The following is a 139,529-nucleotide window of genomic DNA, read 5'->3' on the forward strand; positions in this document are numbered from 1 at the left end:
TGTTGAATTCAAGGCCCAAGGGGTCTCTGACCATTGCCTTGGAGTATTGTGGACTCACAAGGGAGTTATGGCCAAGAATCCTCGGCCATTCAAATTTTTTAATTGTTGGTCTGGCCATGAAAAATTTCTTGATATTGTTAGGGACTGTTGGCAGGGCCAATGTGGTGGATCTGCTATGAGTTGTTTGTTTAACAAGATGAAAAGACTTAAGCCTTTACTTAAGAAGTTTAACTTGGAATATTTTGTTGATATCTCTGGTAGAGTCAGAAATAAGAGGGTTGAATTGGAGCAGATCCAAATTTTTAACCTGGCTCACACTAACCAGATGAGGATTGAAGAAGAAAGAAAGATTCATGTTGATTTAGTTGATTTGGAAGTTGCTGAAGCTGCTTTTTACAGACAGAAAGCCAAGGTTCATTGGCTAAGGAAAGGGGACTTGAATACCAAGTTTTTTTCTTCAGAGGGTTCACTCTAACAAGAAAAAGAATACTATTAGAGTCATTAAGAGTGAGGATGGGCAGAGCTATGACTCATTTAAAGGAATGGTTGTTGAGTTAGAGGGTTACTTCACTAACCTCATTGGCTCCTCTGATCCTTTAGTTAAAGGGTGCTCAGCTGAAGCCTTGAAAGATTTGCTGAACTTCTCTTTCCCTGAAGGTTCAGACACCTTACTTACAAAGGAGGTGAGTGATTTGAAGATTAAAGAGGCCCTTTTTAGACAAGGAAATGACAAAAGTCCAGGCCCTGATGGTTACTCTTCTGGTTTCTTTAAATATGCCTGGGACATTATTGGTAGTGACTTTCTTTCTGCAATGAGGTATTTTTTCCAAACTTCTTGCTTGCTGCTTACTTTAATGCCACAAATTTAGTTCTGGTCCCAAAGTCCTTAAATGCATGTATGGATAAGGAATTTAGGCCTATATCTTGTTGTTCAGTAGTTTACAAAACCATCACTAGAATTCTGGTTAATAGACTTACTCCCTACTTCCCTGACATGATTTCCCACAACCAGTCAGCCTTTGTTAAGGGTAGGAGCATTGTTGATAATACCCTGGTATCCCAGGAGATTATGAAAGGATATTCTAGGAAAAGCCTTTCTCCTAGATGCACTGTTAAAATTGATTTGCAGAAGGCTTTTGATTCTATTAACTGGGACTTTCTGCTAATTGTTTTTGAGGCTATGGGATTTCCTGAAGTTTTTTGTAACTGGATCAGGGTTTGCATTACTACCCCAATGTATTCTGTTTGCTTGAATAGTAGCTTGGTGGGGCACTTCAAGGGGGCAAGGGGTATTAGATAAGGTGACCCCTTATCCCCTTATCTTTTTGTCTTGGTGATGAATGTTCTTTCTGCTATGCTGAACAATGCTGCTAAGCATGGAATTTTTAGATTCCATCCAAAATGCAAAAGAATTTCCCTAACTCACCTTAGCTTTGCTGATGACCTCCTTATGTTTTGTCATGGTTCTCTTGAATCTTTCTTAGGTGTCCAGTGCACCCTTGAGGGGTTTTATGATCTTTCAGGCCTTAAGCTAAATGCACTGAAGACTGAACTATTCGCCTGTGGGTTAAGTGGGAGCTCCCTTGACTTGATACAATCTACTACTGGTTTTAGAGTGGCACAACTACCTGTTAGATATCTTGGAGTGCCCCTAGTTACTCGAAAACTCACAAGTAAGGACTGTGTTGCTCTATTGGTGAGAATTAAAGACAAGCTATCTCAATGGTCTAGTAAGAAGCTTAGCTTTGGGGGTAGGCTTCAGCTGATCAAGACTGTTTTGTTTAGTATGTTCAATTATTGGAGCAGTCAGCTCATTCTTCCCAAGAGGTTTGTCAGAGACATTGAGAGGCTATGCATGCATTTTTTTTCTGGAAAGGCAATGACTCCCCTGCCAGAGGAGCTCGTGTTGGATGGAACCAGATTTGCTCACTAAAGTATGAGGGTGGCCTGGGACTTAGAGATCTTTCCCTGTGGAGTAAAGCATGTTGTTTGATGCTAATAAAAAATATTCTGGCTAATGATGGTTCCATTTGGATAGCATGGATAAAAGAGTATTGTTTTAAAAATGTGAGTTTTTGGGAGGTGGATTGTAAAGGCCACTTCAGTTGGATTATTAAAAAGTTGCTGAACCTTCATGAGGTGGCTAAAAGTTTGTTCTTTCCTAGTATTGATTAGCACCTAATTAGCAACAAATGGATTTGGGATAATATCAGAACCAACAGGGAAAAAGGTAAGCTCACACAAAATTATTTGGTTTCCTGCTCACATCCCGAAGTGTTCCCTTATTTTGTGGATGGTTATACTTGATAGATTGTCTACCAAGGTTAGTGTAGCATCCGCAATACCGGGTTAGTGACCAAATTGTAAAGTTTCAGAATTTGGTGACTAAAGTAGAAGAATGAAAGAATTCAATGATTATTTGAATATATATTGAAGGTTATTTGGTAATTATTAAAGGAAATTAAGGGTATTATGGTCATTTGACCAGAAATATTTTTATAATTTTTTTAAGGTAATATAAACGTGGGAAATTTGAGAAGTATCCAGAGTTCTCTACTCCTTTTCTTCTTCTTCATACGTGGGAGAGCAAGGCAAAGGTAAGTTTAATTTTAGTTGGTTAATTCTGGAGTTTTAAGCTTAGTTTTGATTCTTTGGGTATTAAATAAGCTTAAGGAAAGCTTATATGGGATTTAAACAATAAGATAAAGGAATTATGAAGGAATTTGCAATATGAGTTTTAAGATGAAATTTTGATATGGTATGGTTGTTGAAGTTTTATGGATGAATTTGACTTGTCATCAATCTAATTAAGAAGTATGAAGTGTTAGAATTGGAATTTAAACACATTGAAAATTTGGTATGATTTTTGAATCTCATATGGAAGATAGGATTTTTAGGTTTAAGATGAAATAAATGAATATATATTGGTTTAAGTATGTGTACTAGAGTTAAGAATGAAAAGGGGATGATATATGAAGTGTTTGAGTGGAAATGAAGTAATTTTCGGGTTGAAAATATGATTTCTGGGCAAGGGGAATCGGTACCCATTCAAGGGGAACCGATACCCCTTCAAACGAACAACATTTCCAGAATGTCATTAGGGAATCGATACCCCCATAGTAGGGAACCGATTCCCCCTAAAGGAAATTGGGAATATGGGTTTAATAAGTTCGTTTAAGTTGCTAGTATCCAATTACAAGGTGTAGGTATCTAATGATTGCCTCGAAATGTACATTTATGTAGATTCTACGCATAAAGCAATTCCGAAACGTTTGGCAAGTAAGATCGATCAAGGGAAAGATAAGAGATTGGAATTGACTAGTGAGACCAGGTGAGTGCATATTCAATAGTATATGATGTGCGATGGGAATAAGACTTGCGATGAGTCTATTTCCTGAAGTGTTACACATGAATGCATGATTAAAGGCATGAGTTGAATATGCATGTATGTATGCTTGATTATATGGATTGATCTGCTCTTTTATGTGTTAGATGATAAAGTATAAGTAATTACATAAGAAAGGTTATGAATTATATGAGATATAACTATGTGATCATAGTAAAATATAATTATTATTATAGATAAGTGAAATAAGCTGGATAATATTGATCTATAGGATGAAGTGAGAATAGTACACTAATTAGGAGATTTGAACATAAATGATAAGATGAACATATAAGATAAGCTAGATGGGAAAGATTCATATGTTTAAATAAAACTATAACACATGGGTTGTATGATAGAAATTTATGAAGTTATATGAGAAGATTATAGGAGTTATATGAAATTGAATTAAGTAAACAGATTAGATTATATATATAAAGAAATAATAGAAGTGGGATATATTTATAAGTCTGCCCTAGATGAATATGAATATGAATTATAAGAGTGCTATATGATTTATATTAGGATAAATCTTGAGGATATATATATATATATATAGATAAATATGAAATGAAATGAAATGAGTTATATGAATACATAATTATGTGATGAAATGGTGGATTACCTGAACATGTGAATATATATGTCTAAGAGAAGGCATAAGATTAAGTTATAAGCAATGTGACTATAAGTATATATGTGCTCTAAGTGATATGACTTATAGGTATTTCTATTATAATGTTACATAATATGTTATGTATGTTAAATGAATTATGTGATGGTATAAGAAATGATATGAAATATATATGTGAAAACAAGTATATGTTATGAGATAAGACCTATGACTATAAGCTACGTGAAAGTGTTCTAGGTGTTTCTATATATTATATGAAGTATATGATCTTATGTGAACAAAATATGATAAGTATGGTGATATGAATAAAGGTGATTGGGTGAGAAATGATAGAAATTATATGAAAACATGATATATGTGACATGTGAATTATATGGAAATGATCTACGTGTAAGTGAACTACGTGACTATGTGATAATATGAAAAGAAGCTATGTGATATGTGATATGTGAAAGTGAATTACAAGTTTAAGTGAATATTTGAAATGAAATAAATGATAATGCCCATGTTATGTGTCATGAGAGCTAGGGGTATAGTTGGCATGCCAAGAGTCGAGGGTCTACGCGGTCCTTCGGGACATATGTATATTCTTTGGAACATGTGTGAAGTCTGGAAAGACACATATATGATCCCTAGCATATGTATATGATTCTTAAGGAATTCTATGTGGTCCTTATGGACATCATTATATGGCACTACGGTGCAATTCTACGCGGTCCTTCGGGACATATGTATATTCTTTGGAACATGTGTGAAGTCTGGAAAGACACATATATGATCCCTAGCATATGTATATGATTCTTAAGGAATTCTATGTGGTCCTTATGGACATCATTATATGGCACTACGGTGCAATTCTACGCGGTCCTTCGGGACATATGTATATTCTTTGGAACATGTGTGAAGTCTGGAAAGACACATACTTGATCCCTAGTATATGTATATGATTCTTAAGGAATTCTATGTAGTCCTTATGGACATCATTATATGGCACTACGGTGTAATTCTACGCGGCACTTCGGTGCAATTATACGAGCTGTGGTGACAGCATTAGTGCACAACCTCTATAGACTCACATATCGATAGTTCTCACATATGTACATGGGCTAATCCAGAGATATGAACAAATATATGTTAGTGGTATGATAAATGCTATAGAAATGATATGATGTTGTGTGTGTATAGTGTTTGATTGACAAAGTATGTGATTACATGATAAACTGTTAATGATGAATTATGTGTATGTATGTATTTACTGTAATTAATCTGATATGATTTTATATGATATGAAAAATGCATGGAATTGCTATAACATGATAGAACAGAACATGCATGTATCGGTATATGTTATAAAGTGCATTATAAGTTGTTATGCCTCACTAAGTCTTCGACTTAGCGTGTGATTGTTTCACACGTAGGTTTCGAGAAGAGTAAAGAGTAATGCGGAGCAAGACAGGTCAGTTTTCCTTACCAAAAGATCAGATCAGAAATATTTGACAAAGTATGTATTTGGTTATGTATAAAGTGTTGGCATGTAATAAGTCATTAAGTACGAGCACTCTGATAAAGTCTGTATTTTGTTTTAAATAAAGTTTTAAATTTCCCGGGATTTTTCTTAAGAGTCAAGGTTTGAAAAGTCAATGTGATACTTCGGACTCGTATCCGGGTTGGATACGGGTTGGGGGTGTTACAGTTAGGCTGATTAAATTTGGCTTGGTAATGGATAATGGTTGTATTATGTGTGGCAATGATCTGGAAATCCGTGACCATCTTTTTGCTAATTGTTCCTTTGCTAAGGAAGTTTGGGATGCTATTCTTGTTTCTTGTGAGATTTGTTCTGGTTTGTACAGCTGGGGTGACCGAATGGATTGGTTGGTTGAGAACTTGAGAGGCAAGTCTCTCGAGTGCGGATTTTAAAGCTCGCCTGGACTGTTTGTTTGTACTACATCTGGGAAGAGCGTAACCACAAGTTTTTTAGGAGGTTGTCGCGTTCAGTGGAAGCAATTGTAAAAAAGATTAAAGAGACTATTAAATACAAATTGTATAGGCACTGCACACATAGAAGAGATGATGTAAATAGACACTTGTACATAAGTTGGGGACTGATATAGTGCTTACTGTTGGTTTGTAGCAGCTAAACTGCTTTCTTTTGGATGAATATAAATTACTTATCCAAAAAAAAACATCTCGTATTCAAACATTTGTTATTCATGTTCATCTTTACTAACATCCCAAACGTATACAATAACGATTTAATCATATGATCAAAATATCTATATCCGAAAGCCACACTTGAATTGGAATAACATATAAAATGGAATTGCAGACAATGAAGAAGGAATTGCACATGCAATAATAAGAGGAAAGATAGACTTTGAAAGGGATCCATGGCCTAAGGTTTCTGAGGAAACGAAGGATCTTGTTAAGAGAATGCTGGACCACGATCCTAGAACTCGGATAACTGTTCAGCAGGTTTACGGTACGTTGTCTCATTTGGTATTACAATATTATCTTACATTGTTTGTTTGTAATTTTAATGTATAGTTTAGATGGTTAGTATTTGAGACAAGTTTATATTATGTTGGTTTTGCTTGGTACATGAAGAACATCCATGGATACAAAACTTGGAACATGCTCGAAATGTGAATCTTGGAGAACGCGTGAGAGCAAGGATTAAGCAATTCTCATTGATGAACAAGTTCAAGAAGGAAGTTCTTAGGGTAAGAAATCCATTCAACACCTTTCCGAAACAGATAATATCTTATAACAGATTAAGTCCTAATATACATTATTGCAGGTGGTAGCAGACAACTTGCAGAATGAACGAGTGGATTCAATCAAAGAGATGTTTAATATGATGGACACTGACGAAAGCGGGAACTTGACATTCGAGGAACTTGAGATGGACTTAAGAAAATCTGGCATTCTCTCGATGATCCTGATGTTCAGATGTTAATGGAAGCTGTATGTTTATTTCTTTTTCCTAATATCATTTTACGATAAAGAAAATTAGAATATCATCTGAATCTTGTGAAAAAATTACTAATATGCAGGCGGACATGGATGGAAACGGAATTCTGAGCCGTGATGAGTTTGTAATAATGGTGGTTCACCTGAAACGGATCGGCGGCAACAACGAGCTTCTGTCTCAAGCCTTTAATGTGTTCGACAAGAACCAAAGTGGTTACATCGTTCATCAATAGCTTATCATGTTAACACTGACGGATCCAAAAATTAAAAAATAGGAGTCCAAAAATTTTAATACTATTTTTTTAAAATTACAGGTATACAATCCCCTCATTCCCTTAATATATTGAATTATATTTAATGATTTATCTAAAATAATGGGTATGCACTTGGCCCTCTAGGGAGCCAAGTGCGTCCACCCTTACATGTGAACATTCAATTCAAACGATCATCAATTTTTTAAAGAAAAATGATGAGTTTAGAACATACGAATAGTTGAGTGACCATTTTTGTAACTTTTAATAGTTAGGAGACTCAATAAAATTGTACCTATAATCAGAGGATTATTTATAACTTTCAATACCGGGACTCAACAAAGCAGTGTTGAAGGATCATTTGTATACTTTACCCTTATAAATAGTAGCAATTCACCTTCTTAAATGATGTACAAGGATAAAGCTCATAATTTGACCAAAAAGGTAGAAAACAGAATAATATTAGCTTCTATAGTTTACATACAGCAGATCAGATAAAACAACCCAAAATTCCTTAGAATTTTGTGGTTACAACTAAAAAAGATCATCTAGTTCATTCACGGTACAATGTCAGCGTATCAAATACTCAACGATACATCAATTCGTTACATTAAAATTTATTTTAATTTTTTTTTATGTTGTGACATGATGAAATCTGCAGTCAAAATTAAATGAAACCAAACTGTCCATAGATTACATAAATTTTCTGAGAAGAAGTGAAGGAAATGTTCTCAGAAAATGGATTCATGTCTCTGGTATTGGTGTAGGTGTTGGAGCCTTCAGTAATGGTTGGAGAGCCTTGACAACAATGCTCATGCTCGGACGGAACTCGGCTTCGTACTGCACACACAACGCCGCCACAGTCGCCAACTACATCGAGAAAAAATATATATATACAATAACAACCGATTCCATTCGATGAGTTATGAGATTTAGCCATTATGCAGACATGGAACAAAAATACCTTGGCAACCCCTTTAGGAGGATACTCTCCCATCAGGTTCGGATCGACACATTCTTTAACTTTATCTTCGCTCAGTCTCGGAGTAGCCTGTATCGAGAAAACAAACGTCAAAGAGTTGGTGGAATGTCGAGTTTAAAGTGAAATGAAAAAGAAGAGAAGCAAAAAAACTCACCCAGGTAACGAGACTCTGCTGCCCACGAGGCATTGTGTGGTCCACAGGTTTCCTTCCGGTCAGAAGCTCTAGGAGGACAACCCCAAAGCTGTAAACATCACTCTTCTGTGTCAACTCTCCCGTCATCGCGTACCTGGAAAACGTCGATAAATCGGTTATAATCATGTCTGACACATTCAGATATAGTGACAGGAGTGACATCTTCAAGAACATATGAAACAAATAAGCACGATATAAAGGAGCATAGAAAGCATACTCTGGAGCATGATAGCCGAATGTCCCCAGAACTCGAGTCGAATGAAGACGAGCAGCCATGTCTGGAGACTGATTCGATAGGTTAAAATCCGCAATTTTGGCTTTGAATTCTTCAAAGACGAGCACATTGCTAGATCTTATATCTCTATGTATAACAGAGGGTTGAGCCTTCTCATGCAAGTACTCCAAGCCCCTCGCTGCATCGACCGCAATCCTCACCCGCTTCATCCAGTCGAGCACTGGACCTGGTTGTGCCCCAGGAACCCCCTTCCTTCCTATAATCCCCCAAAACAAAATGAGTCACACATAGTCTAAACCAGGAAATCATATGTAAACATTAATGCATCACAAACCATGCAATACATCATGTAGTGAACCCATCGTTGCATACTCATATGCAAGCACACGGAGATTGCCTTCAACGCAGTAGCCTTGCAGCTCGACAAAGTTGTCGTGCTTCAATCTCGAAACCATGGAGACCTAAACAAAGAAAATTTGCTCGGTGCAATAATTAGGAAACAAGATCAAACACATGACATGAACACACACTTCTGTCAAATTGCTCACACCTGGGTTAAGAACTCGTAATTCGGTTCGGGTTCGGAGGAAACATCGAGCTTTTTAACAGCTACAGCTTGTCCATTATCCAAGCATGCATAATAAACTCTTCCATAGGAACCCTCTCCAACTAAAGCCGTTGCTCCGAAATTGTCTGTCTTTTCATCCAATTCTTCCAATGATAATGCCGGCACTTCAATAGGCGGTGTCGGTTCTCGATCTTCGGGTTTGACAGGAGCTGTCATCTTTGAGTTCTTTTGATGTCCTGATATCGTTTCATCAGGGTAAATGAGAAATTATTCAAAGAGGACAAACATGCCAACAGAAGATTCGATAGAAAATATCATAGGAAGAAACAGACCATCTGGATTATGCCTGGGACACTTGAGTTGGTCAGTTTCGCAAGAATGATAATTCTCCTCTACCTGAGCTGAACAGCAAAGCCATCGACGCATCCTTGTTCTTTTCATCACGAAAGATACCCTCGGGATATTTTCTGAAAATCTGCGTTACATGTCATATAATTTAGATATTCTCTTTGAATTTTCTATAGGTAATCGATTTTCACTCTTTAAAGTTTTATAAGTTTGTTTTAAAATTTTATAATTTCATTCCCTTAAAATAAAATCCTCCTCCCATCCCTGAGATCTACTGAGATCTAAGAGAGATTTAACATTCATCCAGCAATTTTGAAATTTACCCAAAAAAAAATGAAGAAGAACGTTTCGGCAACAAACAACATGTGGATTGCATTTTGTTACGTCCTCTCGTACACGTCCCCCATAAGGTCAAGAGACACCTATAGGACAAGCCAACCTTGGTTCCTCCCTACTACTCATTTCACCGCTAGTCCCTCTCGGTCTATCCCTACTCCTATCCTTCAGGATAAGCCGTCTCCGACCTCCGGCCACATGTATCAACGCATTTCATAACATCATTGAAATAATAACAAATTTGTACCAAAATAAAACCAACACCTCCATCTTATGCAATGTCATGGAGTATGGTTCAAGAAAAAAAAAATCATATTAACAATCAAATACATATAAAGTAGAAGAGAAAAGTGAGCCATTGAGCCTTGTTTAAAACTTATCTTCCATGATAAAGAAGGGGACATGCAATATCAAAATACAAACAAATTATACCTCACAAAAGATAAACCAAATGATCAAAAGTTATTTTTAAAATAAAAAATAAAAAATTGTACCTGATTTGCTCTCTATTTTCCTCTCTTTTTCCAGGGATGCTGGTTTTGAAGGGAAACAGAGATGAATTGGAAATATTTCTCCAATTAAATATTGTTTTTGCTTCTTGTTCAGTTTCTCCCTACAAATAATTTCTTTTCATTTTATAAGGAAAATTGTTTAGATTACTATTTTATCTATTAAACAAAAAATTTACCTAAAACCTGGTTTTGCGTATCAAATAAATGCATTTAATAATTCCAAATGATAAATTAAAAGTATAATAACGTTGGATTTACTATTTTATTAATCAAACCGCTTTTTTGGTATGTTTATTAATAGAAAAAATTTGGGTAAATTATCCCATTAGTCACGAAAATTAGTATGTGCATCGATTTAGCCACTAAGCTTTAAAACACTTCAATTATAGTACTAAACTTTCGACATTGATTTTTGTTTCCCATTGAGCCATTAAATCTCTAACACTCGAATGAAGTGACATTTTGGTGCTAACGTGGAAGCTAAAAGTATTTTTTTGGCCCCACCTCATCGTTTACTTAATGAAAATTATGATTTATTCACTTGTTTTTTGCCGTCATAGAAAACTATCATTCTTTGATATCTTTTGAAATCATTTTAGACGTCGATAAACTAGTCTCATCATCCTCTACTATTTTATTGGTTTAGATTTGTAATACTCAAAATTTCTTATGTTGGATTCTAGTATATTTCAATATTTCAATATTGAATCCATTATGAATTTAATCAATAATATTAGACTAATTGATGCATGGTATTTTGATTTTAGGGAAAACCATAAATTTGAAATTTGGACTAAATTATAAAATTTGAAGAGCTAAATGATAATTTTATTAAATAGGGACATTGAAGATTTCGATTCTCATGCTAGTATTAGTTATGAAATTCTATTGATAATTGAAGAGAAAAGATGGTAGATTAAAGACTTTGTTTTATTGGATATTTATTCATTGTCTTCTTTATAAAAAAAAGAAGATACGAATAAAAATTCCATGGCTATAAATGTAGGGCAAAGAAAGGAAGTAGAAAGGTTCTTCGTCTGTTTCCCTTTTGTTTTTGATAGTAAGAAAGAAGTCAAAGTAAGGTTTTGGTTCATTTGACCTAGATTTTAAAGCAAGTTACTAAAGAGAAAATTATTCATGAGAGCTAAATGATCAATAACACCTGTATTGATAATCTTAAAAGTTAAAGATATTGAATAATTTGAGCAATAAAACTATTAGAAAGAGTGAATTAAGATGTTAGTGAAGTTTTATGCATTTATGATAACTCTTATGTTTTTAATTTTATATATTTAAATTAAAGTAGGGACTTTAGTTATTTATTATATTCTTTTGAAGCTTTCCAAGGAGAAAAAGGAAAATTTGAAGATTGAAACTTTGAGAGTCTTTTCTCCAAAAACCAATTTCGCTGGGAAGAGAGTGTCTTTTCTCATCATCTTCTTTGAGTTAAAGCCATTGTTGAATCCTTGAACGAACTAAGAGATAGAGGTCTATGCTCTAAAATTCTCCAAGTGTATGTTTAACCCAAGATAATATCTAGAAAACTAAAGTGATATCCTTTCATGTGATAGTATTAATTTGAAGAATCAAACTTGGTATGGAAATCTTCGAACCCAAAAAAGTAATTTGATTTTAATTCTTGGATGCTTATGTATGTATTTGATATGTGTTTATGGTTTTTTTTTAAGAGCAAGAAGTGGTGGAGGCATCCAAGAGATTGGGAAGGAAAATATTGTTTAAGAACACTAATGAAAGATGTTCAAATATTGGATTTTGAATGTGTAGTTACTATATGTATGTTAATTGTATATATGTTTTAGTTAGCTTTGATGTGTATAATTTGCATGTTTAAAATGAAATTTAGACACAGTGTCAAACTTCGAATTAACACAAGAGGTACTGAGGCATATGGTTGTTGATATACGATTCCTTGTTATGTTGTGTTAATGAATTAACTATGAAAATGACACAGTAAAGCTAGGAATGATAGTAGGTGATGTACGATGCCTTGTTATGTTATTTTGATTTATTAATTATAAATCACTTTCATTTTTTACATTTAATATATTCACATAAATAATTTAAATTTTCATAATTTAAAGATTTTTATATTATTTTTATTTTTGTGGACAAGGTTTCCTTTATCTTTGTGTGCTTTGAGGCAAGTTGAATGCCATGGAGCTACCTATTACATAATACGACTCTAATACATATGATCATATATATGCCTTGCTTCCAAGAAGCTGCTAGCTTAATCCCAATATATTCAGACCATCAATCCATTAATATTTTGGAGCCAAAGGGCATTCGAGAGATAGTCATCGTGCCTTTTCCAATGTTATTCATCTCATTTCTAACGGCGACATAAACACAAGTTTCGGTTGGGGCGCCAGACATCAATCAGGGAAAATGTCACTTATTACATCAACCTAAGCAGTTAAACTACCAACCTTAAAATCTATGTTACATGGTCGCTTCATTTTTCTTAAAATACTCGATATCCAACATCAATGCCACATCGCATTTGAATATGGATATTAAGATATGAATATGGCCCAAGTAATTGAGCATATCCATGTCCAACACTCGTATATCCGATGCTAAATTGTGAGTCCGGATGACATAGATGCCCATAGCTGCATTGGAATCAACTCCCAATGAGTAACCTAGCTTGATTCTATTTGAAATAAAAGTGGCAAAAATGGTGGATTGATAAGTAAAAACTAAAAACCACCTGGACCTCAAAGCTTATCTCCATGACACTGGCATTTCTTACGGCGAGACCGGGGGAAGAGTAGTTGTCGGATTTGCTTTTCAGCTGCCGTTGTGGACACAGCCTGCAAATTTGGCAATGAAACATCAATTTAAACACATGTTTAGTTTTACTAAATGCAGTTGTAGAGCTTATATGATGCAACAAAATAATGCAGGCATACTCCATTCTCGGTCAAAAGTAGATTTGTCCGTAGGAGATAGGACGAACAATGGTCCCACAAAATTTGAACTTTGAGACCAGGCTCAATAGCTCATTTTTATTAGAAAATAAAGAATTAAAAATTATTTTATGATCAACTTATATAGTTGAACTGGACCAAGCAGTTCCTGATTCAACAAGTTGAACTGGCCAATCTGTTCCAATTTTTAATCCATGAGTAGTTTCATATTCATATGATCTCAGAAATGAACCAAAATTTTCAAAACCAAAAAGAGCATTTTATTCTACTCAATAACTTCAACTGTTTCATAAGTCACTTACCCGAATTTTGAACGGAAAACGACGAGTCTGTACTTCCACTCCAGAGAAAACTCTAACATCAATGCCAAGACTATCAACTCCAATCAGATTAGCTCCCTATTTAGTAAAGATCGGTGCTTCAGATTGCAAAATAGTAGCTGATGATGATATATATTTTGGTTACTTCTCAGAAGCGCTGAATTTTCAGAAATCAGCATTTTTAAACTACTTTGTTACTTTTTCTCTGTCGCTATAAAAACATGAGAAATCGGCATTTTTAGCATTCAAGTTTATCATTGTTTAAAATTTACTTCTTTAAATGTATAGGGTATAAATTGCTCCCTTTTATAGAGGAAAGAGTATTTTGCTCTTCAGTCTATAATATAGAGATCTGTCAAGTAGTTTAACCTTTTCTTTATTACCTCTATTTGGAGACCCTTTTTCTTGCATAGAGCTTTTAGAGCAACATTGCACTGGATTCCCTTCTCACTAAAACGCTCTAAAATTGCCGAAGTAGAGTGTACAAGGACATCAGGCTCAGCATCCTGAAAATCTTCCAAGCTAATTAAGGACTGCAGATACACACAAAAAATGTAGAATTATGATTCAAGTTACCTCATCTTATAGAAACAAAGCACTGTAGGAATGAAATAAAAAATTTGGTTGTTCTCCTAGGAACTATGTTACTCAGACTCAGGTGTGAGTGTCAAATACAGGTATATGCCCAACCAGATATGGTCAGATTTTCCCCCCAAGTTTTTTCCTGTATTTGGAGGATCTTTTTAAGCCATATCCTTATATCTATGTTTCAAACAAGTACATTTCAAGAAAAAACACAAAATCGAAGCCACACAGATGAATACCTTTCGTGCCTGCTTCTGTTCACCTAAGCTATCCATGACCAATTCACCACCATTACAAATCAAAATCTAACAAATTCCATGCTAGAGTAAATTACATGCCTGGACACCGTATACAGAGAATAATTCAATTCGCATCATCTCCAACCGATAAAGTGTTGACCCACTTTTACATCCACCATATTTGGAACTAAATTTGGGAACTTCGCCATCTACACAAGCAAAACCAAGATATCAGAGATTAATTGAAGATTTCACCAATAAGTAATTTGCTAACCAAAAAAGTTATATTTTCCCATACTAGAAAAACAAGAAAAGAGGCCAAATGCTAGTGTTTGCAATTCACAAGCTGGAAGCTACAAGAAAATAGATAGGGAGGTCTCAAAGAAGCTTGAAGATATTCCGAATTAAGGAATTTCAACTATGTTGCTCTGACTCTTCAAGTTTCATGGAGTACCCATAACCTTCGCTCGGATACCAGATATAACCTACCTAGATCCTCCAAATACATGAAAAGCTTATAAAATATTAAATAAACCATGCTATGTTGGATGTATACCAATATCTGAAATTTACCCGAGACCAAGTAGTAGAAGCTAGAATGATGTAACAAAAGTCCTGTAACGAGATTAACTCTTGGGATTTGAGATTATCATTCCCAAATGAGCTGTGTCAACAAATTTGAAGTGGGTTGTCGAAACACATGCATGTGAATGCTATGTTACTCGGGTTCAGGTGAGCAATTCGTATGGTTGTCTCCAACATGAGTATGCTTAATGTTTTTGTTCTTTTTCGTATTTCCACAATTTGGAGGATCCTTAGAGAGTCATATTTCCAGACACGTCTGAATATGCATCAAACATGTGTGTTGGACATTTATACTTGAAGAAAAATAAAGAGTTGAGTGATAGAGAGGTCTGATATGCTAATATATATTACTCAGACTGGGATGTAAGAATAGGATACGGGTTCAGTTTATTGCATTTACTAGTAGGATCCTGGGAAGGTCATATCTCCACATCATCGTATGGATATATGTCGGACACAAATTTCGAATGTGGCTACAGCAAACGAAATGAAGAGTTGGAGCAATATAGATTCTTGATTGGGTATTAGGGTAGAAATATAAGAAACCTTTCCGGTTTGAGGCATATCCTTCGTCATCTTCAAAATGGAATAGCCTTCTTAGATATGCCTCTTCATCGGCGAAGACTGGTCGAAGGCAACCGACAATTGATACCCCATTCGAGGGATGGTCCATTTTTCTTTCATGTTCCTCAAGTACAGCCTGCATGAATGCGGAAACAAAGTGTCACAAAGTTACCCGTAAAACTCAAAATGCCAATTTACATCTACTCAAGAATTCCATTCAATTCTATGAAGACTATTCACTTATAAAACTCATGCACCAATTTATAGAAGAACTATTTTCTTAGCAGCCTTTTGGAGAGATTGAATTATGTTACCTGGACTCTTCATTTTTCTTTAAATATCGATGTTTGACAGAAAAGTATGGAGTAATCCACCATATCTCTATATATGGAAACACTAAGAAAATTTGTGCACACCCGTATGAGATAACCCATATCAGACATTCACTCCACGAGTCCAAGTAACATAGTCATTGAGTACATTAAAACTTAAAATATCACTTGTACTTGAGCAAAACTAGCCATGATCACCTTCATCAAGCACTTGGAAAAATAAATAGGATGAACCCAGCTGGTATTAGCCAAATCTGGCATCCCCCAATAAACTGGAGCCTCAGATATTTCAGAATCCATAACCTATTTACATGAATGTGACTTCAGCATAAAAAAAATTAACAAAAAAGAATAACACAAACTTCACTTCAGAAATCAATAACCCATGGTTTCTAACCTCAAAATATTCCTCATCAAGAAGAAATTCGTCATCGGTCCCAATGTCTGAAAAGTTAAAGTCACCGGATGCCTGGTTATTGTCTCGTACTGGGATGTCCATCCCAATCAGAACATTCTGCAAGAAGAGAAATCATCACAGATTTAGAATGAGACACTGGTTGAATATAGATTAAGGGAGACCGTAGAGCTGCTTAGAAAACATAATCCTGCTAATCTTTTGACTGTTAACATTTTCATTATGAACATTTGTTGTAGTCTTTGTTGTTCTGACTATTCATTTTTCTTGAAATAACCATGTCCAACACATATTTTGGTATGAGCATAACCCTCTAAGGACCCTCCAAACACATGGAAAATATTAAATACGCCCGTGTGGAACATATAGCTTTTTCGGACAGACACACTCAAGTCCTAATAACCTAGGTTTGATTGCAATATCTCGATAGGCATAACTAATCACCATTTTGTAGGATACTAGGACTCATATGTAAGTGTCGGATATTTGTCTAACACAAGTATATTAACTTTTTCCCTGTACTTGGAGGACCCTTTGAGGGTCATATTCCAATACCTGTGTCCAGTATGTATCACGAGTGACGGACATGTATACTTCAAAAAAAAAACCAAGAAGAATCGAATCAACATAGCAATGCACAAAAAGTGTTAGGCTAGTGACTTCGAAAAGATTAACAAAATAACATGGAGACTGGTATAGAACTTAATTTAAGTTACAAAGGCGAATTTGTTTTTGAGAAGAAACCATATCCTCACCACAAGGTTACTCGCTCCACGATCTTTTAAGATATTTTCATCATCCAAAATTTCAAAAAAGATATCTGAATTCGAAACAAAACATAACATGTAAATCAGGTTAAGATAATATAACAAGCTCCGTAAAAAATTATTGAAATAAGATAACTAATGGTATACGTACACACACATATATATGAGGAAATTAGAGACAAATCCAAAAGCCTTGATGGAAATAAAAGCCTAAGAGAGCTCAAAAGTGATCTTCCATAAACTTACCTCCATAATCATCAACAACATACCGAAACTCAGCCCATGAAATCTGTTCATGAGGTTCAGAATGTACCATCCCGGGAAAGACTAGCAAAGCATTGCTGTTAGCCTAAGGCAAGCAAAAAACTAGAGAAGTATAAACATGAATTCTTGTAGCAGAGGAAGTTATGTTTATCTATGTTGCTTCCAATCTTAAATTGTCTTCAAGTCGATGGTCCGAAGCTCATGTCTAACACATGTAAAGACATAGGTATGGGGAAATGATCCTCCAAGAAATCTCCAAATACATGAAAAATCTTGAAAGCATACCCATGTCGGACACATTCTCATGTCTGACACTCATCACAACCAAGTCCAAGTGACATGGATGTTTATGTCATCGGACTAACAAACACACTGATGATGCTATAAAATTAATTCAACTCATTTCAAAATGATCAGAACTCTAAATTATTTTACCAATTCTGTAATTAAATGAATTTAGAAGATTCACCTCGACAGTTGTCCTTGCTATTTCAGCTGATGATAGTTTTGTTTCCTGGATCCTCTTGCAAACCTTAATTTCTTCAAGAGGGTGATAGCCTTGGTTACTTCCATAACTCGATGAATTAGGAACTGAATCAGAATAATCCGCAGCAACTAAAACTTTTGAAAGGGAAAGATCGCGTCCCACAGATAACCAATGAAATTGCGTTGATCCGAAGAACGGATCCTTGCATCTGAAACTGAATGGAAGACTGCATCTTAACCAATTGGATTTAAAGGCAAACCAGTTGAGAAGACCAGATAGTTAAATGTCATCCTGCGATAACCTTCTAACTGGACAACATTACAATAAAAGTCTCCCCAGAAACAACCATACCAAAACATGGGGAATGAACCAAAACATTAATAATTACTGCGTATGAGTCCAATAGGGAGGTTCAATTTTTTTGAAGCTTTTCCATGTATTTGGAGGTTATATCCCCATATCAATTTCCGAATGCTCATCAGATACGAGGGTTGAACATGGGAAATTTAAGAAAAATGCTGAGGCCGAATAACAAAAATTTTACACAATTCAGAAACAAATTTTTATTTCAGTATAAACTTAGACATATATGACTAATACACACCTTATGCCAGGCAAGTCGTTCGCTTTTCCGCCATCAAATGTATGTTTGATCCAACCATTGTTGACACCAAGTAATGGTGAGTAATAAGCCCCTTCTACTTGACAGAAATGACACCGGGAAGGACCTGCTAGCATTGGTCAACAAGAAAAAGTTACCGGAAGATGTCATGAAAATGCAAATGCAAACATTAGCATTAACCACACTAAATAAAATAAGTAAAATGTACGAAAAAATAGTCACGAAGTGTGCATTACTTTAGAATTGTATGTTGGTACAAAGGAGAACTTGAAAATAAAACCAAGTATTACCATACATGGAAATCATATGCTCTAGACATCTTTTAGAATTGGAACAGTCTTTAGATTCAATTATCCTTGCCGTGATGATTAAACTAAATTGAAGAACATGTAGTATGCCCATTCGCATGTAGGTATTCAGATGGTATCCATAAAAAGGATAATTGAATCTAAAGACTGTTCCAATTGAAGGCTTTTCTCATTTCTTTTCTTTTTCTAAAGTTATTATATTCATTCAAAAGCCAAAAATAAACATTGCAAGCATGTAGGCACATTTAAGATAATAAAATCACCTAATTCTAGGCTTTGAACAGGAAACTAGGCATCGAAAGAAAATTACAAAGAAACAGAAAAGAGTTTGCTCTAAACATAGAAATCAAAATGGAAACTATACAAAGATAAAAATAAATAAATAAATCAGTGTTTTTCATTCGTCTATTCCCAAGGAATCAAAGATCATACAAATAATTATATAAAACAAAGAGATGGTTTTGATTGTGATTACCGACGGAGAAGGAAGAAGCAGCGGCGATCGCCATGAAAAGAGATGGGATCAGAGGAGACAAGGAGAAAATGATTGATCCGTCAAAATCTGTGTGTCAGAAACAGAGTTTGAGAACAGAGATTCGAGTAAAAAGGACATTAAAAAATATCATCGAAATCAAATAAAGATATCAGCAACATGTGTCTGGTACTGACCTAGACCGAACAGATTCGAGTAGTGGACATAACAGTCATTTTCACTTTCGGGACTAGGACTAGGACAAGGATCACACCTTATTACGGTACGTAGGATGATAGATACGGTCTGCCCAGGATCCAAACCTTTAATTCACATTTTAAATTTATTTTATTTTGGAAGATATTAATTTTTAGATTCAACTATTCAGTTAGTTACCGAAGTTTAATCTGTGCATTGTTTTTGTAATTAAACTTCAAAAACTTTAACCTTTAAAATTAATTTTTTAATTTAAAATTTATAAATATTCATTAAAATATTTTAAATGCTTTTTATATAATAAAGTTTTATTATAAAATAAATTTTATTACAAAATGAATATTGACCCGTTAGATATCGTTAACATTCTATTGACATGCTGATTGGACATGTCTTTTTAAATTAATTATTTTCACACAATTTTTCTATTTAATAACAATTAAATAGTTCAATAATTATTTTATAATATTTGTAAAATAAAATCCAATAATATGAAGGGGACTCTTATCAACGACCCAATCTTCAAATTTATTTGAGCGTGCACTTTCATTTTTGGGAAGATAAAAAATAAGATATATAGAGAGGGTTGATTATAAAGTAATATGTGTTTTAAGTACTTTTAATCATTTGATAATAAATATTTAATCATTCTTATAGTTGTTAGTGTTTGAACTTGTATGATACCAATTTCTTTAACTACTGAATTAAGTTAATTTTTATATAATTAAATTATATATATATATATGTTTTTGGTACAAAGGAGCAAAACGACTACGTTTTGCCTACCATCTAAGGGTTTCAAGACCGTGAGAATCAGCTTGGAGAAAAGGTTGCAGTTCGTCGTAAGGCTAAGGTGCAATACCTCCTTTTTTTTCGAGCGCCATTTTTGCCAGACAGTCAGCACACCAGTTACCTTCTCTCAAGTTATGCCTTATCTCCGTGACCCTACCTTCCTTCTTCATTTATATGTAATCCTTAAAGATAACTTCCATCTGGCTGTTATCGATTTCATCTTTATTCAACGCGTCAATGATCCATTTTGCATCGGCCTCGATGATGAGCTTTGTCACCCCCAAGCTTTTTGCTAGATGTATTCCTTGCCATATCCCTCATATTTCAGCCACCGCACGTGGTTTTGCCGATGGTCATAAAGAAACCATGGATCCAGTCTCTGTTTACGTCCCTAATCAGTCCGCCCGTCTTCGCCATTCCCGTGTCCGCTTTGCATGCTCCGTTCGAATTGAGTATTCAGCTTCCTTTTGGCGGTCGTCTCCACTTCACCCATCTGGGTTCCCTGGTAATTCTCGTTACCTCTCAATTTCTGGCTTTAGAAATATCGTTCGATAGATTATTACTGTAATGTATGATCTGCCTTGTGTTTGTGTTGCTATTTTTGAAGACTGTATCATTCCTTGCTTTTCAGAGACCCCATATAGTTGAGGAGAAGCAAGTTCCCCAACTTACCCCTTCTTCATCCACAGTCCCTGATTTACAGTTTCAATTTAGCCAATCTTTGAACTCTCTTGTGGTGAATCTAGCATCGTATAAATTTGCTTTCAATTCATCCCAAACCTTTTTTGCTGTTCCATAATTTCTTAGAATGTGTTCTATAGATTCGGGCGTTTCCTGACAGGTTTTACAATTTGGGTCTTGAGTCATATTCTTCCTTTGTCGGATCTCATTCGTATTCAGCTTGTTTATGTAACACAATCAGATAAAGTTTCTGATCGTTCTGTTGTACTCACCTTCCAGATCCAATCAAATTTCTGGTTCTGAGCATAGACTGTGCTTTTGTTAGCTATAGCTCTGAAGGTTGATTTTACTGAAATTTCGCATCTTTAGAAAGATACCAGTGTTTCCTATTATCTCCCCGTTCAAATTCCCGTGATGCGTTTGGTTTACGGAATATAAGATTATTATGAGAATAAAAGATTACCTTACTGGGAATAAAAGATTACCAGAGAATAAAAGATTATCAGAAAATAAGATTACTGATAATGTTGTATTTTGTGTTTGATTGGTTTAGCAATAATATAAGACTATCATGTTTAATTAAAAAAATAAAAGATTATTGAAATATATATTTAATTAAATTATCCTTATTATATATTTATTTTTTTAACAAGTTAAATTTTACTATAATATTACTATAAGTTATTTATATATATATTTTTTTAAAAAATTAAACTCATAAAATTTATATAATTTTTTTAAAAAAATTGAAAATATAAAAAGGTTTAATAAAAGTGTAAAATTTTATTTTAACCCCTGAACTTTATATAAAATTTTAATTATAGATTTTTTTTTGTAAATCTAAAATAGTTTAAGGATAAATTTATAATTTAACCTTCGTAGAATTTTTATTATTCAACGACATAAAAATAATATTTTTGAAGAAAAAATTAAGGACATTTTAATTCAAAATACATGTAATCTAACAATACCTAAGGGAATGAGATTAATGATATTCCTGATAATATACTCAAAAAATTCATTGTTGGTAATAAAATATTACCGGAAATGAGATTATCTGCCAACCAAACTGGAGAATATAGATTCTATTCCCTAGTAATTCCACATTCTGAACCAAACAGTACTTTGATCAGGTTTATGGCTTCACTGGAGACAACTTTTGAAGTTCTTGGATGTTACACGTGTGATGTTCCACAATGAAATTTACAACTTTTGCCTCCTTATTGATAATTCTTCCAGGATATTTTTCCTTTAGTGCCACATCATCCATCCACTAATCGTCCCAGAATTTTGTCTGCTCTCCCGAACAAATGTGGTGTTTGCATCCTTTCTTGATTATATCTCTAGTGTGAAGAATCCCCCTCCAAGAACAATTGCCTTGACTGCCTACTTCCATGAAATTTGCATGTTTAAGACATTTTTCTTTGAAAACTCTACACCAAAGGGCATCCCGATCCTTTAGCATTCTCCCTCCGTTTTTTGCCATCAACTTAAATTTTGTATATATATATATATATGACATTCATTTACATGGATAATATAAATTAATTATGATACTTACATTTTTTGAGATTTCAATCGGTAAGTTTAGATAACTAAATATTGTTGGATTGACCAACAGGAGTGTGTAAGCTTTTTGTTAATCAACTTAATTTAATAAATTTTAGTATCAAATATAATTTTATTAATTTTCAATATTTTTTAAAACGATTCGATTATCACGAACCAACTTACTTCTGTGGTTAAAGGAATTATTGTTCCTAGAGCTCACGGGTTTGAGCACTAGCGACTGCAAGGGTGATTGAACGTTCATTGTCAAATGATTAAGAGTTTTTATAACATATATTATTTTGTAATCACCTTTAGCTTAATAAAAAATGATTCGATCAAATGTAACCATTTTCTTTTTTTTTTCTTCTTGGATAAGTAATGTCCCCATATTCGCAAACTAGTTAAGCTTCTATTTTTTTTTTCTTCCATTCCTCATTAAAAACTAACACAAAATAACAGCAGTCTCTCAATGAGAAAAAACGATTAATTCCTATTCAATTTATTTTATTCACAAACGTCAGAGTTTAAAATTTTGATTTTGTTTAAAAGATCTAATATCTCATTTTATTAAATCAATTAATTGTTTATTGACCGCATAATTAATATGGGCTTTTGCTTCTCACAAAATGAAATTTAAGTTTGAATGCGAAAAAAGTAACGTACAATTGATAAGATTTTTATAATCCGATTTAATGATAAGATAGTAAAATTTCTCAGTAAAAAGTTTCTCGCACAAATTCTCTCTTCTCAATAAAAGGAAAATGAACTATTTTTTCTTAAATCACACAGTAATATTTTGTTACACTTTGCCCTCCTTGCTCTATTGTCTGATGTGGCTGAGGCGAAAACTTAGAGCACCTATGCTTCCCCTGCGTAATTTTTTTCAAGGAATGGAAAATATGACACAACCATCCTTAAGAAACGGTATACAAAAAGACAAATTCAAACCTAAACATTTATTATTTCCATTCTCTAAATTAATCTAGGGTGATTATACCATAAAAGCACATTCATTATCTGAACATAATTAAATTTTCGATTTGATGTAAAAAAAAATTATAACTCAGAATTAGGTGAAAATCCCTCAAGATAAATGATTAAGCATCCCCGAATATGAGTGATTCTAACCTTGATTACATCCATGATTAAACAGGCCAGTGATATTAACTGATTCTCCCCTGCTTCGTCCCTGTAAGTACACCGAAGTTATTACTTATTAGTGTCGCTGATGAGATAATGGATAATGAGAAAAGAAAACAGATCGAATTTATTATTCCATATTGTAGCCAGAAATACTACAAATTCTCAAATATGTATAAATATCTATTGAATGAACGAGAAAACAAAAGAATAAAGGCAACCAGAGAGAGGTTGTCTCGGTGGTACACAATTTCAGAACAGCAATGAACCAAAAGATTATAAATAATGCAGTTGCTTAAGAAATAATGGGAAATTTTTTTGGAATGAATAAACATGGATGACATCAGGCCGCTGCCAAGACAATTTGTGACTATATGATTTTAGTTGACTCGAGGATCCATCAGCAAAGCATGGGTTTGATATTCCATTCTCTTTTACTCTATATATATCATAAGCATGCGGCAACTTCCTAATCCATCTGGGGATCCAAATCATTCTCATTGAAAACTGCCACCATATGGCTGTTGAGAATAACCATTTGAGCCCATCATAGGGTTATAACTGCCAGGCATTCCAGTTCGTGGTTGCACGTGTGCTCCCTGTAACATTCCCATATTCATCAGCATGCCCGGATTCATACCCATGTTCATCTCCACTCCCATGCCTGGATTCATACCCATGTTCATCCCCATTTCCATGCCCGGATTCATACTCATGTGGTTCATCCCCATTCCCATAGGCTGTTGATTCATACCACCATAGCCTCCCAAACCCATACTCCCAACAGGACCATTTACCATACCCATCATACCAGAACCCACCATAGGAGTTGCTGGAGGTCTGAGAATGCTAGCACCCGCATGACCAATACCAGACCCCATAGCTTTACCCATGGTGACTGTAGACGTTACTGTACTCGGAGCAGGCTTTTCCATCCTCTTTTCCTTCCTATTAATATCATCAAAGTCAATCCCAATATCAGCCAATGGATTTGCTTTGGCTGCACGAAGAAAACAAAATAAAGTTAAATCCTGTAGAAGGTTTTCATGACATTTTTTACTAAGGGAAATATGAGTACTTACGTCCGGATATATTCAAATTGACCAGCCCCCTGCTTAAAGTATCAGCCCAAACCGCTGACTTAGGTTCAAACTTCTTATTTGACGACTGCGGAACTATATCAAGTTCTCCTGTTGGCAGAGATGTCTGTGGTAATATTGAAGTGATTGATCCAGGTTGCAAGAATAACCCACCTAGGACTTTGTTGTTATCATGTGCACTTGGTGCGTTTGTGGTTTGATTAGCACTCTGCGAAGCAACCGACACACCAGAACCATGCTGTGGAATGAAGCTTCCAGTGTTAACCTGGGCAGCTGGTCCAACAGGATTTTGAGGTTGAGCAGCCACGAGTGAACTAACAGGAGTGTTTGAAGCTACCTGAGAGCTCCCATTGCTGCTCTGTCCAGCAGATACAGAAATTTGAGGACTCATAGATGTATTATTCAAACTTGATTCCATTGGTTGGGCATATGCATTAGAACTTGCTTGGACAGGTTGGCAATGTGGGTTAGCATTTGGCTGTGTGAGTTGGCCGTTTGGGTTAGTATTTGGCTGTGCAGGTTGACCATTGGGATTAGCATTTGGCAGTGCTGGTTCTCCATATTGATTAGCATTTGGATGTGTGAGTTGGCCATTCAGATTAGTGTTTGGCTGTGCAGGTAGGTCATATGGATTAGCATTTGGCTGTGCAGGTTGGCCATATGGATTAGCACTTGGTTGTGCAGGTTGGACATAGGGATTAGCATTTTGCTGTGCAGGCTGGCCATTTGGATTAGCATTTAGCTGCGTGGGTCTGCCATTTGGATTAGCATTTGGCTGGGCAGGTTGGCCATTTGGATTAGCAGTTGACTGTGCTGGTTGACCATAGGGATTAGCATTTGGCTGTGTCGGATGGCCATTTAGATTAGTGTTTGGTTGTGCAGGTTGGACATAGGGACTAGCATTTGACTGCACGGGTTGACCGTTTGGATTAGCATTTGACTGTGCCGGTTGACCATAGGGATTAGCATTTTGCTGAATGGGTTGGCCATTTGGATTAGCATTTGCCTGTGCAGGTTGGCCATAGGGATTTTCATTTGGAAGTGTGGGTTGGCCATATGGATCAGCATTTGGCTGCGTAGGTTGGCTATAAGGATTAACGCTTGACAGTGCAGATTGGCCATATGCATTAGGACTTGGCTGCCCAGGTTGGCCATACATATTAGCACCTGACTGTGTCTCTTGACCATAGATATCTTGCCGTGCTGATTGGCTGTAAGTAGGTACTGGTTGAGAAGATTGGTTGGCTGGTGCTGAAAATGCTACTTGAGAAGCCACATCATATGCAGGTCCAGAAGGTGGAAGGATATCTGCTAAAAGATCACTTTGCTGATTTGGAGTTGATAGTTCTTGAGGAAAAAATTTGAAGTTTGCTAATGGAGGCTCAAAAGCAGAGACACTGGACTCAGAGTAAGCATCAGCAGAGAATGAGTCGCCAAAGTTGAAGTATGCAATTGTCGTGGATTTTGCAGAAGGCAGCTGAGGAACTTCCGGATTTTGATTCGTTGTACGCGGGAAAGTAGTCATGTATGTTGAAAGTTTTTGCTGAAACTGGCCTTCATTAGTTGAAGGAAAAGCTTTGAAAGGACCATCACCAAACGGATCATCAAAACCCTGTATCAAGAACAAAACTAATTTATCACTTTACAATAGAATAATGTCAATGATTTATTTAAAAATCATTGAAATCTACTGGAATTAAAGAACAAAGTTCATTGGGGTAAAACAAGGGGGAGAGGGGTGAAAGAGGGAGATATATGGGAAAAAGAAGAGAAAATAGAGCATATTAAACCAAATGGATGTATTCGTAATCATTTAGGCTTTACTTGGTTGAGTGGAAAAGTGGAAAGAAAATAAATTTTGAGCGTGCTTAGTAAGAAAGAAAATGAGAGATGGTCAATTGGTCATTTTCTATCCTCATTGTGTAAAACCAAATCATTCCAATTTGGAAAGAAAAGAGAATAATAGAAAATGTGAGAAAAATGTAAGCTGCTTCAAAACTATATATTTTTCAAAGCTTAATTTTCTTTCCTCTCATTTTTCAATTCTACCAAGCAATGAATGGAAAGAAAATACATTTTTCTTTCAATTTTTTCATCCTTCCTACCAAGCATACCAACAGAAGGAAAAAACATATCTTCCATTTTTCTACTTTTCTACCCTTTTAATTTTCCATCCTTCTTTCTTTCCACTCTACCAAGCAAAGCCTTAGTGAACACTATGAAACATTCACTGGTACGATTCTAAACCGAATTTCTTGTTATATATATATATTTTCTAAATTCATTCTAACACTTTTTATATCAACCTTCCTATATTGCTTTGACTCTTAACTTTTTGTCTGAGTATCCATTTAAGACACATATTCAAACATGCGTATGGGTTATGATCCTCAAAGAATACTACAAATACAAGGAAACTTAAAAAAATTATATCCATATCGACACATATTCACATCCGAGTCCGAGTAACATAGACCCGATCTATGCAAATATGCATGATATCAGTGGTTCCATAAAATTGCTTCATCTTGAACAATCCATGCTGTTTTACATGACGTTTAAACAAAGATACTTTGAAGAAATGACAGCACGCATGGCAACAACAGAACTGTATATCCACATTCATGGTTCAATCAATAGGCATATTATAAACAGGTGCAACGAATCCTTGCATTTGAACCATGCAAAAAAAATGAAGTTCAGCAATTAAACAAATCATGCCTACCTGATTGCCAAAATTAGATGTGAATTGATTAGCAGCAAAGGTGGGTATAGCATCAGAGGTTGAGCTGGCATCAGCCTCACTAGAAGGGATTGTAGGCGTAGTTGGTACGATAGCCAATGAACCGGATAGATCACCAAGTAAGTCTATTTCAGCATAGCTTGAAGCAGTAGGAAGAGCAGCAGCAATGGTGGGTGTAGCACTAGGAGCAGCAGTAGGGGCAGGGCCGGCTGTAATAGATGAGTAAAGGATAAAAAATAAGTTCCAACTGTAATGGATAAATGCAAGAGCATCTACAATTATAAATTGAAAACAGAAATGAAACAACAGATACTATCGAACTTAATGCTAGGAAGACTTGGAAATATACATTTGTGAATGTTCAAGTCAGTATCACTACATCAGCTGATGTTCATATTGGATAAGCAACAAGGGCACAGAATTCCAAAAGAAATGCAACTATGATCATCCAAATAATGCCATTGGAGCATCCAACTATAGAATTTACATAGGAATTTTGTACCTGAAACTGAACCACGTGGATCAAATTCATCAAAAGCCTCCACTGTTTGACCTGGAGGAGATGCTGAATGACCAAAATCAAAGGCTACTTGGTTAGGATTATTGCTATCAGAAGAAGCCATGGGAGAAGCTGCCGCTGAAGTTTCTCCATCCCTACCACGATCTCTTTAGTATGAACCATCAACTAGAAAGACAATTGCAAGCAACATGCATATGAAAATTTAAGATAGAAGGCAATACCTTTCTCTACGGACAGGACTCCTAGATTCACTTACTGTTTCTTCAAAACTAGGAGGAGCTCCAATATTTTTCTCAGGAAATTTTTGTTCAAGCTGCCTGCCCAAAAATGATTTCCAGAGAAATTTTAGAAACAAGAAAGCAATAATTGTTGTCTAAAAAAAAACATCAGCTAAGACAAGTTGAGAATGCATCCAGTCACCATTACCTTCCATCCTGATAATGATTATCAACTCTTGCACCATTGCCCCTACAGAGAAGATAGTCATGCTAATTATATGTTCTCCATGTCAAGCATCGAATGAAATTATGAGCAAACTATAATTAAAATTCAAATTGGAGGATATAAAAAAACACTAAATTAAGACATATCACTTGGTAACTGGCAACCGACAGCTCACTGTGATACCAAAAAAAACCATGGAAAATCACCCAAGTAAATGCACTATTTAAGTATCCTAATCTAGTGTACAAGAACATATTAATATTCACACCTTCCGCTGTGTATCCAAAAACATACATCAAAAAAATTTGAGACAATGGTAAAATATATGAATCAACAATATTAAATTGTTGTTTAAAGGAAACAAACACAGCAATATTAAAGGTCTCGAAAGTAAATAAAAGCATACCGAGATGAAGAACCATCATCATCAGAAGATCGGTCTCTATCTGAGCCCCTACTTCTTGCTCCATATTGATCACCCTCAACACTTCTACCTCTGTAGTCATTATCCTTGTAACCATCTCTGCTGTAACGATCTTCATAATCTCTTCCATAACGATCTCCATCATGACCATTTGAATCCCCATATCTGCTGTACCGATCATGATCTCTATAGCCATATTCTCTGTCTCTTCCATAAGCATTCTGATTCTCTTCCCTGCTTCCATGGTGATCGTTATTGTATCTGTCCCCATATCCCTCTGAACCTTGCCTATACATTCCACCTGCTGAAGTATTTTGGAACCTGCAACCAGTTACACATTATGGAAGAATTTTACATGTCCATTCATCTATGTACTCATATCCAGAACTAATTTCTGGGGCAAATTTTTATACAGATGACAACCATCATGAACAAGAAATATCATCGGAACTTACAGAAATGGAACTCAAATAGAGAAAGGAAGAATATTGTTTATATAAGTCCATAATCCTATTTCAGTTATATTATCTATTAGAATAGAGATATTGAACCACGATAGCAGAAAATAGATTCAAAATCATAAGTGGAAGATACAAAATAGGCATAAACCTTCATAAGAAACTATATTTGGCAGCCAAGAGAAAAAATTAGATGTCCACCAGTGAATCAACAAACAAGAAAACTCCCTAGATACCCCTATTGGAAAGAATGATGAAAATGCACCAGCACCTTAGAAGGAAAAATATTAATCAGTCTCAAATTAATTCTCCATGGACCTTGATATTAAAGACGTGCAACTGAAACTCATATGCACTACATATGGATGTCTCTGAACTGCTATGGAGCAACATATACAACATAACTTAACTATCCTACTATAGTAACGGGTGAAGCTATCACATTCCATAACCCAAACAAGAATTGAAAGTCCAAGTGTAAAGGGAAACTGCATTTGTATATGTATGTGCTCTTGATCACATGTAGTGACGGAACCAGGATTAAACATTAGGGAACACAAATATAAATTGTAATAGAATCAAAACAAAATGCAATAACTTCCATTACTAAAATAATTTCAAAATACATAACCTATCAAAATAGAATACATCACTCTTTCATGTCATGAAGGTCATCTATGAGTGAATTGATACACACTTCAATGAATTGATGTAAAAACTTTCATTGACCTCAATTCTTCGAGCTTTAATAATATTATTTATCAGCAATTTAAGTACTAAGATTCATACAAGTATTTGACGACTCAATTGAACTTGATGTTTCAACATTGTTTCTTTTGAAACGGCATCAATTGTGGATAGTTTTTATCTACAAAAAAAGTACATATATGTTTATATATTAAATATTAATATGCAAATGTAACCCATCAGATAAGCCGTATGAGATTGAAAAAATATTTAAATAAATTATTTTTAAAAATATAAAAAGTATATGAATAAAAAAGGAATTAAAATTGAAAATTAAAAATTAGTAAGAAATCATATAGCAAAGTAAACACATGATCAAATTTAAAAGTTGAAAAAAAAATACAAATGGAAAAAAAAGTAGACAACATTTGATAATTTTATTTTTTATTACGAACTACCGCTTGTCAATTTATAAGAAAAAAGGGAAAATGAAAACACATATATATCAACTTGGAGAGTGAAAACAATGAAAGTTTATCACAACTACCACTTGTCAGTTTATAAGAAAAAGGGAAAATGAAAAGCATAAGTGTATGTCAACTTGGAGAGTGAAGGCAATGAAATGTTTTGCTCAAAATAAAAATGGAGAAGACAAGGAAAGATTAAGAAGATAAAATATGAAAGAGTTTTTGAAATCCATCAATTTTAAAATTAAAAATTAGAGGGATCAACTTATTTAATTCAAAATTGACAAGGACTAATAATGATTAAACCCAAAAAGTTGGGAGGGGGGAGGGGCCCTCCCACCTCTACATGGTTCCATCACTATGTAATTGTCACGTCGAAAGAAAATATACTGTTGCAGACATGTACTTTTCGCATTGAAAGACATGTAAATGCCATGTTGAAAGTACACATACTCATGTACATATGATATTTAAAACTACACAAAATACCAAAACAAGTAACAATTTCGCCAATAATCGTTATAAGAAAAAACTTATTGGGAGTATGGTTCAGCAAAGCAAAGAGATTAAAATGTAAAGGCATTTTTGCTTACTCACCTGTCCCTGTTAGACACAGCCTTTTGTCTTACTTCAATTACTCTTTCATTATCATTTACAAGGACCAAAAGGCTTTGAGATCTTTTTCGGACATTGCTACCTTGGTCTCTTCCACTGGAATCAATGTACAGAAAATCAGATAAAGTCTGCAACATAGGAAATACTTAATTAGACAAAAACGTTTAAATACAGTGAGCTGCAGATTATCATCAATATTGAATGCAAAATTTCTATATAGCATCAAGAAACCACAATTACCGTTATTAGATATGTATGTCCTCTTATGTCATCTACGACTCGCTCTGATCCATGTGCAACAAGGTAGTCCAAAACAGTCAAAGCCTGGGGCACAACAAAGCAAATACCTTATAACATTGGTATAATTCTTTTCTTTTTTTGGCCAGAGATGACATTGGTATAGTTTAGCATGGGGGAGTGGAGGAAAAGTAAAATCTATACAAAGAGAACAAAAAGCAAAATAAAGTACACAAAAATGTGCAACATTTTTAAGAGTTAAATGAGTTTTAAGACAATCATTTTCTAAAGTTGCAGCAACCAAATTGATAATAAATGCAACATTGCAACTGACCCCTCAACATAATACTGACCTTGTATACATGACGCCAATTTTTTCCAGTGTCATTCATACGTTTCCACAGTACTGCCATGATTATCTGGTATTCAGGACTGCATGAATATTAAAAAAAGAAATAAATGAATTTTCATGAGACAAAATAATAATGAAAATCATAGATATTTCACTAAATCTTACAAATTTCTTGTCGCCAATGCAATATCTGCCAGAAGTGATCCATGAGGACCCCAGGACTCATTGCTAGTGGCATCAAGAACCTGAAAGACAAAAGGAAATAATATATATTATTTAAAGCTGAAAATCATATTTTAACAGTATAACAAGAATATTGTCACTGTCGAATTGATCATATTCGTTGAGAATGCAAGTTTATCAATATATATTTAACATCGACTTTTTAGTTTACAAAAAAAATGGATGTGTATGATCTACATGAATAGAACATGAAAAATGATGATCGGATTGTAAAAACATTAAATGAATAAACAGTTATGAGAGTGTGTAAAACTACTTTAGTTTTATGTTAGTGCAAGCTTAAGATATATATTAGCTCTCAAATGTGGACTAGTTTGTCCACAAAACATGCAAATTTATATTGGTCAATACACATGGTGGAAATTAAAAAGATATTAAAGATAACTTCAATCAGGTGGGCTTATTTTTTATGTCAACTGCCTTGCAAAAACGTGTGCCTAATCAAATTGGCCTCGCCTGGAAGGGTCCAAGGTGCTTTGTTGTCCAGTAAGGCACAAAGCATAGGCTCACCTAGGGACACGCCTTGAAAACACTGCTACTTAATCAAACTTGAGAATGCATTAACATGGAAAATTTGATCCTTAAGTAGATGTAAGTATCAATCCTTTAGTACCCTTCCATTGAGAGCTCCCAACATTCACTCAAAGGTTTAAAATTGGCTGCAACAGGCAACCACAAGATGCTTGACAACTTATATTACGATCCTCTTCTAACAAAACTAGCCAACTGTCCAACCTCACTCCACATGGTGTTCAGTTGAGAAGTGTCCATATGTAGGCCTCTGACTGGTGAAGAACCACTCCTCATATAACATAGATAGCCATCAAGCTACTGTTCCAAAGACTTCATTAACCTTATTTTAGTTCTTACGCTTTTCTTTTTCCTGATAAGAATATCAATTTGATCCCCTCACTGTCATCTCCCCATAATGCAGACAAATAACATTAAACCTTGCAACTATCTGAAAGAACTCCCTTCACAAATGTGCACAAGCTGGATTCCTCTTATCACCCCACTTCTTTACCTTCCCTAAACTAAGTGTGTTGCTTGTTCTTCCTCTCTAGGCCTCTCCGTTTCCATTCCATTACTAAGATATGCAGAATTATAGAATCATCATTTTAATAAATAATAATGGAAGGAACTCACTTTTTGCAACTAAAATGCAGGTCAATGTCATTCTTAGTTTATTATCTCACATAGCATATCAACTAAAACAATATTTAGCTAGTCTAGTAACCCAGCCAAAGGAAAATGATATTCTGCTTCACACTACTGATCAATAGATACTTCCATCATGCATAAATTTACTTTAACGTACTCATATAACAGTGAAATTGCTAAACCATATTCTTACCGTCAACTAAACTAAAGCAATATCCAGCTAGTTTAGCAAATCCCCAGACAACGGAAAACTATACTCTGCTTGACAATACTAATAAACAGATACTTCAATCAAGTAAAAATAACTTTAACGTACTCAAATGGACTGTGAAATTGCTAAATAATATTCTTACCTTTTGCTCTATTCCAGGAACTTTAAGAACTCTCTTATTAACTCCTCTCTTACTGCGAAAAAAACAAAGGAAAAAAAGAACATTTAGCCACTGGTTATAGCAGATACCAAGGAACAGGAATAGAACAAATTTATTAAAAAACAAACTAACAATAATCAGATTTCCTAGATAAATTCGCTACCAAGGAATTGCTTTACACTTTTCAATATTCAAAAGAAATTCAGATATATTATCATCATAGGAGAAATTCCTATCTAATAATACACTTACAGGTCTCTAACAGTTTGACCAAAAGCTTTCTTCATCGTTCCCTGCTTTCAAAATGGACCAGCTCTGTCACATAAGAGAGAGAACAGGAAACATTAGATCTTGAAAGACTTCCAGGCTCCACAACGGAATAAAATTATAAGCATCAGAGCGTGTAAAGCTCGAAACATTGCAAAGAAATAAAAGCCAACGGATTCGAAAGAATATTTCAAGATCAATTACAGGAACCATAATCAAATCAAATTCGCATAAAAGTCCAATTACACGACACTCCAATTTATAAATAAATTAAAAATGGGTTAATTTAATAAACTAAAGAAGCTAGCCAGCTTGGATAAAAATCTATATACGATAAATATTTCTGACAGATCACAAGTCCTACTATTAAGAATCTTAGCAATGAAAAAAAATTGATTGAACAAATAATGTAAACCATAAGAATCAGAAAAAAAATCACCAGTCATTCATCATGAACATTTTAGAACAATCACGAATTCTAGAAGAAAAAAATCAAATGAGCTGAAATTAAACTATAATTAGAGAAATAAAAATTAAACAATAACATCAAATTCAGAAATCCGACAGCAGTAAAATGTAACGAATCAGATCTAAATGAGATGGGGGGAACGAAAATAAAGAAAAGGTTGAAACCTGAACCTTAGCCTGATTGAATCTAAAACTGAAACCGCAGATCTGAGAGCAATGCTGAATTTTTCTTTTTCTAATTATTAATTGAATCGTCGTCGTTCGAGAGGAAAATCACGAAGAGTTCTATCTCCAAACAAATTGATGCGAAAAAATAGTTAACGCAAACCAAAGGAGAAAGAGTGAGAAAGAAATATGTGCGTTAGTGTTTCACATAGTGATCACTTCAGAAGTTGGTGATGAGGGGTGCTTTGTGATTTTTACGTGGATTAAATTAGCTGGTAGGTTCCTATATTATCGGATCAGTTCATATTAGTCCTTGTAATTTAAAGTGAACTAGCTATGTTAATCTCAAAATTATACAGGTGAATGATAGTTTTGCTTTGGTACAATTATAATTGATTTTTTTTAAAATTTTATATGAATAATTTTATTTTGATTTAATTTTATATTTTCTAAAAAATGTTTTCCTAATTAATAAATGTAAGTAATGGCCTATGCAATAAGTAAGCATAAAATAATTATAGACATGATTAGAATTAGCCGTTGATATAGACAATTGTTTGAGTCGTTTATATAAACTCAAATGCTGAATCAAAATAGAAAGGATAGTATATAATTGCAGTAAACTAAATTTTATAAATTAAATTACATATTAAATTAAATTTTATGTATAATTTCGAGATCTATACCATATAATATATGTATCCATAATTAAAAAAACAAACTGAAGATAAAACGGATTGAGCATTCAATTCTATATTCAACCAGTTTGAACTATATGATTAATTAATATTAATCTATAAATTCACTAAAATAAAGCTCAATAATAATTATAAATGTATCTAATTTTAAGGTAGTGTGAAATTTCAATTATATCCCTAAACATGTAATGATGATATAGACTCTTGTTAGAAGATCTTATATTGTATTAAGGTTTAATAAATTATTTGTATGTTAAATTATATATATTATAAGGTTTGAGAACTTATTGTTAGCTTTTAAAGTTTTAGGTTTGAGTATCTCTTATGTCAGAGATGTCAGTCTTCATTGTCAAAGGATTAAAAAATTTCAAAAATATATTACTTTATATTCATCCTAGATTTAAAATATATATATGAATGTATTATTGAGTTACCATTTTTTTTTTTGAAAATTTTATTTTCTAACTTTTAATTTCGTTATTGAGTTATCCCAAAATCATTAATAACGTTTAAAATTTCAACAATTAATAAAATAATTGACATTGTGAAGATTTAGAGAAAAAAATTATATGTATTACCGAGTTACCATTTTTTAAAAGTTTTATTTTCTAACTTTTAATTTTGTTATTATCTCAAAAATCATTAATAACGTTTAAAATTTCAACAGTTAATAAAATAATTGACATTGTAAAACTTTGATTGGGGTGTGGCTTTGTTACTAAATGATGTATTTTACCTCTCAAAAAAAATTTATTCAGTTTGGTCCTAAAAAATATTTTATCTTAAATTAATTCTTATTTATTTCTAAAGTATATAATTAAATCAAATATTTATTACTATTAATAATATCATTTTATCTAAATGTAATATTATATAAAAATGAAATAATTATGTCTAATATTATATAATAAAATTATCATATTATATTCAATATTAAATAAAAATAAATTTAATTAATGAAAATAAATAAAAAAATAATTGTAATAATAAACATATATATATATTACAAGTATATTTAAAATCGTATATGTATTTAATAAAATTGTCTCGCTGATTACATCATATATTTTGTTCTATTCTAACTGAAGTTCTACACATATAATTTGGTAAATAATATCAAGGGTAAACTATGTATTTAGTGACCCAACTATCAATTTGGTTTTATTTTTGTTAACCAACTATTTAAAAAAAATCATTACTAACTTTGCATTTTGGCCACTCGCCGTTAAAAAATTAACGGCGATATTGTCGTATCATCATAAGGTAATTTTATCGAATAGTGATAACTTTTTAACGGTGGGTGAATAAAATGAAACCAAAATGTAGCATTAGTGATAATTTTGAGAGAAAAAATAGTTAAGTGATCAAAACGAAATCAATGTGATAGTTTGATGACTAAAAGCATAGTTTAATATAGATGCAGAGCCATGTTGAATGTAATAACTATATTCTTTTTATATCCGATTGCTGAGATATTTACTCAAATTTTAACTTTATGAAACATTTAATATAAGATTAAATTAAAATTATCCCCAAAAACTTAAGTAATAAAGAACAAATTATTATGTCACAGAACAATATTTTTTCCCGGAATAATTAGTTTAGTTTGTTGAGGTAGGCAACTAGCTAGACTTAACTAGTTTACTTATTGTGAAGAATTTATTTTAGTAGATGAATATTTTTAATACTCAGTTTAATTCAATTGATTCAATGAATTATTTCAAATGAAACATCCATTCATTTTGTCACAAGATCGTAATAAATATATCATCGAATATTGAATATATATATATATGAGGGGTATTTGTGTGATTTTAAAATATCTACACATATCTTACCACCGAAACTGTAATAATATATGTGTATTTATCGTCTTTCTACTAAGATCGTATAACTATAATATTAGATGACCACATTATTTTTTTTAATTGTCACTAAGATCACATAGATATAATATTTTAGTGTTACTATGACCACGATTTGATATATCAAGTATGTATATTATAACAATAGACATAAAGGCCACAAATTATTATACATATGCCACTAAGGCCAATAACGATACCATTAGATCAATAAAGTCACTCATTAGGGCCTTAAGCCCATAGACTCGTTCCTTGCATTTAGACCAATCCTAGGTTGTTGTTTAGTTCGATAAGGACATTATCAAAATCTTAATCTTTTAAGTGTATTTCTAATATCTTATGAACTAATACCTTGTACTAAACTCGATTGGATATCCACACTCATATCCAAACTTAACAAGGCTCGTGGCCTAAAACAACCAATCGGTACCAATACTAAAATATGTCTCAAAGTGAATTTTATGAAAATAAGTGTAAATACTCTCACCAGTATAGATATTATTCATATGGGTATCGATACTCACGTTGAATATCATTATCAAATTAAGCTTTAAATTGCAATAAAACGATATCGTTTTGGTGTGACAATCATATATGTAATCGTTAGTCATGTCATCGTTCCGTTATTGACTTAACGACCGAATAACATAAGTAAATGTAAAATTAAAGTTTAATGCTATAATTAATAAAATTAAAAATTTAACGATATAAATGAGTCACCAAAGAAAAATTAGTGGTATATGGTATAATTTACCCAAATATGTATTTTATGTTTCAATAAATATTAAAGCTTTTTTCCAGATTTAACGAGTAAAATCGCAAAAGAAGTCCAAATAATGTAAGAGGAACATGTTGCTTGTCATGCTTCGATGTCCAATTGTCCATGTTCCGTTAAAAAGAAGGGGGGAAAAAAAGGAAAAACACTACTAAAGTAATAGCACTATAGAAATAGAAAGAATCCCATAATAAATACTTATTATTTTTAATAATAGAAATGAACCCACTCCATGCGTCATATGTCTTTGCCAGCTTAGCTTCGATCACTAATTCCACCATATTCCATTCCCTTGTTTCTCTCGCTCTCCGCCCTTTCTCCTCCAGTCTTAACTCCGGAAATCCGCCATGTCGGACGACGAAGGAGGCGGAGAAGACTACCTTTTCAAGGTAGTGATAATCGGAGACTCAGCAGTTGGCAAATCCAACCTCCTTTCACGCTATGCTGGTAATGAATTCAACCCGCATTCCAAAGCCACCATTGGAGTCGAGTTCCAGACCCAAAGCTTAGAAATCGATGGCAAAGAAGTTAAAGCTCAGATTTGGGACACAGCTGGTCAAGAAAGGTTCCGTGCCGTCACTTCTGCTTATTACAGAGGTGCTGTTGGTGCCCTTATTGTTTATGATATCAGTAGAAGAACCACCTTCGATAGTGTCGGTCGCTGGCTTGATGAACTCAAGAGTAAGTTCCAGTCTCTTAATTTGTCTTGAACTTTGGTTTTCCTATCGATCTGGGTTCCTTATGTTGGCTAGGTTTAAGTATGGCTTTGCTGCTTCATTTGGAACTTTTGATGGCTTATATGTATGTCTGTTGGATGTGAATTGGGGAATATCTTTTTGGTGATATTGAAAGTTTAACTTCAGGATTTGGGATCAAAAAGGAGTTTATAAGAAGATCCATGAATATATTTCCTTTTTCCTTTTTCAGGAGCCCATCTCGATTTGTTCAATTGGTTGGTGATTGTGGGGTAAAGTGTTAGATCTAATGCTGTAGTGATTGTAGTTTAAGGCTAAAGCTTGGAGAAAGCTTGAAACAGCTATAACAAGATTCACCCATAAGAAAATAGGGAAAAAAAGTAGGTAAGTGTACAACAAGCTGTTGATCAAGGTGGTTGCAGCCTCACTAGTTAAGAATTCAAGTTCAATCCTTGAGAAATTGAGTTGTTTAGGCCAAAATTCGATTTAATCATTTAACTTATTTGATTGCTTATTGTTTTTTTTTTTGAAGGAAGCAATCAATGTTATAAATTGTTTGATCCTAGGGGCTAGGAATACATATTGGTTAAGATAAATACAAACTACTAAATATGACGAGAATGTGATCCCATTTTAATTGATTAATTTAATTGGACTATTTCTTTGTTAAAAGTTGTCCACTTTGAACCACTAAGGTACACTCTCTCAAAAGAGTCCATAACGACAATAGCTTATCTCAAAAACTTTGCGTGTTCGTTGCTTGTAGTTGTTTTTAATTCTTAGCAGTCATGTGATTGCCTCGGTGAATGGAATGTAGATGGAAATTGTCAACTTTTTATTGCAGTGTTATTCCACACACTTACACCACGGGGTTGTGGAGAAGGAATAGAACTAGAGTGAGTGTCGGATATGGGTATGTGTCCTAGACTGGTTGTTTGATTTTTTTTCTTAAAATCGTTTTCTGTGCACTTGGTAGATCCTTGAGGGGCCGTATCCCGTGTTGCTCATGTTTAGATATACATCAGGCACAAATATCGGATATGGATAATTTGAGCAGAAAAAAAAGAATCATAATTATATAAATACATACATTCAGAAGTTGATAAGAAATTCGGAGAAAAACTTTCCCATTCAAATGATTGAGACTAGCTAGAAGAGTATCTGGATATGATTCAAGACATATAAATTAGTTGCCTTTCCTTTTCATCCTCATTTCCGTATTTTCAAACGAAAAAGTACTTCCGGGATCAAACATGACACTTATTTACTTGGCCAACGCATTCCATTCTTTCTTATATTTTCTCGTTGGACTTCTAATGGTTTACTGTGTATTTGATTTCATATTTGCTTTATAGTTCGGAAATGTTAAGGTATTTTCTTACTGAAAACTTCTCTACAGCGCATGCTAATACGACCATGGCAAGGATGTTGGTTGGCAACAAATGTGACTTGGAAACTATCAGAGAAGTGAGTGTTGAAGAAGGCAAAAGCCTAGCTGAAGAACAAGAGTTGTTCTTCATGGAAACATCAGCTTTAGATTCAACAAATGTCGATAAGGCTTTTGAGATTGTTATACGAGAGATTTACAATAATGTCAGCAGGAAGGCCCTGAGCTCGGATACTTGCAAATCCGAATTATCCATCAATCGGATATCCCTTACAAAGAGTGAAACTGATGGATCAAAGCAAACGGGTAGTTTTTCCTGCTGTTCCAGGTGATCTTATACATTTTAGAGAAAAAAGTGTACAAGGTGAGGATTCCCCATGGCGTGTTTAATTTATTTTGGTCGGTTGATTTGCTGTTTTTATTTTTGGGTCAATGGATGTGTTTTGTTGAGGGATTCTTTTGTTACTGAAAACCATATGATATTGCATAGTTTGAATTACTGTTTTCTGGTTAATGAAAATTGTATGAAGCCGTAAATGAAGAAGGCAGCCATCTTATTTCACATTTATTTAAAATCTGGATGTAAGTGTTGGATATATAAATGTCAAAACCTTTTAAAGTTGATTTATTTATTCATGTATTTGAAGGATTATATCTTTGTACTCTCATCTGATTTTGGCAAAGATATTTCAATAAATGTTTGATGATTTTTGGATTATGAGGAATTCATAGGTAGGATTGGGATATCAACAGCTTAAATTCTTACTATTTGATAAATTTATAATACAACCTGAAGGTAATCACTTGCGGGGATAGCTCAGTTGGGAGAGCGTCAGACTGAAGATCTGAAGGTCGCGTGTTCGATCCACGCTCACCGCAATTCGTTTAAATTTTCCTTCTGTTGTTTTACCTGATACAGATTCTAATGGGCCTGACCTAGAAGCTGACCCAAATATCAATGGTCCATAACATCCGCCTAATACTCGGAAAATATATTAACAAGAAATATAAGTTTTTATATAATTATTTCTTAAAAAAAACCTCGTAACAAAGAACCTTTTCGCTCTTTTTCATTTTATCTCAAACTAACTATTTTTAGTTTTTTTCTATTATAAAAAAATTCAATTATTATTTCATCATTTTTATGTCATTTTAAATTTTAAATTTTTTATCATGATAATTCAATTAACAGAATAATTTGTTAGTTCATTTCATCCTATACTGCGCCTCAATTCATTTTATAATTTGTTATAATTGAATTATTATAATAAAATCATATATAAGATAAATTCAATCATGTTCATGTTCATGTTCTTTTTGATGATATAATTTGGATTTATTATTTTTTATATTTCATGACATATTTCAAATTAATTTTATGTAATTCTATCTTATTATATTAATTTATTTTTAATTAAATTAGTTTATTCAAAAAATTAAATTATTATACCTACCATAGGTTAAAAATATAAATATCGTACTTAAATTTTAATCTAATTCACTGACATATAACAATGTCACTATTAGTACTATGAAAATTATCCCATGCAATGAAAAACTTTAATTGGAAATTCAAAGAGGCTGCTTGTTGGAAACTGGATATGGATTTAAATATAGTAATTATTTGAAAAATAATTGAATCTTTCTGATTTAATCCAAAATTAATCACAGTATTTAGTTGGCAAATAATTAAAACAAAAAGATATAACTTTAAATTATTTTATATATTTTAAAAAAATAATATAAAAGTAATTATCTAAATTATACTTCATTTTACTTTAGATATTTAACATTTTTGTTAGAATATATGTATATCATCACATTTCTTTATTGTTTTAAAGTTGAATCATTAATGTTCATAAAAAAATGTCATTAAATAAATACATGAGATGTGATTTGATTTTTAATTTTAAAATTTTCTTAATTTTAAAATCTCTAAATTCTTAAAATAAATTCTAAAATAAACAATGGTTGAATAAAAGATAAAGTGAAATTTCAAAAGTTTTAGACAATTTATACGATAATAATAGGAACGGTCAACCAGTGAAGATTTAACGACATAATAACAATTATGATTGATTCAACAGAGTAGGTTTATTGACAACAATAATGGCTTAGATATTTGAAATTTAAATATTTAAGTATTTTTTTAAATTTAAAAAATTTAAGAATTTTTTGAAAACTAAAATATTTACAGATATTAGTCAGGTATGCTAACAAATTAATTCGGATTAATCAGGATAAAATTTTGAATAGAGGGTAAAAAAAATATAATTTGAATATTTATTTTTCACTTTTAAAAATAAAAATAAAAGCCTATTTCACTTTCTCCTTTTCGCTTGTGTTATTTTAGACTCCATTTCATCGCGTTAGTTCTCTGAGTTTTCCACTGCGTTCTTTCCTACCTTTAACGTAGGAACTCTCACCGGAATTTCGTCGGAACGCCTTTACTCGTTTCTTTTTAGTCGTAAGGTCCTTTATATCTCAAATCTCTTTTTTTGTGAATATAATAACATAATTTCGTGTACATATGTGTTTTTGCGTGATCTAATTTTTGCTTTTGTTTGTAAATTAAAATGAAATAGTAGCTTGGATTAGTGCATATTCTTTAATTTTATTTGTTTCCTTTGTAGTTTAAATTAATCGATCTTCGATTCAGAATTGTTCATGTTCATGTTCATTTTTCTTTTTCTTTGGTTAAATTGTTTTTGTTTAGTTCTCGATGATTTTGAATTTTGGGGAGTAGATAAATTAATAAACACCTATAAGAGTTGTTTTTCAGCAGTTTGTTCAATCTGGATGTAAAGATTTGATATCATTATTGTTGTTTTTATTATATTTGGTTTGGGTTGCTTTAATGTTGCTGTTACTTTGGGGCTTAGGGCTATCTGTTGCTAATATAGAAGGATTTTAAACGAGTGAGACAAAAGGTTTATGTGGTATGCATAGATGTTCAAACTTTATTCTGCAATACACTTTTCTTTGGTGAGGTAAAATCACAAGTTATCAAAGAAAGGATATTTGATACTGATAGCACTTTTACTATCAGGTGCTATTAAGAATGTTGTTTACTGAGGTTGGAGAGGACTGAGGAGTTCTACAGCTTTGTTATTTGTCTATTGGAAAGAGAAAAAAAATTGAGTTCTTTAACCTTGGGTCGGTGAACATTTAATTAAGGGCTGCTTGGATAGCATAACTTGAATGACTGTACATGAACTCTTGGTTTATTCAGGGTTTTGATGAAGCTGCAGTCTAAACACTGATGATTATGACGTATAGATAGAGAGGGGAAGGGTATCCACATTGCTAGTTTGCTGCTTCTTTTCTTGATGCTTACAGTATTTTTGGTAATGTTAAAGATAAATATTGACCTCAACCATTTTTCTTGGATATTAAAAGTTTCTTCTGCCTGTGTTGAAATAGGAGGAACCTTCTTGATTTCAGACATTTGGTATTATCAGTTTGATTATATTTCATAGGTGAAAAGCACCTCTCCTTTTCTTATGAAAACAGTTTTTGTGGCCAATAAACCCTTGATGGTGCGGGTGCTAGCATTCTTGAACCCTGTAAATTTGTGTTACACTCTTTTCACACCATTGGATAAAGAGAGCCTAGCAACTCTTCCTCAAATTAACTAATCATGTGTTTTTCTTTACCATCTACTGAATGAAAGTAAGTTAATCTGCATGGCTAGCTAATATATCTCTGTCACTGAAGTGACAATTTGATATGATGTTCCATAACTTACTACCATGTTGGTATTAAGTCCGGATGGATTTCGCATTTCATTTATATTAATGTCTACTTAATTTGATATTTCATAATCTGCACGGCTAGCTTTTATCATTTCCCTGAGCCTGTTTTGACGGTGGCCAATAATCTCTAATTCTGAACAGTCATATCTATCTATAGTTCTCTCTCTCTCTCTCTCTCTCTCTATGTTCTATATATGTTTGTATTATATAATTTCAATAATAACTTTTAGGGATGATGGAACAAATGCCCCCCTGAACCTTAGTAAATCTTCCAATGTAGCACCTATACTTTAAAAATGTCGATTTTGGTATCATTTTATTTACTAATGTGGTATATTCCATTAACACCGTTAGTTTTTTAAACAACATGGTACCAAACCAACCGAGAAATGACACGTGGCAATTTTTGTCATGTCATCTTACATGTCATGAACCATAAATGGCACCCTTAAGAAGCCAAAAGTTAATTTCCCAAAATAAATTTTTAACCAAAATGAAAGAAAATAACATTAAAGGAACCCTAAATTAATTTTTAACACACCATGAGAAAATCTCCAAATTAAAAAGAACCCTAAATTCAGCTTTGGTAATTTCTTCCATCTCCAAATATTCCAAACCTTCCAAAAGTCATCCAAATCCTAGAGCTTTCCCAGTTTTCTGCATGGATTACCTGGAGAAGATCATTCATCCTGTGGAGTCGAGCTGGCCTCGCCACATCTCTATTTTGGCTTCAACACTGGTGATACATTCAGTAAATTATAGCAATACCAGTTTAGGAATTGTTTTGCTTTTACCTCTCATTACAATGTTTTTCATAGCAATCCCAAGTCCAACCCACTAGATGGCTCAGTTAAGATTGAAAGGTACAAAAAGAGATTGGAATCTGTTCTTCAACACACTTTTATGGAATTTGAAGTTGTAGGACAATGTAAGTTCTATTGCCGGTGAAGTAGATAAACGGGATTGAAGGTCTGGATTTCATGCAGATGCTGCTGGAATGATTGCAGGGAAGCAGCTAAAAGACTGGATCGAAGTTGATGCCTTTTTTATATCAGAAATTGGCTTTTATTTTCCATAAACAAATGGCTTATTTGAAGCTCAATTAAGAACCTATGCTTACCAACATTAGGGAATGGCAAATTTAGTCATTTTGCCGATTTTTTTTTTAGAAGAACAATTTCAAACTGATAGGATTTTTTATTTCTTAAAAGACTATGTTTTCCAATCGTCAATAGGGTTATCAAAGTGATATGATTTCTGATTTTTGTGTTCAAAACCGTTTAATTATTTCAGAGAACTCAATGTTTTTTTCTTCAATCGAGTAAGTGGAGTTTTGAATCATCTGAATGGTTATTTCAATCAACAATTTATTTATTTGTTATTTTAAATTTTGTTAATGTGAAAAGTTGGGAATATTTGATTTTTAGCTCCTTAAAGGTTGCTGAACAGGTTGATGATGTGCAAAAAGCTAAAATATGTTATTCTTTATGGCTGGATGCCATGACATTTAAGAAAAAGCTAATGGCGTTAGGGGGCAGGTACCACATTAGTAGGCAAAATAAAACTTCGGGTGGCAAAATTGATCCTTTTAAAGTACTGAACCTCATTGGATGATTTGCTAAAATTCAGGGGCCATTTGTGCCATTATCCCCCCTTATTAGTGGACATAAGTATTCAACTTTGGCTTCTGTTTTTTCCTGTTAGGATATAGTGTTTCACTTTTAAACTAGAAGTTTGTGACTTTTGTTCTTGCACTATGATGAGATATTCTGTTCAAGGAAAAGTTTTCTCACTACATTTTCTCATCTTATGTTAGATTTTAAAAATGTATAATAACATGGGAGCCCAGCCTGGGGTACCAAGACCGCCAACAAATCCTCAGCCAAATCCTTTTGGTAATTCATTTTATGGGGCTGGTTCTGGTCTTATACGTGGTGGTCTGGGTGCATATGGAGAGAAAATTTTGGGATCAAGTTCCGAGTATGTGCAAAGTAATGTAAGTGGCATGCTGTCGCAGTTATTGATTATATTTTACTTTATTGTTATTTTGATATGCTAAATTAACTAATGTATCCCTTCTCTCCTTGTTGTAGCACAGTATATCTATTTGGAAATTGTTATTCTAGGATATTGTTAAGATCTTATGTCGATTTTAAATCAAATTTTGGGATCCCAAATCATTTTCCACATAGAATTTACTTGTTTAACGATATTTGAATTGTCTGCTTGTGGAAGCCCTGTCGCTGTTCCTGGGATGTATTCACTTTGTAACTGTTCATCATTTCTGAAATTCTCCAAATTTATGAATATTGTTCTTGCTTCATAATATTTTTTTATTTCTTTTTCTCCACCTTGAACTGAACAGATAAGTAGATACTTCTCTGATCCCCAGTACTACTTTCAAGTGAATGATCAGTATGTGAGAAACAAATTGAAGGTTGTTTTACTGCCATTTCTGCACAGGGCAAGCATATGTTCCCTTTTCTGTTTCTTCTAAGTTTTTGTTTTATCTACCTTCTAATACTTTCTCTTTTACTTCAGGGCCATTGGACAAGAATAACTGAGCCAGTAGGTGGAAGGCTTTCCTATAAACCCCCAATTTATGACATAAATGCACCGGACTTGTACATCCCATTTATGGCGTTTGGCACTTATGTCGTTCTTGCTGGATTGTCACTTGGCCTTCAAGGAAAGTAAGTAATTTTTACTACTTCTGTTTCCAAATTTTGCAATGTGAATTTTAGTGGTTTGAAATCCATGTCTTCCTGCTTTGTTGTAATCTTTAATTAGATGACTTCCAAACACTCGTTACTAACGGTAACTATGTGATTTGAGGGGTCTTAACTCTGTTTTTTCCTCTATGCGACAATCCTTTGCTCACTAGAGAGGCTTTCTCTTGTGCTCTCTTGGGTTCTGAAAGAAACCGCCAATACCTTTAATATCAATGTATGCTGCATCTAACATCTCTTATTCTATAATTGTCCCTGTGAGATTAGGGTAAGTCAACTAGTTTTTTTGTTCTGTAGATGGTGCTACCGAATTATGAAGGAAAAAGAAATGGCTATTATTGTTCTCGTGCCTTATCCCTCACTACCTGACATTTTTCTTTAGTTTTGCTTATTTTGGGAACTTGGGATAGAATCTTCTCTGAAACATAAGCTTCAATGTTAATGTTCATTCCTTAAGATCTGTCCTTTTTAACCTCAGTTTTTACGTATTATTACTTGGAAAGAGCATTTAGATCAAAGTTGCTCTCTTTCCCCCCACCTAATGATTTCTATCTATGATTTCCACCAGGTTTAGCCCTGATGCACTTAACTGGCTGTTTGTTAAGGGATTACTTGGATGGTTTCTGCAAGTCATGCTGCTGAAAGTAACATTACTATCATTAGGTAGTGGCGAGGCACCATTACTCGACATTCTGGCATATGCCGGGTATGCTTTCACTGGAATGTGTTTGTCTGTCCTCGGAAGGATCATATGGAGATACTCGTACTACTTTTTGATGCCATGGACATGCTTATGCATGGGAGTTTTCTTGGTGAAGACAATGAAGCGAGTCCTGTTTGCCGAGGTTAGAAGTTACGATTCCAGCAAGCACCATTATCTCTTACTCTTTATTGCCCTTGCTCAATTTCCACTTTTCATATGGCTTGGCAACATCAGTGTTAATTGGTTTTTCTGAAACCGCATCATTGTCTGAATTGTGTTTATACAGTTTTAACATGCTTTTAGGCAATATTACTTCAGTTTATTTCTTCTCTGGTAAAATATTTTTTCCAAATTAAAAAAAAACCAATAGTTTTACCTTGTACTGCTTTGAGGGTTAAATCTGTAAGATCCAAAATTAGAGTTAAATGCGTCAGAGAAATCTTTTATTCATGGAAGTGGCTAAGCCAGTTCCTCTAGCCTCTTGGGTTGATCTCGGATTAATCAAATATAAAATTTATAAAAAAAAACTATGAAATAATGGAAAACTATTTGGTTTTATATTTGTGGAAGTAAATATAAAGCTTGAGTTTTACTTTTAGAACCATGGGCGGAGTCACCTCTGGAAAGTGGGTTCAGTTAACATTTTAATTATTTTTGAAAGAATTTCTTTTATAAAAATATTAAAAATAAAATGAACACCATTTCAAAAAAAAAAATTACACCACATCAAAAGTAATTAACATTGCAATCTAAATAATTCTGAATCACAGAGTGATGACCGCGCATCAACTATTGACATTATTATTATTATTATTATTATGCTATCAAAGAGCAACGGTTATAATTGTATAGTGTTGTTTTTTTAATCAAATAATTGTATAGTCTTGTTGAAAAGCGATAAATCGGTTTTGTATTTGAAACATCTTCCCACAAGATTTAGTCAAGTGTTAAGGATTCAACTGAAAGAGATCGACCTATTGCTGAACCCTGTCTAATAAGTTACATTAAATAAGATTATAGCATTTTTTAACGTAAAATAATTGTAAAGAGAATCATCATCTTTACTTGTCTAAATTGTTAGTTTGTTCTAAATTTTTAGCACTATAATTTTAATTTGAATAAACTTACATATATCATACAGTTCAAACTTAAATTATCCATAGGAAATATTTCACATGTAGGGATAAAGCATAGAGGTCATTGTTCTCCACTTTTTTTTTTTATTAATTTTATCTATAATTTTTTGTGGTTATTGGTATCTTTATTCCTTCCGTGAGCCTTGACTAGGACTGTAAACGAACCGAACGCACACGAACGGAGGTATGTTCATGTTCGTTCATTTAATAAATAAACGAACATAAACGAACACGAACATAAACAAACAAATTTTTTTTGTTCATGTTCGTTTATTAAGGAATATAACTTGTTCATGTTCGTTCATTTAATAAATAAACGAATATAAACGAACACGAACATAAACGAACACGAACATAAATGAACACGAACATAAATGAACACGAATATAAACGAACATAAGCGTTGGAGACCCTACCTTCCATTGTTCTTTCATGAAAAATAGTCGACAATGCAAATCAACCAAATCTACAGTGATAAATAGCGTAAGAGCTGATTAGCAGTGATGAAATGTTTGAAGATATCAAATATTTCGATCGATCTTTTAAAGATATTAAATGATTCACACGACTTTAATTTAACGATATAACATTTATCTTAGTGGTCCATGATTACATATAAACAATCATTTTCCACTACGTTATTCTAATAAATTCGCCGGCTAAAAGTTTTGTGACATCAATGTCAGACTTTAGTGAGGTTTGTTAATAATTGTCCTTTCCGTTGGCAGAGTAGAAAATTTAACAACATGAAGATTTCGAACGGTACAAATTGGACTACAAGGCAATAACATATATCCGAAATCCCTTCGATGCTACATATCGTAACTGATATTATTGCTAAACCACCATTCAAAATTTTAACGTACCTAAAGTCTACCCTACAATTAAAGGTCACACAAGAACTATGAAAACAAAAGTTCATTGTCAAAGTGTATTTTCTACTTATTAATGGGTTCTTCCTGGAAAACCCATTACTTCCACTATTACACTATTTTGCATAAATTGCATAGAAACATTTGTTTTGTTTTATGGCAAATTCTATATATTTTTCTCTTTATTGATGCTCATATACTTCCGATTGTTACCTTTATCTTCCCATCTATTTCTAGAAAGAAGTATGATGTTTTCTTGAGTTTTAGAAGTGAAGATACCCGCAATAACTTTACATATCAACTATTAAGCCAAATAAAACAGAGAAATAGATGAAAGCATACCTGTAAAACTTCAGATTGCACTATAATATAACTTGTTTTGAAGCTTTCAACGATCGTCTCCACTCTATAGTGAACACTAGGGTTTGGGGGAAAAAGTGGGAAAATGAATATAGGTGTGAGGTGTCTCACGGGTTAACATATTAGATTTAATTTCCAAATAAAAATGGGTTAATTATGGAATTGGTCATCAGAATATTAGATTAATTAATATTTTTAAGATACTTACAAATTGGTCACCAAAATTGATTTAAGAAGGTTAGGCTAAACATAAATGAATGAACATAAACGAACATAACCGAACGAACATAAACGAACATAATCGAACGAACATAAACAAACATAATCGAACGAACATAACCGAACGTTCACGAACGTAAATGAACGAACGAGACCTATGTTCATGTTCGTTCATTTAATTAAACGAACACAAAATCTTGTTCATGTTCGTTCATTTAATAAATAAACACACATAAACGAACTTCCCACCGCACGGTTCATGAACGGTTCAATGAACGTTCAGTTCATTTACAAGCCTACCCTTGACCATTAAAATCACTCATTGGATTTCTAAATGTTTAGCACTATCTCAATCACTATAAAAGTAAAATGTTTATATTAATTTTATATGATAATATCTAAGATTAATAATACAAAGAAGACTCTTTTTTTAATAGTCTACAGTGATTACAAGATAATATATGTTCAAAATATTTTTTTAATTACTGATAGAACCTCCTACAAATGTAACTGTTCGAACTCAAAACCTCAATAAGTTTTATAAATGAAACTCTTAAATTAAAAATATAAAAATATTTGTATACAAGGAAAGTCGGTGAAATAGAGAAATGTGTGAATATTGGAATTTAAGTCGTCATCTGTTAATATATATATAAAGATGAATAGATGGTATTCAGTGCATCAAGGCTTTTTTTGTGGAAGCAAGGAGTAAAACATGTGATACAAGAGCAATAGATGGCATACCCAGCTTCACCCGAAACGCCCTAATTCCAACCCTTCTCCTCGACAACAATTCTCGAAGGCGGTCGGAGATGCCCAGGGCTGCTTCTTTCAACTCTTTCATCCATCTCTTCACCTTATCTTTGTACCCATTTTGCTCCGTGAAATGGTAACTGTTCAAAAACGCACGTCTAGCTTGCCAATAATCGCGACCGCTGCGGTTGCCGCTCCCATAGTCGTCTTCCCATTTATCGGTGAGTTTGAGACGATGCATGTCGGACCAAGAGCGGATTATGGCAGCCGGAGTGACTTTGGTGCTTGGCATGAGGGAGGAAGATCAGGTCTGAGAGGGGTTGGATTTGAAGATATAAAGCGGAGGAGGTTTGTTTGGTTGGAATTTGATAGTCACGTAAAATGAGATTGTTTGGTGGTTGGACCAAAGGCGTTGAAAAGGCAAAAGCTGGTGGCTTTGGTTACATCAAAAAATGAATGTCTTCCGTATCCAAACAAGACCTAAAGAGTGTAATTAATTTAACTAACATTTGAATCAAGTAAACGGTTGATGGTGTTGGATGTGGAAATATATAGACTTGTTTTGACTTCAACAGATTTTAGTAACCTCCATTCCACGTGTTAATATAAGACTGGTGAGGCTCATAAGATGAGGCAGGGGATTTTTGTTCCGCCTCACTCGTTAGTAGGAATAATACTGGTTCAAATCAAATCCGAAAAAAAAATACAATTAACGTTTTCTTTTATCATTGAATCCACTTGATAAGTTCTAATTTATTTATATTTTAGATTTTAGTAAAATAATATTATATAATATTTTATAAAATCTAAAATTTAGTATAACCCATTTAAAAAATTAAATAAAAATTAATTCAAATTTAATTAAAAATCAAAGAAAATACAAACCCAACACAATACTTCAAATTGTTTTCTTAGAAAAAATGTTTTGGGGGATAATTGCATGTAAGTTTAGTAAATTTGAACCACCCCTCCACCCAAAAAGAAAAGGAAAAAAAACACCCTTTGGTGATAATTTGGTGAGTTCGAAACTAATCCACATTGAGTATTGAGCAAGGTTGATGCATGCAAGGCTAATAAAAGAATCTAGGCCCTCTGTTAAAGGTCCACCCAAAACTAAACTGTTCACAGCAAACTAAAGGCAAAGGCATTGCTCAAGCAGGTTTTCAATTGGCTTTGTTAAGTCTGGAATTATTTCCGACACATATCCAGACATGGGGTGGAAATAACTTTGAAAAATTGAACATACCCGAACTCATATCTCTACCTGTCACTCACATCTAAATCCGAGAAACATAGTGTCTAGGAATCTGGTTTTTGAATTAGGAGATTACAATAGTTTAAATAAGTTGAGTTTTTGACTTCTAGTAAGACTTTTCTGCAAAAGATAAAATTCTATCTAGAGATAGAGATTAAACAGAACCCAGAGACTTATCCTTTCTTATCATAAAAGACTTCTAAACAAATGAGACTTCTACGCGGCTGATTCTGACACTCCCCCTTAAGCTGATTCTTGAAAAACCTTGCTTGTTAGCCTCTTCATGCTCACATCTGCCAATTGATCCTTGGTAGAGATGAATGGAGTATACTCCCAAAGTCCCTATAAAATCTGTATCTGTATATGCTTCTAGTGTAATGCCTAAGTTCATTTGATGTTTGAATAGAATCCCTTTTCTCGACCGCCTTTCAAGTATTGTAATATCTTGTTTACTGTTTTGAGATGCGATTCTTTCAAATTATGCATAAATTAGCAGACTACACTTACTGCAAAGTCTATTTATGATCTAGCGTGTGCCAAAAATATTAATTTTCCAACCAGCCTTTGATAGAATCCTCTATCCACCATAGGTTCTTGTGGTGTATCACATAACCTATGATTAAACTCAATTGGCGTCTCAATTGGTTTGCAGCTCATTCTCCTCGTTTCTTTCAGTAAGTCAATCACATATTTCAGTTGAGAGATGAAGATTCTTTGTTTCAATAGACCACCTCAATGCCTAAGAAATGTTTCAACTTCCTTTGCTCTTTGATGTCAAATTCCTTCAAAAGATATTCTTTCATGTTCTTCATTCATTCAGTGTCATTACCTATAAATATGATGTCATCTACATATGCTAAAAGTGTTGTAACCTTTCTAATGTTCGAGTGTTTTATGAACAAGGTATGATCACCTTGACTCTGCTTATATCCCGGTAAGATCATTAACATAGCAGAGGAGTGTTTTGAGCCCATAAAGAACTTTCTTCAATCTACACATCATTCTTTTCTTAGATCCATCAAAATCATGAGGAACTTCCATGTAAATTTGCTCTTCAATATCACTATTGAGGAATGCATTCTTAACATCAAACTGTTGTAGATCCCTCTTAAAATTAGCTACCAAAGACAAGAATTCTTACTGTATTCATTTTTGCTACGGGAGCAAACGTCTTAAGATAATCAATGCCATAGGTTTGGATGTATCCTTTAGCCACTAGTTTTGCTTTGTATCTTCCAACTGTGCCATCTGTCTTATATTTTATAGAGAACACCTATCTACCCACTTAATAGTTCAACGTTTTACTCTTCTCAAGGGCTGCCATTTTTGCCTTCATAGCATCCTCTCCCCTCTTATTATTCAATGCCTCAGTTATTTTTTATTTATTTTTGGTATTGGTATTAAATGGAGATTGGTCATTGGTTAGGAAAATTTTATGGTTTTGAGATAAGTTTTGATAGGTATTGGTATCAATGATCTTAGTAAGTTCGTTGAACAACCTCCCAAATCTCTCTAGCAGTCCCGAGAAACATGCAAGTATCACTAATCTTTGGCAGCCTTGAGTTCCACAACAAGGACATTACCATACCACTGAGTCTTGTTCATCCCAGGCTGCGAATTTGGGATCTCCTTGTGAAGGACCTTTTCCGGATCAGTGGCTTAATTTCCCTCTACATTTGAGAAAGGTACGAACCAACTGGGACCACTTCAAGTAGTTCTTCCCATTTAGTCTATACAACAGATTCATGAGTGATAAGGTTGGTTATCTCGGTTGAACCAGTAGGCATGGCCGTGGCTAGGTTTTCGGGGGCCCTGTACAAATTCTTATAAAAGAGTCCTATTTTTTTAGATATATTCGATTTTGGGGCACAATAGTGGCATTTTTTGAAAAAAAAGCGTCGCAATAGGTCCATATATAGTGGTATTTATTGGAAAAACGCCACTATATATATACTTTTTTGGGCATTTTTTTGGGTTGCACGATAATAGTGGCGTTTTTTTTGAAAAAACGTCGCAATAAATCCATATATAGTGGCGTTTATTAGAAAAACACCACTATATATATACCTTTTTTGGGCCTTTTTTGGGGGCCTTGCGCAGTTTGCGCCGCCCAAGCCACGCCTCTGCCAGTAGGGTGTTTTGACATGTTCTAAAGGATAAAAAATAATTTTCTGATCATGAACAAAACCTAAGTTGAATATATTTTCAAAAATCGTATTCTAATTGAATCTTTAAATTTTAAAAGCCTCGTTAATTTTATTATTTTGACAGATAAAAATTGTCATTGATTAATAAAATCATTAAATTTTGTATATGTGACAATTACTTATTTTCACATCAATTATTCTTTCACAGTTGGCGCATTAGATAGAGTGAATCATACAATAGATATTTAATGTATATCGAATTTTTTTAGTCAATTGACAATAAACACAAATACCTTACAGATTCAGTTGTTTGAACTCTAAACCTTTAAGATAAGTAATAACAGAAACAAATAAGAAACCGACAGACTACTCCGAATAAATGTTTCAAGAGAACGGCAACTGATCCTTTTACAGTATATCAATGATCTATCAGTTAAAGAGTAGATAGTCTCTGTCAAACATATTATGAAAGAAGAAAATAAGGTGACGGACACTTTGATAGAAAGACTTTGAAGTATTTATTTATGTGGTACCTTTCAAGCTTATATATAACTTATAGACTAAATTTTTCGAAGTTATTTCATTTTTTTTCATTAATTATTTTATTATTAATACCTCTATTAATCATTTTCTAAAAATTAATTTTTAAATAATATTTAAAAAGTGAGTACACTTGTTAACTAATTTTATTTGTGTGACTTCATACTCTACACTACTAAAAAATTTGTATATATTACATTTACGGAACGCTTAGGAGATCGGCCATTTTGATGTGATTTGTACTCTGTTTAAGCCTCTGTCTTTTACTTTTTTGACATTTCAGTTTACTGTTTTATAATATTTTTCCATTCAATAAATCAAACGGCTTTCATTAAAAATAAATAAATATATAGCCATTTAATAAAAATACTAATGCGAGTAAATAGTTATATTTTAAAAAAGAAAAAGAAAAAAGAAAAATATTATCCGAGAGAGTGTGTGATAATAGTCTTTCTTTGCATCCAGGCTCAAAGCATAAGGGACACCTCTCAATTTTCCTTCATATTGCTAATCCTAAAATGGCTGTCAAATCTCACATAACTACAGGATTGACCCTCCCTTTGAAACCCACTGCTGCTGCTGCTTCGAGCTCCGGGACTAGTAGAAGCTTGTGTTTAGATAATAAGCCACTCACTTCTACTTTCTTTAATGGCGGAGGTATCTTTCCTTTGGCTTTTTTAATTTCAATTTTAATGGGTAGCTGTCGTTTGGTTAAGAAGCTGTTCACTTCTTCCTTCTTTAATGGAGGAGATATATCCTTTCTTTGCCTTTTTTGTTGTTGTTACTTTCAATTTTGATGGATAATTGTTGTTTCGGGGAAAAAGCTACTCATTTCTTCCTGCTTTAGCGGCGGAGTTACCCTTCATTTGGCTTTTTCTTCCGTTCAATTTTAATTGATATTTTTTTCTGTCTTATTAATTCAGTGTCTGTTGCTTTTGACTTGACTCTTTTTCTCATTTCCCATGTTACAACCAGTAGATCAATGTTGAAATTTTGGAACTAAATTTTATGTACTATGATGGGATAATACCGTATGTGTGTTTGTGTGTGTATTTATATATCTAGAGCTTTGTTCTTTGGTAGCTTGAGTAGTGAGAAAGAGGGTTGCCAAGGAATGCCATTTTGTAAGTAGATTGACAAGTTTGCCTAACTCAAATGGTACACTTAAAACTTTTTTCAAGCTTAGCTGGTTGTATGGGCGATGACATTTTTCTTTGTTTGGTTTATTTGGGTCATTTGCTAATGTTTCAGATAAAGCTCTAAAGCTTTTTTTAAATGGCGAAACAATGTTCACTTAAAGGCATTTATTTGTTAAAATCCTTGTGGCTTCAATTGCATGTCATTTGGACCGTTGTCTTTCAATACGCTTTATTGATTCTGTAGTTTGATTTTCATCCCGTTTTTCTGTTGTTAAACTAGATTATTTGCATTCTAGGTGGATGTTGGAGAGTAATATGAAAGAGTGGCACTCCCATGAAATAGGACATTTTCTCATCCTAACACAGCAATACCAAATTTAAAGGATTGTCTAATATCATCTAAACCGTCTAAATAGAACTGAAGTAGATTTTTCTTGTTTCTTTCTAAACAGTGGCTGCCCTAAAACTTTCAAGCATAAGGACCCTTCCAGGAAGATCTCATTGTCATAGACAAGGCAATGGTGCTCTTGGTACGCGCATGAACCTTTTTGATCGGTTTGCTAGAGTTGTTAAGGTCAGATTTAAGGAATCATTTATACACTCATATAATGATACTCTGGCTTTTGATTCCAACTTTAGGCGAGTTATCTTAATAACTTCACTCATTTCACCAATAATGGCAGTCATATGCAAATGCACTCATAAGTTCTTTTGAAGATCCTGAGAAAATCTTAGATCAAGCTGTTATTGAAATGAATGATGACTTGGTGAAGATGAGACAAGCCACAGCACAAGTAAGCCTCATAATTTTTTATTTTTCAAGTTTCTTGTGTTTCTTGACTTGTCTTTTGCCTCCTTTCTTTATGTTTTCTTAATTTGCTTTTTCTCACCTTCCTAGTTGCTTTTGATAGTCTTAGTTTATTTTATTATAATTCCATTGCATATGTGGTTATGCACTCAACCGCAAATACCTAGATTGGCTTAGATTTTATGTTCTCATGCATTTTTTGTTATACCTTTCAATGTGACTTTCATCCCACTTTAAGTACACACACATGCTATCCTTTTCTCATTTGAAGGTATTAGCATCTCAAAAGCGGTTGGAAAATAAGTACAAAGCTGCACAACAGGCTTCTGAAGATTGGTAATTGATTAAGTAGTCTGTTTCTTTAGTCTGTAGAATATGCTGGTGTTCAAATGTCCTCACTAAATGCTGGTTTCATATAGGTACCGTAAAGCACAGTTGGCTCTTCAGAAAGGAGAAGAAGATCTTGCGCGTGAAGCCCTCAAGAGGCGTAAATCTTTTGCTGTAAGATGTCATCTTGCTAGAAAATTGACTTCTGAGCATTCTTTGTTTCTTTAGTCTGTAGAATATGCTGGTGTTCAAATGTCCTCACTAAATGCTGGTTTCATATAGGTACCGTAAAGCACAGTTGGCTCTTCAGAAAGGAGAAGAAGATCTTGCGCGTGAAGCCCTCAAGAGGCGTAAATCTTTTGCTGTAAGATGTCATCTTGCTAGAAAATTGACTTCTGAGCATTCTTTATAAAATCATTCCAGATCTTCAATTTCTTTCTCCTCGGAATAAGTAAACAAAAATCCATAGGTATTTATAGTTCATTAAGATGATATGCCACTTAGAATTTGATGTAAAAGTTGTCAAAGTTTTCTCTAAGCTTATTTACTTGTACTTCAGTGTGTCAGATGGTAATATGTATTTGAGACAAGTATGTTCAATTTTTTAAAAAGCTTTTCCATGCATTTATATGGACCTTGGAGGTCATATGGAAGTACCATCTTGGATAATTTGTCCAACATGGGCGTCAAATTTGGACAGTGAAAGAAAAAATTAATAATTGGAGTAACATAACCCTAAACTCTTTTGTGTCTTAAAAGGCTTTGAGAATGTCAAATTAGAGTTTACTGTTCCAATGTTCGAGAAGCTTTGCTTTGGGCTTGCAACAAAGAACACAATATCAGATTTATAATGTTGGGCTGGAGCTTTATGGTTCTAGCATCTTTGCTCAATAGAAAAGTAGAGGGTTACTAAAGGATTTTGAACTTTATGGGGAAAGAATAAGAATAGAGAAATAAGAAGATGAGTCCTAAAAAATGGTTAATAAAAGAATTCAAGGCATTTTGACAGTTTCAATTGCTTTGTCATATTTTTCTTGGTGTAACTTTAATTTCAAGTTGTAGGATATATTAGGCAGGGTTAAGTCTGGTATTTTGCATTCATTTTAAGTTTGGTAGATATAAGTATTTTGCCATTTCAATTCCAGTTAGCTTTGCATTTCGAATTGAAATTTGAGATTTGATATTTTTGAATTGTTCTTGGTTCTTCAATGTCTTGTCTCGATTTCGTTTGTATCTCTGAACACAAAGTTATGCGAACACCAGTTTCATACTAATCTGAATGAATGACTTACCGTGTAACTGATACAGGGAATTTTTTTAGGGATTAAAATCTGTCCCCCCCCCCAATCTGTAACATTTATTCGTAGTTCTTAAAGTGGATAACTCTTTTCTAATTGAATAATTGATGAAACCTTTTTTTCCTTTTTGTTGCAGGATAATGCTAATTCATTCAAAGCTCAACTTGATCAACAGAAAAGTGTAGTTGATAATCTTGTCTCTAACACACGGGTATGTCACTTTCTATCTTTACTACTATTAATTCCATTGGAATATTTTTCATTTAGATAATTTGGTTGGGATTTTTATTAGGAATATGTTATACATTGCCTTAGGTCTGAAATGATATGTGTTTAAATATATGGTATGAATCTATGATGAACAGTAGGAGTGATTTGAAAGTGATAGAAAAGAAAATCTACAGTCTTTAGAATGATAAACCAAAGAAGGATTGTCAAAGCACATAAGGCCCAAAAACTTCTGAATTAATGACAATATGTTATTTCTGAAAGTAGCCTTCTACCAATGAGAGGCTTAGTACTTTGTCTCAACTTATAAAAGTTATGCTAATGAAATCCACTCAAATTAAAGAGGAATAATCAATGAAACTTTATGGGATATTGTGGGATTTTCTCATCTTTGAAAGAGGTAAAGGAGATTTTCTCTGTTTTTATAAGTTATAACTAGGATTAGTTTTTTATTAGCTCCCCGAGTTTAGGAGTAAATCCTGTTTACAAAATCCATATGCCAGCATTTTGCATTGATTGAGGGTCTACTCACAACAGCTTAGAGAAATTTTGGGTGACTCGAGTAAAACATGGAAATAAATGAACTTGGAAGCCTAGCATTTAAATTCTTAGACAGACGCAAAATTTTAGCCTTGGAATTACAACTGATATAAATTATTGTTCAGTAATGACATTCCTGGCAGATGGTTTTGATGTAAAGTAAAAGAAAAAACTGATGAAACACTTAATAAACAAATAAATATTAGATTTAATAAGAAAATTATTTGTGTCATATTTTCTTGTTAGTATGTACAATGTACACATTGATGGATTTGTTGAGGTCGCATTCACTGAATTCCATTTTGTGTAGCTTTTGGAAAGCAAGATACAAGAGGCGAAGTCAAAGAAAGACACTTTAAAAGCTCGGGCTCAGTCTGCTAGGTAGTTTCCGTTATTCCAATTGCTACCTTCCTTTTTCTCTGTGTTTCATCATATGGGACTTTCTGGTCATGATCACTTTGGCATTGCTTCAGAACTGCTACAAAAGTAAATGAGATGGTGGGAAATGTCAACACTAGTAGTGCTTTATCAGCTTTTGAGAAGATGGAAGAGAAAGGTGAGTTAATCATAGGTTGGAAGCTTGTTTGTTGTAAGTCTATATCCTATTTATTCATGCTTCCAGTTAGCAAGATTATGATTTTGACACGAGAGAAAGTGCTCCTAATAAATCTTTTTCAGCCTTTTGATAAGCTTCTAGTGTAATTTGTGCTATATATTTCTAACGGAACATATATTAATTCATAAATATAAAATATTATCCAATAAAATTATTGGGTAGTTTCTTCTACTACACTGACAGAATATCTCCAATTCAAGCTTAGGTGCATTGTGAAGAAGCTTCGTGAGTTAAAAAAAATGTCTTTGTTGCCAAGGGATGCGAGGATGGCACCTGATGATTGGTGATCTCTCCTTTTTTTTTATAAGAATTTCAGGCCTCATTAAAAACCCCCTTCTTCATTAATGGAGCTTGTAGGGAAGCTCCTTAATCAACGGAAGGAGGAAAAGAGTGCGTTAGGAATTTATTCAACATAAGAAATTACATAAGATACAACCTAGAAAACACCCCAAACAGAAACAGAGAAACAAAAAATAATCCTAAACAACCATAAACAACAACACTAATTCAGCCTATTCCTTCTTTAGCTAAGGCATCAGCCTCGAAATTGGTTGTCCTATTTACCCATCTAACAACACCTTTTAATACTTTAAGTCTATGAACAATGTCTTTAATAATAAAAGCATAAACATCTGGACATAATTCAACCTCCTTAACCCAATCCTCTGCCACCTTGTTGTCACTTTCAATAATCAAACGGTCCTTGATCCGCTCTCGAAAACAAGCATAGAACAACAACCCATTTTGAATAGCTTTTAACTCCATAAAGGTCGGAGGCCCCGGACCAGCAGATTCCTTGAAAGAGCCTAAGGTAAAACTTGAGGAATCCTTTAAAACTCCTCCTAACCCGCTTTTCTTCCAATCCGTTGTTGTAGTAGTAGCATCTACATTAACTTTTACAAAACCCTTAGGAGGAGGAGACCAAGGAAATATAGATACAATCTGATTAGAATGGAGAGAACAAGAGTCCCCTAAAGAAGGATCTGAAATAAGAGAGTCCTTAGGAATAGAAACCTCTTTATTCTTTGCTAGGAACCAAGAAGAAAGCCTAAACCTTGCTAAGAAGAAATATTCTGCCATATCTAACTTCCCCCTTCAAACACAATAAGATTCCTAATTTTCCAAGTTGTCCAAAGAACGACCCCTGGAATAAAAGACCATATCGGTGAGTTAGTCTTCAAAGCATCCCAAGCTAGAAGAAAACTTTTAGCATTAGCATGAAAGGCAGACTTAATCCTCCAAAAATTCATAAATTTGTTCCAAATAGACCACACCACCGAACAAGAGAAAAACAAATGAGAGGGAGACTCATCCTCCATCTTGCAAAGATGACATAACACATCTTCAATTCCTTGAATTCCTCTTTTAACAAGTTTTTTCTTAGCAACCAGCTTCCCTAGAACAACCTGTCACATAAATGACTCCACTCTTTGCGGTAGTTGACCCCTCCAAATAATCCTCTTCCAAAAATGGACCTCTTCTGATCCCAAAGAATCTGATGAACAGAGATTATCACCAGATTTTACAGTGTACACCCCATCCCCAGTACCTTTCCAAATCATCCCATCAGAAGTTTCCATAGATAGAGAAAAAGTCGAAATAACAACCATCAAATTAGACCACTGCTCTAATTCCCAGTCATTTAAGTTCCTTCGAAACTGCACATCCCAAATCCAGCCTGAAGAGCTATACTCCCCAAATTCGAATAATTTGCCCATCTTGTTTGTAGACATAGAAAACAGTCTAGGAAAAATGAGCAAAAGAGGATAATCCAAAGCCCAAATGTCCTACCAGAACCGAATAAAATTGCCATCTCCAACTAGGAAAGTATATATACTTCTAAACTTGGAGCCAACAGTGTCCTCTTTGAAGTTATTCATTACCACAGATCTCCAAATCCAAGATACTTTATATATGATCTTATTGTCCAGCATTAACAAAGATGAATCCAGTTTGTATTTAGAAAAAATAAACTCCCTCCAAACAGTCTCCCTTTCATTGGCAAACATCCAAGACCATTTTTCTAAAAGTGCTCTATTCATCAAATTAAGATTCAGAACACCTAGACCGCCCTCAATCTTTGATTTGCACACATTATGCCAACTAACCCAATGAATCTTATTTTTTCCATTTTCCCCTCCCCATAAGAAATTGGACATAATAGAGTTGAGGTTTTTAAGAACCGAAGATGGTATCTTAAACAATGATAGGTAATATGTTGGAAGCGAACATAATTTTAAGCTGACCATATTCCCATATATAATGGGGTAAGGAGGAGGTAGGGTAGTAGGCTGCCCCCAACGCCAGGTTGGAAGCGAACATAGAACCGACTTAATCAATACCAATCTTCCTGCTAATGAAAGAGAAGAAGCTTTCCACCCAGCTAATTTGTTGGAGAAATTATTATTAACCACTGGATTCCAAAGAGCTGCAGAATTCCTAGTAGCCCCCAAAGGAAGCCCTAGATAATTAGAAGGAAATCTGCCTACTGGACATCCGATAGTGTTTGCCCACTCCTGAACTTCCTTTTCATTCAAATTAACACCAAACAATTTGCTTTTCTTCATGTTTAGCTGTAAACCAGAAATCACTTGAAACACACGAAACACCCTCTTGACGTTTAGAATCTGCATTTTCGAAGCACCGCAAAAGACAATGAGATCATCCGCAAACTGTAGATGAGATAAATTGAAAGAACCCTCTTCCCTGCCAATAACCAGTCCAGAAAACAGTCCCTGTGTAACAGCCTTTAGAATCAGTAAGTTGAGAAGTTCGCCTATAAAAGTAAACAACAAAGGGGATAAAGAACATCCCTGTCTTAGTCCCTTGGCCATTGGGAATTCTTCAGAAGGCACTCCATTAACTAAAACCGAAACTGAAGTTGTGGTTACACATTTTCTGATCCAACCTCTCCACCTGGGACCAAATCCCATTTTCTCCATTACTAGAAATAAAGTATCCCAATCAACCGAATCATATGCTTTCTTGAAATCAGCCTTGAAAACACAACCCTTAAGTCAATTTTTCCTCCAAAAATCAACTCCTTCATTAGCAATTAGAGAACAATCCAAAATTTGTCGACCTGGGAAGAAAACAAATTGTGTAGGACTAATTATGTCTGAAATACAACTCCTTAACCTCCTCGAAAGACACTTAGAGAGGATCTTATATAATCCACCAACTAAGCTAATAGGTCTATAGTCATCTAGGTCATCAATGTTTGAGCCCTTTGGAATGAGAGTAATAAAGGTATGATTTATGCCATGTTCCCAATCTTTCCCCAAGTAGAAGTTGTGAAAAAACTTCATAATCTCTCCCTTAAGTACATGCCAATTTTTTTTGAAAAAGTCCAAAATTTAAACCATCTGGCCACGGAGCTTTATTGCTATTACAAGACTTTAAAGTATCTCATATCTCCTCCTCTGTAAATTCCTTCTCCAAACTCAAATTCTGTTCCAATGAAATACTGGAAAAATCCAGCCCAATATCTTCCACTTCTAAGGTTGACTGATCATTAAAAGCCTTAAAAAAGTAATCTCTGACAGTGGCCTTGGTAACATTCGGATATTGAATAACATTTCCCCTGATAAAGAGCATTCAAAGCATTTCTCTTCCTCCTAACTGAAGCACAAGTATGAAAGAATCTGGTATTTTTGTCCCCATCTTCAACCCACTTTGATCTTAAATTCTGGAACCAAATCTGCTCCTCTATCTTATACAGCCTCCATAATTCTGTTCTCAACTCCTTCAACTCAATTGCTTTCTCACCATTGGAACCATCTTGCAACTGTTGAACATCCACTTCTAACTTTTGAATCTTCAATTCTAATTCTGAAATCAAAGCTCCTGGAAATTTTTCTCTCTTCCCTGCCCAATTTTTTATGGTTGATTTGGTTTTTTTCCAGCATACTATAAATTCCAGTATTCCTCTGATATTTCTTACATTCTTGAATTGAAGAGCTAACCAAATCTTCGAATCCGACTTCATCCATCAGATAATTAAACAGTTTAAAAGGTTTTTCCCCCAATTAACACCTCCATTTTCAATTATTACTGCATTATGGTCTGACACAGACCTTGGCAGTAATGATTGAACTAAATCTAGAAAAGCAGCCATGAATTGGCTATCAATCAAAAATCTGTCAAGTCTAACATAAGTCGGAGAATCTTGGTTGTTACACCAAGTAAACCTATCTCCATTCAAGGGCAAATCAATTAAACCTGCATGTAGAAGAAATTGGCTGAAAATCCTCATTGAATTCCTGTTCTGAGCTCTACCGATCTTCTCTTCTTCATGAAGGAAAACATTAAAGTCCCCTCCTATACAAATAGGTTCACTGTTACCTCTTATGAACATGCTTAACTCTTCAAAAAAGCTTCCTTTCTCCTCCTCAACAGAAGGACCATACATATAAATGAATCTACATCTGAAATTATTGGCGCGAAACCTCCCTGATATAGCTATAAATCTTATGTTTAAGAATTGATTTTCCAGCTCAAAAATGTTATCATCCCATCAACTCAATAATCCACCTGATGAACCAACCGATGGAGACTCAATAATCCCTTGTAAATTATTTAACCCGTTTCTTCTAAGAAAAGATCTCTGAATCTTCTCCAATTTTGTATCCTGCAGCCAAAGAAAATGAAGATAGTATTTAGAAACTAGCCTCTGAACAACCCTTTGCTTCTCTTTTCTACCCAAGCCTCTAACATTCCATGTAACAATGGATAACTTTAACTTCATCATAAATAAATCATCCATCTAAACCCCCATCAAGATCCCCCTGATTGGCCATTCTCAAATCTTTCTCCAAGCTAATGATCTTATTAAAAAAGGCCTGTTGTCCTTGCTTAAAAGAAATCCCCAACAACTTACTTATTTCCCAAGTAGCTAGTGCTTCTTCCACTAAATCTGAAAAGGCTGAAGAGGAAGTTGTTGAAATGCTCACTCTTTCTAGAGCTTCCCTTAACAAAAGTCTTCTAGCTCTTCTATTAGAAAATCCAGAATTGGAACTTGGTCTTCCTCCCTCTGAAAGCAATCCTTCAACCTCCCTTTCCATACTCTTATCACCCGAACTTCTTCCAGCAGTAAGATCGTCACAACCATGAAACTCTAAAACTGCTGACAAGCTAACCTGTTCAATAGCTCTAGAATTCAAATCTTTCCCTTCCCTGACGGATAAGTCATCCTCTTTGTTAGACATAAATTCCAAGACACTCCCATGCCAGTATTTTCTGTCCCTAGACCTTTTGTAAACCCTTTTATAGCTTCTCATTTTTCTTTTCTCTAAAGGTACACTTTTAATACTTAACGATCTATTAGACCTATATAAAAAAGTACCCCTTGATTTACTTCCAGAAATATTAATACTTGGCTCTAGCAACATTAACTGTGAATCCTGAACTCCTAAACCAGCCTGTTCAACATTCTCTGAAACTGTCCTCTTCCCCTCTTCTTCTTTACTGTAATTTCCTGACTCAACCAAATTCTGATCCTGAATCATTTTCCCAAACATATCAATTTTAATTACTGGACCAGCAGGAATTATCTTTGATACATTTGGTCCGGAAAACCCATCATCCTCTGATTGGGCTTGAGATTTTGCAGCCGAAATTTTTGAATTTCTAAACCCTAAACCTGCAAACTCACCTATTTTGATACTCCCACCTTTCTGCAATTCTGACATCTCTCTTTTTAATGCATTTCCCAACTTTGTCAAATCTTTGAAACTGATCTACCCCAACAGCTCCATCAAACCCGAGAGCAGCGCCCAGTTCAATCCAACTGTCAACCCTCTGACAATTTTCTTCTGCAGATCTTGCTGAATCTTCCTCATTTTCTGACCACTCCCTGTCTTCTTCCTTCTCGGACATAAACGCTCCAAACTGTCCCTCATCGAAAAGTTGCTGGAAAATAGATTGGAATGCTCATTCGCCGAGCCAATCTTAATGCTGACTTTGAAGGATCTTCCATAAGATCCAATAGTAATCTGCTCTGGAACATCAAAAGGGCTAACCACCCTAATTATAAATCTCGCCTTTGTAAGATCTTCCCTGTGTTTAGTGGCATCATGAATATCTACCACCCTTCCCCATCTCCCTGCTATACTTTCCAGCCTTCCCCATCTCCCTGCTATACTTTCCAGAAAAGAATCATTCCAACATAAAAGAGGTAACCCAAATAACTCAACCAGGCAAAAAGCCATTGGAACACCTTCTTCATTCAGTAATGGCTCCAAACGATCGAACCATAGATCAAAATCATCTTTCTTTAACACTACTCTAACGTAAAGAATCCACATTCCAAATACTTCAAACCATATCTAGAATGAGCTAAACACTAGAAATAAATATAGACTGTCTTTGAGCCACAATGAGTGAAGAGAAAAACGTAGAGAGAGAGAAGTTGAAAGAAAAGTTAGTTTCCGATGAGGTTTGGACGGTGTTCATCGACAACCTTAGTAGGAGGGTTTCTCGTCGTTCTTTAAGAGAAATTTTCCTAGTCCATGGTCCAATTTTTAGAGTGTTTATTACTAAAGAAACAAGAAATCCAAAATACAAATTCTCCACTTTTGCTTTTGTTCATTTTAAGAGTGAGATTGGTTTGAAAAAGGCTGTTGAAGCCTTAAATGGTATATTGATAGAGATGGGATGTTGATTTCAGTGAGTCCTGCAAGATATAAGGTATCTCGATCAAGGGTAGTGGGGATGAACATGTTCTCAAAGAAGGTTTCCAGTCAGGATTCTACAGATACTTCAAAGTCCAACGAGGTGGATAACTCTAACAGAAGTATCAGGGATGCCAGAACTTACAAAGATGCTTTGCTGTCAAATAGAAGTGCTATGGGGAATAAGGATATGTTTTCAGATGTTTTTCACAGGGAGATAGCTAAGAAAAACATTTTACAAATGTATATTCCATCGGAAAGTTCAAGTTGGGTTAAAAGGTCCTTAACAGGGATCGTTAAACAATCATTACAGATTGAGTTGATTAAGAAGGCTCTAGCTAAAGATGGTATTGATATCCAAATTGCTCGTTCGGGCCATGTATGGAACTCTTGTGTCATAGTGTTTAACTCAACTGAGGAGATGATGGATATTTGGATGAATAGGAAGGAGCTTATGAATCTATGGTTCGACCGACTAGAACTATTATTGAAAGATGAGGGTGTCCTAATGGCCTTCTGTCTGGTAGAATTATTTATGGTTCCTTTGTTTTGCTGGAATGTATCTTTTTTCGAGAAGGTAGTAGGAAGATGGGGAACACTAATTGACATACACGATGCTACAAGATATAGAGAAGACCTCACATTGGCAAGATTTTTATTGAGGGTGACAAGCCCTTTCGTTGTTCCGGAAGCTACCACGATTGCCTCACATGGAAGATCCTTTAAAGTTAGTATAAAGATTGGATCGGCAAGCGAGTTTTCAAGTTCATTTTTCAGTGATGTTCCGGTGGAAGGTTCCGATGGAGGTTTTTTTGAAGAGTTGCAGTCTGTTGATGAAGAAGACAGCCTACTTTCGGAAAGACAGAAAGTTGCAGCACGTGCAGCAATAGAAAATCGGCTGAGAGCTGACAATTGGTTCGATAAGGGAGCATTTTCAGGATATGAAAGAGCATGTAAGGAAAAACAGCCTCCAAGACTTTCCTCCCTTAGAAAAGTCTCTAATTGTGGGCTGTCAGAAAGTCATAACATTGGGAGTATAAATGTGGGGGAGTTTGCCGGTTTAGGTATTAGAAATTCAAATTTTCGGTTGATGGATCGCTGGCTCAATCTGAGGATTTTGGGCAGCCTGAGCTACGAGACTTTAAGGTTATTCCTTCTGGACCAGCAATCCAAATTAACCAGTTTGGGGAAATGGTTCAGAAACATAATTCTCTAGAAAATGACAGCAGAATAATCAAAGTGATGGAGACTTGCCAAAATGGAGAACAGTCTGCTGGTATTGGAAAAGAAGGTATTGAAGCAGAATTAAGGCTGGTTAAATCCAGTTCTATTTCTTTCGGTAATAACGTTAGGCGCAGAAATCTAAATCGTTCCAAGAGGTTGTCTACAACTCAGTCAGACCTGCAAGAAACTAGAAGTATGTGTAGTTTTAAAAGGGTCTATAAGAGATCGAGGAACAGGATACACTGGTACGGGAATATTCTGAAGTTCATGCCAGATTCTGAGGAAATCATAGTTAGTCAGGGAGGGGAACAGGTGGATCTTAATACTTCTCTACAGATTTGTTCTAATGCTGTCTTGACTTCAAATGAGAAACAAGATTCTGTTATTGTTGGAGCCTCATTGAACGAAATTGAGGATAGGGAGATTGAAGGATGTTTTTCAGAAGGAGAATGCTCCAATTTCAAATCTGGTTTGCTGATCAGAAGAGCCAAAAGAATTTTGATAAGGGAAGCACTAGATCATGTGAGCATTGATACAGCCTCCTCTCCAGCATTTTCAAATCTTTTGGAAGAAGCTTTAGCTACATGGGAGGTTAGTAAGCTTTTGGGGGTGTCTTTCAAGGAAGGAAAATAAGCCTTTCTAGAAAAAATCATAAGCCTAGAGAGAGTATCGATAGGTATCATTCAAGGTGATCTTGGAGGAGGTGATTAGTTTGATTGGGGTCATTAAAGGAGATCGACATTTATTTTCAATGATGAATACAAAATTAATCATTTGCTCATGGAATGTTAGTGGTTTGGGTAAAAAACAAACACAGAGGTCTGTACAGAATTTATGTTCTAAGATTTATCCTTATTTTCTATGGCTGCAAGAAACAAAGACAGAGAAGATTAAAACGTCATTTTTTAGGAGTGGGTTAAACAAACTCAGAGGTGTTATTGAATCTAGTTCGATCGGATCCTCAGGGGGTTTATTGTGTTGTTGGGATGATAATATTTTTGAATTGGAAAATCAGCATGTAAGCAGGAGATTTATAGCCATAACGGGTAAATTTCGAGCCAATAATTTCAGTTGTGGCTTCATCAATGTTTATGGTCCTTCAGTGGAGGAGGAGAAGACAAGTTTTTTTGAAGAACTAAGTCTTTATTTAAGAGGTCAGAATTGTCCGGTTTGTGTAGGAGGGGACTTCAATGCTTACTTGTATGAAGAAGAGAAGATTGACAGGGACAGAACAGAAATTCTATGAATCTTTTCAGTCAGTTTATCCTACAATCTGGTCTTATTGATTTACCTATGATTGGAGGCAGATTTTCTTGGACTAATAAACAAGATAATCCAACCTTTGTAAGACTGGATCGTTTTCTTGTTGATAGTCAGTTTTTGGCTGCATTCCCGGATATAGTTCAGTCCATTCTTCCATGGTCTGTGTCAGATCACAATGCTATAACTCTTGAGAATAGGGGTGTGTAGATTGGGGTAAAAAACCTTTCAAATTATTCAATTACTTGATGGATGAGGAAGGTTTTGAGGACTTGATTAAGTCATCTGTTCAAAACAGTAAGAAAAATCAATGGAAAGCGGGTGTTTTTAATATTTTGAAGAATGCCAAAGGTGCAATCAAGAACTGGGTTGGGAGAAGAGATCAGTATCCAAAAGCTTTGATTTCTGATTTAGAAGAGAAAATTCAAAAGTTAGAGGCTGTCCAACAGCAGCAGCATGGTGTTTCAGACAGAGAATTAATAGCAGATTTGAACTCTAACAGAGCAGAATTGTGGAAACTACTTAAAATTCAGGAGCAGATCGGTTTCCAGTATTCTAGATCAAAATGGATTAAAGATGGGGACCGCAATACAAGATACTTTCATACTTGTACTACAGTTAGAAAGAAGCAAAATGCATTGAATGTACTGAATTTTGGGGGAATTATGATTCAGGATCCGATTGCAATAAAGGCAGCAGTTAGGGATTACTTCTTCAAAATTTACAATGAGCGTTCAACTCTGGAAATTGATGACATAAAGCTGGATTTTAACAAAATTACACTCGATCAGAGTCAGTTGTTACAGAGAATTTTCTGAAGATAGATTTTGGAAACCTAGAAGTCTTGAGACAATAACAAAAGCCCCAGGGCCGGATGGTTTAAATTTGGGATTTTTCAAGAGGTTCTGGCATGTTTTAAAGGAAGATATTATGATATTCTTTCGTAATTTCTATTTGGGAAAAGATTGGGAACATGGTGTAAACCATACATTCATTACTCTTATTCCAAAGATTTCTAATGCAGGTGGCCTTGATGATTATAGACCTATAAGTTTAGTAGGTGGGCTATATAAGATTTTGTCTAAGTGCCTATCAAGGAGGTTAAGGAGCTGCATTTCAGACATTATCAGTCCTTCTCAATTTGCTTTCATCCCAGGTCGACAAATTTTGGACTGCTCTTTAATTGCTAAAGAAGGAATTGATTTTTGGAGGAAGAAAGGTTTAAAGGGTTGTGTTTTTAAAGTGGATTTTAAAAAGACATATGACACAGTTGACTGGCCTATTCTTTTCAGAGTAATGAGAAAAATGGGCTTTGGTTCTACATGGATTAGCTGGATCTCGAAATGCGTCACAACAACTTCTATATCAGTTTTGGTTAATGGGGTTCCTTCAGAGGAATTCCCAATGGCAAAGGGAATTCGTCAAGGTTGCTCTTTGTCTCCTATGTTATTTAACATAGTAGGGGAACTCCTTAATCTCATGATTCGTAGGGCTGTTTCAGAAGGGTTATTTTCGGGTATGGTTATTAGCAGGGAGAAGGGAACTTTCAAATTATCCCTCCTTCAATTTGCTGATGACCTAATAATATTCTGTGGTGCATCTAAGAAGCAGGTTATGAACGTAAAGAGAGTACTTCGAGTCTTCGAAGTTATATTTGGCCTCCAGTTGAACTTAAAGAAGTCAAAACTATTTGGGGTGAATATGAATGAAGAGGAAATAAGAGATTGGGCACAGTCTGTGGATTGTACTGTTGGTAGCATTCCTTCAGAATACTTAGGACTACCTCTGGGAGCACAAAGAAATTCTTCTGCCCTATGGGATCCAGTGGTTCATAGTTTCAACAAGAAGTTGGCAGGTTGGAAGGCATCCTCTCTTTCTATTGCAGGGAGGTTAGTTTTAATTAATTCAGTCTTATGCTCGCTTCCTACATACTATTTGTCATTGTTTAAAGTTCCGGCTTCGGTGTACAAGTCAATTAATTCTATCATGTCCAACTTCTTATGGGGCGGAGGAAGTGGTCAAAACAAGATTCATTGGGTGGGTTGGCCCAATGTGTGCAAACCGAAATTCGAAGGTGGATTGGGGGTTCCAAACATCGACAAGATAAACAAAGCTTTATTAGAAAAATGGTATTGGAGGTTTGCTAATGAAAGAAATGTGGAATGGAGGAAATTGATTTGTTCTAAATACAATTTAGACTCGTCTTTATTGCTATTTGACAATAAGGTTACACCCAAATTTTCATGGATTTGGAGATCCGTGGTGAACAATCATTACAAAATAGACCCTACTGGCTGTAAAATTAGAAGCAACTATTCTTTTCAAGTTGGCGATGGGGGTAGCATTCGATTTTGGCAAGATGTTTGGGCAATGGATCAACCATTAAAGATCATTTTTCCGAGATTGTTTTCCATTTCCTTAAACAAAACTGGAAAATTATCTGAGTTTGGTGATTTTAGCTCAGGCAACTGGTTTTGGGATATACATTTAAGAAGGGAATTGAATGATTGGGAATATGAGCAGTGGTCTAATTTGATGACAATTATTTCAAATATTTCCCTTTCGGTTGATTCATCTGACGTACTGGTCTGGAAAGGCACTGGAGATGGGGTATTTACTGTGAAATCTTGTGTTAGTCAGTGTTATTCAGGGACCTCAAGTTCATCAGAGATTAATTTCTGGAAGAATGTTGTTTGGAGTGGATTATTGCCTCCAAGAGTGGAGACATTTGTATGGCAAGTTATTCTACAGAAGCTGGCAGTGAAGTCAGCTCTTGTTAAAAGAGGTATGCTGGGTATAGATGACTTGTTGTGTCCTTTTTGCAAGCAGTTTGATGAGACGCCCTCCCATTTATTTTTTACTTGTTCAGTGCTTTGGAGCATTTGGAATAAATTTATTAGATTTTGGAACATTCAATCTGTCTTTCATGTTGATGCAAAAATATTTCTCCTAGCATGGGTTGATTTGAGGATTAATTCGACCATATGGTCATTTATTCCAGGGGTTGTCCTATGGACAATTTGGAAATTCAAAAATTATATTGTATTTGAAGGAGGGAAGGTAGATCAAGCAGAACTCTTCTTTTTAGCTAGGTTCAGGCTAGCTTCATGGTACTTAGCTAAGTACAAACAGGTTTCGATCTCTAAGGATTTGCTTATTTCAGATCCTTCCTTGGGATTCTTGTTCTCCTAACTCCAAACCGATTGCAACTGTGATTAATTGGTCCCCTCCCCCAAAGGGCTTCATCAAATTAAATGTCGATACTGCTACTACTACTGATTGGAAGAGAAGTGGGATAGGTGGTGTTTTGAGAGATGATAACGGGACAATCATAGACACTTACAAGGAATCCGCAGGACCTGGTCCTCCTACTTTGATGGAATTGAAATCTATCCTTAAGGGTTTATCTTTCTTTCACACTATACGACACAGATTCAAGGATCGGTTGATCATTTAAAGTGACTGCAGGGAGGCAATTGACTGGGTTAGGGATTTTGTTTCATATCCTATTGTTTATGCTTACATTGTTAAAGATATTATTGAAAAACTTAGACTGTGTGAAGGTGTTATTAGATGGGTTAATAGGACAGCTAATCTAGAGGCAGACGCTCTAGCTAAGGCTGGAATTGGTTGATATTTATGTTGTTTTTAAGGTTGTAACTATTTAGGTTGTCGATCTCCTTCAAGGAGTTCTAGGTTTTTTGTAATCTATTGTATTAAGTTTATTATTAATAAAATCCAAGGCACTCTTTTTCTTCTTCCGTTGATTAAGGAATTTTTTCAGAGTTCCATTAATCATGAAGGGGGTTTTTTAATGAGGCCTAATATTCCTATAAAAAAAATCATCTTTCTTTCTTCATCCATGCCTCCGACATTTCATCAGATGAATTAAAAATTATCACACAAGAGTTCCAGACATATCCCCATCTAGCAATCTGGACTTCATAACCTTCATTGACTAGAGCCTCTTGAACTAATTCTAGCTCAAATGAATGCTTGATAATCCCCGTCAATGATCTTTTAACCCAGCTCGAGCTTTTAGATGGAATGTGCACTTCCAATAAGTTTTTCTTGTCTTTCCCTCTGTGATGACCTTCAGCTGAAAATTCCTTTAATCCCAAAACACTTCTCGACATCCTGTTCGACATCAGAGCATCTTTATATGTTCTGCCATCCCTCAAACTTCTATTAATACCATCTGACTCTTTTGAGTTAGATGTTTCAGCAGTAATCGGACATGAAGTCTTCTTGAAAGAACTATTATTACGCTCTTTCCATGAACGGGATTCCTTGTATCTTGCAGTTCCAACCGTAATCCTTCTCCCATCTATGACTGAACCATTTAGATTATCTATTGCCCTTTTCAAACCAATCTCATTCCCAAACTGCACAAAAACAAAAGTGAAGAATCTGTATTTTGGATTTCTTGTTTCTTTGGGGATAAAGACTCTCTGAACAGGACCATGAACTAAGAACATTTCCCTTAACGCACGTCGTGAAACTCTCCGACTAAGATTATCCACAAACACCGTCCAAATCTCATCGGAAAATAACTTGCTATTCGCCTTTTCTCTCTCTCATATTGGTAGGTATGAAATTATTTTAGATCTCATTGTTGAATTTTTCATGGGCAGACATCGTTTTCCTTATTAAACTAAGATGGTCATATTGGTGATCTCTCATCGCTAAATGCATTTTTCAATCAGTCCAGATTAATAGTATCTTACATTTCTTGTGGTTGGTAGTCATTCTATAAGTAGATTTGATCTTAAGTCCCTTTCCTGCTTCTTCTTTTTCACTGGCAGTTTTGGCAATGGAGTCCGAAGCTGAAGCTCTTGGGCAGTTAACCACCGATGATCTTGACGGGAAGGTATTGACTACCCTGCTTTTATTTTTGCAATATTTAAATCCAATTTAAACTTTCCATGGCCAAATTTCCATTGTTGCTATCTGATCATTTGCATCAATTGTTGGTGGTGACCATCATAGGCCCGATTTTAACAGTGTTAATGGGTTTTTGTTGGCATAACCCTGGAATGCCAACTTAACTTTTGCCTGGTTATACTGACTCGAATCATTTTGAAATCAAAGCTTACTTTCTGAAATATTTTCTGTGAGTTTATCCAAGGATATGAAATATGGAAAAGGTTTTCCTGCAAGTAAAGTAGATCATGTTAGTAGGGGATAAGCACACTTTCTGTGAACTCAAAAGATTATCAGAAATGCATTTAGTTTAACGGAGAAGTTGCTTTTCATATTCTGGATTGTCTTACCATCTGAAATTTCATGATAAGAATACAAGATTTCATTGTACCGCAGTTCATGCATGTAGGACCCTTTTGCTGTGATTATATATATATTAGCTTATATATTTGATAATTCCTGTTTACAAAATTCTTCTTTTGATTCATAGCGAAACCTGTTACTTAAATATGCAGTTTGCGTTACTTGAGAGCACATCAGTTGACGATGATCTTGCAAACTTGAAAAAGGAACTATCTGGTAGCTCACAGGTATCTCTCATTCTTGTTTTGTGTAAAAGGATTGATTAGGTAGGTTTCCCTGTTATATATATACTTCCCCTAGACTATTTAAGATTAGATTGGATTATTCTTTCAAATTGCATTAACAATATGTTTAGCCGTCTGGTTATCGGGTCAGGAATCAGATTAAGAATTGACTGACCAAAAGCCAAGAATAAGAATCAAATTTGAGGGCTAGACTATCTATTCTAGGCACTTGAATTATAGTCAATAGTGCATGTTTGACTCTGTATTTGGGAATTGAGTAATTTAATCATTGTAAGTTTAATTTGGTTCAAGCAATTAATTACATGGACAGCAGTTTTGAATTTAATGAAAACCTGTCTGCATGTTGATGTAGGCTTCCTTAAATCTAAGTGAATGAGTTGAAGTTTGACAAAGCATATAAATTCTTTTGCTACTTCGGATCTATCTATAGCTTGTATTGTCAAGTTTTAGTTCATCTCAGCATTTTGACTGTTTTCCACTAGCAATGCTATTACATTTTTCAGCGTTTATTTCATGGAAAATAATTTGGTCAACGGAAAATTATTTATACTAATCTTGAATTTCAACCATTTGGTTTTTCTCCTTCCTCCGACCAACAGAAAGGAGAGCTTCCACCTGGAAAAACTGTTTCTGCGTCCACAAACAAGCCGTTTCCATATCGGGATGCTGAGATTGAGACGGAGCTTAATGAATTGAGGCAAAGGGCAAAGGAGTTGTAAGGTTTCTAATCTGCATACCGAGAACTCTGAACGAGGTTGGGCTCAATTTAGGTTTGATATGAAATATTTTAAGGATCGAGCCACAGTTTGGTTTATGGACACATTTAGGGTGTGCTTGATAGTCGTAATTCGTTTTTCGAAAAATGTTTTGCTCAGTTTTCAATGTTTGATAATTGTAAAATATTTTTCAGTGTTCGATATTCCTAATTAATTTTTCTCAATGTAATTCATTTTCCTTTTTTTGTATTTTTTTATAAAATAGTTTATCCTGATTTTTCGTAAAATATTTTCTCAACTTTTCACTTTAAAGTATTGGAGGAGAGTTAGTGGTAATGTCAATATTCTTAAATAAAAATAGTATAAAAAAAGTAATATCATAAAATTATGATATGATTCGGCTAGATTTTGATTCCGTATAGAGACTTTTGATATTTAAACTTATATTTAATATACATATATGCATACTTTTAGCTATATTATTAATAACGAACTCTTTAATTGTATAAGTGTTATTTATTGATCGAGTTTCAGTTTAATTTAAAAATTATTAAAATGGTTTTACTTTAAATCATAATTGATATCATAAAAACAATTCTCATGAAATTAAAAAATATTTTTATATTGTCGTAAATCTTACTAATGAGAAGTACTTTTATTAGCTCAAAAGAATCTTTACATTTGTGAAAGTTGCGTTCGTGCACATAATTTTACGTGTTTATTTTTGAAATTATTAAATAATATATTTTCAATAAGTTAATTTAAATGATTTTTAATGTTATTATAATATAAAATATAAATCTTAAATATTTTTAAATAATTAACATAAATTATTTGTAAATTTTAATTTGAATATATAAATAATATTATAGATATTAAAATCAAATATAAACCTAATTCTTATAAATTCAAATATATAAAATACTATATATTTGATAGAAATTTCAAGGAGTTAAATAATTATAAAACTCAACATAAATACTAAAGAAACTATCTTATATTTAAATATATAATCTAAAGCTGCTAATTTTTAATTTCGTATCAAAACTAACGAATGAAGCTGCGCTTATTATCTCAGTGCTCAGCCTAAAACGCTGCACTTTTCTCTTCCCGCCAGACAGACTCCGGAAAACGACATCGTTTTTCTCACAGCGTTATCCATATTATCTTCCGTCTCTGTTCTCTTCAACGTAAATTTTATTTTATTTTTTAAAAGAAATCCTTTAACAGAAGAAATGGCGTGTGCGAGCGTTGCAGCAATTTCTTTAAATTTCCAGCATTTTCAGAATCATAGAGTAAGTTGGGAAACCCCATAATTTCTCTCTAATTAATTCAGTTTTTGGTTAACTTCATTGATTTTTCTGTTTTTTCCCTCAATGGAAGTAGGTCTCTTTCAGTAGCTGCTGCTGCTTCAACAGAAGAATAAAGTTACGTTACAACCAGCAAATTCTTAGTCACAAGTGAGTCCCATTTTTACTTTCTATCTCTTTTTGTTGATATTTTTTTATATAGTTTTTTTGGCTAATTTGTTTATTGTGATATTGGAATTTAGAGTTGTTAGTTATACGAGGAAGCCGATATCTGCACTTGCTTCTGGTGAATTTCATATTTTATTTAATTTCCATATCATTTCCCCCAAATTTTGCCAGTGTAATTGAGTGGATAATTTAAATGATTTGGTGTTGCACATTGGTATCCAATTTTAATGTTGTAGGTTTGGAGGCATCTATTTCAGATACAGATAGCAAATTGATAGCCTTGAAAGATGCTACGATCGTGGTCGAGTCTAGAGACGAAAACAAGATACAGGTGTAGTCCTAAACATCAACCTTTTGTCATTGAAATCATATTTTGTATGTTAATGTAAATACATTTGATTCGTATATTTTGTATTTTAATGTAAATACATTTGATTCGTATACTTTAACATGAGCATGCTTTTGCACCAAAATGTTCTTTGTGGTAGAGCTGTTCATAGACAGTTAACCGAATCATTTAGTCTAAGAGAAAATAACTCAGTGACCAAAAATGCCTTATAATATACGATTTTAACAAATTTTTTTTGGATTTGCCAAAAAGACCAACTAAATCGCAATGCGATCGATAATTCGCAACGCGATCTCCAGTATCGCAAATCAGTTTCTAGATTCGCAACGCGAACTTTGACTATCGCATTGTGAACTTGGACTATCGCAATGCGAACTTGGACTATCGCAATGCGAACTTGGACTATCGCAATGCTAATATGTATCGCAATGCGAACTTCGACTATCGTATTGCGATTTACATATTCGCATTGCGATAGTCCAAGTTCGCATTGCGATAGTCGAAATTCGTATTGCGATAGTCGACTATCGCATTGCGATAGTCCAAGTTCGCATTGCGATAGTCGTGGTCGTAGTCGTGATCGTGGTCGTGGTAATACGTGTCTTCGACACGTCCGCGCGAATACTATCTTTTTAGAAAAAATTCTTAAAAAACAAATGCAATACCACCAGTCGCAATGCGAACTTGGACTATCGCAATGCGAACTTGGACTATCGCAATGCGATAGTCGACTATCACAATGCGAATTTCGACTATCGCAATGCGAACTTGGACTATCGCAATGCGATAGTCGAAGTTCGCATTGCGATAGTCCAAGTTTGCATTGCGATAGTCGACTATCGCATTGCGATTTACATATTCGCATTGCGATAGTCCAAGTTCGCATTGCGATAGTCCAAGTTCGCATTGCGAATTTGGAAACTGATTTGCGATACCGGAGATCGCGTTGCGAATTATCGATCGCATTGCGATTTAGTTGGTCATTTTGGCAAATCCAAAAAAAGTTGGTTAAAATCGTATATTATAAGGCATTTTTGGTCAATGAGGTTATTTTCTCTTAGTCTAATTGTTAGGTTAACAAGATTTTTCTAACCGTAACCTAACTTTTAAGAAACGGTTAACTGTTAACGATTAATTGTTATTAACAGTTTGTTTACAGGTTAATTGTATTACAATTATTTTTTTAAAATAACAAAACGTGAAAGTTTTAAATACATATAAAAAAGTATAGCACTTAACACATACTTACACCAATGTATGTGAATAAAATAAAAAATTATAGCACTTAATACATACTTACACCGGTGTGAGTATGTACATCTCCCAAAAAGTGTAGCACTTAACACATACATCTTCCAATATAAGTATAAATTTAATTTATTAACGGTTGACCGTTTATCAAAATTCATAATCGTAACCTTAATCGTTAACTATCATTTTTAGTGGTTCAGTTAATCGAAACCGTTTAACATTAACGGTTCAGTTAATTAACCTGTTAAAGGTAACGATTATGCCGGTTAACAGTTATGATTAAATGTTACGGGTTTTTTTTAACACCCTACTTTGTGGAATGGTGAAATTAGTTGCCGGAGCCATGTTTAAATAAACTTTTTTGAAGCCTTTATTTTCTTGACCGAGCAATCCAACATTTTAAAGAAGTTGTTTATTTTGGTGGTTCATATGTGTGTATGTTAAGTGTTTTTAGGAATAATTCTCGTCGTGTTCTACTGCCAGCTTCGAGTGGATGTTACCGGGATCGAGACACAAAAGGTATTTAACAAGGTTTTGACGGATTTGGCTCGTCAAGCGCCACCGATTCCCGGATTTCGTAGAGAGAAAGGAGGTAATGCATTGATGCAGTTATATAGAGATTAAGCTCTCAATCATGGTGATTTGTTCATGAATTTGCTCATCTATGCAATTCCAAAGCCAAACTCTAATTCTGACTTTGTTCTTTTTATTTGGCGCCAATGCAGGAAAAACAACAAAGGTAATTTCAAGAGCACCATTCTCATATCAACTTGTGAACCTACTACATAGATTTTTTGTTTTTGGCTACAACGCGGGCATCGACTTGGAGAAGGGATGGATCCCAACTGTTCGGATTTGAACCCAGCCTAAAGTGGCTGCATGAACCAATTGGTTCCTATTAAGTTTGCTTCTGCATTGTACAGAAGGACTCATTGGATAAATTTGGCAGGTTCCAAAAGAAGTCCTGTTACAAGCTCTTGGTGAAGACCGTGTTACAAAGTTTGTCGTGCAAGAAATACTTACCTCCACTATAGCTGATTATGTAAAAGATGCAAGTTAATAAATATGATTACAAAGTAGTATGTATTCAAAGTTATATTTCGACTTTTTTAGTTTACCTCTCGTGTAGATCTGGAATTAACTCTTGCTCCTCGTCTGAAATAGGAAAATTTGAATGTGAGAGACAAGAAGGTTACCACAAGCCAGACAGCAGAAGAGCTCAAAGTTTCATTTACTCCGGGGAAGGATTTCGGGTTTAATGCAGTGCTGGAATTAGAAGAAGAATCTGAATCTGAAGATTCATAGGTTAACTCATCTTACTTTCTCCTTGCTCAAAGATTCATAAGTATTTATTATTCGTTACATTTGGTCCTAGTGGAGACATTTTTCTTTGCTAGTAGGGTCAATTATTTGTTGAACGCCAAGGTCGGAACCACAAATTTATTTAGATTGTAATTCACATTGATCTAAGCAGTCGGGGCAACAGTAACCCGGCTTAGTTTGGTCTTTAAAATGTAGCATTCATCAGGTCTGGGAGGTTAAAGTTTAAGGTCAACAGTTGACGCTATGAATTCAGGGCTTGAAACATATAGCAGCAGTCAAGTAAATATGACACGGTTCCTTGCAGGATGGACCGAAGGAGGACGGATGGGTAATTGTCCAGAAAAAAATTAAATTTTCATATATTTTAAATATTTTCTTTAAATTTTATATTAATAATATATTTTTGTCTTAAAATTTTATAGTCACCCACTAAAATAAAATAAAATCATGAACTAATTAATTCCATGCATTTACTACTTTTTCTTTCATTTTTTTTATATTTTCCACCAAGCGTATTTATATCAAACATATATTTTATCTTTTTATTTTTTTCATATTTATATATCTTCTCAACGCTATTGATGTACAATTCAATTTCGACTGTCCATTTTAGGCTTTCTTTTGTTTTTTTTATCTTTTTAAAACTTTTTTTGACAAAATTAATCATTTTTTTATAAGAGAGTGAATTATTTAAATTTAATAATTACGTACTTGTGATAATTTTACTAACCAAACATATAATTTTTTAAAGGGTAAACTACCTATTTAGTCCCTTAACTATTCGTGCAATTCCATTCTAGTCACTTGATTTTTTTCAAACTCATACCTAACGTTATATTTTAGTTTAATTTTTGTCACCCTCCAATAAAAGATTAATAGAACTGTTAATGTGATATTTTTTATTTTTATTTCAATGATGATGTGGCATTATCTTAAGGTGACACATTAGTATTATCGTTAAATTTTTAATGGTGGGTGATTAAAATGAAACTAAAATGTAACATTAGTTGTGATTTCACAAAAAACAAATAGTTTAGTGACCAAAACAAAAATGCAAGAATAGTTAGGTAACTAAATACATAATTTACCCATTTTTAAAATATGAATACATCATTATCTTTTTGAGTCTTGATGTTCAAAGGTGAGTCATCATCGATAATCATCCTGGTTTGCCCCACTGCTCACCGAAAATTGATCACTTTTCCATGTCAATTGGTATTCATTGGCTGTCATTTTTAATTTTGTGTTGGACAAAGAAATTGAAGAGGTGTTCTTTTCTTCTTCTAAGCATTTATAATTCTCTCTCTATATATGTGTATGGTTGGATAAGTTTGGGTATCATCAGTCGAATTCGAAACAACATATGAGATCTTATTGAAACAATTTTCAAAATTTGCTGTCATTTTCTCACACAAATAAATCCATGTTTTCAGCCATAATCTCCGATTCTTAAAACTCTCCCATCACTCTCCAACTCATTAATTCTAATATTATTTATAATTGAATTCAGAGTGATAATATATTCATCTTGTGTAAATTATAGAATATATCACTTTCGTTTAATTTTTATACACTTTTATTTCACATAATTCAGAAAACGTAATATTTGGTCACTTTTATTTTTATTTAATTAAGATATGGTCACCGAAGGGTTAACCACCGTTAGCTTCCGCGATGGATCTCTTTCATTATCCCTATACGGTTTGTTTTCTGAAAATCTAAAGTTCTCTGGTTTAAAGCTGGTTCATTCTGCTTCTCTGGATGGTTTCTTCAGTCTCGCATGTCCCTTCTGGTTCCCTGCCCCGTGCAATGCTTCTGGCTAAGGCTTGGTGCGATCACTATTCTGGTGTCATGAGCATTGAGTTCCTTCTTGGCAATGTATTTTGCAAGGGTTTTTATTTCGCGGTGTAGCCATGCTTCTATGTAATCGTCAACCTCCATTCATAATTTATATTTGGGTACTCTTTTACCCTTTAAGATTTAGAAGAGCTGACCTCTCAACCAGCGCTGGGAAAAAGTTATTTGTTATATAATTATTTATAAAATATAGTAAACAATAAATTAAAATTTTTAATCTTAGTATTTATATTTTAAATTACAGTATTGATTTTTAAAAGGAATTATAAATATTCAAATTAAATATAGAGATAAGATCTCTTGGCGGTATGTAAAATTTTTAAATTTTATATACTTTTTGAATTATTATATGAATGAAAAATTATTAATAATATTAATAACGGTAAATAAAGGGATTTTTATGAGAAAAAAAAGGCATTATTCTGAAATTTGAAAGTATTAATCTCAATTATTAAATTCATTTAATTCAAATATTCAAAAAATGTGTAGAAAATAAAAATTTACATTGCATTAATTGATCCTAACTCTTAAATATAAGTAAGTTATAACATTATTGTATATCATATTTAAAGATTAAATCATCGCTACATGCATATTATTATCGAGAGTGACTTCATGTAGGTTGTGCGGCAATTAGCACATTATCGCTCGGATCGTTTAATGTTTCGGTTCACTCGTTGAGGCCCGCCATCTCCTCGACTCTGCCCGCATATGTGCATCCGCCATGTCCATTGAGAAGCTAATAGAGTCGCTCATTTATTAGCTACTTATGTATCTTAGTCAATCATGTTAGGCCTGTAAAAAAATCGAACGTTCATCAAACTGTTCGTGAACCGTTTAGCGGGAAGTTCGTTTATTTATTAAACGAATGAATATGAATAAGATTTTGTGTTCATTTAATTAAATGAACGAACACAAACCGATGACTCGTTCGTTCATTTACGTCCGTGAACGTTCGGTAATATGTTCGTTTACTTTCGTTCGTTTATGTTCGTTCATTTATATTTAGGTCAATCTCTCTAGACCCATTTAAAATATTAAGGCTCAACAAATTTTAATATGATACTCATTAATATTTTAAAATTCAATTAATTTTAAACACAAATAAAAAAAAGCCCAAAACAATTAAATAATATATAATCCTAAAATTGTTAGGAAAGAAAGAAAAAAATATATTTTTCAAATCTCAATTTTATCGCTCACGTCTCATGCTATTTGGACTTTGTCCATCGCTGTCTAACGCTTTTCACTGAACTACCGGAGACGACTCGGTTGGAGCCTCGAAATAAATCTTTTTCAAGACTTCGAGATCTTGTTGTAAAATAAATTCATTTATGTTCGTTTACGTGATTATTGTTGTTGTGATTTATGTTCATTTGTTTTGTTCATTTACGTTCGTTTACTGTGTTTGTTTACGTTCGTTCATTTGTGTTCGTTTATCATTTAAATAAACGAACACGAACAAGTTGCATTCCTTAACGAACGAACACAAAAAAAAATTTGTTCGTTTATGTTCGTGTTCGTTCATTTGTTTGGTTAAAGTTAAACAAACAAACAAACATGAACATACATTCGTTCGTGTTCGTTCAATTCGTTTACAGACCTAAATCATATCATTGTATTTTAATTTTGCATTTCCTTCTTGCATTTCCTTTGTATTTACTTATGACACTAATTTCATTTAATGAAAATATGATTAAATTTTTAAAAAATAAAAAATTATAAATCTAAATTTTAATATTTAACCAACCCTAATTTATATATTTGTGACTCTCTGTGTCTCGTTGCATGGTTGAGTATTAGCTGTCACTGTCGAATAAAAAACCAAGAAGAAACTATTCACAGAAAAATTAATTTTCAAATAACAATTAATTGTTCTTTTTCTTACACGTTTTTCATTTATATATTTAATGTGTTGTTGGAATATAAAATCACAATAACTCATGTAAAAAAGTTGAAAAAATTATTTTGTTAATAGTATTAAACTAATACTTAGGATCTTATTTTCTCAAAAACCCTTATAAAAACTCTTGACCAAGCTCCATTTCTTCTCTGCTTGTTTCCCAGATTTTTTATTGTCCATACGCTCTCTTTCCCAGGCTTTAGCACAGGTGGGTTAAGCAAAATATCCCAGTTTTTGGATTAAAGGAATTTTGATTCTTCATTCAACTTTTCAACTTTTCAGACGCAAAACTTCTGATTTTAGCTACCCAAAGAAAGTTAAGCTGTTCATAGTTGTTTTGTTGAAGAAAAAATAGAACAAAACTGTGTTTTGGACTCTGGGTGTTGATTTTTTTTTTGAAAGGGAAATGAAAAACTTCATCATAAAGCCTTTAACTTTGCCTTTTCCTTGAGAAAAAAAGCTTTTGTTGAAAATTTCTGCATTTTCCTGATTTGGATCGTGAAGATTAAGAACTTATCGTATAAGGCTTGAGATTCTGCTTTGAGCTGTGTTTTTGGCAATGCAGACTTTATATTCTTGGTGAGTTGTTTCCCTTTAGTTTCTTTAGCTGTTCTTTCCCTTTAATTCAATACTCTGTTTTCCATGAAACTGGATTCCTTATGATGGTTACTTTGTATTTGTATACTTGAATGTTGCCTTGAAATCATTTGTGTCATCATGTTTTTGTTAAAATAATCATTGGTTGGTACAATTAGAAATTAGTTGTACTTATGGTTCTTTCAAGCATGATTCTTTTTTTTAATCATTTGGGCCTGTAATAGATCATTCATAAGTTAATCACACACAGAAATGATTACTGTGTTTTTTCCCCTCAAAATCATTTACATGAATTAGTATGTATTCTTTTACTGAAGTTTGATTATTGTGCTTGGCATGAATAGTCCATGGTCCTCTACTGGTTTTTGAGTTTTAGTCTTATGGCATATTTCTGATTTATAAAAATATTCTTATTCCGTGCATGATTCGCTTATTCTCCCAAGCCAAAAGTTTGATGATAATGTTTTTTTTTTTAATGAAGTTGTTGTGCTTTCATTATTGAATGGGTGTTTATAAAAGTATATGTCTCTGATACATGAATGTGTGATTATCCACTGACCATGGAAGTGAATGTTTTTTCCCCGGTTTATCCTATTTTATATAAAAACGCAATGGGTGTCTCATGTGGTTTATATAAAATTTGATTATTTTTGAAGTGTGTAATGGGAATGATTAGAGCTTGTTTGCATGCTCAAATTGGATGAATTCTACCATGGATGCTTCTTTGATCAAAATAAATTTCATTGATAGTCGACGACTCAACTGCGATAGATGATTGACAACTGCAGGATGCCTTTCTCCGATGTCAAAACACGAAATGCAAAGGAACAATCACCATTCTCAATAAGGCCTCAGGCCCTCGAGCCTTACTTATGTTGTTGTTTTTGTTTTGCTCATGCATTTCTTTTGTTAAAACTAGACTGAAGTTTAGGTTTGCAGGAAAGCAAGTTTGAATCATCGGTTTGATTATGCGTGTACAGATGATTTTATTTCATATTAGTAACATGGCCATGAATTCATAGTTAACAAGTTTTAATTAGATGATCTTCTACTGCTGCAAATTCGTGAATATTTTATGGTAAGCACGGTCTTTCAGTCTAGTTAACATACTTTCTTGGATATTTTTTACCATGCTTTTCATGTAAGTTGGGTTTCGGGGTGTGATCCTTTTTTCTCTTTTAAACTAGTGGAGAAGGGATGGAGATCAGAACTATGATGGAAAACAAAAGGGGCCCTTGCTCTGTCGACCATAGCAATATCACTTCTTTGGCATCGAAAAGGCAGAAGGCCGATTTGTCTATCTCCACAAAGGTTTTTTTAGCCATCTTTGCTCCACATCATATATCTTCTCAGTGATACATATCATATCTGGATTCATGTCTTCACCATGTACTAAACTAAGTGCAATATGCCGCTTGATGTTGTTTGTTTCTGATACAAGTATTTATCTTAGTTTACTCTCTGGCAATAGGATAGAAAAGAGAAGTTTGGCGAATGCATTGTCGCTCTGTAGCAGCTTGTTTCACCGGAAAGGTACATTTTTTCAATTAATTATTTACATCGGAGTAGCATTTATTTGTCTTTATTGGCGGAAGTTGCCTATCCTGTTATAACTGTGAAGCCGATTTGGTTCATTGCAGACGGATACAGCTTCTGTCCTCCTGGAGGCAATGGAATACATACAATTTCTTCACGAACAAGTTGGTTTTCATTTCCTAATTCCTACTGTTCTTAAATTATCCTCGCAATTTACGTTTCAGTACGTTAAGAAACTTTCATTTATAAATGGCAATTTTAACTTCAAATTTCTTGGCCTTCTGTGTTTTTCGTGTGTTTACAGGTGTTGAGTGCTCCGTACCTCCAAACCACACCTACAAATAATAGGCATGTGAGCATCAAATGGACCCAAAGTACTAAAAATTTATGATATGTAACATGAAACACAATCATAGTTCAGAAGTTATGGCTGCCTTTTAACGGGATTTCTTTTTTGCTTCCAGAATGTAGAGCATTATAGCCTGAGAAACCGAGGTCTATGTCTTGTTCCAATCTCTTGTACTGTCGGAGTTGCTCGGAGCAATGGTGCCGATATTTCGGCTCCCATCAAAACCACTTCTCCTAAGTTTGATTAAGACATCTCACAATTCGGTTGACATCTCATTTCACAGCAACCGGGAGGTTTTGAAATCCATGAAATCGTTAGTAGGTAAAACGACTTATCATGCAATGCAGAAAATTTCCTGGTTGTAACAGAACCTATATAGGTAATGAACTAAGATAGGAATATGGTGGTAGGTAAAATTATTAGTCTTAGATTGGCAGCATTGTGCATCTAAAATGCAGCCCTGCACCTCTCTAGTTTTATGCCGGTGCCAGGAACGACATGCATTCAATCTATTCGGTTATAAAAACTCTAACTCTTTAAATTATATCTATCGATATATTATAAGTAGTATCCGAGCCAACTAATGTACCAAGCTATGATCAATGTATGGGTGGTGTACTTTTGAAGGAACCCATGCCTCTCAAAATAGGGGCTAAAGGTGGCATTAATGATCAGGTTGGCCTCTGTTGTTGAAAGGTCACTTTTGTAATGGCATTTTCTTTTATCATCGTTGATCTGAAATGTGTACCACTGTCAGCATCCATTGCTGGGATTCTTTCATATTGAAACCTGCAACATCCTCCCTGTATTACACATGGATGATGAGTACTGCATAGCTTGTGATATATCATCACATAAAATTGCACAAGAGTCTTCAAAGGATTTATTTTCGTAACCAACACATCTTTGTTAGGTGAGATGGTGTTATGATTGTGTGTTTGAATCCTTGAACTCATTTAAGGGAGATTATATCTTTCAAATCTTAGGAAAGACTGAAACCTTGAAGCTAGTTCAAGAAAGACTCAAATCTTTTTAGAGTTTTTGATAGACAATTTACTTGGGAGTTTATTATTAACTCTATTTTAAATTTTAGTCTTATTTGATTTTTTTAATTAGTTCAAATTTTAAATTAATCAATTTAATAGTAGAAAGACTAATTTGGTATGATCCCTATAATAGATGAACCTACTAAGTACTTTTCATCCTATTTCACATTAGTTTATTATTATTTCCACCCCTTTAAATAAGAATTAATCTCATCTAGAGATGATAGTAGAATAGACCAGTGAAAAATTTTACTCACCCCCTAAGACATTTTTAAGAAGATGGAGTAAAAACACTTCAATCAGGAACTATTAGAACTGCATGGGTTGAGGCATTTTTAAGAAGACCAAGTTTCATTCTTATTCTAACTACACATCAATGCAATGCAACGCCCCTAAGACATTAGGAAGTTTAACTCGGTTAACAGGTTCAAGTAATCCTTCCTCCAATAGCCTGTAAAAGGAAAACTGGGGCTGGGTGTTGCCAGTACGTGAATAGGATCAATTACTTCCCCATTAATTCGATCACAAACAAGGTGTCTTCATGACAGTGCAAGGAATGTCATCAATTTCCAATCAACAGATCAAAGTACAGCACTACAGCTAATCCAATTTAGAATTCTCTTAAGGTGCATGATACATTATTCTAGTTTGATCTCTTTTAAGTCAGAAGAAAGTAAATAAGTCATGATCAAGCACATAATTTATAAATGACAAAGGCTAGCAAGAAGAAATCACTCAATCTTGCTGAATTAGGTTTTACTTTCTCTTTCAATAACTGGAATGTGAACAAAAGTCTACGAGCTTGCGGAACTGGGTTGAACTTTCTTCTGCAGGAATTGCAGTATGTGTTCCCGTTTCCAATTGTCGATTCTGCACTAGAATCACAGGAGTAAGAAGCCTCATTGTTTTCACCAATATGTAAGTAAGAATAATGAAAGCTAAAAAATGGGGGAGACTGTTTTTTTCTAGGTCTTTAAAAAGGCTTGCTTTTTTTTTTTTGTTGCATGTGTGCATATATCTCGAGAATCAACAAGACTTACTCGTCTAAACAAAAGTAAAACTTAGTGCATAAACAAATATTAATTTTTTTCATATTGTATTTTTCTAAATATTTTGAGAGCGAGAATTGACGAAGAAAAACAGAAGGTTCTAGGATGTAGAGTTCTTGTGCCAAACTTTAAATGGTGAGACAGCCAAAGTAACCGTCGGCATAAATTCCACTCTATTTAGTGATTATTGCATTTCAATCGAACGCGAGCTAAGTGCATCAATAGAAGGAACCTAACCTTATAGTTTCCTTATGTTGGCCCTCATCATCCAACATGATCAACTTGGGAGGAGAATTGAAAAGATATTGAATTTTAACTGTCGGAAATTTGTCCTTCTCTTCTTCAATGAAACCAACAATCTCTGGATAGAATACTAGTTTCCTCATGCATACTTCCAGTATTGCACCTGAATATGTAATCTGCAATTGCACAAATATAGATGCAACTTTAGAAATTAGGGGAAAGAAGGGGGGGGGGAAACAGCATGTGATACCAAGTTGAAGAAACAACTTGTGTTCCTATAGAAAACGAAAAAGGTGATTAAGAACAAGGAAACAACAAATATCAAGAATTTAGCAGCATTTTGTTCAGCAGTCCCAACACATGGTTCGTTTTCCACTTCTTTTTGGGGATAAATAGCATTCCTTTGCCAAATAAAGGAGAAAATGAAAATGACTGTAGTCGGGGAACTAGTTGTATGATCTTAGAATACAATGGTTGGTAAAACACATTTTCAAAGAAGATAAGACATGTTCCATGTTCTTAAATTTAATACGAAAAAAAAGTGTCGTTTTATCAGAGGTACATATCATTAGTATTATACATGCTAGGATTCAATAACGATGAAAAAATCCATGAACTCTTTTGCCTAAAGCAACATCCTCCCTTCCACATCTCTCTGTATAATCTGAGAATTAAATGATTTCCACTAGGTGTATTATAGAACTGAAAAAGATTATTTTAAAGAAGAAAAATAGAGGATGAAAACAAACATTTGAGGTTGGAAACCTATTAAAGAATAAAATTTTAAACCCCACTCCCATACCAATAAAACCCATCTCCAAAGCATATTTCATACCTTACTTGTAGAATCATCCGAGTCTTCAGTGCAACATTTCTTGCAGTCAGAGATCAACTCTGTCATCAAAACATATAGTTACAGTAAGATTGATGCATGCAGTGCATTTTTCAATTGTCTGGTCTTCGGTGTTAAGTTTAATATGCAATATGAACACACCAAAGCAGTTGTGTTCGTTAAAATCCCCAGTGTCACTTTTTTGCCCATTAATAAAATGCATTACAATTAGCACACGTTGATGTTGCCACATCACACCAAGTCTTCCCACCTTAAACTATTATGATATGGTTCAGCATACTTTGACGATGACATCATAAAACAGTAGAATCACAAGGCATTTTCATTTTGTACTGAAGGCTCCAAATAGTTCTACATCTAACCAGTGCGGTTAAGATGTTCCCAACTGCATGGGAGGATGACAACCAAATAAGTGTCCAGTGAGCTTTTTGGTGCTAGATGCATCTCACCACGGCTAACTGGTGCTGTAGTTAAAAGCCAATTGGAGCCTAAGGAGTTTGATTGCACAAAGGAGGCAGGGAAATTAAATTTGAATGTAGCCTAAGGAATTAGAATATTTGATTACACAAAAGGAAGCAGGGAAATTTAAACAACAGTAAAACTGTAATACTTTCCTAAATCAACAAAGCGGACTTGGTATTCTAATGAATAACTACTTCAGAGAAATTAAAGTTTCCAATATAATGGATCCACAACTTGAGAAATTTGAGAAAGAAACTGATCTTAAACTGGCAATTTTAATTCATTTAAATACCCTAAACTGTTGCTTCCAACTACAAAGATGATTATACAAAGAATTATGATGATTAGTTGAAATTTGACCTTATTACACAGAGCTACACTATTGTCAACTCGCAAAAGTATCAAATTGAAGCATCATTGCCCCCAATTATAGATTAGACAAAGCCTAAGAGACCACAAAATCAAAATAAACACAGATATAAAAAGGAAAACCCTACACAAATATAACCGAAACTAATGCAAAGAATTCATCAAACAATCAGAACTTAACATAATTTAATCAAACAAACCGCTAAAACAGCATAACAATGGAAATCAAAGATAAAAAAATTGATTAAAAAAATATATTTTTTTTTTGTTTCTTTTGAAGAGGGGATTGAGTCAATACCATTGTCCTTGATGTACTCGGCAAAAGTGTTGCAATCAGAACAAAGGGCTAAACCCGTGAAACCCAGATCCTCACATTGCTTTGGACTTAGCAGATCTTTTGACGATGATACGATAACAGAGGAGGCAGATGAAATTAAAGCAACTATTAGCAGCTGATAATATAACGTGTTGCTCAACATCTCTTACCTTGGTCTTCCAACTTTCCTTTAACAAGGCTTCCTCTTCGAAGTTGATAGCCAAAACAAAACGAAATATGTGCCCCTAGGAAGACGAAGGTTGATTTAAGTTAAAAATGAGTAAAGTACACAAATGGTCCTGTAACTATAGGGTTTCACTTTTTGAGTCCTCAGTCTATTAAAAGTTACAAAATGGTCACCCAACTATTCATATGTTCCAAACTCGTCATTTTCTGTTAAAAATTGATGGCCTTCTGAGTTGGACGTTAACTTACTGACGGAATATGATAAAATCTGATCTTAGAATCGTTTGATTTGTATTATATGGATCGAATTCATGTTTACATTATGTCATTGAGCCATTATTTGCAAGCAACGACGGTGCATTAGACATCATTAAAATATAATTTTGTCATATCTCAGTCAACATGTTAATTTACAGCTCAAACGTTAGTCAAATTTTTTAAAAGAAAAAGATAAGTTTAGAACATATGAATAGTCAGATAATTATATAATTGGGAACTATTTTATAACTTTTAATAGTTGAGGGACTTAAAAAGCAACACCTTATAATCGGGGGACCATTTGTGCCCTTTACCCTAAAAATTTACTAAAATATTTAAGGGAGTGCATAAATATTACGAAGGATAAACTATATGTTTAGAACCTCAACTATTAATTTTATTCTGTTTTGATCACCCAACTATTTTTTTTTAAATTGTATATATTGTTTAGTTTTTTGTTTCATTTTGGATGAGTGTCGTCATTAGATAACACCACATCATCATTGAAAAAATTGAAAAAAAAAGTATCATGTAAATAGTTATGTTAATTTTTTTAACGGTGAATGACAAAAATGTAACGAAAATATAATGTTAGAAAAGATTTTGAAAAAAATAGTTAGGTGACCAAACCGAAACAAAAGTAATAGCTGGGATACTAAACATGTAATTTATCCTATTATTAAAGATATATAAATTTAGAATATTTAAAATGATATTAATTTTTGTATTGATAATGAAACTTTAAGGAAGTTTTTAACATTCTCAAAATTAGTAAAAATAATAAAAATAGAAAAAATTAAAAAAGAAGATATAAAATGTTTTCTTATAGGGTACAATTTATGTTTAGTACCTAAACTATTCCTTTTGCTTTAGTTTGGTATCTAAATTTTATTTTTTTTCAAAACTATACATAACATCTAGTTTAGATTTCAATTTGTACCCACATTAAAAAAATTAACAGATCTATTGACGTACCAAAAGATGTTATTTTATTGAAATTTGTCGTACCAATTGAACAAGTTCTTAGAGATTTTAATTTTTTATTCAATTTAATGGACGACGAGTTTCAATAAGATAATATTCTTCTTTAAATTTGTTAGGAGGACATGACGAGTTTTCAGGCCACTAAAATAAATGTTGTAGATCCGAAAATATTTTCCTAATACTTTTAGATGAAAATATTATTTTCCTAAAAAAACTCAAAATGAAAGTGTAAAAGAAAAAGAAAATTGGCAAAAACAAAAATGAGGACCTATAAAAAATAGCAAAATGTGACCCAAGCAAAAAAAAAAACCAATGAAATAGTAAAATATATTTGTTCATGAATACAAATTTTATTCAAAAAGGAAAACAATATATAATATGTATAAAAATGCAAAATTAATAAAATTTGAATCACTTAAAGAGTTTAGAATTTGTTAACATTAAATTACCTTTAATTGGTACTTAGAAAGTAATTGTTTTTAAAAGTTTGGCAAGCTTTTATTTCTTTGAACTTTTACCAATGAAAAAAAAATAGTCATTATATCGTATTTATATAAACTACTTTCTCTGTTTTATAATTTATATCTTATATTAACTACACATGGTTTTAAAAAATATATTCGATCAAGAAAAATGATAATATTATTCTTAAAAAGTGAATGATAAATTGTTATTATTATGGACAAAATAATCAAACCACTTCGATTGTTAAAGAAATAATTGTTATCTTTAGAGATGTCGAGTTTGAGTATGACGTTTATAAGAGCGTTTAAATGTTTATTGTCGAATAATTTAGAGTCTTTCGAATAAATATTATCTTATAATAACTTCAGAATAATAATAAAAAGAAATTGGTAAATAAATAAGTTGTAACGGGTGAAGTTTGGTTACTAAAATTTGTAATATTTGTGAAATAGAATTTATTTTTACTGAATGCGGAGATGTTGGGAATCTGAAAAGGCCTTTCGCGCCTGCTCAGATCACCCACTCCATACCGCCTCATAAGGTGGAGATCTTTAAATCTCTGGAGGGTTGGGCTGAGAACAACCCTCTGCCTCACTTGAAGCCGGTCAGAAATGTTGGCAGCCCGCCGACTTTCTTCCGGATCCTCATTCCGATGGATTTCAAGAGAGAGTCAAGGAGGTCAGGGAAAGGGCAAAGGACATTCCTGATGATTACTTTGTCGTATTGGTCGGCGATATGATCACGGAGGAAGCCCTTCCTACTTATCAAACAATGCTTGATACCTTGGATGGAACTCGTGATGAAACGTGTACTAGCCTTACCCCTTGGGCCATTTGGACCAGGGACTGGACCGCCGAAGAAAACCGGCACGGCGACCTGCTTAATAAGTATCTATACCTGTGCGGGAGAGTGGACACGAGGCAAATAGAGAAGACAATCCAGTATTTGATCGGATCAGGAGTGGTAAGAATAACAATACAAGCATGTAATATGTAATATTTTCATCATTTGTTCCATTCTAAATTCGTTCTCCTATATATTGATTGGATCTGCATCTGGAGAACAGTCCATATCGAACATTCATATACACTTCATTCCAAGAACGAGCAACTTTTATCTCCCACGGGAATACAGGCAGGCTTGCCAAGGAGCATAGGGATATTAACTTGGCTCAAATTTGCGGTACCATCGCCTTGGACGAGAAGCGCCATGAGACAGACTATACCAAAATTGTTGACAAGCTCTTTGAGATCGATCCTGATGAAACGGCTATGCATTTGCCTCCATGATGAAGAAGAAAATCAGCATGCCAGGCGAGTCCATCTATGATGGTCGCGATTACAACCTATTCTACCACTACTCAGCTGTTGCACAAAGAATCGGGGGTTTACACTGCCAAGGACTATGCTGATATACTAAGCTACTTAGTGAACCGATGGAAGGTGAAGGAGCGAACTGGGCTTTCAAGCCAGGGACGTAAAGCTCAGGACTACCTGCGCGCACTTCCGTCGAGAATTAGAAGGCTGAAGGAGAGAGCACAAGAAAGGGCCAAGGAAGCACCGAGTATGCCATTCAGTTGGATCTTTGACAGAGAAGTGAAACTCTAAGGTCTGAAAAAGAAGATCATAAATAAGCTGAATGCAGCAGCTTTCTCTTTATTTTTTGTGTGGATATGGTGTTGTGTTCTTAAGTAATAATAATGCAGCTGTAGTTGTAGATGATGTTTTTTGTCGGTGTCTTTTATATTCCTTGTACGAGTAGTGTGCGTTCTTTTCGTTGTAGTCTTAGTATGTAATTTGCTCAATACCTACTCTGCTAATTCGTATCAATATAGTTTGCACTCTAACGTAATTAATGAGAGCTTTTGATGGTTACGAGATATTTAGTTATTACTTGAATCTTAACTTTTTGCAGTTGAATTTAATGGATTTTAGCTTAATGTATTTGTGACCATTTGAAGGAGAGTAAATGTTAGCCAGCAATTAAAGTGTTACTATATCAGTTGTGATCATCCATAGATTATAATACTTTTGAAGTTAGTGTCAATTTTTGTATATTTATAACTTAACTCTTATTTTTTTTAATTTTTTTTATTTGAATACAAATTTATTCTTTTAAATAGCCTAGAAATAATCATAATGTAGCATCTGTTCAGAATTTTTTTAACTTATTGATAACATGCACACATTCTACAAATGTTATTGCTCGAACCCATAACCTCCATGAGATCAACATTTCCTTTTAATATTAAGATCATTTAATGGGTTCATATCTAATTATTAACATTGTTAACATGGACAAATTTATGGTCTAATAATATTTTAGGTCCTTATCAATTTAAACTTAAGTAAAATTAGACTTTTACTCCCTCTAATTTTTTAGAATAAATACATAATAAATCTCCATTATTTTAAATTTAGGTACTTTACCTCTCTCAATATTTGATTTCAGCTCCGTTCTTGACGGTTAAGTTCAAATTTATAACGTTATTTTTTACGATATGACTTCAAATTATATGTAGTTTTATTTTAGAATATCACATCTACGAAATTAACAAAAAAATTACAATAGTATTAATAATTAAAATTAAACTTTTAAATTTTAAAAACTAAAATTAGAAAAAGAAACATGAAACATATTAACTGAACTATTATTATAAAAAGTTTTATATAATATTCCAAAAAGTAAGTAGGATTATAAACAAACGTGCATAAAAGTATTAGTATAAAACACGAAACCATGTTTGACAAATCTGATAAACAAAATATATTAATAGAGTTTACATATCAAAATTTTGAAAAGATAATATAAATACACATGTATGTAAAGGATAACTAAAGTGTTATAATCTGAAAAATTGTATTGAAAATTTTCGTAAATGTTACTCAGCAAGCTCCTACTCAAATGTATCAATCTATGTATAAAAACCTTCAAACACTAATTAATTTAATTATTTATTATAGTATATATATATATATATATATATATATATATATATATATATAGAGCATTAATATAATTGAAAAATCATAAAATGAGTAATCATTCAATATTTTTCGTTTCCATAAAAAATTAAACTCAAAATATTTTGATCTAAATTGATTCAACTTAAAAATAAACTCATACGTTGAATTGATTATCTTACCTCAAAATGTAGGTAAAAGTAATCGTTTTCCTTAGATGACATTAGTGGTTCTTATCGAGCAAGTTATGCTCATTAAAAGGATTTGTTTTTCGACTCGACTTATTTCTTGTAAAGCATAATAAAATTTTGTTCTACTTATGCTTGTTAAAAACACTCGTTGTTCGTTAAGCTTACCAAAATCTTTATATTATTATTTTTAATTATAAGTAAAATTTAGTAAATTAGTAATTAATGAATTATTACTAGTTAATAATTTTGTATCTTTCTTATCGTTTATTAGAAAATAAATAAATTAATGGTAATAATTAATTAATAATTTAGCATATTTGTTCGATTCAACTCGTTAAGGTCTTGAGTCGAGCTCGAGTTCGAATCAAATAAATTAAAATCGAACATTAATTAAATTTTGACCGAGTCGAATTCGAACATCTCAAGAGTTGCTCAACTCATTAAACATTGACAGGTTTTTTTTTTTTTTGATGATTTAGCCAAGAAATGGGTAAAGGGCACGTTTTGAGAAAGGGATTGAAGTGTGTTGGGCTAGATGGTATTGATATTTATCAAATCACAAAAATCAAGATTCTTAATTGGCCCAAATGAAGAATGTGGTTCTTTCTGAATTCATGAAAGGCTCATGGAGTTTCAAATCCATACCATCAAAGTTCGCAATTTGTTTTCGGATAACTGACAGTAAGGATGACCCAAACTCTCGTATCATACAACACAATGATTAGTCATGTTAGAAAGTGTTAGGATCATACTGAATTTGTCCCATTAACCATGTTGAACAGTTAGTAGTGAAGTGTATGTGTGTATCGAACTATTCATCTGTCAACTATTAAACTGATGAATATTAACATGAAGTAGAAAGTATGCCCTAAACTATGTCAAAATGACTTGTGTAGGATCACACTTAGAATTAAGGATATTTATTGTTCCGGAGTAGTATATCCGGAGGTAACACTACAGTCTAGACTTGTTATAAGGACCAAACCCCAGGAAAAATGTTCCATTGGGCAAGTGGTGAGGAGGTAGCAAAGCCAGAGAAGCAGCAAGTTGAGCAGCAGCCTGTGGGGTGTGAGTGCCCTTCCCACCCGTCATACAAGTCCGAGTAAACCCCGGGCAAAAGCAGTTAACGCTTATTCTTCTTCTTCTAATACCTTCATTCTCAAACCTCTTTGCCAGCACCCTCGAATACGCATTCAACGCCAGCTTCGACACCGAATAATCCGTCCATATTTCCTGCCACCCTCTACTTTCCCATCTTCCTTCCTTCACGTCTTCCGTAAACATTTCCACCACTTGGTCGATTTCTTGTTCCGTTAGATTCTCTTTTTGCAGAGTTGCTTTTATGCCAAGGTTTCTCATTTTCTGCATGCAAACGTAAATATAATTATATCAATCAAACACTTTGCGCTTATTTGTTGTAGTGAAATACTTTTCATAATGGAAGCTTGAATCTTACGTTAATGGAGCCAAGCCTGGAGCTAATATTAAGAATCCTGCTAACGGAAGTTGAAAGGCGAAACAAAGGCAAGAGTGACTCAGTGAGTAGCTTGGTTCCATGGTAATTGGTTTTGATTACAGTGTCGGCGTGCTCCACCGAGTTCTCGCCGATTTCATTGAACGAAACAGCTGCATTATTAACCTGATACGAATATCAGTTGATTCAGAGTGATTTTATTGTTTTAAAAATAGTTCAAAAATTAGAAAGAAAGAAAAAAAAAGAGTGCTTCCTTTAAGTCAACTAGGGTTGGCCAATACATTATTAATCAACCATCTATAAAATTAATTAAAGAATTATCGCACGTGAAGCTGGTGCAGCAATTCGCACGTAAAGCTGGTCCAGCAATTCAGGCCCCACACATCACATGCATGACATGCAACTTTTAACTATGATAAATTTATATTATGATCAGCTTAAGCAGTAAAATAGAATTTTTTTTTGATAACGTAGGATCTCTCAAGGTCAGGCGGAAGAATCCGATCCTACAAGACAATCTTCGGGGGCTCAAAGAACCCAACACTCTATCCCCCACTTTTTTCTAAGATTCCTAACCAGCACAGTTCAAACCTAGGACATGAGACCAGCTCATAATCTCAAGAGTCCTTGCTCATATTATTAAATTTTAAAATATTTAAATTCGAGCGATTATATTTATGAGATACATATATCCAAGAGCGGACCTATGAGTAGCTCGGGGTAGCCCAGGTAACCCCTCAAATTTCTCCGAGTAGTGTTAATTTTGCTTCTCCTAAAGTTTTGTCCTGACAAAGGGATAACTCCTAGTTCATTTTGCAACCCCTAGTTCTCTAAACACAATCTGGTTCTATATTTCAGTTAAGTTCTCATGGAATTTTTTTTTGTGTGCAACCCCTAAAGTTTTGTTCTGGGTTCGTTTTCTGAGTATATCTTATCAATAAATTAAAAAAAAATAAATATATATTACTTTATAACGACTTATAACTGTGGTTATACTGATGAGTACTTACAAGTATATCCAAACCTTGAAAGGTAACTCGGAGCCATGAAACGAAGGCATTGATAGAGGCAGGGCTTGAAACATCGAGGGGAAAGAAGTGCACATTGTGAAGGCCTTGCTCCCTCAGTGTCTCCGTGGCTTTGTTTCCTCTTCCAACATCTCTGGCAGTCAAAACCACCGTCAAACCCAGCTCCGCAAAGCGCTTCACCACCGCAAACCCTATGCCTTTATTGGCTCCGGTCACCACGGCAACCGTCTCCTTACTCCACCACCTGCAAATGGCACGTCAAAATTACCATTAATGTTAGCTATAAATGAAATTAAACTTTGAGACTATGTAAGGAAAGAAACCTAGTCGATGAGGAGGGGGGAGTTGGAGAAGAGAAAGAGAAATCAACAACTTCTTTTGGTTCCATTTTTGTTGTATACAGAGAAAGTGTTAGATATAAATGTATATATAGAGAGAGATGGTAGATCGATTAAATATAATATAAGATTAATAGGGGAATGACTTTATAAAGTATAGTTTTTTAGATCAGGGGCGTGTAGTGCGGGGCGAGGAGGGCTTTGATAATGAAATCAAAGGTTGAAAGTCTTCTAAATTCCACGCCGTGTTGGTATCTCTCGACTTTTAAGTTTTTTCATCCCAAGATTTCCAACATACGTTTGACCCCAGACACTACTTGTATTTCATTTATAAAATATTAGTTTTTTTCCATCATAATGTAAATGGAAAAAAAAAAGAAACTGTAGGTTAATAACAAGATTAACCTTTTAGATTAATTTATTTATTTCAGTTTTTCAACTGTAATGGATAAATTTAAATACAATAAAACATAATTATTTATTTTATGTTAAAATAAAAATACGAGTGAATATATTAATGGTTTAAATTAGACAATCATATATTCCAAATGAAAGGCGAATCTAAGAACTATTTTAATTTTATACATTTTTCATCATATTGAAATCGTTCGTCTTGACCACATAAATAATATAAATAAATAAACTGCTTCATCTTTCAACTTGGCTGCCGAATGTTTGCATGTCAGAAGTTGGTCCATTCACAATGACTTAAAAACTTAGTAATTTTAGAATAAAATAATAATTATAGAAATTTAAACACTGTGAACATAAGAAATCCGAGTATTTTTTAATTAATATATATTAGAAAATCAAAATTAACTAATGCAACGTTGAGGTATCCAAGAATTTAGAATGAATGGTGGATGGCCGGTGAAATTTATAATTCCAAATAATTGCTGTAACATAATGTAAACTCAAATAATTCCTAACCTATAAAGTCTAGGGTAGGGGACCTCTCTCTTTTTTGTTCTTTTAAAAGGGTAATATTGTAAACAAAGTGTGAATAGTGCTCTTACACTTCAGTATGGCATAGATAAATCAGGCAGCCAATTAAGAACTCAACAGAGTTGAGTTGGAATACATTGGCACTCATTTCTGCTTTTATTACTTCCTCACTCACGACGCAGACCTAGCTATATTAAACCATGTGAGTTTGGTCCCAATAAAAAAACTATATATGAATATGCGCGCCTGCAAATTTAGAAATTTTGTTAAGGAACTCAATCAAGAAGCAAGCAACAATTAGAGGTTTGGACGACTCAATTTTGGTTTAGGTGGCGGTATAGCCTCGTCGATAGCAATGAATAGACGATTACTAACTGGAAAAATGATTTTATACTATGATATTTAAAGATGACGTGTGATTTCGGACAACTATAAGGGAACAATCGTCTGGTGGGAATCTGATACTAGAATGGGTGATAGGTTGTGGCTAATTCAACGACAAAACATAAAATGTTAGATGGTGTTCCAAAGAGTTTTTGATCATTGTCAAAATTGTATGTTTTTTTTTTGTTTAATCACTCTTATTTGATCTATTGATTGATTAATTAGGTTCGAGTATTTTAGAGGTTCATTATAGATACGACTCTTCCAACTCAGTTTGCTCCATTCACGGATACTAAGATTAAAACTTCTAACTTTGCTTAAAAATATTTAATATCTCATTCTACTAAATCAATCAACGAAGTCAGTCTTGACGGTTTCTCAATGTAGTGTATTTCAATGACCATCAATTTTGTTTATGTTGAAATTTATCGATGTGATTGGGATGAGAGATTTGTGGGCTGAAATCAATTAGGGTTCTAAAGATACGATTAATGGAAGCCTAATTGTTGGGGGCATTTAATGATGCACAAACACATTTGGGCTCTAAGAAATTGGGCTCCAAAAAGTTTCAATTAGGAGACATATTGGTTTATATTGAGAGACGAATTTACATGTATTTTAAATTTCATTCGGTTCTTTTCTAAATTGATTATAAGTTAATGTTTATTTAATTATTTTTAAATTGTATTATACAAATCTTATATATATGATTATTACTTAAATCACTTGATAAGTTTTATAACAAACACATATTCTTTTATGATTTTCATAATTTATGATAAAAGATTCTAAGAAAACTATAAAGTATCGAGAGAATAGCTCTAGACTACTTAGACCACTTGATAAGCTCTCTATACTTACAGCTTCGCTAGAATCTTTTACCATAAATTACGAGAATTATAAAAGAATATGTGTTTGTTATATAACTCAAAAAAGAAATTATTAATACTACTTAGACCTTTAATTATTTTTTATTATATTAATTTTAAGTAAAATATTTAAAATTTTAATACTTGTTAAATTAAACTACAAATGATTTGATATTCTCTAAATAAAATTCAAAATCAAAATTATGGATAGGAAAATGATGTTAATAGAACTATACTCTATAACATAATCATTACTCTTGCGACTGGTCGTATATTAAAAATCTCAGATTAAAAAAATATACAGGTTTAATCGTATCAACAAAATCTTTATTTGAAACATGCCACGTAAAAAAGAATGTGATGAGATGGGTCCCGCCAATGCCAAAATTGTAGACCGTCACCACAGGATCTAATCTATTTGGGTGTATGAGTATGATTTCCAAGATTTTCAGTGGTTAAATTTTAGCAGAAAAAAAGAAGTTTTAAGTTATGGCTTACTCTTCAATTCCACAGCTTCCATCTTTCACTCTAAAATCTTCCCCATCATCTCACTGTAAGTTCCTTCTTTCTCTTTATATATTTAGTTGTAAAGAATTGGAGTGATGTGTTACTTTTAGACCGCTGAAACTTTATATTCATTTGGTTCTTTTGTATTGTTCATTCCCGCTAAACAATTTTATCCAATTTCTGAAACTTTGTGATTAAAATCCTTTGCAGAAAGATTTATTATCCCTTCATGTTAACTTTCTCAAATGAATTTATGGGTTTTTTCCAGTGATTTTTTTTTTGGGGTGGGGTGGGGTGCTTTTCGATGCTTTAACTGAAAATTGGATTAGAAGCCCAAGAAATTTCATAATATCTAGTTCATGTTGAATTCCCGGATTACGTAATACGATTTATTTGAAAAGAAACGAGCAGAATTTGGCCTTGTTCATGTTGATTTTCCATTTAGCTTTGAATTTGAGGTGTTGCGCCTTCTGCTGCCAAAGCATGTATCTTTTGTATTTATGGGTTAACAATACAAGTGTTTTGAACACTGTCTTTTGTTGTTCTAAACGACAGCAAACTCAAGGTCGGTTGCAGTTCAGATAAGGTCCACTTTCGAAAATGAGAGCTCCGCCACCGGAGTTTCGAATGATTCATTCGAACCTGCTAAGAAGAAGGTTTCACTCATCGCCTTCATTTTGTTCATTTGGTCAAAAACTGATATGCCCTAAGGCCATTTTATACTTGGGATTAGCACTCGATCGGGATGAATATTTCATTATTTGCAACCTTCCTTGTAGTCTTAATTTCCGCTTCTGACTATTCTTTTTCTGCAGTCAGCTGAGTTATCGACATCACGGCGTTTGTGTCTCGCATGTTTATGTTCAAATCTAGCTTTAATTGGCAGTTCTAGCAACTCTGCTTCTGCAACGACCATGGACGGTAACGAAAGGGCCGTGTGCCGGAATTGTTCAGGGAGTGGTGCTGTACTTTGTGAGTGTCACATTGCAATTTCTTTCATACTCTTTATTCTAACCAAGTCAACCGTGCATGTGTGCAATTGTTGATCCTCTTTTTTGATTCACAAGATGTTAATTTGTTCTTTATTTAGGTGATATGTGTGGTGGTACAGGAAAATGGAAAGCTCTCAACAGGAAACGTGCTAAGGATGTTTACGAGTTTACGGAATGTCCAAATTGTTACGGTATGCACTCTTCTTCCACTACATGTTTTATAATACTCGATGGCACTCGAGCTGAATCGGCACCCTCTGTGATTTGAATATATATGTTATGTATCTGAACCCTGGCTACTGGTGTGAGCAGGTCGGGGAAAACTGGTTTGCCCTGTTTGTTTAGGTACTGGTTTGCCAAATAATAAAGGTCTTCTAAGGAGGCCCGATGCAAAGAAGTTGCTTGACAAGATGTACAACGGTCGAATTGTGCCGATGTCTTAGGCGTGTCATGCATCTAAGCCTGGGATGTACAACGGACGGATTTTGCGATGTCTTAGGCGTGTTACGGGATGTAAAACAGTCCGAGTGTATAACATTTTTGAATGTGTTCCTGAAAACTGGAGTGCAATTCATGGACCTATATTGGGCACATTGAATTTCTTCAATCTACTCCTATGCATACAGTTCACTAAATTAATTGTACCCATTAAATAATAAAAAAATTATTTTAACATGATAACATTTATTTTTAGTGCTAGTATATATGGGGGCATTAACCAATTACAATAAAAAGAAATACATGGTAATGCCATTTTCCCAGTTATGATAATAAGACGTCAAAATAAACCTGAAGATTGGCATGAGAATGACCCAACTGCATTCTTTGCTGCAATAACTTTGCTCACTAACAGCCTCCACTTTGTCTCATCTTTCTTGCTCTGCCTCTGCATTTTCCCCTTAAAATGCCTATCAAATACAAATGTCGGGAAAAAATAATCATCAGTTTAGTGGATTTTAATCATCGACAACTACGATAATGGATCAAATCTTTCCATCAGACTCAATCAAAATGCAAGAGAACAAGTGCGAGCCAGCTTTGATAAGCAATGTTTCTCAAAAGTGGTTGATATCATATTTTGTTCAACTGTTAATGCTTACCTACAGAGAGGAACCTTGCAGGAATCGAGCTCGTTGCACATGCGGGAATGCAGTTCAATAAGCTGCCACATGCGCTTGCAGTGCACACATCCACCCGGGACCCGAGTCTCACAATTCGAGAAATGACGCACTAAAGTTTCAAGTCCTTTACAAGCTGGAAAATTACAGGTGCCCTGGTTTCCATTTAGCACCTTATCACGAGGTCCAATCGTCCTACAACCATCCTTGCAAATGTGGAGCAGGGCCTCCATCGCCCCATACAATTGCAAGTAGACCTTCTTCTCTTCCATTTTTCTCTTCCTCTCTTGCTTTCTCTGAGGGAAAGAAAGCAATAAATTAAACCGATGATGTAAACACATGACAACATCTAAAACATAGGGTTAACCATCACTGAACTCCATTTCATAATAATAAGAAGCCAATTACTTTAACATCAAGACAAGATCATATTTTCCATATCAGTCTTTTACAGATAAGGCAAAGAAATAATTAGTTTGACCAAATATTCTTAAAAAGGTTTTCACTTACAGTATCTGCTTCAACAACTGACTCTACAAGTTCTTGCTCAAGAGCAGGATTGGCGCACTTCATCGCTCTCCGTCCTTCAGTTGAAGATATAGATTTGAAATTCTTTACTACCATACGAACACAAATTAAGGCAAGCCTAGGTGCATCACAGTTCCTTGCTAACTGAAGAACATCTATCACATTGTCTTTGGTAAGCCAACCTTGCTCCAGTGAGCAAATACAAACTCTTTTCAGCGACGGAATTGAGTAGGAATGTGACAAGACTAAAAGATGGAGAACAAACTTTTGCAGCTCCTCCTCTTCATAGCTGCATTTCCGTTTAATAACACAAGGGACACAAATAAAGAACTTATGCCAATTTAGACCTTTTAAGGCAATGATGAAAAAGAAGAGAAAGGAAATAAACAGATCAAGTTGAAGAGAGTCAAGAGACTGCAAATTTAGTTATTAGTATCACGCCATAACTGTCAAATGATACATAACTAACATGTTTCCCGGTTTTGGTCGCCACTTGAAATAATGGTGGAAACAGACAGTAAATAGGCATCATATAACGAATTAGCACCTGATTCAAAAACTACCACAGATGTTATATGCAATAAGTATGCAGAAAAAGATTTCAAACATACCAAGATGAATATAAAAAACGAATAAACGCATAGACAGCTCCATGAGGTACTCCAGGGATTTTGATGTATCTCATGCCATGCTTGACTTTCAATATCCGGATAACATTACCCAGAACAGGTGATGCAATACTCTGGAAAAGTGATGGAAAATAATTTAGCTCATAAAGCAGAAATCAAAATACGATAAATTGAAAACATTACATTCCTATAGCTTCAACCTCTCCACATGTATATGGTAAATAAATTAGATGCAGTATTCTTCCATTTAAAAGGAAACCACAACCGTGCAAATCCACTATCTAACAAAAGAAGAAAAGTTTGTAACATTATGATGTAAATCAGGTCACCTTAGTTGTTCTACAGATTCGGAGGAAAACATAGTTAACTCACCAAAACATTAGAATGAGCTAGAACACATGATTTTTCATTGGTGATAATACAAACATCTGCGCCATACCCTTCCTTTAAAAGCCTGTCCCATGTATCCTTTGTTTCTTTCGGGACAAAACTACATTCACGAGGCCTCTTGGAATACTCGGTTCTCGTACAAATTTTACTTGGGAGAGGCGGTGGCTTTGGAATGGTATTATTGGATGCAAATGGAATAGGAGCTTCCAGCACAGGTAAAATATCAGCTGGACTTGCTTCCTTTACGCATACATTTAAAGATTTACAAAAGAGCTCACTAGGCGAGGATAGCCATGCAGAATCAATAGCTGGTGGAGCCATCAAATTAAACTTCTTCTCAGAATATCTGCACTGAAGTTACAAAAAAAACCAAGAAATGAGAACAGAGCAACTAAAAGTGCAAAACATAAATCAATCCAAAATGAGTTCTGAAAGACGTAAAACAAACTGCATAGTCAATAAACTTTATAACATGGAGATGAATCTGTACTAAAATCAAATAAACAAAGCAGAAAACCTAATAGAACCACCAGGAAAAGTATCAACTGCGTCCTTGTTAAAGGCTAACTACCCTTAACTTACCCGTAGTCCAGGAAAATTTTAAAACAATAAACAAGGATATCCATAAGACCAGAAGGCAAAACCCATAGAACTATATACCACACAAAAATTTTAATAGCCATAATAATACTTTAATAAATCACTAAATATAACTTTTTAGTGTTGCTTCTGATTAAAAAATATAATTTGGGGGGGGGGTATTGGATTAAAAGTATCAACTGCCCACAGGTCCATTTCCAATATGATAAAAATACGAGGGTGTTTTCCGCATTTAGATGAAAGAGAGAATACAAAACCCTTCAATTAAATAAATTTCCTTTTGGAGGCCAAGAAAATATGGTAAAAAAAAAAATCAGCATTACTCTTTCGTTATTTCTTTAACTTTCCTTCTTTTCTCGGCAGCAAATTAACGATTTATACCTTTACAAATAATGAATCAAATCCTCCTTAGCACAAAGAAAAGCACTCGAGATTAGCTCGATCTTCTTCGGAGTTCTTGAAAATCTGACTACAAAGCTAAAGAAACTGAACAAAAAAGAAATACTTATAAAAATAAAATCAATTATAAGGAAAGACTCATTTCTATTTGCTTCATCTAAAAAATATGAAAAAAAAATACACCAATATATATATATATATATATATATATATATATATAGATATAAACTTTACTTCACATAAAATTTATGCACTACAGTAGAATCAATTGCCAATAAATATATATATTTATATTTAATTAAAACAAAGAAACAAAAGGAAGAATGAGTGAATTACCTCCAAAAAAAACTTCTTAAAGGAAATATGAATTTAAAAGAAGAAAACAGATAAGAATTAAAACTGACCTTTGGATCATAAGGCTAAAGAAAATGGAAGTGAGAGCTGGAGGAGGAAGTCAGTGATACTATTGGAGCTTAAGAAACGACGCAGTTTTAGAGAAGAGGGAAGCGAATAGAGAATGATAGGACTGAGTAAGGTAGACGGAGACGAGACGAAAGTTCGCTAATTTGTTTAATTGGTGATAGATAACAAATCTATTTATATTTTGCTTTCTTTCTTTCTGTTAAAATAGTGGGTAAATTACACTCAATACCAATGAACTTTAGGCCATGTATCATTTATACCGTTAAGTTTTTAATTTCTCCAAGTATAGCACTAAACTTAGGTTTTAACTCCAGTTAAACCATTGAATCGTTAAATTTTAACGGCATGATGACATAGACAGATCTTTACATCATTGTGATGGTATGAACAAACGACATCATTTTTTTATGATTATTGATTCTCGAAACAACATCGTTGTAGGCATTGAACTTTAGGGGTATATCGATTTTGTCATTAAACTTTTAAATAGTTTTATTTTTATACTGCACTTTTCCATCCACCACGATAGTCAATCATCACTTGTCACTGATCACCTTTTGTGACAAGATTTGTACCAAAATGTTCACATTTCACTCCTCTTTCTTCTCATATGATTGAGTTTTCATGAAACCCACTCAAAATTGATGAAAATACATTTTAATTTTGACGTGCTAATACTTTTATCTCTTTCGATGATCGTTTGATGAGGCTAGTTTTGAGATATGTTAATCTTCTCAAAATAATGTTTCTCACCGTTCAGATTGCTGAACAAACACTCCAATTCCCTCAAATCTAAGAAAGTCCACAAATCTCTAAAAATAATAGTTTTTTTAAAATTTCATTGATTTTGAGTATGTTTCATTAAATATCAATCTTGGGAGAAAAAAATGAGTGAAATGTGATTATTTTGGTACATATCTTGCTGTGAAATACGACCGATGACAAGTAGTGATTGGCTACTAGAGGCGACCAAAAAGGTGCAATGGCAAAAATGAAATTATTTAAAAGTTTAATGGCAAAATCGATACAGCACTAAAGTTTAATGCCTTAAATAATGTCATTTTAGTGCATCAATAAGCACACTAAAACGATGTTGTTTTATCCATTTCATCATATTGTTTGAATTTCAAAGGTCCAATGGCATAATTAAAGTTAAAAGTAGAGTCCAATGCCATAATTGGTGAAATTAAAAGTTTAGTGATACAAAACACCACCTAAAGTTCAATGGTATATAGGGTAGTTTACCATAAAATAAAACCAATGGCCAATTACACTTGTAGCTACCCAACTATCATATCATTGTTGTTTTGGTTATTTAACTACAAAAACTTTTGATTTGGTCATTACTAATATACAAAAGGATAATTTTAATACTATTTGTTAAGTCATTAATAGAATGACGACTTGGTATTTTTATTTTGTATATTCTATAGTTATATATATATATATATATATATATATATATATATTAAAAGTATATATTACAAAAAATAAAGGATTTATTAAAAAAGGATATTTTAGTTTATATAAAAGTTTCTTCTAACTCGAGTTTTTATATATTATAAACAATAGCGTGCTTAACTCCAATATTATATTTTATAACAATTTGATTTTGATTTTTAAATATATTAAAATATATATAGTTATCAAGTTTTAAATATAAATATATATTTTAAAATATAAATATTACATAAACAATATATGTTCATATATGTACTATATTAGATATTTTATCAAAAAGGCACATACCATATTAAAAGTTTTAAAACTATAAATATCACATTAAATATTTTATTAAAATATAAATGGTAAATATGATATTATTCTTTCTTTATGATAATAGAAAATGCTTAATTTGACTTTAAAGGGAACATACGAGAATCGCGGTGATATGAAAATGTTATTATATTTTTAATTTAATATTGATAATTTTAGTCATGTGTTGATGAGTAAGGAAATATATATATATATATATATATATATATATATAATCATGTATGGAATTTTAAATATATATATATAAGACCACTCACAATGAATAAATTAATAAATAAAATTAAATATTATTTTTTAATTTAACTCAAATTAGAAAAATTGATTCCTAATTTTATAGATTAATAATAATAATAATAATAAATTTAAATCAAGTTATAATATAAAACTCGAATAACTCAATTTTTTTAATAATGAATGAATTTGTTTTCAAGTTTAAGTCAATCTCTTAACTTTATATAATATATGTATATCACATATGAAAAGTATAAAGAAATGCATATGTATATCGTATAAGATTATAGAAAATCATTTAAATTTGAATCAAATAGTAACATAACATTATAGATATTTACAATTAAATTTAAACAGACTCGAACAACTTGACTCAACTCGTCTTGAAAAAATTCAAATAAAGTTAAAATTATAAAATAAGACTCGACAACTTAACTAACTCAAAATTTTTTTACTCGATTATACTTAATTCGATCGAATACTCACATCTAATTTATTCCATAATATTTTGTCTAACTTTGGAGACTCTTATTTAGTTATTTGGTTGTAACTATTTTTATTATTTCATAAAAAAAAATATTTTAATCTCCTTTTAATAAATTCTAAATTCAGGCCTGAAGCTACTTGCAGTCATTTTTATGTATTACTCTGTTTCTGCCGTTTTATCATCTTCATGATGGCCTTAAAGCATGACTCAAACTTGGATAAGGTTTGCGAGATTAGGGGCGGACCTCTATGGAGCTCAGGGTATCCCGGGCAACCCAGTGTCACCCCTAATCCAAGTGTCACCCCTCAAAAGTGTCACCCCTGGGCTCTTGCAACCCCTGACGAAGGCTCTTGGGTCCACCTCTATGCGAGATTCATCTTCCTCCCCCCCACACCCACACACAAATGAGAGGGAAGAAGACATGTAAGTTAGGCTTTCACTTCATGATAGCAGTGAACTAGGAACGAGCAATCCCTCCACAAGTGCCACCCCTAATCCAAGTGCCACCCCTCAAAAATGTCACCCCTGGGCTCTTGCAACCCCTGACAAAGGCTCTTGGGTCCACCTCTGTGCGAGATTCATCTTCCTCCCCCCCCCCCCACCCCCACACACAAATGAGAGGGAAGAAGACATGTAAGTTAGGCTTTCACTTCATGATAGCAGTGAACCAGGAACGAAATGCCATTGAATTAGTGTCGTATAGTAAGGGAATTACTACGAGAACTATATCTTTTAGTTTTTTTTAATCAAAATGGCATCCTAATAATATTATTGATCTAAAATAGCACTTTTTTTTAGTAAAGTACATATTTGAGAAGTATTTTTTAAAAGACATATTTTGAAGGATAATCTTTGTCTATATGACAGGTTATACGAGTAGTCTCTCTCACATTGATGTTACCTTTGACCAAAATGAAAGAATTGAAAAATAATAAATGTGTGGATTTTATTAAAAAAAAGAAACAGCACGTGTCAAAGTCTTTATTTGCACGAACACAAGCAATAGTCGATCAGACGACAACAATGACATACGTATATAAATCTTATCTTCACTCAATGAATGTATGTTTAAAATATTATATTTAAACATTTGAAAAAAACTTGTTTTTGAGCTCAAAGATATTTCTTAAACTTGATCAGACTTGTCCCAATAAGACTGTCAAAGATAATTTTAGATATTGAGATACCAAATATTTTTTTCAATATGTAAACTTATAAATGCATTATTGTAATTATCCAAAAAATATAATAGATAATTATAATATTATATTATGTGGGATTGAATTTTTTTTATCTTAAACCCAAAATTAACTCGATCCAACCCCACCCCACTCTTAAAGAATATCAGACTCATTCCAAACTTGAATTTTTAAAATAAAAAATTTACTCGATCAAATCAAATCATATTGAAACCTATCGTATCCGAATTAAATGACCATCCCTAATTATGCCATCATACTTTACCAGGATCGAAATACGGAGATGAAATCGAGAAAAGTTGTTAACCTTCAAGGCTAATGTGAATTAGGAAAAATAAAATGGGATTAAATTTTACAACTTTACAAAGTTCAGAATTAAACCTTGATTTACTCCTTTTTTTTTTCAAAACTGATAATGGCTTAAGGAATAAGGGTAAGTGATCAGCTGAGCTTGCCTGGGTCGGGTTGATGTATCAGACTTGGACCATTCGTAATCAAAGGCTTAGCCAGCATTCAATGGACCTCAATCACGTAGTTCACTGCTCAGTTAGAAACGAACCATATATCCCACACTGCTAAAGAACTGAACGATACGAGCATTCATATACAAGAAAGTGGCGATAATTGTTCGTCCCTTCGGGGACATCCGATAAAATTGGAACGATACAGAGAAGATTAGCATGGCCCCTGCGCAAGGATGACACGCACAAATCGAGAAATGGTCCAAATTTTTTTTAATCATTTTGCAAATTTTACAGCTCTGTTTCCATCTCTTTTTCGCTTCAGAATTTAGAGGTTTTTAGTGTTTTTAGTTTATTTAATTTTCTGGGTTTGATTCAATGTTCATCTTCATGGGGTTTTTTTTTCTCCAGATTGTAGGTAAATTTTTTTTCCTGGATTTGGTCTGTTTAAACTCTGTGGAACAGTGAATACCTCAATAGCCATCTATTTGCTTGCTTATTATTGTTTTTCTGCAAATTTTCTGCGTTTGATATTTATCTTCACTGGTTTTGTGTACTGAAGATTGCAACTTAGAGTTTTTGTTACTAGGTTTGGTCTGTTCGACTCTCTGAAAGAATAAATACCTCAAAATCATTTGATTAGATTTTGCCGGAATTGACTTCTGCTTTTGAATTTTGTTAATTTTAAGCAACCAAAGGATCCTTCAATTTCTAGAGTTAAAACTAATGGGAAAAAACATATATTTTTATGATTAAATTATATATTGTTGATTGGTTTTATGCATGCCGTAAAGAATGGAATTTCATGCTCAAATACTAACTTTATGTAGGAATTTGACTTACCATTGATCTCATGTCGCATTGTAGTTGAATCATAGGTTTCTTTCTAAAGCTTTGCAATTCAAACAATGTGATCTTCACAGAATTTGTATTACATAGTGTTTATATATTTACTACTCACCATTGATAATTGTCTGATATATTTGCCAGATTCCTTGAACTGGGGTATGAATTTCTACACTTAGCCATGTTCCTCTTTAGAAAATTGCTAGTGTTTGTAACAGAGTTTTAAATTTGCAATGTGTCTATGCAGTCGATTGATATCTCTTTTCTTTTTTCCCTTGAAAGTGATTCATTTTATGATCAGATTTCATGTTTCTTAGTATGGGAATTTGTCGAAAACGACTGGGAATTGGGAGCTTTGATGTAACATACCCATGAGAGAGCCGACAGACGAGAACACACTGTGGCGTGAAGGTACTTGAAATTATATGCATACATACACAGAAGAATACCATACATTTATGGAATCATTTGTTACAGTAAATGGCATGTCTTGGAACTAGAGTTTGCTTCTCGAGCAGTGATTGATTTAGGCCTTCTTTACACTAAATCGTATGAAATTCCTTAATACTAGATTCTGGTTACATCTTATAAAAGGAAAGGTCGTTCTTGTGGTACAAAAGAAGCCTATTGCTATTATGAACAATGATTATACCGTGTGCATGACTGAGTACAATCTTGTGGTGATTATACCGAGTAACTTGAAGAGCGTAGGTCTCAGATTGATAATGATCCGGAACGAAGAAGGCTGTTAAACCATTAATGAGATGGAAGTTGACTTTAAACAATGTTTCTTTTTGTGGTACATATGCTGAAACGGTAGAACACCTGCCGTGCCTTCACAAAGGAAGTCCTGCAGGAAGGAATTAGGAGTGGAACTCCCAACTCCCATTGAAGAGCAAAAATGAGTCTTCGGTTAGCCACACTGTTCTCTCAAACTGATCAGTACAGGTGCAAATCACTATCTATCACATATTGGTATAACAGAAATATTGTTCATGAAAGATCGGGCAAAAACAAATAACAGATTGTATTGTTTATAAAAGCTTACATGGAGGAATTGGGTGTTTTGAGTTCTGTGCTTAACAACTCATGTATTAACAGCAGCTAGATTGAAACCCCAGAGTGGGGAATTTGTTAGTTTTGATGTTTCTTCTAATAATCTAGTATGATTATACGGTAGTATATGTTCATAATATTTCTTAACCATTGACAATACATATACACACAAATCCTACAGATGCAGCTGCTCGAATCCATAACCTTAAGAGAAAATAATATTTTCTTTAATCACTAAGGTGACTCAATGAGTTATAATGCTTCTTATATTCATAGGAAATCTTTTTATTTGAATAGTATAGAGTGATTATAAAGTTTTGTTCAAAAATTTTCTTAGTTTATAAATAATAAATATATATAGTCTGTTTGAACCTTAATCTTCCAATAAGAACAATATTATCTTCTGCAACTTAAGTCACTCAGAATTTTATAGTATACAATCTTAATTTTACCATTATATGAACAATTATTTAAGTTAATAATTGATACGTCTTAATTAATGGAATAACACAAATATACAAGTAATTATATAAAAACTAATGATTATATAAGATATACAATTACGTTAATATTTTAATAATTAATTTAGCGATTATAATTACATACATGACTAATTTCAATATAAAATAATGTGTTATATTTTTAATGAATAAATTTTTAAATAAAATTAAATATTATAAAGTACATAAGTAATAAATAGTTGAATATTGATTTCGGCAAATTTGCTTTGGGTAACCATAGATTAATATGTAAATCGTAAAAAGAAAATTATTAAATTACTAAAGATTTGCTTTCGCAAATTTCTTATACAGCTGTTAACACTTTAGAGGTTTTTTCTTTTCTTAAAAATATTTGTTGTATTTTTTTTCTGCTTAACGATGTTATTATAGTTTTCGCAACAATTACTATAAGTTTTTAGGGTGTGTTTGGTTGGGGAAATGTGAGATTTTCATGGGAATGGAATCCACATTCTCCTGTTTGGTTGGCCGGGAATATCATTCATTGTAATCTTACATTGCCAATAGTATATTTTTTGGAGTATATTACCGGAAATGTCATTACCTCCCTTTCCTTAAGTATTGTTGGATTATCAGCATTTTGGATTAAAATGCCCTTAAATTTTTTATTTCTTTTAAAAATATATTTATTTTGTCATCGAATAATAAAAATTTTACGAAAATTAAATTACAAATTTATCCTTAAACTATTTTAGATTTACAAAAAAAATTATAATTAAAATTTTATATGAAGTACATGGATTAAAATAAAATTTTACCCTTTCATTAAACCTTTTTATATTTTAATTTTATAAAAAAAAATATATAAATTTTATGAATTTAAATTTTTTAAAGAAATTATATAAATATTTTTTAACTTATTAAAAAAACAAATATATAATAAGGACAATTTGATCAAATATACATTCCAATAATATTTTATTCCTTTAACCAAACACGATAATCTTACATTCTTACTAAACCAACCAAACATAAAATACAACATTCCCAGAAATCCTATTCTCTAATAATCTTTTATTCTACCGATAATCTTACATTCCGTAAACTAAACGCAATATTATTTATTTATTTATTTATTTAGGGTAAAGTATAGTAATGGTCACTGAACATTTCAGAAGCTTGCATTTAGGTCCCCCAACATTTAAAACTTGCAATACAGTCCCCCAACATTTATTCCGTTTGCAATATGGTCCCCCAACTTAAACCACAGTTAGAAAATTAGGATAAATTATATAAATGGTCATTAAACTTTTCAGTCACTTGAATTTAGGTCCCCCCAACTTTTAAAACTTGCAAAACAATCATCAATTTCATTCTAAACCTCAATTTCCAAAGTAATTCAATTTTATTCTAAACCCTAAATTCCAAAATACTTAAATTAAATTCAATTATGTCAAAGTTATTATTATTTAATTTCATCTTATTTCATGTGATACGTATTTTTTATATAAATATAATAGTATAATTCTTATTTGTTGAAGAAATTTTTTAATTAAAAAAAGTAGTTAGGATATAAAAGAGGTTGAAAATAATTCGAATTTTAAATTTATAAAATGTTATTTTGACGTATAAATAAAAGTGTAAACTACTCGGTTGACAACTTAACTATCTAGCCCTTTTTACTTTTGTCATCGATCTTTTAAATTTATCAATCATACCACATAATTATTTAACTGTTTCAACTAAGCCACTAGTCGTTACCAATTGATAAAAATGATGATGTGGCAGTTAAAAGGAATCGACATTATTATACATTCAGTCTTTATTATTTATATAATCAATTTGGTCCTAAATTAAATAAAATTTAATAAATTAATCATTTAATTAGGATCTGACATGTGTTAGCACATGATCATGACACGTGTCATTGGTGACACGTGTTACCACCTAATTATTTATATATGCTATCAGTTTGGTCCTAAATTAAATAAAATTTAATAAATTAATCATTTAATCAGGATCTGACATGTGTTAACACATGATCATGATATGTGTTATTGGTGACACATGTCACCTCCTAATTAGAAGAAAATTAAGTTACAAAGAAGTAAAATTTGGGTCTTTGGCAAACTCAAACCTGAGTCACGCAAATGAAAGATATAGGGTGGAGCCACTAAGCTAACACCATCGTTTGTGTTAAGAGACATACAATAATACATATACTAATAGTATGACCAATGCCAGAAAAAAAAGAATATAATGTAAAATGGAAATAATGAGATTTGAACTTCGGCAAAAAATTTGAAAGCAATAAATGATGTGAAAATATTATATTTTTTACAATAAAAAAATATTATATTTGATAAATTGTTTGATAGATTTAATATATTTTTTAAATATTAGTTGATACAATATTTTAAAAGAATAAATTTAAGATTTATATATTTTTAAACTAAATTTAATAATTATATTTTTCATATTTATAATTCATGATTATATATAATCTTAAGTTGAGTATTTCTAATATAATTAATAATTTTAATTTCTTATTAAAAATAAAATATTCAAAAAATATAAATGATTCATACATTAATATATGAATATATTTTTTTATTTATACATCTAAATATAAATATACATTTATATAAATATATTTTTATTCGTTGTGTCTGTGCCTTGAACTCTTTCTTCAAGCCTATATTACCTTAAATTGAAGTATTTTAGAATTTAATTGAAGTATTTTAGAATTTAGGGTTTAGAATAAAATTGAATTACTTTAGAAATTGGGGTTTAGAATGAAATTGATGACTGTTTTGCAAGTTTTAAAAGTTGGGGGACTGAAATTCAAGTGACTGAAAAGTTCAATGACCGTTTATATAATTTATCCTAATTTTCTAACTGTGGTTTAAGTTAGGGGACCATATTACAAACGGAATAAATGTTGGGGGACTGTATTACAAGTTTTAAATGTTGGGGGACCTAAATGCAAGTTTCAGAAATGTTCAGTGACCATTACTATACTTTACCCATTTATTTATCAAAACCCCGTTCTTTTATTTCTCCAAGGGACTGAATCCTAGAAGGCAAAAACCATGTCAGGACTGTACAATTCCAACTTCTCCCCTGCAGTAGCTGCTTCTCCTCAAATTAGAAGCACTCCAGAGGTTGAGAGGTAATCAAACTTTAAATTCATCTCCTTCTTCTCATCCAATATTAATTCCAAACAAATCAAAATAGGCCGACTCTTGCTCATCTTTCTCAATTTTCTTTTTTAATTTTTGTTTTCTTCTGGGTTTAACAATTTTTTTGATCTGTGTGAGTTTTTGGGTGTTTTTTTTTGCCTTCCCCAGTCAATACTTGTCAGAGCTGTTGGCAGAGCATCAAAAGCTTGGACCTTTTTTGCAAGTTCTTCCGATATGTAGCCGACTGCTAAATCAAGGTTACTACTTACTCTCACACTCTTGGATCTAGGCTTTTTTTTTCTGGGTTTGTTCTGCTTTTAAATTATTCATGTTAGATCAGTCTGATAGAGTGTAGTTAATGCTTATCCTATTTGATTGTGTTTTGGTCTTGGCTTTGATTACTTGACTCAATGTTTGTTAGTTTGCTATATGTTCCAATGCTGAAACATGATAACTTTCAACACTTTAACTAGTTGTTTATGACAAAGTCACTCGTGATCATTGTTAAATGGGCTTTAAATGCCATTGTATTCAACCGGCATGCATTTCGAGTATCAAGAATTCCTAGCCTAGGTTCTACCTGGGTTCTTATGTGATTTTTCCCCCTTTTGATTAAAGTGCCATGTATTTGTCATAGATACATTTGAAGAGATTCTTAAGTGTTGGATTTTGAAAACTTATTGCAGTTGGAGTTTTACTTATTTCTTCAGAAGAAAGTCTGAATATTGGAAAGCTAGGATAGAAAAGGAGTTGCACTTGTAAGACCAATTCTTCTGCTGTATTTGAATTTCAGAAATTCTTTATAGTATTTGAGTGCAAGAATGTGAGCTAATTATCGTGATTAGTTTGCACAATAAATGTTTTTTCGTAGGCTTACGTACTCCCCGTGTATTCTTTCCATGCTGCAGGATGTTCTCAGAAAGCAGATTTTATGTTTTTATTGTTCTTGCCTTGAAATGGTTAATTAACAGAAATTGGTTTTGTTTTACTTGTGGTCAATGTTCCATCTGCACTTTACAATCTTTCATTATCCTCTGTGGTCCTTTATGTCTTTCTGAATTGATTTTGAATGCTATACTCCTTTCATGATGCCATTCCTTTCTCGTATATAACTGTCTTCATATGCAGAGATATTTCGGGTCTCAGGAATGATGTCCAACCAAGGATTTGGCGACTTTGACCAGATGCGGCATAGAAGCCCCAGTCCCATGGCTTCTTCAAATCTTATGTCAAATGCTTATGGGACAGGATTAAGCAGATGGAATAGCCTTCCTCAAGAGGTAACTATTTTAAAAATTCATTTTAGCATCTTTATTTTGTACATGTGTGTGCGTGTGTCTAAGTATATATATAATCCACATTTTTTCTTGCTTTGTTGATTGAGTTCTTTTCTTGTAAATGCGCAATATCTTGGGCATGCCTGTAAGTTGACAATTTGGGTACACTAAAACTGAAGAGAAGAGTTCTTTTAAGCTTTTAGTTCTCTGACATTCGCTTTAAGATTATATCTGGTAGTCGCCAATATGATGTTGATGTTACAAAAATTGCCAAGGCAAACCATAACATCTAAGTCTTGTTGTCCTATGACATAATAAAGATCACAAATAGACAATAAAGTTCGAAGTGGTTTCCCTTGCTTTCTTAGTATGACCAATAAAATCTAATATCAGTTTAGTTTCATACCTTATCTGGAACACTATAGGTTTAATTTTTCTGTTCAGGAAATACACGTAAAAATGCTGGCTCATGTTTTGAATGTGTTGGCATGTGCAACTTAGGCATATCTGAATGAACATATTAGTCAATTCATGAAATTAGAATGAGGAAAATGGCCAAATTGTCACTAACGAAAGCGCTCCTGCCAAATAGTGAATATTTGAGATTCACCTATCCTCTATTTACCTGGTTGATGACTAACAAAACAATAGTGTAATCTCCAATATTTTATTTAAAGACGGATCCACTTAAGTAACACAGATGAGAATCAAGCTTATTTCTTGTCGAAAGTGCTATGGTTTCCAAAATGTTATTTTCATTTTAAAGTGCTTGACATACAAAGAGTCCCACTAAATACATTCGCTATCTATCAGTTTATTTTTATCCCCCCCCATATGTCTTATTTCAACTGGTTATCATTCTAAATCTGTATATTTTAACATTTTAGTACCTGTCCTTTAATGAAGCATTGAGAAGTTATTCTTGGAAAGTCAAGTGAATTGAGCCATCTGATCTTTTGTGGTACGGTTGATTTTTTTAATTTTAACAGAGACTAAGTGGACCTCCTAGAGTGTCAATGGACTGGCAAGGTGCTCCAGCAAGCCCTAGTTCGTACACAGTGAAGAGGATTTTGCGTCTTGAAATTCCTATTGATACATATCCAACGGTAAGCCTTGTATAAAAAGCGCTAGTGATTTGGATTAAAATTCTGAGATTTCAATTGAATGAACAAACCTTTTTATGTTTATTGATTTCTAGGCTCTGCTTTTCCTTTGTTTTTAGTTCAATTTTGTTGGTAGACTTCTTGGCCCCAGAGGCAATTCATTAAAGCGGGTAGAAGCTACTACCGGCTGCCGTGTATACATTAGAGGCAAAGGATCAATAAAGGATCCAGACAAGGTAACGCTACCTAAGTTTCTACTATTGTTGTTTTTGTCGTGGTTTGCTGCCACTAGTTTTGTGTTGCATGTCTCAATTATGATTCAGCTGAAACTAGCTGGAAGCTGCAATGAATTTCTAGATGGCTAAATTCAAGGAAGGCCGCCCCCCATCTTTTTATTTTGACATTAAAATTGAATAGAGAATAGTTCTCATTTTTTTTTCATCTGAAGGAAGAGAAACTGAGAGGCAGACCTGGGTACGAGCACTTGAACGATCCACTCCACATCTTGATTGAAGCTGATTTACCTGCTAACGTTGTTGATATAAGGCTTAGACAAGCGCAAGAGATCATAGAGGGGTTACTCAAACCTGTGGTATGTCCCACAATTTTTTATCTAGAAAGTATGTTAGCCATGGTTTATTTTTATATAGGCATTTGTCTCGAAACTGCATTATTTATTAAGTATAAATTTCCTTCTTTTGCTTGTGTGAGCTCTTTCCTTCGCCAAATATCGACATCCTCGTGATAGCGCTGCAGAACAATTTGACTTGCATTCTCCTATTCTTTTATCAACTTGCAGGCCTTTTATGGTGTTAAAACTGTTAATAAATATTTCATCTTCCGAGTTCTAAACTTCATATTCGGATATGTAGGATGAGTCGCAAGATTTTATCAAGAGGCAGCAATTACGTGAACTGGCAATGCTAAATTCGAATTTCAGAGAGGAGAGTCCTGGTCCAAGCGGCAGTGTTTCTCCATTTAGTTCCAGTGGGATGAAGCGCCCCAAAACAGGATACTGAGAGTTTAACCAGAAATCATCTACGCTGCTCCAGGATTTCATAGCCAAGTATACCTTCTGCATTCTCTGATACATATCAATTCAGCACAGCTTGAAGATATTAGGTTAACAGTTTCTGGTGGTGATCTTTGCATTATTGAATTGTTTTATGTTGTTGGCTCAAGTATAGGTTTGGTAAGGTCAGTTTTCCTGTAAACTCGATACGTTCATTGGATTTATTCTTGTGTTAGCAGAGCTTTGAGGAGTGTGGAATATATGTTGCAAGTATTATAGGCCGGGTGAGGTTGTAGGTGTGTCGTGTTCGTTCCATTGCTGGTCTCCTTTGCTTTGAAGTGTAGTTTATATGGAGAAGCATAGCAATGTAAGTTGGGTGTACAAGGAATGTACTCTCTTTTGGTTTGATCATCCCAAGCATATGGATGTTCATCTTCACCATCAGTCTGGTTTAATGTTTTATTTGAGAGACTGTTGTCTTTGTGGTCCATTTGATTTGTAACTTTGTTATAGCTTTAATGAAGTAAATTTGTTGAAGATTCTCCAGTTCTACCTGTCAAAAGAGTTTAACACCATTTTCTTTTAATGGAATTAACCTTTATTATTAGAAAAAGGTCAATTACTATTTAAAATAGTTATTATTTTTAGAGCTTTTATGATTTTGCATATCTAATATTTTGTAATATTAGGAATACCAATTTTAATATATATATATATATTTGAAAATAGTACCCTTGACAAGAATTGGTGTGATAAGCTTGACTTAAAACTACGGTGTTAATGAACCGAATTTGAACGAACAAAGTTATATTTGTAATCTTTTATTTAAATTTTAAAGGTGATCATGTTTGTTTGTTTAATGTTTGTTTAATGTTTGGTAATCGACACTCTTTTTATTCTTTTATTTACAAGTCAATGGAAAATAGTAAAACTATGTAACCAACCCTTAATTTCTTTAGGCTTTATAATTTGAACACCAAATTTCACTTAATGTTCAATTTAGTCCTTATCTTTACCAATGTATAAAATGTAAAAAAAAATAGAAGGGAAATGAGAACCGAGTAAATAAGTTTATAAATGAGCCAATAAACAAGCTTATAAATGAGTCGACAAACAAACTTGTTTGTGAATATAAATGAATTGAATATACCTATGTTCGTGTTTGTTCGTTTATTAAATGAACATAAAGTTTTTGTTCATACTCATTTATTTTACTTAATAAACCAACTGTATTTGTGTGGTTCACAAACATTTCATTAAAGGCTACGTTAATTTAGAACCCCTACTTAAAACTCATTTAGCAAACTAAATATTTTTGGTTTTATCCAAATTGAAAATGGAGCGGCCATTTGTCCATTCTCGTCGATCGCTTGGCTCCAGCTTTCTTATCTTGTTTTCATATCCACCATACAACATTTTCACCCGCACTCTATCTGCACATTATCGATGGATTTCTTCCTATTACTACAAACAAACATCTGAAAAAGAACTCTCGGGGAAGCAATGGCCACTAGTCCTGCAACATGTTTTCATTTGCAGCACATGGCGTCAACTTGGGTCACCAGCAACAAAGGAAGGGAAATAGCCATGCCATTAAGACCTGCAAATGATCATCACAGCAAGACATTTAAGATCAGCAAGAGATGTGGAACCGTGAAATGCAGTGCCGGGGGAGAGAGAGGGATAGTCGACTTCATCGGTGGAGATCTTTTGAAATTCGATCTGGGGCGTTGGCTATCGGACGTGGAAGAGCACAAAGCCCTCGCTATTTACACCCCGCACGAGGGAGGCTACGAGGGCCGCTACTTCACGCGTCTCCGGTATCAGGGTTACTATTTCCTCGACCTTACCGCTCGTGGCCTCGGCGATCCAGAGACTACGCTCACCAAGATCCATCCTGTTTGCCCTGTATGCAATGCATGCTGAATCAATGCGCTATATTAACTTCGTGCTTTTCCCTGTTATATATTGATTTGTATGATTGAATTATAGCCTCATGTTGGAAAGCAACCAATAGCAAGGTGGTATTTCCCTCCAGAAGTTGATTATAGGCTGCAGGCTTTGCCTCCTGAAGCTAAAGGACTCATCGTCTGGGTAATCGAAGCCAAGGTATATTAGATTATTTCTTTCTACTCTTTATTTACAATCTGTTTTTCCCATTAAAATTTTATAAATTCATTCCCTCTAAAATTTTAAAAATTATCAGCCTAACATAAAATCTTGAGTCCGTTCCTAATAACATGGCCTTTTGCATAGGTTCTGTCCAAGTCGGAGCTGCAGTTTCTTGCTTTGCTGCCCAGTCTCCGGCCAAAAGTGAGGGTCATTGCCGAGTGCGGAAACTGGTATAAAATCACACTTCCTATATCCCAATTATTCCAATTTGAGTGATGATTTGAAAGAGAGATTATTTATTTGTTTTTTTTGTGTGTGTGTGTGTGTGTGTGAAAACAACAACACAGGAGAAAATTCATGTGGAAACCACTCAAGGAAATTGCAGGCCTAACTGCTGAGGAAGGAGCATGAAACAACTGTAATCCAGAAAAATGTAGATGTTGAGAGAATCGACTGTAACACTCTCTAACTCTTCTGTTGCAGTGGCCCAAGTCAGGTTGGGATATGATGTAATTATTATTTTTATTCAAATTCTGTAATTTAATCCTTTTAGTTTTGAAGACGAAGCAAATAGGTCGATTTATTTATACCTAACGTTTTCGTGTGAGAAATATGAAACTTATCAAAATGATGACACTTCGTCCAAGCTTCATTTCAACTTAACTACCCAAGCTTGAGGGTAATGGCTTATTGATGAAGGGTGCTCGGGGTTGACCATGTATAAAATTAATAGAATTTGTAAATTTAAATAATTAAATTATTTAAAATTAGAATTAAATTGAAAAAATCTAGAAGTGTTGAGGATTAAACGTGTGATTATACCAATTAAAAACACATCAATATTTTTAAAGTACAAATTAAAACCCTTAAACTACCCATGATTCATTAACTCCTAAATTAAGGACAATTACGCTTAACCACACTCATGCCCTTAATTGTTGCAATAACAACGATGCTAATCAAAACATTTACAGTTTGGTGACTAATGATGTAATTACTTTGTTTAATTTTATTTAGGTAAAATTTTTAAATATTCACCCGACTCTTAATAACTTTCTAATTGAGTCACTCAACTTTAGAAGTTTATAAAATAATTACTCGACTTATTAAAAGTGTTGTTGTCATCTCCACTAATCGTCGCGCCTCGTTTAACTATTACCAAGACTTACTTGATTGGGAGTAAAAATGAAAGGATGGAAGAAGAGTGAAAAAGTGGAACGAAAATAAAATTTGAGTGTGTTTGATAGAAAATAAAAGTCAAAGAGAATATTAAATTAGCACAATATTTAAATATTGAAAATTATATTATTAAAATTATAAATTTGTCTTTTTATCATTCCCCAATAAATTATAAATTTAGTCTTTAATTTTTATAAATTATTTTTATTTGATCATAATTTTAATAATATAAGTAGTTTACACATTTTATTTTCGGTCAAAAGCAACAAGAAAAAGAAAACAGCGATTTGTATTCCCCGCCCGAGTTTTTCACCGTTAATTTTGTCTGACAAATCGAAGATCTAAATTTTGGATCGAAATGGCGAATTTCAAACCAGGCAATGAAGATCAAGTGCTTGAAAATCCATGTTCCAAGGTTACGAAGAGTTCAGGTAGAAAGAAACTCTCCATTGCCTCTGTTTTATTTTTGTTTGAAGCAAAGGACGGTTCATTTTTTATTTCACCGAACAACATCGTTAAATGATACATTATGCACTGCTGCTATTTTGAATTTGAGAAATAAATTTTCATATAGAATTAAGCAGCTTCTGTTTGATGATGCGATCTTTGATCGCGAGTAGAAATCAGCTTTTCTGAATCATTTTTAGTGATTGCTTCTTCTTTTTTTGTATTTATCAATTATTTTGTTTTAAAATTGCAGTTTCCGCTGGAGTTTGCATGATGAACACTACCTGGAGGGATCAACAACATCCATCTTTCATCAATTTCATCTCCTCCTTCCTCGTTGCAAATTCTTTCCGCCTTAACTTTGTTCCAATTTCCCCTGTATTTCCATTGATTTCATTTTTTTTCATTTCTTTTCCTCGTATGGATGAATGGTTTTATAACTCAGCTGCACTTATTATGTGCAGGACTTCATTTTTAATTGTGGAGGATTGTCAGTAGCCTTCATTTTTGTAACAAAATGGGATCGCTGCAATGTAGAAACAATATTCAGCAGGTGAAATATTAACAAATGTTCTTTATTTGATCTTCTATTATCATATTATAATTCATTTGATCTGACATTTACAGGGCAAAGAAGCTCAAGGCTCAGTTTGCGTATCTCTACGTCACTGTTAACCTTCCAACTAGGGACCAAAATGACTCTTTTCTCTGCTCTTACTTCAAGTAATTCTTGTACCGACCAATTTATTATGATTATTATTTGGTTTTTCATGTTTTGGCCGTATATTTATAATTATCGAATAACTAAATTATAGGTTTTATGGATCTGAAAAGGTATGAAATGCAGCTTGGTAAACCTACATTTGTGCCAGTTCAAGACATTGAGATGGGGTTTGAAAAGATTGTGAAGATAGCCCACTCTTGTGGAGGTAACATCCTATCCTATGGATGAATCTTACTTTAATGCAATTATTAAAAAAATGGTTTTTCTTTTAACATTGCTAAGATGGAATTGGAACTTTTATTGTGGTGCATGACTGATAATTTGCTATATACATGCAGTTAGCAAACAGCAGGAGGTTAAATCAAAATTGAAAGCTGAGGTTCGTCGGCAGATTGTAACTTTCTTCTTTCTTTCATTCTTTATATATGTATATTGGCATTATTTATTTACAGTGTAAACTTTTTTAGTTTTACATTTTTTTAGGATTATTGAATGAATGAAAATAGACAATTGAAATTAATAATAGAGAATAAAAAATATTCACTGAAATTTTTTAAAAAGGTGAAGAAAACATGGAGATAATGTCAGTAGTCTACACCAAGTGTAGGTAGATCCTAATCATATATATTGAAACATAAACTATTAACCAGATTTCAGACTTCAGTTTCACTTGAATTTGTGCATTTTACTTCTTCTTTTTTCATTTTCTTGCATGTGAAGAAGAATCAATCAGTACAGGGGATGGAAAATTTCATTAGGGTAATGACATCCATACCAGGGATTGACAACCATGATGCAAATGCGGTATTTATGTTTGCGTGCTTGTTCTGTTTTGGAATAAATAGGCTTAGATGTTTACATGTTCATGGTTGAATAAACTCATTGGTTATGTTTACAGCTGAATCAAACAATTGGTTCAATCGAAGGGATTGCTAAAGCATCAAAAGAATACCTTGTGGAGACTACAGATCTTTCTGCAGACAAAGCTGAGATAATTGTAAGGTTTTTCAGAGATTCAAAGTTTTACCTTAGTCCTAAAATCAATTAAAGAGAAGAAACAAATAGAAATCAACACTTTTTAGTATGCATAATTCGTATTTTCAAACTCTTTGGTTTCACTTTCATGAATACAGAGGTGTTCACAGGTAGTGTCACTCTTCGAATTATCTAGACGTTCTCTATCCAATTTGGATCTGATTCAGTGGTTCATTTCAATATAAAAATATATATTTAAAATATTTTTATATTAATATTTATGCATGGGATTCGCTAATATTAGTATTAAGGCATAATGTTAAAATTAGCCTCCCAACGTTTATCAAAATGGTCATTCTGCTCCATATTCTATTTTTTGGAGCATTTTGGATCCCAAAGTTTCATTTTAGGGCAAAAATGTCCCTAACATTTGAAAAAATAATCACTTTGTCCCTTATTTTTTTCAAGAGTATTTTAGCCATCAATGTCTTATTTTAGGTTAAAAAAGACTCTTATTTTGGAGCATTAATCGTGTGTTAAAACTAATAATTTTCATCTATAGAGTGAACATTTTGCCCCAAAGTAAAACGCTGGGAACCAAAATACTCCAAAAAAAAATGAATAGAGGCCAAAATAATCATAGATTCACTTTGATCGGGGAGAAATTCAAAAAAGTTTGATTAAACTACACGTGTTAGCTCTGTTGACCAATTGACGAATATTTTAACTAAATCTCTTGGAGTTCTACAACACCACAGTTTGACGATCAAGTTGAGGCTGAAGAATTTTTTTTTCACCCTCCAACTTGATTGGGGAGTGCAGAGAGTAGTTAGTTTGTTATGGTTATGAGTGAGTTAGTTCAATCTTTTCTTTAGTTGATGTGTATAAAAAACATTGCATTATTCATTTTGAAATACAAGAGAAATTATTCATACTATGCATCTACTAACTTAACAGGACGACCGTCCCCAACTCCCCTCCCCAGTTCATCCATATCTGCATATATACTTTCTTCCAACTTTCCAGATCTTTCACCTCCAAGCCTCCTTTAGCTTTACGTACTAATTTACCTTCAACTTACTATCGCTCCCTCAGTGGATGACTCATTTATCTTTCACAAGAAACTAGAAAACAATTGATTGATCTTCTTGATCATTGGCTTAGGCCAATAATTTTGAATTTGGAAGATAGCAAATGGCACCAACTTCATTCTTCCAATAAAACCAAGTTGTTTTCTAAACCCTCTTATCGTACAAACGACTCTTAACATAATTAAAGAATGCAATTTGTGTTTTCGAAACAAATTTTATCGTCATTTCACTATAGTTATCATTTTCGCGTTACTATGATGACTTGATGTGACACTTGTTGTTCAATTGATCTGTCAATCACATGTTGATCTACTACATTAGGATTAACTCGATAAAAATAAAAGTTCGAGATCCAAAAGGAAAACAATAAAAGTTTAAGAACTGAAATGATTAAACTAATAAAATTAAAGTGTCAGACAAATTATTCTGCTTATAACTAACGCCTATTGGTTCAATTTTTTAACTTTATAAAATTATAAATATAATTATCTCTTCTCTTTCAAAAGAAGAAAATGAGCTCATCTCAATCCTTGTATTGTAATTGCACTTACAATGTCAAAAATAATAATATAAATATGATACACATATATATGGACATTATTTTTTTAATAAATCGTTATTTAATTGTGCTTCAAGTGGACATCTATAACATGAAAAAATCCAAAAACCTTTTTGGCTATCCATATTATTTTAATAAACAAAAATGTAATTTTGAGTTTATGAAGGAAAAAAAACTTTAAAATTTATAATTGAGATCGTAGCAGTTTGACAGTTAGCCGAACCCATGTGTATCATATCCTGCATTCACATGTTTTCCTTTCACTAATTTCGTTGCCCTTTTTCTCGGATCTTCATTCTTCAATCATTTCCTCTATAATAAATAAATAAATAAATAATGTAAATAAATTATCTCAACATAAAAAAGATATCTTTAATTCCCTGAAATAATATTAATATAGATTGTATTTCATTTTTCATAATATGTTTAAAATGTCCGTAATCCATAAACTCATAGCTAAAGGAAATTACGTAGTCACATAAGTTTATATATGTGGATTTTGATATCTCACAATGATAATATTAACTGAGTTAAATTTTGATTTTTTATTATTTTTAAATTGGTTCTCAAAACGATGATAAAAAAAGAATATTTGTTTTTTATTATATATTAATGACAGATTTTGGGATGAAAATAAATATGAGTCATGCATGACAACGCGTATGGCAGCAAATTAACTGACCCTATTTCCATGTGTAATGGGGTAAGAGGGAGACAGGATAGTAGGCTGCCCCAATGCCAGGTTGAGAGTAGTTTCCGTGGGAGACCTCCGGCAGTTCAGAATTATGAATTGCCTACCGTGAGACTCGATCCCACGACCACAAAGTTAAAAACCTTGTACTCTACCAATTGAGCTGGACGGGGATGCATTTGCGTTTCCTTTTGCTAGCTAGCAGGCGTCAATTAAGTTGGTCCAACATTATTCTCGCGACTTATTTATATACCTTTTCTTACCCTATTTTTATTTAGCTATATATTATACCACATCTCCACCTTTTTTATATTTATTTAATAGATTGATTATGAATTGAATTTTTATACTTCAAATCTAAATGTTTATTAATACTATTCCTAAGTTTAAATAAATATATATATATATATTTAATAATTATGGATAATTATAAAACACATACATTTATAAATATAATTACTCGAATTCGATCTTTTTCACATTGAATAACACTCTACTTTATTATTAGAACAACTCAATAATTTTTTAAATATGTATATCTTCTTTGTCGAAAAATGATAAAGAAAATATAAAACTCAACAACCATGGTGTTGACATTGTAAGATAATATTTTATTATGGATATGAAATAAAGAAATAATAAGAAAGGAAGAGGCAATGATGAAGGGCGCGTGGCATAATGTTTGGTACCGTATGGGATTACTAATATTATGTGCCTTCAACTTATGATAAGCTGTAAACAGCGTATGCCATGAATTCTTGAATGCTGTGTCAGCCAAAACAACTGGGTTCACACTGCAAAGTCCTTGAAATGTGCAATACTACAACTTTCCACCTCTTATTATCCAATTCAATCAAAAGTATCATTTAAATTGGAGGAATCCCAGTTTTGCTGAATTGAATTTTGAAAAACATTTTTAAAAAGTGATATAAAAAACATTATGAAAAAAATTATAGGTTATAAGCTAAAATATAATGTAAAAAATTAAAATAATTAATTTAGATATGATATTAAAAAGTAAAAAAAGTAAGTAATTTTATATTTAAAAATTAAAAATTATTTTTATATAAATTTATAAAAAAAATCTATGCAAAACAAAATCATACATATTTTAAAATGTATTTAAATTTATCATTATTTATTTTCGTGTACGAAAAGACTCGATCAGTAAAATGATCGATGCAATAAAATGTTGAGAGTTCAATATTTTTTAAATAAATAAATTTATGATGTATTAACAATTTAAGTTTGATTTTGATTGATAACATACGTTATCGATATTCTTTCCTTAGTCAAATTTTTATACTATGTAGCCTAAAATACGTAAGGATAAAGAATTCGAATGATTCATCGACTAGAGTATTGTTTTGTTGAAATATCTAATTATCAAAAGTTATAAAATAGTCCTTTAACAATAAAATGTATCTTTATTGAATCAATCAACTATTAAAAGTTATAAAATGATCATTCAACTATTCATATGTTACAAACTCTCTTTTTTTTGTTAAAAAATTAACAATCGTTTGAGCTGGACGTTAACACGTTGACTAAAACATAATAAAATTTGATCTCATAATTGTTTGAGTTGCATTTTGTAGATCAACTCTCCATTTACATTATGTCGTCAAATCAGTGTTTGAAACATTATGATGTCGAACCAGGACTTGAAAGTAACGACGGTATCAGTAGACATCATTGAAATATGTTTTTATCATATCTTATCCAATATGTTAACGTTTAGCTCAGACGACCGTCATTTTTTAACGGAAAATGATAAGTTTGTAACATATGAATAGCCTAATGATCATTTTATAACTTCTAATAATCAGATGACTCATAAAGCAACACTCCATTTGTATACTTTACCCAATATACAATAATTTTTTGATTTTCAGTTTCAGTGTTTGTGCTGGCTGCTTAATAGGATGACAAAAAAATTCGAACCTGACGGAAAAAATCGAAAACTGAATTAAACGGGTCGGGTTCGGGGATGATAAACGGGGACGGGGACGGGAAAAAAACGTTTATGCTAAACGAGACGGGGATGGGGACAATTTTGGTAATCCTCGCTCCGATTACCCGATTACCCTGCCCGATACTCGACCCGATAAATATTAAAAATAATTATTATATATATATATATAATATTAATAAATTTAATTTAAATTAAAAAATATATAATAATTTATATATTTAATTTAAATATATATATATACTCGGCCCTATACCCGTTTAAATAATCGTTTATGCTAAACAGGGATACCAATTTCCCCGCGGTTTTCCCGATTATCCAATGAGAATCCCCGCTGATTTTTAAGCAAGAACATGTACGAGTTTTTTAAACAGGGACGAGAGATCAATACCTGGCCCGAACATGACCCGTTGCTATCCCTACTGCTTAGACGCCTGTTTTTATTTTTTTGATTTCCTCAAAATTAATGTTTTGTTTTGGACCATTTCGTAGTATGAAAATGGAACACGTTAGTATCAGTTTTTATTAGTCATATATTTTTCATAATAAAATACATATATTATTCGGTTTTTTCTGATTCATAAATCAATTAATATTAAATATTTAAGTACATTTAATTTTATATTTCGTTATATAATATATCAACAATAATATTAATTCAATTCAATTAATAATTTATATGAATATATGCATGCTTAAATAATTCATTAATTCAAATAATATTATATTCTTTATAGCAGCTGAAAATCATACAAACTCAAACAACCGTTGATATAAGATGGCTGAAAATTTCAAATTAAATCTCTTCATGATTTCTTTAACAGAAGAGAATATTACATTCTTTATAGCAGCTGGCATACGATGGCTCCTCAAACAACATCTATTTCAGTCCACCCCCAATTACCAACTTCCATTCTCCATGTTTGGATCTCAGCAGACTTTACATTCAGATTTAAACACAAAATTAGAAAAATATCATTGTATTATAGAAGACTTTGCCTTGGGCTTTTCCTCCAACCAAACACGAATTTTGCACCATTTTCAATACAGCATTACACATGAATCTTTTCACTATCATTTTCGTTCTCTTAACTTACGCAAACAAATTTAAATCTGACTAGAAGAAGAAGGACCGCACAAAAAAATGCCCCTTTTCGTTTTCCCTTTGAGCTTCTATATTTACAAAAAAAAATAGAAACGACGGCGTTTTGTTGATTGCTCTTCCTCCTAGTAACTCAAAAAACAGTCGTCGGAGAAAGAACCGAGTAGATCCCGGAGGTCACCCGACTCCGCCCCTCCGACTCTCAATGCTTTTCCATAACTCGCTCAAAAACCAGCACGCGACACGGAATATGAAGCACCCCTTTTTGGGCGTAACCATACACCTGAGCCGACTTATTCAGCAACGCTGTGAAAACCGGGTGGTTCAGCAACTGGGCGTTCACGACGAACAGCTCCATCTCTTCCCCTACGTAAATTGGCACGTGACCCTCGGGGACGGACCGCCGCGCTTGCTTCCTCAACGAATAAGTACTGCGATGTCGAGCGGTGGTATCGGAACGGAGGAGGCAGTAATTGGAAGAGGAAACGTCGGAGACGCGGGTGAGACGGCGGATGAGTCGCTTCATGGCTGAACCTTGAACTGATTTGAAGGTGAAGACGAAGACGAAGACGAAGACGAAGACGAAGACGAAGACGAAGACGAGATCTATAATGTAATGGTATGTTTGTTTGGAAACAGAAATGAGAGTGAGGGGAATATATAAAGAAGAGGAAAGAGAGGAAGACATTGACATAGAAAAGCTAATGATGAGACAGAGCGTGAAAGAGCGTAGATGGTACAGGTAGGAGTAGGACTACTTTGCAGCTACAATATTATAATGTTCACTTTACATTTATTTATTTATTTTTCTCTTTTCCCTTAATATTATAATATTCACCTTTACATCCATACATCATATTTCCCCCAAGTTCATCGATCAATTGTATAAGAATAGTTTTCATCCCAAAATTAATTATAACAATATTATTTAAAGAGATGATACATCTTTAAGTTATATAGAATAAAATCGTGTTTAATTGGAAGTGTTTTATTAAAAATATTTTTTATTTTTATCATATATAATTCATATGTTAGGGTGTTCGATTTTTATCATTTAAAAATCTGTCTTTCACAATAATATTTTAAAATTTAATTATTTAATTAATTTTTTATTTTATTTTAATTAATGAAATTATTGATTAATTGTTATTTTTCTTTTTCTTTTGTTTTAATTAACTATTTCATAACATAATCTTAATTTATTTAAATAATTATTGTTTACATAATGCTTATTTAAATAATTGATATGTTAAATAATTAATAACTAAACATAATTCATACTTAAATAATTAATGATGAATTAATTTTTTTTAATAAATATTTAAATTTATCATTTGATAAATATTGGAAATAAATATGTTATTTAGACAAACAAAATATGATTATTAACCAAAATACTCTAAACGATTATGTAAGTTATTTGACAGAGAAAATGAATACGTTCGACTAGAAACGTACAACTGAACTAAAATTAATAATTTTAAATTATATTTTTATAAGAATTATCCTAAATAATCTTCACTTACAAGCAACGATTATATATTTTTATAAGCATAATTAGCTATGTCAAAAAAGGAATAATTCATCATTATCAGTAATTAAAGCATTCAAAGCACTATTTGGTTTTTGGTTGTCTCTGGTAAGAGCAACTTCCGTAGAAGACTTTCAAATTATGAAATGCCCTCAGTGAGACTCGATCCCACGACCTCAAGGTTAATAACCTTGTGATCTACCAACTGAACTGAATAATCATCTCATTCAAAGCACTATTTATTATGAGTAAATAAAGTAAGTCGTATTACCTAGTTTTAATTAATTAACAATAATTCATCTTAAAAGAAACTAAAACCGATCACCGTCCAAAGTCATCATGTGTTTGCATTCTTTTATCCATTTTGTGAGTTAATAAGGAGTTGTACTTGATGGCTTACCCCTTACTTGTATCGGTCCCTTGTTTATATATTCACTATTGGTTTTCTTTTTCGTACAACGCATGACATTACTTTATATATAAATTAAGATATTCTCTATTCGAAAAAAATATTCATTTTCCTTTAATAATATAGATTATTAATTTAATTTAATTAATATCAATTAATGAATATTATCATATTTAGTAATATATATTAAAAAGTTTGTTTGGGGATCTTCTTCTCGCACCGTGTTAGAGAATTTCTTCTTCCCCTCCTCATAGGTAGGAATTATTCAAACATAATAATTTTAAAATTTAAAAAAAATTGATTTTTCAATAATGGTGTTTGCTTATTTTCTTATTTTATTGTCAATTTAAAACTTCATATTTCTTTTATTACAATGAATGGTTGATTTTTTGTTTTAATTTTTTAAATTTAAAAAAATTTAAAAAACCAAAAAAAATTGAAAAAACCAACTCCTATACATCTATCCTAAACCCAATATACCTAAATCCAACTCGTTCTCAACTATATCCACTTCAAATAAATAAGAATGAAACCCAAAAATAAAATCTAAAAATGTGTTTAGACAATATAATATTTTAAACATATAAAATGAATTTTAACTTCAACATTCAAAGTTCGAACTTAACAGGATCAAACATATTTTCTTTCATGTAATATTATATAATCATTATACTTTAATCCTCAACGTTTTTTTAGATCAAAATAATCTCTAATTGATGAAAAATATTAATTAATTAATTATCAATCCTTGTGATGACATGACACTTCTTATTTATCCAAATTATTGATGTGGTAGTGTCAAGTGTACATAAGCGTTAGCACATGTTATTTGTATAAAATAATATGTCATGTGTCTAAAATGATGATATGATATATAATATTAGTAAAATATTTTATTTATTAAATTAATATTATATAATATAATGATATTAATATTTTATAATATGAATAATGTATTTATAAAATAAATAATAATAGTTAGGAATTGAATTTTTCATCCTAAAAATCTAAGTTTAAATATTAACTTTTTTATTTTTTAATTTATCATTTTTTTCATGAGATGATGACGTATATTTTTATCTTATTCCATGAAAATAATTTAATAAATAAAAAATAGTTTTACTAACAAAATATATCATGTCATCATTTTAAACACGTGGTATATGTCATATCATCATTTACGTGTCACGTTATAATTTTTAAACACATTACATGTGTTACGTCATCGTTTAACCATTTATGTTTTTATGATAGTGTCACATTAATACTTTGGATACATAGGATGTGTTTTATCAGTGAAAAATATTGATCATTAATTAATTGACGATTTTCATCCAATTATGAATCATTTATTAAAATAAAAACATTAAAGACTCGCATATTTAAAAAAAAATACGAGTTAAAATGACTATTCAATTAAACATCATAGACTTAAATATTATTTTTAACATTATGGCAATTGTTTAAAAGGGTTCATAAACTTTATGGAAAATCCAACTCTCTTGTTGTCTTTCTCTCTCTCTCCTCTCTCTATCATTTTTTTTATAAAAAATATGTTCCATTGAAAATCTCATAACAGATTAACCAGATCGGAAGGACTGGGTAGCAGGTGAATATGGCGACGGCGTCGTTTAACAAGATCGAGAGGGCCCACCAGATGTATCGAGAAGGGATGTACGAGGAAGCCCTGATTTACTACACGGCGGCGTTGGCGGCTGCTAGGACGAAACCTCAAAAGATCGCGTTGCACAGCAATAGAGCTGCTTGTTTCTTGAAATTACATCAGTTCAGAAAGGTTTTTTTTTTTCCTCTAGTCCTTTTGAATTACATCTGATTTTGCTTATTGGATTTTCTCATTCAGTGGTTTTTAGTAGTAATCTTGCTTCATATTAGAGTATTTGGGCTTTGGGTTCATCGACAAAATTTTCTCAATGGACAAAAGTTTATTTTGTGAGAGTTGTACTAATCTTGATGAATATGAAAAATTGAAAACAGTAAATCAATTTTAATTATTTTTTCTTGTTAAATTTGGGACATTATTTTTTATATATGTGTGTGTGTGTATATATATATATATATTAGGTTCGTTTTTCCCCTTAATCCTGCTTGTGGACATAAGCCATAACGGTGCAATTTTCTTATCTTAGAAGCAAGGTTGGAAACTGTTAGTGAAGTTTTGGGAAGGTTAAATTTTATGATCAGTGTTTGTATCGTGCATAAGTTGTGGATTTTGAATTTTCGGTGTATTTTTTTATTATATGTTTGTCGTCGATTTAGTTTTGTGCTCCAATTTCATAGTTTGATGTCATGTAATGTAGTTATATTGTCTTTGTATTATTTGAGCCAGGATTGAAATATCAAATTTTGCAAAGTACAGGGCTAAAATTGACTCAATTAAAGTACAAGACTAGATCCACAACTTATACATGGTATAGGTACTAACCATGGAATCTTACCTTTTTGAAATTTATAGTGAATTTAAGATTTACGTTTTAGAATAATGAGGTTTTTAAAAAAAATGGAGAAAATTATGTAGCTAACAAGGTTTCCTTGTTTTGTTAGATTATGCAAGTACAAATAATGTTGAGCTATTAAATTTAAATTTGGGATTGCAGAAAAAGTTCGTATCTTAGATGGTCATTTTCCTAAACGATAAAGCAAGATTCAAATGTGAACAACATATGAGGAGTGCGATGATGAATCCTATAGATTTTAAATTGTTTTGATGTTTGATGAAAGTATCCATAACCTGGAATACATTGTGCAGACTCACATTCTTGCATTCTGTGTACGTGTATTGTCAGTGGGCACGGAGTTAGATAATCAAGTATTGACTTTGATACCACTTCTAACATGCCAAGACCCTCCCCTGAAAAAACAGATTGTTGACATGTGCGACGTTTACCCTTATACACCCAAAGACCTTAAGTATCCTTTCCGCTGTGGGGTTGAAGCTCCCTTCCTACTCCCCCTTGGAACACTTGAATTGACAACCATAATGTCGTACACAATATTTAGAAAGTTTAAAATGTGTGGCGTTGTAGTGTGCTTTTGGTTATTTATCCATTTTACTTTAATGAATGGAAACTGTTGCCTGAAAACTGATGTTAGTAATTCAACCGTAGGCAACAGAAGAATGTACCTCTGTTCTTGAGCTTGACCACAAGCACACTGGAGCTTTGATGTTGCGAGCGCAAACTCTAGTCACTTTAAAGGAGTACAATTCAGCACTCTTTGATGTCAACCGGCTCATAGAGTTGAATCCATCTTCAGAAGTTTATCATAACCTTAAAGCTTGCTTGAGGACGCAAGTGGTATGTTCTCTTCTCTCTATTTGGCTGTAGATCTTTTTCTTTTCATTTCACATAAACTCTGCCATTGGTTGGTCTTGGTTAATACAAAATCAATTGTTTGTTCGTTATACTTTCAAAAGTTATTGTTTCATTTGGTTACAATAGTTTTTTTTAAGTCACATGTATTTCATCTTCCGGATGTCAGTAAGAAACTGGATTTTGTTTTCTTTGCTTAAAGGAAGACACTTACTCCAATACCCGAGTCTGAAGCCGAGTTTGAAGAGGAGGAAGAAGAGCATGAACAATCCTGTACTGCACAGAAAGGAGAGGAACAATATGATAGCAAGGAAGACATTGTACTACCGGCTGTTCGGGAAGATCCGAATGTCAAAGAATCTTCTGAGCAGGAAATAGACTGTAAGTGCGTGCCTGAAATAAATACTAGAGTAGCTGCACCTCAAGAACCAAATTCCAAAGGATACCCAGGAATACCTAAATCCGACGCACACATAGAACAGAAGAAAGTGCCTCAAAGAATTGGTGTATCTGTTCCTATCGGACAGGGCACCAAAGATTCCAAGGGTTGGCAAGCAATCTCTAAGCCAAAGGGACACTCTGCTCTGGACTATGCACGGTGGGTCAAAGTTCAAGATGACTCTAGCGATGATGATGAGGACGACTCTCAGCCTCGGTACCGGTTCCGGGTAAGAACTGTTGGCATGCGACCAGTGAAGTGAACTGGGATGAAGTAAAAATTATTTTGACATGAATTCCTGGGCATTTCACAAAGAATCTGCTACTGCTGAGGAAAGTGTCGTGTTCGATCCGTCATGTTGAAACGTCCAAAGCCAGGGGCATCATATTTTACAGTTATCTCCCTGCTTTGAATTCGTCCATTAACAAACTTCAGGCTGCACGCAATGTGTAGGAAATGGCTGCACGTATCAACAGACGATGATCCTCATAGATCTCGTCGGAGTCGGGTAATCATCATTTTGTGGCGATGTAACTATTAGCCTGCATCTTGAACTGAACATCGATTTCCTCTATTCTTATTGCTTGAATTTGCATGCTTCATAGAAGGTGAGTAACTTTGAATCTGTCAAAGCTTGTTTGTGTCGGGGGAAAGAGTTTTTGCATCAATACATGTCTTATTTATTTGGAAATTCAACAACACAATCTGTATTTGTTATTTATTTGTATAGTTATTACTAAATGTTTAGAATTCTTGGTTATATTATATGTATTCGATTTAGGGTAGCATTTGATTGTTGTTACTTAATATCTCGGCATGACTCTTAAAATATTTAGACAATCCATCAAATACATCTATTAAACATAATTGACAATCGTCACATGTAAGAAATTCGCATGTCTTTATCCTTTTTTAGTGTGAAATAAAAGCACAAGTCTTATTTCTTTACTTAATAAGGTCCTTATAATAGCCATTTGCTGTTATTTTTATAAAATAACTTGCGCATAGAAAAAAGTTAGCTCTAAAAAACAAATATAAAAGAATCAAACTCTCCTCAGTCTTGCTCTTTAGGGCTTGCATCACTCTTCCACCAATAGAAAACTAACAAAATGATTGTAACATGAAAATGAAAAATACTAATTATTAAACAACCACTAAACTATATGAAAACCAAATAGAATCATAGGAGGAAACTCCTTGGAGCTCAAACCCTCCAAAAAGTCTTATAGGAACTCAAGAACATTATTAAGAAAGATGTGAAATCTCAATGAAGGTTATGGTAATCTTACCTTAAAGATCTTGTATTGATGCTTGAAAAAGAGAAAGATCGGAGTTTGTTCTTGTTAGCTCGGATGAAGAGAGAAGAGGAAGATAATGAAGGTAAGAAGAAAGCGAAACTTCTGGGGAAAATACTTGCATTTTTGTAGACTAATGACGACAACCAAACACAAATACAATGACACCGTATCTTCAATCCCTTCCTTTACCCTTTTATTTTATTTTTCTCTTATTCTTTTAAGTTTTATTGTTTTTTGGTTTTGTGATAAAATAAATTTATTTTTTAATGAAAGAATTAACAAAATGAAAAAGTAAAGTTTTTTTTAATAAAGTTAAATTTATATGGAAAATATATGAAATTAAATTAACGTGTCACGTCAGATTTATGTGATTTGGATAACTAAAGTTAACGATTCAAAGATCGTTTTGTTACAAATTAAAAATACCAGTGACTTCTTTATAACCTTTTAAACTTCAATAGTGAAAATGAAATGTAACAGAAAATTAGTGATTGTTTGGGTAGTTTACCGTATATATTAGTATTACATTTACGTACTCTACTTGTTTTATTATCTTTCTCAAATGTTCTCCTTTCCCCGAGCGACCGCAGAAGACACATTATCGGCGGTGTCGCTCGGATGTGGCGGAAGTGCGATGGACTTCAATCTTCCGGAGGAGATTCTTTCAGTGATACCCACGGACCCTTACGAGCAGTTAGATATGGCTCGTAAGATAACGTCCATGGCGATTGCATCAAGAGTGTCCAATATGGAGGCGGAGATGGCCAGGATGAGGGATAGCTTGTGTCAAAAGGATCGTACCATTTACGATTTGGAAGAGAAACTCTCAAGGTTGCAGCAAGCCAATCAGGAAGCTGATTCTAGATTAAAGCTTGCCTTCGCTGAAAATGTTTGTCCTTTTTTAATCTCTTAAAGTTTATTTTATGATTTTCTATGGGCCATTTTTGAAAGAAATTTTAAATTTTAGGGTTTACTCTCTCAGTCTCTCTCTCTCTCGCCTTTATTTTTTTGGCCACTCTTCTATCTTTTCTTCATTCATAACAACTAAAAATCGCTGTTAAGCAGAAATTCCGTTCCTGTCGAGGGATTTCTATAGTTTGTTTCTCTGTCTATGTGCATGCTGATTATTTTGTGGGCTTTTATTAATTATTTATTTATATTAATTTTTTTGGTTTTATCAGGAAGTAATGGTTTTATATATATATATACAAATTCGTTTTCGATCGAAGCATTTATCAAAATTTGTTGGGTTTTATTGTTCGTGAATTTGACAATTTTGTGTTGTTTTTTCTTATTGAAGGTTAAGCTTTCAAAGGAGCGTGATTCGTTGGCAATTACTGCAAGGAAACTTAGCCGTGATTTAGCTAAGGCGAGATTCTAATTTTAATTCTTGTTCCCTCTCTCCACCAATTCAAATAAACTTTTATTTCTGTTTTAGATATGTACAGCATGCTACATCTTTTTCGTGAGCAGATAAGTTCATTATGATTCATGAAATCAATTTTGAGCTTATGCTAAAGGTTCATATCAGGTTAGTGATGGGCCAAGTTCTTCTGGTTATGGAACATATGCTGCTACCTTTGTTGGTTTTTTAGTAGCTTATAACAAATTAGTTTTTTGGTAGCTAAGGTGGTGTAACTTTAAATGTTTTGATCTTGATAAAAAATGGGAACTTTAACTTAAGAAAATTCGTTATAAATGAAGCTTTATGTTTGAAATCTGCAGGCTGCGTGCTTCCTACGAGTTTAGTAAGTTAAAGATATCCCATGAAATCTACAATTTTTTTAATGGAATCTTCTGTATATCATGAAGGAAATACTTCAATAAATTTGTTTGAACTAGTGAACTTATCAAAAATAGAGTATTGGAATATGTATCTTTACAAATATATCTGCAAAACAGCAACTTTGCTCATGCAATCTATAACTTTGATTATGAAGTATCCTGCCACTTTAATCTTTTTTCTGGTTTAATCTGGAAAATTCAGGACTGCATTCCATTTTGAATTTTTAATTGCAGAAAAGATTCTATGCTCTTATTAATATGCAACCCTTTCTCGGAGCATAACATGAGTTTGAAATTGAAACTGAAACAGAGTTTTACTGGCTGTTTTTATGCCCATTTAATCTGCTTTAAGTTTCCCAATTCTAGTTATATATGGTATGCTTATGATAATGAACTCATTCTCTGGTGCTTGAGTTTCAACCTTTTTAATTAAAGAATTTTAAGAAGTTCTCTTTGGCAATGAATCCAGTCCATTTATGATTTTTGGTGTTGGTGTGTAATGTTCTTATTCAATGGATTCTTGAGTCCTATTAACCAAGTGCTTTCCCACTGTGTGAGATGATAATGGTAAAGGCCGAAGAATGCACTAGCAGTCTGTAAATTTGGTATTTTGCGTTGTAGTTACTTGATCAAAGCATTTGGAATGTTTACCTTTACATTCAAAGCTTTGATTCAGTCATATCTATGTTTAACTGTGCTTCTATCTAGTACCTATTATAGTTGTAAATTTAAATTCTTTCTTCAATAAACCCATTGAGTGACCTTAGTGGTAAAAGAGAATGTTGTTCTCCCTAGAGGACCCGGGTTCGAGGAGTAACATTTGTAGGTTGTGTGCACGTTGTCTATAGGCTAAGAAAATATTGAACAAATACTACCTTATAATCATCCCGAGACTTTTCAAAAAAAAATATTCATTCTTCAATGTCTTGCCCTTTCTGAAGAACTCAGATAATATTTTCCTATATCTCATCCTTTTCTTTTATAATTATGCTTGTTCATAATTCTCTTTCTCTATTTGTTTATCATTTCTTTTAAATTATATTTACCGGTGCATCATCATATTGCATTTTTGTTCTGTTTAGAAATTTGAAGCATAAAGAGTAACAAATTTTGATATTTGACAGTTGGAGACTTTTAAGCGACAGCTGATGCAATCTCTCAGTGATGACAATGCATCTGTAAGATATTGATATTTATCCATTCTTGTTTTATTTGTTCTTTACAATTCAATATATTTCTGTTTTTCCTAAATAAAACTGGTCTTCTGCACAATGTTTTCACTGTTCAATTTCTGTTTGTTCGGATCATTGAAGCAACATAATTTTTTAACCTTGTTTCAATTCTTTTTAACAGCAAGATGAAACAGTTGATATTGGGACCTGTGACCAGCCAGTCCCAAAAGCCTATCCTTACAAGGGTATTATTAAGCTCACTTATTGCTTTTCCCCCCTTTTGTATGATTTTCTCTG

General features: G+C 33.3%; 17 protein-coding genes, 1 long non-coding RNA gene, 2 other non-coding genes and 2 pseudogenes across 25 annotated transcripts in view; 15 read left to right on the forward strand and 7 right to left on the reverse strand.

The window, feature by feature from the left end:
* The first annotated feature begins 5,738 nt into the window (after positions 1-5,738).
* Positions 5,739-6,975, forward strand: LOC120219233 (calcium-dependent protein kinase 24-like). The gene is made up of 4 exons (XM_039216077.1): positions 5,739-5,910; positions 6,346-6,498; positions 6,624-6,739; positions 6,817-6,975. The coding sequence occupies exons 1-4, from the start codon at positions 5,739-5,741 to the stop codon at positions 6,973-6,975; spliced, it is 600 nt and encodes a 199-aa protein (XP_039072008.1).
* Positions 6,976-7,900: 925 nt separating this feature from the next.
* LOC120219391 (PTI1-like tyrosine-protein kinase 3) lies at positions 7,901-9,681 on the reverse strand. The gene is made up of 7 exons (XM_039216208.1): positions 9,566-9,681; positions 9,201-9,451; positions 8,985-9,111; positions 8,633-8,906; positions 8,377-8,509; positions 8,205-8,291; positions 7,901-8,110 (listed from the first exon to the last, which is right to left on the reverse strand). Exons 1-7 carry the CDS (start codon positions 9,657-9,659, stop codon positions 7,985-7,987), a joined length of 1,092 nt encoding a protein of 363 aa, XP_039072139.1. The 5' UTR covers positions 9,660-9,681; the 3' UTR covers positions 7,901-7,984.
* A 3,192-nt stretch (positions 9,682-12,873) lies between these two features.
* LOC120219390 (uncharacterized protein At3g49140) lies at positions 12,874-19,459 on the reverse strand. Of its 2 annotated transcripts, XM_039216205.1 has the most exons (13): positions 19,332-19,459; positions 18,531-18,654; positions 17,909-18,140; positions 17,422-17,524; positions 17,164-17,228; positions 16,391-16,507; positions 16,192-16,296; positions 15,644-15,797; positions 14,612-14,721; positions 14,072-14,221; positions 13,671-13,766; positions 13,149-13,251; positions 12,874-13,050 (listed from the first exon to the last, which is right to left on the reverse strand). In XM_039216205.1, the coding sequence occupies exons 1-12, from the start codon at positions 19,363-19,365 to the stop codon at positions 13,156-13,158; spliced, it is 1,386 nt and encodes a 461-aa protein (XP_039072136.1). In that variant the 5' UTR covers positions 19,366-19,459; the 3' UTR covers positions 12,874-13,050; positions 13,149-13,155. The 2 variants fall into 2 exon arrangements, with proteins under 2 accessions (XP_039072136.1, XP_039072137.1); XM_039216206.1 differs by lacking the exon at positions 12,874-13,050 and having other exon boundaries at positions 13,074-13,251; positions 17,909-18,134.
* A 4,356-nt stretch (positions 19,460-23,815) lies between these two features.
* Positions 23,816-34,604, reverse strand: LOC120219394 (clathrin interactor EPSIN 2-like). Its single transcript, XM_039216212.1, has 14 exons — positions 34,437-34,604; positions 33,783-33,845; positions 33,513-33,564; positions 31,921-32,000; positions 31,757-31,835; positions 31,407-31,490; positions 31,149-31,294; positions 28,922-29,260; positions 28,498-28,539; positions 28,293-28,388; positions 28,054-28,205; positions 27,534-27,760; positions 24,791-26,420; positions 23,816-24,708 (listed from the first exon to the last, which is right to left on the reverse strand). Exons 2-14 carry the CDS (start codon positions 33,815-33,817, stop codon positions 24,206-24,208), a joined length of 3,465 nt encoding a protein of 1,154 aa, XP_039072143.1. The 5' UTR covers positions 33,818-33,845; positions 34,437-34,604; the 3' UTR covers positions 23,816-24,205.
* Positions 34,605-38,028: 3,424 nt separating this feature from the next.
* Positions 38,029-40,349, forward strand: LOC120219393 (ras-related protein RABA5c-like). Its single transcript, XM_039216211.1, has 3 exons — positions 38,029-38,077; positions 38,108-38,449; positions 39,863-40,349. The coding sequence occupies exons 2-3, from the start codon at positions 38,116-38,118 to the stop codon at positions 40,180-40,182; spliced, it is 654 nt and encodes a 217-aa protein (XP_039072142.1). The 5' UTR covers positions 38,029-38,077; positions 38,108-38,115; the 3' UTR covers positions 40,183-40,349.
* A 307-nt stretch (positions 40,350-40,656) lies between these two features.
* Positions 40,657-40,729, forward strand: TRNAF-GAA. The gene has a single exon. It is a non-coding gene; the product is annotated as a tRNA-Phe (tRNA).
* Positions 40,730-42,206: 1,477 nt separating this feature from the next.
* LOC120219392 (protein YIF1B-like) lies at positions 42,207-47,376 on the forward strand. Of its 2 annotated transcripts, none has more exons than XM_039216209.1 (5): positions 42,207-42,322; positions 45,422-45,601; positions 45,971-46,069; positions 46,147-46,298; positions 46,903-47,376. In XM_039216209.1, exons 2-5 carry the CDS (start codon positions 45,431-45,433, stop codon positions 47,288-47,290), a joined length of 810 nt encoding a protein of 269 aa, XP_039072140.1. In that variant the 5' UTR covers positions 42,207-42,322; positions 45,422-45,430; the 3' UTR covers positions 47,291-47,376. The 2 variants fall into 2 exon arrangements, with proteins under 2 accessions (XP_039072140.1, XP_039072141.1); XM_039216210.1 differs by having other exon boundaries at positions 42,207-42,317.
* Positions 47,377-54,725: 7,349 nt separating this feature from the next.
* LOC120219395 (membrane-associated 30 kDa protein, chloroplastic-like) lies at positions 54,726-74,729 on the forward strand. Its single transcript, XM_039216213.1, has 11 exons — positions 54,726-54,976; positions 55,911-56,032; positions 56,142-56,252; positions 56,538-56,602; positions 56,686-56,767; positions 58,028-58,102; positions 58,970-59,040; positions 59,133-59,215; positions 73,236-73,300; positions 73,869-73,943; positions 74,561-74,729. The coding sequence occupies exons 1-11, from the start codon at positions 54,838-54,840 to the stop codon at positions 74,678-74,680; spliced, it is 1,008 nt and encodes a 335-aa protein (XP_039072144.1). The 5' UTR covers positions 54,726-54,837; the 3' UTR covers positions 74,681-74,729.
* Positions 74,730-75,820: 1,091 nt separating this feature from the next.
* On the forward strand, positions 75,821-79,089 carry LOC120219208. The gene is made up of 8 exons (XM_039216060.1): positions 75,821-75,972; positions 76,064-76,137; positions 76,230-76,273; positions 76,392-76,486; positions 78,239-78,347; positions 78,481-78,494; positions 78,705-78,806; positions 78,920-79,089. Exons 1-8 carry the CDS (start codon positions 75,913-75,915, stop codon positions 79,058-79,060), a joined length of 639 nt encoding a protein of 212 aa, XP_039071991.1. The 5' UTR covers positions 75,821-75,912; the 3' UTR covers positions 79,061-79,089.
* Positions 79,090-83,305: 4,216 nt separating this feature from the next.
* Positions 83,306-84,968, forward strand: LOC120219396. 2 transcript variants are annotated; one of them, XR_005525300.1, is made up of 3 exons: positions 83,306-83,417; positions 84,623-84,746; positions 84,907-84,968. It is a non-coding gene; the product is annotated as an uncharacterized LOC120219396 (long non-coding RNA). The 2 variants fall into 2 exon arrangements; XR_005525299.1 differs by having other exon boundaries at positions 84,628-84,746.
* A 1,985-nt stretch (positions 84,969-86,953) lies between these two features.
* On the reverse strand, positions 86,954-89,900 carry LOC120219399 (selenoprotein F-like). The gene is made up of 4 exons (XM_039216214.1): positions 89,641-89,900; positions 88,494-88,552; positions 87,653-87,834; positions 86,954-87,236 (listed from the first exon to the last, which is right to left on the reverse strand). The coding sequence occupies exons 1-4, from the start codon at positions 89,819-89,821 to the stop codon at positions 87,161-87,163; spliced, it is 498 nt and encodes a 165-aa protein (XP_039072145.1). The 5' UTR covers positions 89,822-89,900; the 3' UTR covers positions 86,954-87,160.
* A 1,921-nt stretch (positions 89,901-91,821) lies between these two features.
* On the forward strand, positions 91,822-93,165 carry LOC120219234 (annotated as a pseudogene).
* Positions 93,166-95,659: 2,494 nt separating this feature from the next.
* LOC120219235 ((+)-neomenthol dehydrogenase-like) lies at positions 95,660-97,595 on the reverse strand. The gene is made up of 4 exons (XM_039216078.1): positions 97,531-97,595; positions 97,190-97,451; positions 96,162-96,344; positions 95,660-96,067 (listed from the first exon to the last, which is right to left on the reverse strand). Exons 1-4 carry the CDS (start codon positions 97,593-97,595, stop codon positions 95,660-95,662), a joined length of 918 nt encoding a protein of 305 aa, XP_039072009.1.
* A 2,637-nt stretch (positions 97,596-100,232) lies between these two features.
* LOC120219404 (protein PHOTOSYSTEM I ASSEMBLY 2, chloroplastic-like) lies at positions 100,233-101,902 on the forward strand. 2 transcript variants are annotated; one of them, XM_039216220.1, is made up of 6 exons: positions 100,233-100,296; positions 100,827-100,906; positions 101,066-101,222; positions 101,341-101,433; positions 101,555-101,705; positions 101,750-101,902. In XM_039216220.1, exons 1-5 carry the CDS (start codon positions 100,233-100,235, stop codon positions 101,683-101,685), a joined length of 525 nt encoding a protein of 174 aa, XP_039072151.1. In that variant the 3' UTR covers positions 101,686-101,705; positions 101,750-101,902. The 2 variants fall into 2 exon arrangements, with proteins under 2 accessions (XP_039072151.1, XP_039072152.1); XM_039216221.1 differs by lacking the exon at positions 101,750-101,902 and having other exon boundaries at positions 101,538-101,719.
* Positions 101,903-101,909: 7 nt separating this feature from the next.
* Positions 101,910-105,476, reverse strand: LOC120219400 (BTB/POZ and TAZ domain-containing protein 3-like). The gene is made up of 6 exons (XM_039216215.1): positions 105,311-105,476; positions 103,890-104,253; positions 103,500-103,630; positions 102,871-103,177; positions 102,343-102,656; positions 101,910-102,150 (listed from the first exon to the last, which is right to left on the reverse strand). Exons 1-6 carry the CDS (start codon positions 105,319-105,321, stop codon positions 102,021-102,023), a joined length of 1,257 nt encoding a protein of 418 aa, XP_039072146.1. The 5' UTR covers positions 105,322-105,476; the 3' UTR covers positions 101,910-102,020.
* A 4,176-nt stretch (positions 105,477-109,652) lies between these two features.
* LOC120113447 lies at positions 109,653-109,755 on the forward strand. Its single transcript, XR_005515305.1, has one exon. It is a non-coding gene; the product is annotated as a U6 spliceosomal RNA (small nuclear RNA).
* A 5,116-nt stretch (positions 109,756-114,871) lies between these two features.
* LOC120219401 (KH domain-containing protein At2g38610-like) lies at positions 114,872-127,210 on the forward strand. 2 transcript variants are annotated; one of them, XR_005525301.1, is made up of 8 exons: positions 114,872-115,015; positions 115,194-115,282; positions 116,154-116,305; positions 117,292-117,408; positions 117,525-117,641; positions 117,854-117,997; positions 118,278-118,680; positions 127,198-127,210. XR_005525301.1 is itself a non-coding variant. In XM_039216216.1 (7 exons), exons 1-7 carry the CDS (start codon positions 114,936-114,938, stop codon positions 118,422-118,424), a joined length of 846 nt encoding a protein of 281 aa, XP_039072147.1. In that variant the 5' UTR covers positions 114,872-114,935; the 3' UTR covers positions 118,425-118,858. The 2 variants fall into 2 exon arrangements, 1 of the variants encoding a protein (XP_039072147.1); XM_039216216.1 differs by lacking the exon at positions 127,198-127,210 and having other exon boundaries at positions 118,278-118,858.
* Positions 119,858-120,954, forward strand: LOC120219403 (NAD(P)H-quinone oxidoreductase subunit N, chloroplastic-like). The gene is made up of 4 exons (XM_039216219.1): positions 119,858-120,325; positions 120,410-120,526; positions 120,674-120,759; positions 120,877-120,954. The coding sequence occupies exons 1-4, from the start codon at positions 119,921-119,923 to the stop codon at positions 120,938-120,940; spliced, it is 672 nt and encodes a 223-aa protein (XP_039072150.1). The 5' UTR covers positions 119,858-119,920; the 3' UTR covers positions 120,941-120,954.
* LOC120219402 (protein PARTING DANCERS) lies at positions 122,004-123,947 on the forward strand. The gene is made up of 8 exons (XM_039216218.1): positions 122,004-122,139; positions 122,409-122,533; positions 122,620-122,708; positions 122,783-122,878; positions 122,990-123,084; positions 123,218-123,258; positions 123,600-123,683; positions 123,778-123,947. The coding sequence occupies exons 1-8, from the start codon at positions 122,067-122,069 to the stop codon at positions 123,925-123,927; spliced, it is 753 nt and encodes a 250-aa protein (XP_039072149.1). The 5' UTR covers positions 122,004-122,066; the 3' UTR covers positions 123,928-123,947.
* A 2,114-nt stretch (positions 127,211-129,324) lies between the features above and the next one.
* LOC120219319 lies at positions 129,325-129,848 on the reverse strand (annotated as a pseudogene).
* Positions 129,849-132,737: 2,889 nt separating this feature from the next.
* Positions 132,738-135,239, forward strand: LOC120219236 (protein unc-45 homolog A-like). The gene is made up of 3 exons (XM_039216079.1): positions 132,738-133,004; positions 134,335-134,523; positions 134,745-135,239. The coding sequence occupies exons 1-3, from the start codon at positions 132,825-132,827 to the stop codon at positions 135,237-135,239; spliced, it is 864 nt and encodes a 287-aa protein (XP_039072010.1). The 5' UTR covers positions 132,738-132,824.
* Positions 135,240-136,837: 1,598 nt separating this feature from the next.
* LOC120113444 (uncharacterized protein At4g15545-like) overlaps positions 136,838-139,529 on the forward strand; it is a 5,068-nt gene continuing 2,376 nt past the window's right edge. Inside the window, exons 1-4 of the mRNA XM_039134616.1 lie at positions 136,838-137,164; positions 137,576-137,644; positions 139,185-139,238; positions 139,414-139,477. Coding sequence (XP_038990547.1) covers positions 136,838-137,164; positions 137,576-137,644; positions 139,185-139,238; positions 139,414-139,477 — 514 coding nt within the window. The remainder of the gene's footprint in view (positions 137,165-137,575; positions 137,645-139,184; positions 139,239-139,413; positions 139,478-139,529) is intronic.

The sequence above is a fragment of the Hibiscus syriacus genome, unplaced genomic scaffold (genome assembly GCF_006381635.1).
Source record: "Hibiscus syriacus cultivar Baekdansim isolate YM2019G1 unplaced genomic scaffold, ASM638163v2 tig00110206_pilon, whole genome shotgun sequence".
Taxonomy (NCBI): domain Eukaryota; kingdom Viridiplantae; phylum Streptophyta; class Magnoliopsida; order Malvales; family Malvaceae; genus Hibiscus; species Hibiscus syriacus.

Bases quoted from the DNA above. Each gene is read 5' to 3' on its own strand.
- LOC120219233 (XM_039216077.1), top strand. From the start codon at position 5,739: ATGGATAATGGTTGTATTATGTGTGGCAATGATCTGGAAATCCGTGAC. The intron at 5,911-6,345 runs GCAAGTCTCTCG...ATGGAATTGCAG, and splicing joins GTTGGTTGAGAACTTGAGAG to ACAATGAAGAAGGAATTGCA. The intron at 6,740-6,816 runs GTAAGAAATCCA...ACATTATTGCAG, and splicing joins TCAAGAAGGAAGTTCTTAGG to GTGGTAGCAGACAACTTGCA.
- LOC120219391 (XM_039216208.1), bottom strand. From the start codon at position 9,659: ATGAAAAGAACAAGGATGCGTCGATGGCTTTGCTGTTCAGCTCAGGTA. The intron at 8,907-8,984 runs GTTTGTGATGCA...GGGGGATTATAG, and splicing joins ACTACATGATGTATTGCATG to GAAGGAAGGGGGTTCCTGGG. The intron at 8,292-8,376 runs GTGAGTTTTTTT...TTCTCGATACAG, and splicing joins AGCAGAGTCTCGTTACCTGG to GCTACTCCGAGACTGAGCGA.
- LOC120219390 (XM_039216205.1), bottom strand. From the start codon at position 19,365: ATGGCGATCGCCGCTGCTTCTTCCTTCTCCGTCG. The intron at 18,655-19,331 runs GTAATCACAATC...CAATGCTAGCAG, and splicing joins TGCTTCTTCCTTCTCCGTCG to GTCCTTCCCGGTGTCATTTC. The intron at 17,525-17,908 runs GTGAATCTTCTA...TGCTTGCCTTAG, and splicing joins TAGCAAGGACAACTGTCGAG to GCTAACAGCAATGCTTTGCT.
- LOC120219394 (XM_039216212.1), bottom strand. From the start codon at position 33,817: ATGAAGAAAGCTTTTGGTCAAACTGTTAGAGACCT. The intron at 31,295-31,406 runs GTAATTGTGGTT...CCTATGTTGCAG, and splicing joins GACATACATATCTAATAACG to ACTTTATCTGATTTTCTGTA. The intron at 29,261-31,148 runs GTGAGTAAGCAA...AACTGGTTGCAG, and splicing joins GCTGTGTCTAACAGGGACAG to GTTCCAAAATACTTCAGCAG.
- LOC120219393 (XM_039216211.1), top strand. From the start codon at position 38,116: ATGTCGGACGACGAAGGAGGCGGAGAAGACTACCTTTTCAAGGTAGTG. The intron at 38,450-39,862 runs GTAAGTTCCAGT...ACTTCTCTACAG, and splicing joins CTGGCTTGATGAACTCAAGA to CGCATGCTAATACGACCATG.
- LOC120219392 (XM_039216209.1), top strand. From the start codon at position 45,431: ATGTATAATAACATGGGAGCCCAGCCTGGGGTACCAAGACCGCCAACA. The intron at 45,602-45,970 runs GTAAGTGGCATG...TGAACTGAACAG, and splicing joins CCGAGTATGTGCAAAGTAAT to ATAAGTAGATACTTCTCTGA. The intron at 46,299-46,902 runs GTAAGTAATTTT...GATTTCCACCAG, and splicing joins TCACTTGGCCTTCAAGGAAA to GTTTAGCCCTGATGCACTTA.
- LOC120219395 (XM_039216213.1), top strand. From the start codon at position 54,838: ATGGCTGTCAAATCTCACATAACTACAGGATTGACCCTCCCTTTGAAA. The intron at 54,977-55,910 runs GTATCTTTCCTT...CTTTCTAAACAG, and splicing joins TACTTTCTTTAATGGCGGAG to TGGCTGCCCTAAAACTTTCA. The intron at 56,253-56,537 runs GTAAGCCTCATA...TCTCATTTGAAG, and splicing joins TGAGACAAGCCACAGCACAA to GTATTAGCATCTCAAAAGCG.
- LOC120219208 (XM_039216060.1), top strand. From the start codon at position 75,913: ATGGCGTGTGCGAGCGTTGCAGCAATTTCTTTAAATTTCCAGCATTTT. The intron at 76,487-78,238 runs GTGTAGTCCTAA...TTCTACTGCCAG, and splicing joins GAGACGAAAACAAGATACAG to CTTCGAGTGGATGTTACCGG. The intron at 78,807-78,919 runs GCAAGTTAATAA...CGTCTGAAATAG, and splicing joins TAGCTGATTATGTAAAAGAT to GAAAATTTGAATGTGAGAGA.
- LOC120219399 (XM_039216214.1), bottom strand. From the start codon at position 89,821: ATGTTGAGCAACACGTTATATTATCAGCTGCTAATAGTTGCTTTAATT. The intron at 87,835-88,493 runs GTATGAAATATG...GTGCAATTGCAG, and splicing joins CGGATGATTCTACAAGTAAG to ATTACATATTCAGGTGCAAT. The intron at 87,237-87,652 runs GTTAGGTTCCTT...ATTCTAGTGCAG, and splicing joins CAACATAAGGAAACTATAAG to AATCGACAATTGGAAACGGG.
- LOC120219235 (XM_039216078.1), bottom strand. From the start codon at position 97,595: ATGGAACCAAAAGAAGTTGTTGATTTCTCTTTCTCTTCTCCAACTCCC. The intron at 96,345-97,189 runs GTAAGTACTCAT...TATTCGTATCAG, and splicing joins TTCAAGGTTTGGATATACTT to GTTAATAATGCAGCTGTTTC. The intron at 96,068-96,161 runs GTAAGATTCAAG...GTTTGCATGCAG, and splicing joins CCAGGCTTGGCTCCATTAAC to AAAATGAGAAACCTTGGCAT.
- LOC120219404 (XM_039216220.1), top strand. From the start codon at position 100,233: ATGGCTTACTCTTCAATTCCACAGCTTCCATCTTTCACTCTAAAATCT. The intron at 101,223-101,340 runs GTGAGTGTCACA...TTCTTTATTTAG, and splicing joins AGGGAGTGGTGCTGTACTTT to GTGATATGTGTGGTGGTACA. The intron at 101,434-101,554 runs GTATGCACTCTT...TGGTGTGAGCAG, and splicing joins GGAATGTCCAAATTGTTACG to GTCGGGGAAAACTGGTTTGC.
- LOC120219400 (XM_039216215.1), bottom strand. The intron at 103,631-103,889 runs GTGAGTTAACTA...TCACTTTTCCAG, and splicing joins TAGCTCATTCTAATGTTTTG to AGTATTGCATCACCTGTTCT. The intron at 102,657-102,870 runs GTAAGTGAAAAC...TCTTTCCCTCAG, and splicing joins CAGTTGTTGAAGCAGATACT to AGAAAGCAAGAGAGGAAGAG.
- LOC120219401 (XM_039216216.1), top strand. From the start codon at position 114,936: ATGTCAGGACTGTACAATTCCAACTTCTCCCCTGCAGTAGCTGCTTCT. The intron at 115,016-115,193 runs GTAATCAAACTT...TGCCTTCCCCAG, and splicing joins AGCACTCCAGAGGTTGAGAG to TCAATACTTGTCAGAGCTGT. The intron at 117,998-118,277 runs GTATGTCCCACA...TCGGATATGTAG, and splicing joins AGGGGTTACTCAAACCTGTG to GATGAGTCGCAAGATTTTAT.
- LOC120219403 (XM_039216219.1), top strand. From the start codon at position 119,921: ATGGCCACTAGTCCTGCAACATGTTTTCATTTGCAGCACATGGCGTCA. The intron at 120,326-120,409 runs GTATGCAATGCA...ATTGAATTATAG, and splicing joins AGATCCATCCTGTTTGCCCT to CCTCATGTTGGAAAGCAACC. The intron at 120,527-120,673 runs GTATATTAGATT...CCTTTTGCATAG, and splicing joins TCTGGGTAATCGAAGCCAAG to GTTCTGTCCAAGTCGGAGCT.
- LOC120219402 (XM_039216218.1), top strand. From the start codon at position 122,067: ATGGCGAATTTCAAACCAGGCAATGAAGATCAAGTGCTTGAAAATCCA. The intron at 123,259-123,599 runs GTTCGTCGGCAG...TTGCATGTGAAG, and splicing joins AATCAAAATTGAAAGCTGAG to AAGAATCAATCAGTACAGGG. The intron at 123,684-123,777 runs GTATTTATGTTT...TTATGTTTACAG, and splicing joins ACAACCATGATGCAAATGCG to CTGAATCAAACAATTGGTTC.
- LOC120219236 (XM_039216079.1), top strand. From the start codon at position 132,825: ATGGCGACGGCGTCGTTTAACAAGATCGAGAGGGCCCACCAGATGTAT. The intron at 133,005-134,334 runs GTTTTTTTTTTT...ATTCAACCGTAG, and splicing joins AATTACATCAGTTCAGAAAG to GCAACAGAAGAATGTACCTC. The intron at 134,524-134,744 runs GTATGTTCTCTT...GCTTAAAGGAAG, and splicing joins CTTGCTTGAGGACGCAAGTG to ACACTTACTCCAATACCCGA.